The sequence below is a fragment of the Platalea leucorodia genome (genome assembly GCF_965183815.1).
Source record: "Platalea leucorodia genome assembly, chromosome: 9".
Taxonomy (NCBI): domain Eukaryota; kingdom Metazoa; phylum Chordata; class Aves; order Pelecaniformes; family Threskiornithidae; genus Platalea; species Platalea leucorodia.
In genome coordinates, this window is record NC_138831.1 from 40788279 (window position 1) to 40928464 (window position 140186).

Sequence of the window (140186 nt, forward strand, 5' to 3'; positions counted from 1 at the left end):
CGTCTGGGAAAGAGCATAACCTGTGCACCAGATGTGCTATGTAAAAACTTCTGCCTGCCCTTCAGCCACAGCATGTGTGCCTCACGGGGTCTAACCCACCTCCACCCCAAATGAGGAACATATGGAGCACCATGAATGGCAGAAACAAGACTTTGCTTTGAACTACATTCCTCCTATCAAAGGGCCCTCTGTCTTGCCTTCTTCTCCGTTCCTCTGGGTAATCATGAGGAAAGAACTGAACATTTGGAAAAGCCTCCTGGGGACAAATTCATTTCTAGTGTAACTCTGCTGAAGTTAATGGTGTTGCACCATGGATTAAAATGGCACCATAATATTAAAAAACAGAGACAGCATACTACTCTGTAATTACTGTCTAAGAGAGCAAAAATAATAAAAATGATTCATTCTTATAGACCCCAAAGGGCACAGCTGGCTTAGTCAGTGTAAAAGGTGAAAATAAAAGAAGGCAGCTAGAATGTAGTGATTTTTAATTTGTATATATGTATAGAGATATGTATAAATGACAGTCAGATAACACCACCTCTGCACCAATTTTAAGACCAATATGCTAGAAATATAATTTAATGTGACCGTGAGTTTTAAAAGACTGATAACAGAAATAGCTCTTGGGAAAATTAAAGGCCTTCTTTCATACTGGCATAAATTAGGAATAAATTCCTTCTAATCAAGTGTTACACTGTTGTAAGCTTAATGCAAAGGAATTGGGCCCCACAGCACCACAGCGGTTATTCTGTAACACAATCAAGCACCAGGAATTGCATTTTCCCTTTCTTAAAAAAGGACAATGTTATTTTTTTAGGCAGTTAACATTTAAAGGTCATTGTTACGGGAAGGAAACATTTCTTGTATTAAGTTTAGTGAAGTTGGTAGAAACGGCGCAGTCTGTTCCTTTGCGGACTTCACAATACCATATGGAGGTGTGCGAAAGACACTCTGAAGCTCGGCGATATTGTACAATATAATGGCAAAAGCAAGGCAGAGATCTGACAGAGTAACTGCACGGGCTTCAGAGGCATTTGTCAGTAACAGCTGTTGCAGCTCCTTCTTTCTTGTTATTTAAGTGAGCTTCATCTAGGCAATAATCCTTTCCAGCCAAAGGAGTAATAACCCGTGATGAGAACTGATCTTCCACGCACAGAAGGTCCTAGAGAAAGAGCACAACTCCAAACATTTCTGCAGATCGGCTGAAGAGTATCTCTGCTTACCTACCTCTCAGTGCAATGAATGATCTAGCGAATACTTTGAGGTCGTTACTCAGATGTCCCCTGGTGGTCTTACAGCCTCTTGTGCCCACAGAAACACAGCTTTCCTTCAGTGTGTAATCAATAACACGGCTGCCACGCACGCCCTTTGTACCTGCCCTTAGCCAGAACACAAAGTCTTGCTCTCTCTAGCAGTGCCAGACATCACCATTTCCTAGAATAAATTATCTGGGGAAATCGGGTTTGTACAAACAAACCAGGCTTTCAGTTACACTGTAACTGAGATGCTGAAAAAAGAACGGGGGGAGAGGGAAATTGGCTGACAGTAGATCACTGAGCAGGTTCAGCAAGCTAAGAAAAAAAATCAGAGTTTTGAAGATAAATAAATTTTCACTAACATGTTATCTGATACCTTATTTTGTTATTAAAAAAACCCAGCAGGATCCATAACAATCTATGGAGGTTTCTCTGCTTATTCGTTTATAGACGAATATTCCCTTGATCAGACAGGCCCCAATTACAAGGGGTGTTAGTTCCTTAGTTGATTTCTCAAGGTAGATATTAACATTGAAGTAAAAGTATCCCTCCTGTTTAAAGATATAGAAATGCACAAAAAACATAGTTCTTTTCTCCTGCTACTGAGATACGTGCTGACTTCTCATTAAAAATGCCACAGCTGCCAACCTCTAGTGAGATAAAGCAATGAACCTACTCATAAAGAAATGGAAAATTGCAAAAAATATAAGATTTTAAACAAATAAAACTTGAATAATGTTTTCCTTTGGCTTCTTGGTACAGGCTGGTTATCCTGTACAGCAGACTTACTTCTTTTCCCAAGAAGTGTCCATAATAACAAGAGCTAGAAATTGATTTTCAAATGAAAGTTGAGTATAATGAAAACACATGAGTCCAGAAGCTGGGGATTTATGTAAAACACCAAACACAAAGTCTTGTGACAGAACAGTAAGAGTTATCAAGACTAAATAATTATCAAAAGAACTGTCATTTTCCGTTGTTTCAAGGCAAACGAGATTTTGCTAGTTTTAGCATATATTCCTTCGTTCAGTCAGGAAGATCCATTCTACAAAAGCTCCGTTAATTTCCGATAGGCTGAAAGGAACAACTCTCAGTTTAAAATTTGGAAGATAAGACTTCATCTAACAGTATGTTATTTAGCATAATGAAATCCACAGGAAAAAAAAGCAAACCCTTTGAGGCTTTATCACACTACAGTAGACTTCAGAGATGCTGATTACGAGATTGTGTTCGTACAAAAACAACACATTAATTACCTGGAGAGCCTTGAAGTGAGCAGAAAGATTGCAAGAGTGGATTATCAAGTCCTCAGTCTTGACAACACTTGGAGCTAGACCTTTTAAGTACTTGGGCACCTACTATGTAGGTATGTGCTATGTGAGGCATTTAGTGGGTGTTGAAAGTCCTACTCGGTGACAATATTCATTTTTGAGTGCCTTTATTCCTTTAAAAATCACCTGTCACTTTGGGTTTTTTACATGCAGTTTGAACTTCAGGATAACATCTATGAGAAATCTTAGGAAATTGCCATCCAGATCATGATCTCCTCCTTGATGTTATAACCCATAGCAGGCATAAAGACATGTCATGGAAAAAGACCTAAAGCACAAGCATCATATATAAGTATATATGATATAGGCAATTATGTGCCACTCTGATTTAGCCATACCTTGCAAGTGTTTTTCTATGCAGAATATGCTGACGAGAGCACCTTAGCAAAACTGTAATTTGTGAAGTACGCTGCTCACGGCATTTACAAGGGGCCCATGCCTTCAACAGAACTTACATATATGCTTAGATTATGTACATGCTTAAATGTATGGACAACTTGAGTCTATAATTAAAAGTTTAAATTAAGTTTGGTCTTTTAATGAAAAATGTCAGCCATGAAACAGCAGACTCGAGCCTAAAAAAAAAGAAGTATCTCCCTTTCAGTAAGGATCATCTCATTAATTTTATGCATGAAATCCTCTGTAGACACACCTGAAACTGCAATATCCAGTGGTCAAAATGAACCATGTCTGAGGAAGAAATAAAATCCTACTTACTTCTGCCCGTTTTAAAAGGGCAGTCAGTAGAACATGGATCGTAGGGAGAAAACTTAAGCTAAAATATACTATTTTTCGTCCTCAATGACAATTTGTTTGGTTTAGAACTAGCGACCCAGGCTAAGATATTTGCATTAGGCTGTTTGGATTGAGGTCATCATTTCTGTTCTGCAAGTGACAATACACTCCTGCTATAGGTCATGCAGGAGAGCAGACTGTAATTACTGCTGTTTATATCAAACAAAGGGCACTTATTGTGGTCTAATATTTTTTGAAAATTGGATGCTGCTATCACTGTTGCTGGGGTATTTTGTTTCAAGTGACATACTTGATTATCAGTCTCTATGCTTTGCTAGTGCCTGTGAGCGATAGAGTCTCTAGTAGAGCTTATAGAAAAGCATTGCTTTCTGAAAGGGTCCTACAAAAAATCCATTTCTTATAGACAGCACGAGAGACCATTTAAAAATCATTGGTTTAGGAGCTGTGGAAAACAGCAATGCAAAGATGTCAGCGTTGTGGAAACAAGGCAAATAGGTGAACAGGGACACCACCACCATCTCTGCTACAGGAAGGGCTTGGTGCCACCAGTTGTTCAGAGGACAGAGGCAACACCGCATCCCCGTACTGCAAATCCTTTGGGCAGCGAGCTGCTAGTAACTGCTGGGGCACTTCGTAAATCGGCGATAGCGCCCAGGGTTGCAGAAGCAGGGGAGGGGAGGTACAGAGCCCTGCCTCTAGCTATTTACGTGCACAGGACCTCGTCTATGGAAGGTTTTGCCGCTCATGCATAACTTCACGTGTATTAAAGGCGACCGGACTAACCGCTACCCACGGCACCAGGCGGGAGCGTAAACGCGTTGCTGAAGCAGACACCAACCAGCATTATTTTGATTTACGCAGAATTATTTAGCTGCCAAAAAGGCTTCGCGTTATCTTACTTTCCTCACACAGTAGTCAACACACCTCTACGCTTTTTATTGCCTGAAATACACTTAAATCGCATTATCGACACCCACAGGGCTACGGCTGTAGGCGCCACGTTCACTCTACCCTTTTCGGTTGCACCCTCCTGTTAAAATCCAAATATTTCGGGTATCACCTCCTTAAAACTGCGTAGGAGCCAAGGAAAGCGCCCGACAAATCTCAGTACTATTTATGCCAACGTGCTTTGTAGCAAATCCTAATCGGGGGGGGGTCAATTCTTCCACCCCTGCGGGCTTCCCTCCGCCGCCTGAGGCCGGCGGGCCGCCGGGGCCCGCTGAGGGGCCGCCGGCCGCAGGCGGCACCGCCCCGGCGGCGGGGGGAAGCGGCGGGGCCCGGCCCGGAAGAGGCGGGCGTTCTGCGGCGGCTCGGCGGCGGCTGGCGGCGCAGGGTGAGGGCGGCGGCGGCGGCGGGGGGCGGCTGCGAGGAAGGAAGGAGGGTGGCGGGAAGCCGAGACCCGCGGCTCGCCTCAGCTCCTCCAGCGGCGGGCTCCGGCCGGAGCCGCCAGAGCGGCAGCGGGGCCCCACCCGCTGTGAGGGGACAGGGCCCCGGGCCCGCCCGCCGTGAGGGGAAGAGGCGTGAGCCCTCCTGAGGGGAGTGAGCCCCGTCTGTGGCTGAAGGCGGCGTTTGGCCTTAGGCGGAGGAAGGTGACGGGTCTCCCCTATTACCGGCCCCCGCAGGATGAATACTGATATTAAAATAATTAATCGTGAGGAGAGCAGCTCCCACTGCTCTCTGGAGAGGGCTGTAGTGGTATGCGGTGGGTCCCCAGGGCGGTGTTACCCGCCCCGACTGCGATAGCCCCTGAGGAGCGAATTTCCTTGGAGATGGCTCATAGTAAAAACTAACGAGGTCAGATCATTGCAAAAAAGGAGGATGAAGTCACTGGACATCCTGCAGGAATGACTCCTACACCTGCTTCAGAAAGATTTACACTGTGTCCTTAGGTGGAAGGCTGTGGAAGGGGGAAGGTTGCGGATGGGGTCTGGAGACCACCAGACGCTGAACTTTCTGAAGCTCACGAAAGGGGAGTTCAGTCTACAGACGGAGTACTGTGCTCTATTCCCCACGGTCATCCCACTTACTCACCCCAGTCTCGAGCTGCTCATGGGTACAGCAGGGAGAAGAAGTGGGCTTGGTCATTTGAGGCTCCCAGGGTCCATAAGGAACCTGTCTCCTCCTTCCTTCCCCCCAGTTTGCACGGTGAATGTTGGTCCTGCCTGCAAATCTTCAGGAGACAGCAGAAGAGCTTAATCTGGAAGTCTAGAGGCAAAGACCGTTAATGCTCTAAAAGGGCTTGTTAAAACAGTAGGCATAGAGCCTTTCTCAGCATCTGCTATCAGGGCCAAACTGTTACTGATGGATAGTGCTAGATAGCACCAACGTCTCAAGGGCAAGTGCATATATAGCCAGGTAAATAAGGAAACTAAGGCCTTAAACACAAATCCCATTAGAGAGGCATATTATGAGGTAATTCAACATCTTAGGTGCTGTCCTTTCCCTGAATCAAATTATTAACACATAAATTGTTGTGAATAAATCTAATTACTTTGCTTTGCTGGCTATGTGTATCTGTAAGCTTTGCATGGTATTCTACCTTAGCAAACATTTCAGGTTGATTGTAGTAATGTTTTTCCTGTCAAAAATGGATTAGGAGTAGATTGGGAGTGCATTCTGAAGAAATACTTTTATCTATTACAAACCCTCAGAAACGTCCCTTATCTTTCTACCACAGCTTATCTAATCTAGGTCTATCAAAATTAATTCAAAGATGCTACTGTGTAATGGCTGACTATATTAGGTATTAATTTGAGATTAATTTCTCCTGTGTGGATGGAGTCCCTTAAAACCACTCCTGGTGTTTAGACATCTCAGTGTCTGCATATCCAGTATAGATCTCCAAAGACTGCACATGGAATTGGAATTGCTTTCCATCAGAGATAACCTATTCAGGAGAGTTATTTATGGTCTTAGATCGTCAAGACTTAAGAGTCAGTCATCTGTGCTGTCTGCCCAAAACTTAACTGCTGTGTTAGTCCGAGTGTAACTTTTCATTGTCCTTCATTTGCCCTAAGTGGATTTTGGTAGCTATTACAATAAGAGTCTTCATACATTGCTAAAGCCACTTTTATTGTGTTCGTGTTTAAAGTTTTCAGAATGACTTCCTTGGTTGATATGCCCCTGAATTATGAAAAGATGTTTGCTCATCGATTCACATCTGATGATGAAGAATACCAAGAATATCTGAAACGCCCTGCAGACCCCCCTCCTATAGTTGAAGAATGGAGAAACAGATCTGGTGGCAACCAGAGAAACAGAGATCGGTACTAATTTTTTTTTTTTAATCTTGGTCATTTCACAAATATATAATTAAATGATCATTTATTTCAGAAGAAAGATAGGAATTTGTTCTGTTAATAGAAGTATCTTCTTGTTACTTGATAGGTAACTATGTTTAAGAGAAACCGTTCTCTCGAAACTAATGAGGTTTTTACATTTTCTCTGTATTGATAGTCAAAGTTTTTGCATTGTGTATAAAAGTATTAAGTAATTTGCTTTTTAGTAAGGAATGAGCTGGAACCACCGAACCCATTGCCCTGGGGTTTGTTACTGCTCAGCCAGGAATGTTTTTCCAGAGGGAAAGGATGAGAGTCCTGCAAAACTAAGCAGCCTGTCTTCTGTTGGATAATAACCGTCAGGAAAATGTGTGAAGGAACAGGCTAATAGTGTGATTATCTGTTGCTAACTGTCCAGAAAAACATTTTATTTGTAACCTAAATATTTGCTGTACTTTGTTAGATTAGCCTGTATTTCTTTTATCTAGTAGAAATGACTGTAAAATCCATCATCCAATCTGTCTAGCAAGTGCAATGTTACCTGCCTACTGCAAAATATTTTGAATTATTTCTTCAGGATGTAATTGCAGCTTTTTACTGAATTCTGGACAGTAACATCTGGTTTTTGTGTGACTGAAAAACAATGATTACAGCATATAGCATGTTTGGTAATACTAACATCAGCCGTTAGTATAAAGTAGTTAGACTCCAGTCCAGCTAACAATTGGGAAGACTTCTTAGCTAAACATCTAAATAGGATTTGTGCCTTATCTGAAGAAAAGAAGGACAACATTCTAACTTTTTCTCACCCTAGAAGCTTGTCATTAACTTAAACACAGAGTCAGTTTCTACAGATTAAAAACAAGGTGACTGTTTAAGGAGATGTTCTTACAAAACTTCGTGGTTCTTTGAACTAATGAACTCTTACATCTACACTCTGGTCACAAAGCGAACCTCATGTAAATGTTGTTTGTCTACACCACACCATTGGGATATCCAAAGAAAATGACTGTGAGGCAGCTCAAGTGTTGATAGGAATCAAGATACAGCTGAAAAGCCAAAACTTAGACTGAACAATGGCTAAATACCACTGGTAAGATACACTCTCTTGAGTATGGGAATCTACAAGAGACCGTGAAGCAGTGGTAGTATGTATTTTAGGGAATATGCAAATTTCAGGAGTCTGCTGTTAGGTAGCTGGATTGTACTTCAGCCTGCTTTGCCACAGCTTTCAAGCTACTAGATTGAACCTGGCTTTGATACGGCTACGGATGTATCTTCTGGTGGTTTTTTAGATACATGATCTGTTTGAGTCTCTATTCAAAGTTCCAGCAGTTCACCTAATGCCTGTGAATACTTTGTGTTAGGAAAGACACTGTCCTTCCATCGCTTAGCAAATAGCGTGTTGGGTAGTAGTAAGAAATTAATGAATGATCTCAGATGACTGTAGATATGTTTTCATAAACAGTTTGTCATAAAAACAGGTAAGTAATTGAGTGTATAAACAGTTATGTGACAGTTTTCATGGAAACTGTAAAATTTAAGATTTCGTTATCATTCATCTTTTTAAAAACCTCACAATTTGTGTGAATCTTTGACATTTCTTTTCTTTGCAGGTTTCAAGATAGTCGATATTTTAGAGGGGACAGATACAACTGGCAAGGCGACTATAGATCTAATCAGAGGCCAGAAAGAGGTTGGGGCAATAACTACCAGCAGCACAGACAAGGACAGTCGTACTCCTCCCACTACGGACAATATGGCTACAACTCCTACAACCCGGGGCCTCGTTACCATCCCTACTGATGATACTTGTGGTTTGAAAGCCCAGTAATGCTATCTAACAAATTCAGTTCAACTTCAGTTTTCTTATTTTTCCATAGTTTTATAGATAACTGAAGAATCGGTATTACAGTCCTTTGCTGTTTATCTGTAGTGTGAATTGAAAAAGGGAATACCTTTTATGAATAATAAAAGTGTATTTTACGGAGTTTGTTTAGAGTCTGTAGATCTTAGATTAAATTTCTATCTATCTCATTCTTTTGGCTGAATACATACTAGTACACTACTTCCATCACTGAGGTTTCTCTCTTACGTTTTAGAAAACGCAACAGGTCAGGGGAAAACAGCTGTGATTTGTGCGGAGCCTGTAGCAGTGGCACATTGCCTTAAGATAGTTCTTTTTGGAAGTGACATACAGTGTCTTTCTCTGGAGAGAATTTCTTAGTCTGGCTTCTGATAGTAAGAAAAGCTCAGTTTGGTTCGAATTTCAGATGCCTTAAAACTGAGAAAAGAAAGATGCTCTTACAGAAATATTTTATGGGTTCGGGATAGCGTCTGTTGACTCAATGAATTCAGTTTATTTGCAGTATTCCTCTCAAAACATGGTCTGAAAGTTGGAATACAAATTAAATAGCTTAAATACGTATCTTCTTATTTTAGTAGTTCAGTGATATACAAGCTTTACCTGAGAAGTGATATCAGACTTAGATTAATTTGTGTCATCTTAAAATAAATGTAATACGTGCATCACAAATTTTGGAATTCCCATTTCAGTAAAGCTGTAAAATTTTGATGATAATTGTAATTAGTTTGCATGAAATACTTTGTGCACGTTATAGAAGAAAGGAACCGTCGCCAGTACTGTTCTGTACTTTTTTTGCATGAGAAAATAGCATAAGCAGTGCAGGGTGTTACTCAGTTTTTAGAATTTAAGTTCTGTGTTTTTTTTAAGTATTCACACAATAAAGTATAGTTCACGTGTAAGGATGTTTCTGAATATTTCTGAAACCTGCTTTTGAAACATTCAGAGCTGCAACACTGTCGTCTAGGCTGACAGCTGCGCAAGCAGCAGTACCAACAGATAAGTGTTAATACTGGACAGCTGTTGGTTTAAGTTAGAAGAATGGCCTGCTCAGCTACAGTCGAGGATGAGACACACTGTGATTAATTAGAAGTCTGGAGTGTTAATCCACTATCTTACATTCTACTATAATAGGGTCAAAAAGTTCTCTATTTCACCATTTACGTGATAAGCTAATTTGTATCAGGAGAGCAGTGCGTTTCTTTGTACTTGACATTTCCTTCAGCTGTTGTACAGAAGCAGGGAGCCATCCATGCTGACTGTTGTAAAAGTCATGACATTATGTGATAAGGGGTGAAAATTAGTGCATCTTGATTTAAAAACACAGAATAAATACAGAAGTCAAAAGCACAGTCTCCCAGCTCATAAGATGCTTTTAAGAGCTAAAGAGCATGTTTACTTTTGATGTTAGAAACACACCTGGTATGGAGCTTTTACATAGTCTGTGATACAAAAGCTGTGACACAAGTGTCTCCGCCTACCTGCTATGTACTTCTGGTTTCTGCTTTTCATATAATAGTTAACTGTGATACAGTTTTTGATATCCTACTCCCTGAAGTGTTTGCCTTGAATTCAGTTGATTAACCTTAGAAATCTTTCAGCGAGAGGTTTTTCCTTAAGGGGTTTTACCGGATGAGATGCAGCCTTTTTAACCCTCATGAACATGGCAGAGCCGTTACACCGGGGGCTGCAGGACCCTGCCAAGTTCTCATCTGTGTCTGCGGACAGCCTGCAAGTTGGGGTGGTGGAATTCCCTTTTGATGCAGAATCCCAGGTAAAGCGCCAGATATCCCAGACGCGCACCTCCAAGGAGGGAGTGCATCTCTTTCTGCAAAGAGCCTGACACTGCCAGCTATGCCGGGAAGTCGGGCTGCGCCAGGGTGTTCTTCTCCCCTGCCATCTGGAGTAGCATCTCGGGCTGAAATAAAACCTGGCAAAAGGAATGGATTCTGTCTCATCTGTTGCTTTTCCTCAAGCCCATATAACTTTTATTTTTAGTGTCTTTCAGCTAGTGAATAAAGAATCTACAACGTTGTGACCAAACTGTAGAAGCAGATAGATTTTAGGATGGCCTAAGCGGAAGTTACGGCTTAGAATCACACATTTCATCATCTCGGCTCGCTTATTCTTAGTTTCTCAACTGTGAGAACAGGAGAGACGCAGGCCAGTGCAGCTTCCTGGCTTCTGTCTTTACATTCTTGACTCCATCTGCCGCACCATTAGAGCTCTCAATTCAACTTTAAAGACCTGTATGATTTACAAAACTTTTCCTTGGAACAATTATGGCAAGAATCTAATTTTTTTTGGCGGAATACATTTCTAAATAAATGCATGCCTTGCACTGGACAGAAAAGTAAATAGAATTCAGTATGTATTACCTCCAGCAGTTTCCACTTAGATGAATTAGTATTTATGATAAAGTCCAGTTTATTGTGCCTGTCAAGCTAAATAAAACCAGTAAGTGTTGTCTGCAATTACGGTTTGTGCATTACAGTGTGTTACAGATGACAAAACCGAAGCTGGGTAACTTCAACATTTGCAACTTCAAACACTACAGAAATTGTTTGCCTTAACTATGCTGGAGATTTCAGGGCAAACATTAAAATTCAGCGTCTGGAATCTGACTTTAAGAGATCTCTTCCGTCTGACATTTGCTCAGACATCATTATTATCATGAATAAAACAAAAGAAAGATAAGTGTTATGTATTAAAAAATTACTGCCATGTTCCCAAGAGTTTGAGCACCCCAGAAGTTCTGCGTACAGCTCTTGCAGCAGTTCTAAATCCTTTCCTGAACACATAGAGCAATTCTGCACGGACTGGTAATTGATACTGAAGAATTATCATGCCAAATTACATGTGCTATGGCAAACAACTAAGAAAACTCAGCTTTTATACAATTTCTTAACTAGCATTTAAAAAAATGCTAAAGGCTTTCAAATCACAGCTAAGCCACTAGATACTTGATGGTAAAAGAAAGCGCATAGAAAAAAAAGAAAAATCTTCGTGTGATTTGTGAGATAGATACAATTTTACAAGTGTTCACTGCTATTCGACCTCTATTTTATCCTAGCTCTGCAGCTGGGAATAGAAACGTGCGGATGTGCTTTGAAAGGTTAGTTAGAAGCCAAGCTACTTTCAAGAGGCTCTCCAGTGGAGATTTCAGACAGGGAAGACAAGTGTCATTTCTGATATACATATAATCAAAATTCAACTTCTAGAACAAAAAATATATTTAATCTCCTACTGCTTAAATATATCTGAATATGTTGCAGCAGTTAGTTACATATTTGAATATGTGTTTAAACTCGTACTATTAATTTGCTAATAAATATTCTGCTTAACCAAGAAACATGTTCACATTTGCTTCTTATACTGAGATGTTGGAAGGAAAATGCTTTTTGTATCAAATTTAAGCTAAGGTTTTGCCTGCCACCACCCCTGTTCCTTTTAGGAAAAAAAAAAATCTCTGCATTACACAACTCTGGGTGAATTCTGTTAGCTGATCCAACTTGTGCAGGCACACCTTCTCTAACTCTGACAAGCGAGAGGGGGTAGGAACGTGGAGCAAGAAGGAAGGGAAAACAGGACTGCTCCTTGCAGCAGCTACGACCGCCTTAGGAGCGATTTCACGAAACTGCGCCTCCCTTGCCTTTCATTTGCCAATCAGGAAAAATTACTATAATCTGTCCCCCTGTCCCTGTATGTTAGAAGAGCGCTCTATAACCCTGCTTAAATTATGCCCAGTGCTGATATTCTAATGACCAGAAGCTAAGCAAGATTATAGGGCAGATCAGGTTTCCCTGAAAAGTACCTCGGAAATATGCAGCCTGATTTGAGACACATGGAGGTAAATCCTAGAGGTAAAACAGAGCCCAGTGGCTCCAGCGCTGCCAGGAGAGTAGATGGCAAACGCACTACGGTGGTGCACAATCGCCTTGCCTCTCAAGAGGATTATTTTTTCATTAGGCCCCACAGGCTGGAATTTATTTTTGTGTTTACCATAGCCTGTATTTTTCTTGGGTAAAGCATGGACTGCACTTAGTGGTTGTCAGTCCTCATTTGCTTATGCGAAACAGTGATGCCTAAGTGTTGTTTCTGTACAGCTTGCCCCCTGACCTTCTAAGTACTCTGTCCTGTTAAAATGCAAATTTATTACAAGAGATGGCAAAAGTTGGTAATTAGTATGTTTTCCTCTAAGTCTAATAAACACACAACCGGATAAATCCCCTCATCATCCTCAATAGTTACCTTTTTTGTTATGTGTGACTAGCAGGAATACAAATGAATGTTGTCTTCTTCTGAACACAGAGATGCTTCTTTTTCAAATAATACTTCAGCAGCTGGATGACACTTGTTTCCACAAGTATGGGCTGCCTTCTTTTTTCCTTTTTTTTTTTTTTTTTTTTTTTGCATGTTGTGTAATTCCAACCTTGCTTCACTAATAAAAGATGTATCAATAACAAGTATCAAAGCTGCTCCTGCTCATCGTTTGAAGAAAAAATTCATCAACTGAAAAGATGAGTTAAAGTTAAGAAAACAACTTAGTTATTTGTTCTAGAACTACAAAAATAACCAAGGCCCAACCTTAGCCATGAAAAAAATAATCTTCAAGGATTCAAGCAGCATCTTCAAACTGAAACACGTTACACGTTAAAAGAATGATTAAGACACTAAGCTTTTTCAAAGCTCTTGTTCAGTGTGAGACAATTTGGTATTTATATGCCCACATAAATTAAATACTTAAGATTATAATTAGTACTGTTGAGATAAAGGTTAAAAACCCAAGCATACCGTAAGATGGTTCACCTAGCTTTTGGACACCGTGTTCCAAGTCTAGCATGATCTGAGCTGATCAGAAAGTGGATGCTCTTTGTCCAAAGCCACGTCTGAAGTTCGTTTCTGAAGAAATGCTTGAAACAATACATTTTCTATTGAAAACATGCTCAAGAAAAATAAAGTAACAGTAATAACTGCCAAGTGCAACCAGCTCCAAATGATTACATATTATTTTTACAAAATAAAAATATTTCTTCCATAGCAAAGGCCTGGTTTTTACGTTTTACCCTTCTGTAGTCATCAAGTCATCTTGATTTATGAATGCCACTGAGACCTAAAACAAAGCACGTTTAAGAATACTGCCTCAGAGGTTTTAATGGTATGAGCATTTAAATGCAGCGTACGAAACCTCTGGAGTTTAGTGCAAGAACTCTGTGCGGACACATGTTCTCCTCAGACTGAGCTCATGCTACTCATTTATAAGCCACCCACTTGAAACGCTGCTCTGAAGTGAGCTGATGGAGCACCCAGCGTGGGGTACGCACACCCTCCTCTAAACCCCAGCTACAGCTAAACTGCTGTAAGAACATGAAGGAGCTTTAGCTTAAATTGCCAACACGGGCAAATCCTATTTCTCCAACCCTGCAGCTCAGGGGATACCTCCATCAGCAGAATTACATTTTTTGTTGTTCTAAGGCAAGATGGGAGCGGGAGGGTACGTTGTACAGCCCAGGCAATGATGGGAAAGAGCACAACTGAGGAACAATTGCTTCATGGCTGTTTCCTCATGTATCCTGAACCCTGTAGGGGAAAATAAGTTTTGAGATTTGATTACTGGTTATCAAATGACTTTACTGCCACGCCATAGCCCGGGGGCGGGGAAGAGAAATTCCTTCCTCCTCCACAGACTCCAGGGACCTTCCCAGCATAAAACAAGCTGGCAGAATATGGACCTAGGAATCTGGAAGCAGTTAAGCAGCTGAGCATTACACTGGCAGAGTTTAAGTCCTTAAGCAAGGTGGAGAGATCCAGGGAGCGATAAACAAATAGCTATTGATCACATATCCTGCAGTCTGGGTAAATCCAACTGAAGAACCTCTTTAGATCTCACCAGCAGGATTTTAGTTTTTAGAGACAAAACAGATTTATTGCTAGGTAATAAAAGATCAGCCTGATCTTACTTCCCTCCATACCTGCATTAGACATATTCTTGCTACTGGCCTAAAAATGTTTTTAAAATCCAATACTGTTTTTACGCTCTCCTTCCTATCACTACGCAGGCACGGGGCTATTTATTTCAGATATAGCTATTTTACTAGTTCCTCATATTCTTGAACACTCCTGAAGACCTTTTAAAGCTACTTTAAAATTCTAAAAAGACAACTTTGCCACGTGCCAGCCATTCTACTTAAACTAAAAAGAAAGTCAAAAGGAAAGGATGTTTTCAAAGACAGAACCAGATATGCATGTTAATTCCCAGCTCAGCTACAAACCACTTTTAATGTTTTTGTGTCTCAGCTTCCATCTGTAAAACAGCGGTGAAGTCTGCCCTGTTTCCCCCTTCTGTGCTCTGTAATTTGGCTACAAAGCCTCCCAGGCAGGGGCTACTCCATTTAAAGCATAGGTACAGGCTATAACAATCTCAGCTGGGGTCTGTATGCCCCAACACAATGCATTAGAAACATTCTGGTGAGTGAATTGATTTGGTTGCTGATTTTTTTTTTTTTTTTTTTTTTTTTAACTAAAACCAAACACATTACAGATACTATGAAGGCAGTGCCTTGAATTAAACACTGCCTTTATGTCACTCCACAGTTACATAGCATAGTATTTAGAGGTGTATATCATGGATTCTGTGGCCTAGCAAGCGCTCAGAGCTAGACCTGCACTAAACAATATGTGATTCTAATCCTATGGGTGTAGTAGAAAAGCCCTTCAAAAATATAAGTAGCATAAAGACAGCCTCATCATAGCTAAGAGGTATGGGTAGTCCAATTTCATAGTTAACATTGAATTAAAGAGAGGTGAATTAAAAAGGAGAGGGCAATCTATGCAAACTAGATTCCACATCAATAAAACTTGTGACAGTTGCTGTATTGAATGTACTATTCATTTATATTTAATTGATTTTAAAAACATTCATGCACACACCAAACAATCATGGCAAGAGTGAGTAAAATTCCAGCCTTATGTAAGCATGACAGTGTTTGCCTTTTTTAAAATCAAGTAGATGCAAAAATTCCAATGCAAACTACTACAATTACACAGTTAAGCATCTGAGTTTCAAAACCATTAGAAGTAAAGTTGTTCTTTGCACCTACAGCAAAAGAAGAGGAAAAAAACCCACAGTGGTAAGGGGAGGAGTGGGCGAGGCAGCTATGATGAAAGAGGGAATGCACTGGTGCAGGAAAAGGAAAGAGAAGAGTGACCGAGCAGCCATTGCAACAAATGCGTCTTATCAGACATAAAATGTCTTCTTCTAGAAGAGTCTGTTGAAAGGTCAGAGTGTCCTTAGTAGCTGAGAAGACAAAATCATCTGACTGAAGGTGAAATACAAATCTATTTAAGAGGCATTTGTGATTGATGAGAACTGGAAGACAAAGATGGCATCACAGTCCCTTGGCAAGAAAATTCCTCCAGATGGCATCTACTTCTCATTAATGCTCCGGGGGAGGATCCTAGACATCCCAGCAGGTCCCATCGTGACTTTGGATTCAAAGCTGTCCACAAACTCAGCTGCTCTTTGGCTCAACTCCACTTCTGCTGCACACGCATATGGCATGCAGCAGTGCTACAGGACATCAGCTGATGAATGACTTCTAACTGTTAATTTCTGCCTCTCTAGATCACACCTCCTAGGCCATGTGTTAAAAGGCAGAAACCTGTCTGTAACCATGCCACCCAAGGCATGGCTCAAAACCTTCTCAGGCTCTTCATGTTTTCTGCTATTAGTATAGTAACTTTAAAGATTGCTAGAAAATACTACAAATTGTAACACAAAAAAAGAAAGGAAATCTTAACAGCTGAATGTCAGCTCATTTTTGGCTATTCATGCCTCCCAAAGTCAGCATCAAGATGACCAAAACGTCAGCCCAGAGTTAAGACCATATCAAATACCTGCATCTTGGTTTCATTTGGCAAAATCAGAGCGGGGCTTTAAAATAGTCTCTAAATGGAAAAACCTTTACTCCCTGTCCATCACCAGTCGCTTTCACTCTACCTGTTGTGATGCCACCATACCATCATCCCATCCCCCCATACACGGAACATTTGTGGTTGGGTTTGGGGTTTTTTGTCCAGTCTCATTTCAGATGAATTGAGGGACAGATTTTCCACACTTCCCTCTGGAAGCTATTCTCTGAACCTCCTGGAGCTCATTGCCAATTCCTTCTTTCTTGACAATGGCTTAAGTATGGGACCTCTTCCTCCTCTACACTGTTTATCAGCAGCGATGGATTTGTTACTTTGGGACAGCTTCATTGTGCAATAGCGTGTGGCAGTGACCTTACAGTATTTTTGTCCGCATCACTTGGGATAAAAGCAGCCTATTCAGAGACCCCAGGATCCTTACAGTGCTAAGCACCTCCCGAAATCTCTACCGAGCTCCTCTACTATTGCTTGCAAGAGAGACAAGTAGAGTTTAACATGGCAATCTCATAGTTAACTACACAACTAACTACTCAGTTTCAATAGCTGAGAGGAGATTATTTAACAGAAGAAAATGACTGTAGGTAATAAAATGTCACTGACACCTCACTAGGATTTGTCTGGGTTAACACAGACGGGTGGAGAACACTATGGACCTGAAAACAAGCCAAGGGTCCAAAGAGTAGAATTTATTTGAATTCCTAAGGATTAAGCTGCTAAATAAACCACATTCTTTTCTGTGAGCATAACAGACATAAATATATAGGAGCAGTCAGTCCACTGCAGCATGCTGAGAACCTAAACAAATGTTATAACGCATGAAGGATCTTGCGCGTATAACATCTGCATTGCAACTGGGGTGGGGAAGCGCCACGCTGGGTCTGCGCTGTTTCCGAGGCTGAGGACGCCCTGCTTGTCCCCATGACGTGGCCAGCCTGCAGGCAAAACTGGAGAGCGCACCATTTGGTAACAGGGCTGATTATCTGCCAGCAGATGATAAACTGCCGATTCCCATGCAGTAACGGCAAGGCCTTCTATTTTAACTAGCAAAACACTATAGCAGAATCACTGATCTGTAGTTATGATTTTATTTAATTCAATAAATAGTTTACTTTGTGTCCACATCTTACTCCGTTTCCAAGTCAAATTAATACATCACTTCAGGTTAAGATAAGCAATATATCCTGAATACTGATACAGACCAGAATGTGACTATACAAAAATCAGTTTATAAATCCTCTTAATTGGCCCTTTGTCAGGAAAGTTCACTATACATGAGAGGAAGTAAAGGAATAAACCAAAATCAAACATAGTATGCTTAAGGAACAATTGAAATGGGTATTTTAATTCACCTTTGTAACCTTCTAAGAGCTTTCAAATATATATGGCTTTAAATGATAATGATTTTGACAAAAAAACATTTTTTGCTCTGTGAAAGGTATTAGCAGAAAATTGAAAAGCTGAAGGAAAATGAAATTGCATTTTCCACATTTGTTATGAGCCTACTCTAACTGTGCAGTGGGAAGGGTATTTATCATGCATAGCCTGTCCTTCTCTTCGGATGCTCTCTTCCCATTTGGACTGGAAGCACTGTGTGTTAAAGGATCATTAACCAAAGTCACGTACATCATCTCTCCCTCACAAATGAACACTGTCAACACTGCAACAGCCACAGAAACACTGTATAATCAGGGCCCAATGTAGACCTTGTGGCTCAAACAAGACAAAGCAGACTGACTAAACTACCCACAAGAAATCTTTTTTTCCCTAAAACATTCCCATCCCAAAGAGAGGGCAAGGCAACGGCCTCGCAGCTGCCAAAAGATTCCTTGGAGCTGGTCTGTCTCATGTGCCAAGTACAGCACCTACACATAACCCCCGCTGGCCCTGTGGGACCCTGTCACCTTAAGTCTTAGCACGACCAATGTTATTACCTGGCTTCTAGATGGATAGTGTTCTTATCCCTTGTATTTACACACAGTTTCGAGCGTGTAACAGGAGCTTTACGCTGTGAATGCATTATGAAAGAAGACTGGAGACAAATACCACCTTACACTGGCTCCTACAAGCCATGATGTTGGGACTGAGTATTGCTTCGTGAAACAAACGCCTGGGTCATAGAGCCGTATCACATAATGTTTTCACATCAGCACACTCCAAAAAAATTTGAAATAGAGTCGTAACACTGGCTGCATAGATTTATAAAGCAATCAGATCCCATGGTGAGAGGCATACTGAGGTATATGGAAGAATTGCTTTCTCCATAGTTATATTCCTGCCTCTGGGCACTAAATGCAGTAGCTGTAACTACGAAATGCAGTCAGACGCAATGCACTTCCAAAGTTACAGAAAACTAATTTTTGAAACTGAATTCATTCCTGTTTACTTTCTCCCACATAAAACTGTCTTTTTATATGGCACTCTTGGCCCCTAGCACAGAGGGGCTGATCTATGCCCCAGCATTTTGGAAATCATTTTAGGTGGCTCCTTTTGCCATAAAAGAGAGGAATGCAACACCTGGGGTAGTGAAGAAAACTGAGCAAGATTTTCATCTCCTTCCAGGAGTCTCATGATCTACTTTTAAATCTTTTTCCATTACTATTTAATGGTGTTATAATTACTCTAAGTCTCTAGCGTTCAAAATAACCACAAAACAAATACAACCTTCATTATGCTCTTATTATTATTTGTATTACAGTGGCAACAAGAGACTTTGAGCTTTACCAAAGGAACAGAGGAGTGTGCATCTCCAAGAACCCGCATCTAGTCTAGAATGAGAATTTGTAGGTTATTACAAACAGAAAAGACTGGGGAAAAGGGACAAAACCCAGACGTTGCTATACCTGGTTTATATGCTTTTATTTTCTTACTTTAGACATCTGATGTTCTTTGGAAAAGATTGTGTCTTTCATGAAACTGGACACAAAGATAATCAGCAGTCCTAGTCTCTAGAATTGGCTCAAACCTTGTTGTTTAGGACAAGTTCTTCTCTAAAATCCTTAAATACTATCTCTCCCCTGCTGCCAATCCAATGTTCACAACAGTCTTGATAGCTTATTCTCTGCTGCCAAACCTGCCTCCAGTCACACTTTTTTGTTGCAACTAAGAAGTCACAGATTTATTTATCCTCTAAAACTGTGGGCTGTATTTATCCTCTAAAACTGAACAGGCATGTGGCAGTAGACCAAAGGCTCCTTTGTGGAGAAAGCACATCATTTTGGAAGAAAGAAAGACGGGTGTCTCTTCTGCTCAATGCTGTTCGCAGACAGTAAAGCAAAAGAAAACAAGTGTTTGATTTACCCTCTCACGTACTACACTATTGAATGAGTCAGTTAATCAGAAGAACCGATTTTACCATTCCCAAGCGATTTCACTTAAATCTTGAAGTGTTGTCCCCTTTTGGTACTTGTACTTTTTCAACAGTGGAAATTAATACAGCAGAGGGGTTAGGTCTAAAATTCAGAGATGAAAGGCAGCAATGATTGGTATGAATTTCTCAGAGTTCAAATTTCTCTTCTAATTAGAGTCTTAACACTTCTTTTTCTGACACAGAAATAGAAAAGAGTGTCTCATATTTTCAAACAATGTTTAATACAGTCCACAGTCATCTTCCCCTGCACAGCAAACTCTCAGCGTACCCACTAACCTGAACGAGCATTTCTGGCAGCAGCTCCTCCCACTGCAAAAGGCTGGAGACTGGGCTCCCAGGGCTCCCAATTTAGCGTAATGGAAGCCTGTGGGAGACTTCACGATATTTTGGACGAAGCTCTGCAGGTAAGAGAAGACCCTGGGAGCTGCAGTTGGCTGACTCCGGTGTCAAGGGGATGTGCCAGCCTCTCGCAGCCATTGCAAACTGTTAGTCCTGACTTGCTGTGAAGGATAATACTTCAGTCACCAAAAGGAAAAAATACAGGCAATCTGTAGCTGCCTCTGTAGAATCAATTTACTGAAATGAGATGGGAAGGCAGAATAGATGAACTAGTTATGAGCAGCTCACCAACTTTTCCATCTGAATTTGTATTTTAACCCACACAACTCTAAATAACAACAGCATGAGTAGATGCTCTTTCTACTTTACACATCAACAGCCCTTACATGAATCTATCATGTCAGAAGATGAATCTTTCCTTCCTGAAAAATTTCAGATTGGCATTTAAGGGCTCAGGGTTCACACTAAGAGGGCCATAAATAATATCCTTTTCCCATCTAGATTCATAGATTGCAAGTAAAAAAATAACTGTGAAAGTTATATTGCAAATTATTAGATTTACAGTCTTTGAAAACATGTTTTTCCCCCATTCTGACTTGAGTGCTAAACAGCAGAGCAGGTGCTATAAGATATCTAGAGTCTATCACACCCTCTGTTCTGTGCATGTTCCTCCCCAGCAGAACTTAGAAGGACATGCAGCAAGTACTTCCAAGAAGCCAAGCAAAATTGCTCCTAGCCCAATAAATGACCTTTGATTAATGTAAATGATTCCCCCTTTTTTTTTCCCTTCTCCCCACCATGTTTTATTTTCTTTATTTTTGGATTGGAGGAGTTCACCTAGTATGCAAACCCAGGAATCAACCAAACAAGTTCTGTTTCTTCAGACAGTCTAATCAAGGTACCGCCCACTGGATAACCACAGGACAAAGCCTAAAAACCAGCCTGGAAATAGCTAAGATCTGAAAATGAACTAACAGAAATTGCTTATTTAAGTTTATAAGCCCAGGTGTGTAAAACTTGGAGCACTTCACTAAATTCTTCCCTAGGGAAAAGGACCGAGTAGGTCCATGGAAGTGAGCAGGAATCATATGCAGCTGAGAAACGAAAGGTTTTCTATAGAAAAGGTTGTTAAACACCATTTTCCATAAAACACACTTTAGTGGAACTTTTCTTCACAGCCTTGTGACATGAACAGTGGTGCAGAAAATTTTCTGTTTCTTGTGGAGGTCAATCTTACAGCAAGATCAGAGAAAAAAAAAATTCAAATTCAGATTTGCAACGGCAACCCCACAAAGCTGGCAGAAAGGGTTATGGCAAGCTCCGGTATTACATGCTCTTTTTGTCTTTGTTTCTTTAAGTGCGTAACACATGTATACCAACACCTCCACTGACAGGCTCGCTTTACTTATTTTTGAAGATTTAGGTTTTATATACTTTTTGGACTACCGAAAGCTGCGTTTAATTAGATCTTACACCTTCTCTACTTTTACACACACAGGCATCTGGCTACTGAAAGATTGGCCTTGCCACACATCCACAATTTAATGACAGCTATTGTCAAATCAGTGTTTTCAGATGCTCTAATTTCACATTTATCTTTTGCCAGAAATATTGCCTGGCACTGTATTAAATAAAGAAAAAATTTTATTCTAGCTGATATGTGACAGCAATCACAGCACACAGAAGTCATACAGTTTGAGAACATCGTTATAAACTGATCATCTTTTAAAAATATTTAACAAAAAGCTCCTGGGTCTGCTTTAGTAGCTGAACCTGAACTCAGCGAGGAAGTGACTGAGCAGAATCAGACATTCTCATTAAGTAAAATTAGCCAAGTGCAATTTGCCTGGCTGGTCCCCTCCGTGTATTAGCATTTATATTCAGCCAGTGATAAGCTTAATCAGGTTTTTCAAACAAAAAGAAAAAATTCCCCCCAAAAACATAAACCTATCAGGTTTATTAGTAACAGATTGCACTTCCATTGTAAAAAGGCAGCTAAGAAACTGAAGAAAATTGTCTGTTCAGAAGTGCATCCTAGTAGCTAATAGCAATCTTTCCTCATAGCAGGAACATGACCTCACATACGTGCTAGCTGATTGCTGTCAGATTTACTGAAAACAAAAGGAGACATTTTATTAAAGGGCAAATGCCAGGAGGCTACACAGAGCTGCTACAGGGCCTCACTGGAAGGGACAGGTTTGCCCTCTGATTGCAAAGATTGTATCACAAGGTCTTTTTTCCCCCCTTCCACAATGAATGCATCTCAAAGAGCTGTCAGGCCTAAGAAACAGCAAAAAAAAAAAAAAAAAGCAGTAGCATCTAAGGAGATACACGGCAGCCATAATGCTGGTGTGACAAATAAAGAGCAGAAACAACTGCTGGAGGGCACTTACCTGAAGCAACAGCAGCAAAACTGAACGTGAGAGGCAGCAAGAGGCCAAGGCCCAGAGATGTCAGGAAGGTGGCTGCTTGAGCTGAGCATGTGTGCTGATATCGCTATCAAATTTAACCCCGCAGACCTTCTGAACATCAAAAAATGAGAAAACTTGTAGACTTTAAGACAAGCTATTTAAAGTAGCACTGGTAAAAAAAGGTTCCATAGAAATAGCTTGTTTTATAAAATTCAACTTGCTAACACCCTTTTCAGACAGATGGGCACCAAGTATGTCCTAACATGTATCAAGAGCTTTGAATTTTTTTATAAATTATGCCCCAATGCATCCTGGTTAGCAAAACACTACAGCAATGAAAGCTGGCCAAAGTAACAACATGCTGCAGCCCTTCCCACATGCACTGCACGCCTACTAGGTAATAGAAAAAAGGCAACTTAATGACAATCACCCCAGAATTACACTTAGTAACCCCAGTTACTCTCTTAAGGCAGACAACTGCTTTATCTGAGCAGCACAAAATGAGGCTTTGACCCTCCGTTGTTCATTCCAACGTTCTTTTCTCCTGAAGTCCATCATTAATGGTTCTCTTTACAGCATGTTTCTATAGTGACCAACTGCTAAATTGATACTCAATATATTTCCCTTTCCACCTGCCTTACTTCAGACTTGGAAACTCAAAATGTTATTTAAACAACATTCCAAAAACTGAGCCTCGAGCTGTAGTAAGATGGTATAGTAGACTACTTCATCACTCTAACTTTCCCAGCTCTTGAACCAATGCAAAAACAAATAAATGCAGTATTTATAGATGAAAGCAAAATTCTTCATGGCTCACTAACAATTACTTGAAAAGCTAATATATAAAGTGCCAGGAAGAAATAAATTCCCAGTACCTTCGAGTAGTATCAGACTCCTCCTTTCAGGTATTTCATTTCTTCAGCAGCTTTTTGACTGCTTATTGTGCCTTGCTTACATTAACAGCACTTTACCCCAAGTGTAGCAGCCGTCCTAAAGAATAATAACCAAGATATGCTTTCCATGCGGGTAAAGCACTATGTTCCCAGAAGGAGACAGGGAGCACATTTTTATAATAGCTAATAAGGCAATGAATCATCCTCCTGAGATAAAGACTAAAAACATTAAGAGGGGAATATAGTAGGTTGAAATAAAAAATTTAAAAAAGGGACTCAGCTGGTTCAAGTTTTACATATGCAAATAAACAGCATGAGAAGGGAAGCACAGAGTGAGACACGAAGTAACGAGCAGAAAGATGAGGTGTATCTATCTTCCTGGAAGCTGAAAGGAGGAAGGTATTAAAGTGTGCTTTCTGGTAAATTGCCACAAAGTTGTCAATTATGCAGGATGATTTAGACTGATGATACCTGAAGAAATGGGGATTTAGAAACACTTGGGACTAAAAGGAGAGATAGGAATGCACTGCAGATGATAAACCCAGTGGACTGAAAGTAAAAGAGCAAAGAGGCCAGCTTCAGAGGGTATAATTAAATATCCTTAATTAGCATATTAGACTACTGCAATGAAACCATATACCTACTTTCAAAGTGGGATTTTAGAAAATAAATGCAACCGAGTGGATGAAAGTCCAAGAACATTCTATGTCATAAGACGGCTTGGCATAGACTTTATTCAGGTAACTTGTATTTTGCTAATGTTTAAATAACTTAATTATATGAAAAATGCACTGACTGCCCAGGTCTGTAAGCAGTAAGATATTAAATCACCATTAGACAGATTTTACTGAAATTGGTCAGACAATGCATTAGGAACAGAGGACAGTGCTTGAGTCAATAGTAGGATTTCAAGTAGCTGAATAATCATGTAGCGTAATGCACATGGGTAAAGCAGGGACCAACAAGTAGGAGGGTAGCAACTGGCACCACAATGTTTTTAAACCGGTCTAGGAGTAAGGGTTAAGTTTTATTTTGAGACGGGGGATGTGAAGTGTTTTGAAATTCTTGGAAGAAGCCTCCTACAATATCACAAAGCTCTGTTCTATTGAAAACATACTCTGCTGAAGAGTTAGGGATATTTGCTACCAAAATTTTCTCAATAGAATGAAAGATATTTCACTGTGTTCATGAAGAGATAGCTGACAGGTTAGGATTGCAATACAAGATTTGAAGGCCTAAATCACAGTTTTGGCATTGACGTGTTTGGTCATGCAAGCCGCTTAACTCTTCTGTACCTCACTTTTGACATGCAATGGACCAGCAATTCCTTTCTCCCAGGCATTTCACCAGGATACACATATCCACAACCAAGATATTATGGATATAATTGGGAGACTGCATGGAAAACATTGATACAAGAGGCTCTCAGATATTAGATATGGCAACACCCCAGTGTTATTTATACTACCTTTCTAAAATAATTGTGGTTACTCATATTAAATAAATTCTCTGTTCCCAGCACATAAAGGCTTTATTTGCCACACTGCTAGCTAGCCCACTGTTTCAGTCTTAAGTGAAACAGGGCACTACTACCAGGAGATCTTAATTTCCATCCCTCTGCTTTGATTGCTACTGTGGCTTCCATCTGCCGTGACTTTTTTACGCAATCACTGAGGCCTCAGCTAAGTAATGCCTTGAGCAACAGAAGCTAGGGCTTCAATACATGACACCAATAATATTTCTGCTTCCTAAGAAGCAATGCTAAAAACCAGCCAACTGCAACAAGTTTGGAAAAAATACTGTATGATGACTGAACTGATTAAAGTGGGTCTTAAATGACATATTACAATCCAGACGAAAGAAAACGTACTTGGCTTGGCCAAGCACAAAATCAGTATTATATAAATGGGTCCCCCCTCCCCACGCACACACTTGTAAGTGCAACAGAAACAGAAATGCAATGGGGAGGAAGGCACGGTGGTTGTTTTCCCAAGGACTAATAAACTTCCTAGCTGAACAGTACTTGTCTTCTGCTTGACAAGTGATGAATATGACAATATACCTGGCTCACATTACATAAAAATGACAGCATAATACGCTGAAGGCACCCTATTTGTCTTCAAGTTACTTTCACTGATTAGGAAGAAAAGATGCAGAATGCCAGCTGAAGGCGTTCAGGAAAGGTGAAACCTCTGAAGCAGAAGCTAGCAAAGGCACCAGGCAGAACATGTTGACAAGGCAGAGAGGGAACTGAGAGATTAAACTGGCTATTGTAGATAATAATCACTGAAGACCAATGTACTTCAGAGACTCTATCTGCCTACCCAGCTCCTCCCTCAATCTGGGTCTGAAGTCATGGGAAAGTGTAACACATTATTTCAATATAGTATAGAATACACATCATGTAACACATGGTATTAGCTTCCAAAGAAATCTTTATAATGGCTGTTGCAGCATCCAACTCAGAATATAACTTATAAATGCAGGATTCCTCAGGTTTTGGATTGCTGTTTTCTACTCACAATAAAAAGTTTAAGATAAATAAATAGTTTAAGAAATAAGGAAAAAAAAAAAAAAACCAAACAAAGCCAACCATGAACACTTATGTTTTGGCTTGCTTTGCCTTAATTTTTCTGCAAGACATGGTACCCCTCTGCTGGGCAAGAACAGATAAACAGCAAGGAGCCGTGAACCAGAACTGACTGAACGGTAAAAGAAAACCAGCCTGTACAGACCGAAAAGGATAAGGAACGAAAGGCAACTGAGGTGATGTATGGCTGACCAAAAGCCTGAGAAAATAAGGAGCCCAGATGCAAACCATTAAGCAAACAGCATTCACAATTTAGACTTAGTTCTCCAAACACTGTCCAAACAAGAAAGTAACATTTTTCATAACATCTTTAAAATGAGTCATCTTGAAGGAGCTGTCATCTTGACACGCACCAGTTCTCTAACTCTAAAAACAATTGTTGCAGTATTTAGGATAACAGGAAGCAGAAAGAATTTCCAAAAGCAAAATATTTTTGTCCGCGAAAAACTAAACTATGAGCTATGAAGTCTGTACTGCATGAAGCTGGTAAAGAAAATTAGCTGCACCTTTTGCATTCATAACATTGTTTTCCAGAAGGTATGACAAACCTTAAGCAAATCTTCAGAACAGTTTTTCTTTTTTACTTTAGGCATTACATTTATATATATATATATATTTTATTTTTTTTTTTTTTAAATATGACAACCATAGCAGTAATGCAGATGAAAAGGCAAACTCCTACCAGAGACATGTGCGATATCCCAGCCATTTTTGGGAAATGCTAGTTAAATCTTAGTCTGACGCCTGAAGCATGATAAAGAGAAAAGTTAAGCCTTCTTCTCATTAGCCCTGAGACTGGAGTATAGATGCCCATTTTGTTTGACTTCTTGTTCTGTTCTACAAATGACTCTGCTCAGTTCTCTATGGGTTGGAATACTACTCATCTTTAAACCAAGGAAAGATTGCAAAAGAGCCCTGTTTAAAAACAACATCCTAATTATTGACTTTTAGAAAACATTTTTTTTTGTTAAAAATATAAACACAAAGCAAAGTTTGATAATACTTTTTGCCCCTTTTATTAAAAACAGTCATTACACTTGACATACATTTGGCAAAGATACATGATTGTATCTCTACTTTTCAGGAAACTAATTACGGACTAGTACAAAGTGACACCGTGTATGCAATTATTAGGCTCTGGGTCAGTTTTTCATACTGCAAACTTCTGATTTTGTTTCAGTTATTCAGCTGATTCTGCTTTTAGTTTGCCTGTGTGATCAACAACAGTTTTGGCTTCAAATACGTTTATTTTAGATGTACATATGTGCACATAGTGCAAAACTGCACCCAGTACCTGCTGCTAGATACTGAAGAGAACATTCTTGTAGGGTCTTTACCATCCAGACACAATCATCCTTTTGTACCACTTTTCACATTGAAGCCTCTCACTCCAAGCCTTTCACTTTGTTAACCAACGTTTGTTTCGCTAAGAAACAAGTTTTCTAAACCATTTGTTTAGGAACGAGGAAAGAGGACAAATCTTAGCAACAGGAAACTCTCCAGAGGGGAAAAAAAGCCTGTAGTGACAGAAGCAGATACAGAGCCTCAATAAAGACAAGTTTTTCTAACCAAACCTACACAGAAACTTCAACTATACAGCAGCTGTATTAACAAGGCAGGGGGTGGGGAAGGGTGGGGAGAGAGAAGTATCTTTCCCTGGTCATTACCCACATTCTCAACAGAACTAGACTTACATAAGAAAGAATATCAGTCCGTTTACCAAGATGCATTGTCCCATTTCCCGCTCTTGTTTTAGGTCAACTGGAAGCTTCTTTTTTCAGTTTTTCTAAAATCTCATCTGGTGTCATCGATACCAAAATCTTCACCACTTTTTCACGTGATTTACCACCCTGGTTTAGAGACACACAAAAAAATATCTTTCAGAGAATCACCACCAAACACACATTCCAAAAAAATCTCACTGAAATGCCAACATATCAGGTACTTCAAAAATAATTCTTAAAGCGTGGGCATGCAGAATTAACAGCAGTAAGAGATAGTTCATCAATGGCCTTTCTAGTTATTTTAAAGGTGGAAAACAATGTCTTATCTACTCTCCTTTTAAAACTGGATACAGCTCCTAGAGCTATGCCCTGAATTGATGCTCTTTTTATAGGCTAGAATGAAAAGCAAGGAGTGGTAAGTTTCCATAATTCACTTGTATCCTCTAGAAGCAAGACTCAAAATAATTTGCATTTTTGTTTTTAAAAAGTGGGTATGTATACATATATATATATGTATATTTGATAACTGTGTACTTTCAGATCTTTCTTCAGAGTTGTCTCCCACCGAGTATTAGTTACTCTTAAGCTGAGTTCTCAGGTTGATAATATCAACTAAATGAAAAAAATCACACTGTATATAACCTGTAAGACATTCAGATTCATACAGCAGTTATTTGAAATATTATTGACCTGTTTTTGTATTACTGAAAAAAAGGCTATTTTACATAGGAACTGGCAAACCTGTCACCTCAATTCATATTGTCGGAGGACACAACTTTGCTAGTACTCAGTAAACCATGAGAAACAAGTTGCTTGTTCATCTGCAGCCTGGCAAAAAGTTTGAAAAGCCCACAAGGGACATCCTGAAGGACGAAAATGTCCTTAACTCTACTATACAGAAACATAGCATGAAATTTAAAATTAAAAATAGATTTTTGAAGTAGTGTAGACAGCTGATGATGAAAATCTTGCATAGAAATCTGGTAACCCCAGTTTTATACTGGATCATTTCCCACCAATTTCCCCATTTGGACTGGTTTTGTTAATGTTATCACTTATCATAAAGCAAGTAGCACATAAGAGAGCAACCAGCATCAAAAATCACTTGCTGTTTACACCTAGCAGATCAGGATGGAAAAATCTAAGCCATGGGTAGAATGCAGACTTTACCACAATGCTTCGCTGAGAACAAACAGTGGCTTGTGAAAAACAAACACTAGCATGTAATTATCTGGACACCTTAGCTCAGAATAACAGAGTCAAGAAGGTCAGATCACACTAGCCCCTTTTATGTTCAACTCTGCTTAGCACTTATGAGAATAATCTAGTTAAAGCTGAACATCCCCTTAAGGCAGGAAAACAGTGTTATCTCTAAAATGTTGACAAACAAATTAAGCAGTTTGCCCATGATTCAGGAAAAACAAGACTCAAACCTTTGCATCTCTACCTTTCAGCAACACAATGCTCAATTCATTAATTATGTTGCCATTTACCACTATCCTTTAACAGACTTCTACAACTACTACATTAAACCAACAGGCAAAAATAAAAAGCACAATTTTTCATTGTGCTCTCATGTTCATAAACTATAAATGAACAAGGCTGGAAAGACCAACTTTAAGTACAATGAATTAATAAAACAAATTATTTATTCAGTGCAATGAATAAAACAGAGAGTTTCCATTCCCCAAAGTCAAGACATGTAAATTCTAATACACAGAAAATCTTGAGGCCCAGCTATAATCCAAGTGCTTAGATATGCTCTTGCTTATGTGTGACAGTTAATTGTCAGAAAACTTTCACTCAAATACAAAAGTTACTTCAAAAAAATGAATGCAAAATTATTAATAAAATGCACGTTCTCTGCAAAGCACAAATTTCATGAACTGCATGTGACATGAAAACAAGAAAATATTCAAACACAGAAAACATGAACCATACAAGTTTGGAAAAGATATTATGACGAGAACTATTCTGATTAAGATCTCAAGATCAGCTGTGCTTCTTCCTACGCTAGGTTTCTTCTCAATGAATCATTCCATTAATTCAACTAAACACCTTTAAAGTGTCTTTTGGACTGAACCTGGAGAGCAGCTCCCTGTACTCAATGAGTAAGTTTCAAAATCTTGAATTTAAATTGCAGTAGGGCAAGACTGAAAGGAAAAAAAAAGAAAAGTACCTTCTCTAAAATAACTTCACTCTTCTTCACTTCTAGCACCTTAGAGAGGTAGCGACACAGCTCTGCATTTGCCTCCCCTTCTGATGGAGGTGCAGCAATAGCTACACCTACTGCCTCAGCTGTCACATCTATAACAAATATTTTAAGGATTTTATACTCAAAATATTCAAAACATCTAGTTATTGTCTCGTAAAACTGAAGGTTTATGCTTTCAAAAGCATTTTAATTTAAAACCAAATAAACTTGTAGATTAGCAGGTAACAACATTTTTACACTTCACACATTCCCTTAAGTTAAAACTGTTAGCCAGTACAAAGATAACCTTCTGATACAAAGAACAGCGAAGCCTGCAGACCTGTATCGGAGTGCAGCCACGAACTGCCAGTTTTCACACAAGCGGGGCACTGTTCTCGGCCCCTCTCCGTGCTGCCCATTCTGCGGCAGGCGTCGTCCAGCTTGGCGTCACGTAGCACAATACAAATCAGGTTACCCCACCAAAAAAAGCACGATAAATAAGTCTGCCCAGAGAGCTAAGGCTATCATCAACAATCTCCTCGTGTTGCCAGTTGAGCCTGGATGCTCTCCTGCAGACCACCGTGCCCGTCACACACGTGTCTGTACAAAAAGCAGCTCTAATTTGTACATAAGCAAGCCCAGATTTGTAGAGGGAGAACATTTTATTAGATCAAACTTTTATAGTTCAAAGAAAAGCGCACAACCTCTTGGGATGCCAACAGCATGCACGAAGTGACAGACGTCACGCTGACGTGCTGATCGAGTGCGCCTACCGGTAACTCCTTCCAAAACCTTTTCTTCAGAAGAATTTACCTCGTGCTCGCCGCACCACCTAGCGTTACCCACGGCGAACGGGAAACAGCGACTCCTGCCTTCTTTACGAGAAGTGTGACATTATTACTTCCGTTTTCTATATTTTTTTTTTTCTTTTACAGCGCAGGGGGCAGGGAGAAGCTGTACAACTCCTTAGAAACCCTCGTCAGACAAAGCAGCTTTCCCGCCCCGTTCCCAGCTGCCGACGGTTGCTCCGAGGGCGGGACGGGCCCCCCGCGCCGCCCCTCAGGAGAAGCGACCGGGGCGCCTCAAGCCCCGCTGCCAGCGGGGGCCGCCCCGGCCGAAGGCAGCGCCCTCCCGCCGCCTCCCCAGCCCGGCGCAGCGCCGGGCGAGCTCCCCGCCGCCCCCGCTCCCGGCCCCGGGGCGGGGGAAGCCGGGGAAGCCGGGGAAGGCAGGCCGGCACCCCCGCCGCGCCCGCGGCCCCACCTGTGACGGCGCTGCAGCGGGAGCCGGGCTTGGCGCGAACCGCCACCCTCACGCAGCCGTCGCCCGCCGCCACCACCGGTCCCGCGGCGGCGCCCGGTTCGGCGGGCGCCTTCCCGGCTCCTTTTCCCTGAAACAGAGGAACAGGCGCGGTCACCGCGGGCGCCACCTGCCCGCCCTCCCCCGGTCCCCCCCGCCCGCCCGCACCTTTCGGGGCATGGCCCCGCCGCCGCTCCGCACCGGCGCCGCCAGCAGCCGACGGAAGCCGGCGAGGGCCAGCATAGCGCGGCGCGGCCCCGCCAACACCGCCCGGCCCCGCCCCGCCCCGGCGCCACAGGAGCCCACCGCCCCCGGGGAAGGCGGACCCACGCCGCGGGGCACCGGCGCCCCGAGGGCCGGCCCCCGGCTGCGGACGCCTCCCTCTCGCTGCAGCGCTTCCCGGGCCGCGCCTGAGGGAGCAACCCCCGCGCGGATCGACGTCCGCACGGAGCAGGCGGGCTGAAACACAGGGCCTGGTGCAGGGACTGGGCTTTGAGACCAAAGACCTGCACGACCTTCACTGCAGCAGGCATTTAAAGAGAAATGAGGGAAGAGAAAACGAGGATTTTTTTTTTTTTTTCTCCTCGTGTGTTTTCAAATTATTACTTTAGTATAACTGGGGGGAGGGGTTACAGGATTTTGTACACAAAGACATTCTACTACTCCTCAGTACATATTGCAGGACACTGAATACTATATACATACATCAATTGCATCAAATTACTGTATGCAATCTGTAAAACTAGTTTTTTAGTATTAGACTATCCAATGATAAAATAACATCATTACAAGTCTTGTATTCTCATTTTCACATTATACATTTTTGTATAGGCACATATGTATATACAGTGGCTATTTCCATAACCAGCTCTCTGTTCCAAAACAGCCCTTCTGAATTAAGAGAGATTCTGGAAAGATCTGTTTATTGCTGAATTTGACTTAGTATTTCTTCAGTGCAGCAGTCTGCAGTGCTAAGTCCATTAATTCTCCATGGCTCATCCAGAAAGTCAAGACAATGGCAATATGAATCCAGCTTTGCTGATGTACTTCAAAAAATATAGCAGCAATTCGTGTCCATCGGGTCACTCCATGGTCATTTTAGAAAGAAGTGTAAGCTGGGACTACAGCAGCTTTACCGTCTTTTTAGGACACGATGGGGAAAAACATACGCAAGAAGGTCATAATGAGTAAGGATTTTCCAGTTCAAAAAATGAATTTTACTACATGAGAAAAGGAGGGGTGAAAAGACAAAGCAATTAATCACAAGATCCTATTTAAAACAATCTTTTCAATATACAGAGTACTTTTTCCACTTGACGTTTTGTTAAGATGAAAAGCTAAATTACATTTGGCCAATAACAATGCAGAGAAAATAGCTTTTCTGGTACCTCTCCAACAAGTTAGTTCTGTTTTTACACGTTCATGTAATTTCACAGAATTTAACTGCTGCCAATAGTGAGCTGAAGTCCGCTGACACATTCGAGATCATCACGTGACCTTATGTATAAAATATTATTTCTGGTATCTGTCCATCTTCTATTGATGTACCATTGTTGTTACCTGGTGAACTATAAAAGACAAAGCATGTTTTGCTAGCAGTAGGAGATTCGTGGATCACTTTCTTCAAACCTTTTGTTCCATAGTGGGAATCAGGACCCTGAAAAACATCAGAGGAGATTAGCAACTGAATGCAAACGGGCAGCAAGACCCATAAAATGCTGAGGTTCAAATACTACTGACTTAGGTTATTTTAATAGTATAACATTTCTGTACCCACATCATGTACGTTATATACAAAATCACAGACAACAGAGTAATGTCTAAATAAAAAAAAGTTTCTCTGACTGCAGACCTAAACCACTTGATTTTATCACACCGGTAATGAATGAATATTTTCTAGTTTTTCCCCTTGTCATACAGGTTGTCTATATTCGCACTTAGTTCCCTGCCTCAGCTTCTTTCAGTGTGCAACATTTTTTTCCAACCTACTCAACTTTGATTTCTGTATAGGGAATTATATTTAAAAGAATATTAAAAGATTTTTGAGAAAACATTGAATAAATAAATTTGTCCATAACATTAAGGGAAGACTTTCCTAGAACAAGTAATTCCCTCCTATATTTCAGCACTAGTATATAAAAAGTGATAAAAGAAAGCTTTCTGTTTTCTTTACTCTAGCTAGTGCTTAGAATATCCTTGAAAAAAGAAATAAAACTTAAATTTCGATAGAGAGCTGCCAGATTAAATATTCTAGATAGTGCTTTTGCCCACACAGAACCAGTGACTTCCATTACAACTCATTCTAACTCTTACACGAAGCCAGAAAGTGGGAAGGCACAAAGGATCCAGTTATGAATTCTGCGCTGTGCCACAGAAGAGAGCTACCAGTCTTAAAAAGCTACTGTGGAGTTTAACTACGGCCTTCCTTAGCACTAAACTTAAAATAAATTCAAGATCTAGAAGACACTTTCCCATCAGAAGACAGACAAAAGAACAACTCTTGCATCAAAATAACATTTTCTTCTGTACTGTTAGGCATTCTTACTTTCAGCGTCGCACAAGCTGTGTAGCAAACTGTTGGCAAAATCTCTATAGGTTCTTTGAACATAACTCTGAATGTACTGGCTGTTCCATCACAACTAAATCCAGTATCGTTTTGGCCTAGCGTTTGATTCTTCTCGTAATCAATTATCTGTACAAAAACATAAAAATAGTATTTTCAGGTTTACAAGCTTGAGAAAGATTCTTATTGTACGCATATTAGAAGATTACAAGCAAACACTTGCCTACTCCACCCAGTTTAATTGCAAGGATAGCGCAATCTCAGAACTGGAAAATAGGTGTCATTTCCCGATACCATCAGGGTTGACGCAGCAGCGTGCTGAACAATGGCTTGCAAGTTTTACACAGGCTGTCCGATTGTGGGCTAGATTCAACACTGCTCCAACCAGGTTATAGTCTTTGCTTGGGAGTTGAAGAACAGCTCTTATATGAAGGTCAGAAGCTGAAGGTCTGTTACATACATAGTCCCGTACTTGGATTTGCTCATCTTTGTACACCCACACGGCCCACATGAGGGAAGCATATTCACTGGCTGTGGCTCATTTAGAAAACAAGTTTTTACAGCTAACGTAAGCAGTCAATGATACATTCTTAAAAGACAGCAGGAACTTGTGCTGCTATGTTTTACACAATTTATTTCTATTCTAGATTCAGTATAAAAATTAGACTACGTATTATTTCGTTTGCCTTCAATTTTAGTGGCAAACAGGAATCACTAGCTAAGATGTAGTAACAGCAGATACCTCACTTCTCATTTTGGATAGCAATCCTGATTCATGCTGCTGAACACCTCTTGCAGAAGTCAGATATCAGAGCTTTAGAGTGACATGAATACCTCTCATGATTACTGCACTAACATGAATCCTATCAATTTTAGTATTTTAAAGTGCCATATAATTTTTAATATTGCACAAATGAGATAAAGCCCTATTCTAGGCAAAACGTGGCTCTAATTTTTTTTTCCCCATCCACAATCAATAGAAATATTAGCAATTATAATGCTGAAGCCCTAAGCCCCTTTCACATAAAAGAAATATTTGCAATATACATTATCACTATTTTAAGACAAGTATTAAATGTTTAACTCTCTAGAGCTCTGCTAGTACTGATGCAGGTCCAAGAAGAAAGGTAGAGATGCAGGACTTGAATACCTGTCTGAAAAGATTGTGACAAGAAAGTTTAAGATTCATCAGGAATTGGGGATACTTCCAGAATAAAGAGAACCTGTATACAATGGACGGCCTTCGTCTGAATCATAAAGGTACAGAAGACAAATACACTGTCATTTAAATAGGATGCCCAGAAATGAACCAAAACAGCAGTTCCAGCACATGCTAGAGGTCTATGAAGTAACATAGGGACAATGGAATTTCTGCCCCTAAATGAAGTCACAGATTCTTTCTTTCACAAAATTTCCCACACCCCTAATATATCAGTGTGATGCGATACTACCAGGTTACGAAATACACAGCACAGAGTAAACCTCTGCCAGTCACTGAATGCTAACACCTTGTTAGAAAGCTTAGAACCAAATCAAAACTAATCTCAGTAAGAAAGAGAATTCAAATGGACTGAATTTCCACACTTAAAAAGGAAAAAATATTGTGCTGGATCAATATTACTAGAGGACAATCCTGACCACAATATGCTAAGAGAGATCGAACAGGCTACAAGAGCAGGAAATACAATTTTAGTGGTGTCTTCAATTACCTGCTCAGGCTGGGCAAGTGTCATACCAGGACACGAAGCGGGGGTGACATTTTTAGATGCTATCACTGACCATTTCGTGACCTTGCTAACCAATTGCTCAGTAGGAAGAAACGCAACCCTTGATTTGGTACTGAGTGATGAGCAGGATCAGATTCAAAGTTTCATAATGGAAACACTATGTAACAGCGTCCATAATAGAGTCAATGCTCCCACACCAACAACAAAAGCAAATCCACCACAGCTATGCTAAATTTCAAAAAGAGAAAAATGAGGAAGCTTGTTCAAAAGAAGCTAAAAGGAACAATTAAGAAAAAACCAAATCCTTATAAGAAGCTTGCAGACTACTGAAGGACATCACATGCCCAAGTACAGTATCAGTACATAGCACCTATTCAGAAAGGCTTGAGAAAAGGGGGAAAAAGTTGGCATGGCTGATCAGCAAAAGGCTATTACTGGAAATAAACATACAAAGAAGAACATCCTATAGAAATATGAAGTTGTAGGCAGATTAAAATAGAAAGGTTCAAACTGACAGATTAAAGTGTAAAAAATACAATTAAGCAGGCCAAAAGAAGGCTTAGGAACAGCTATCTGAAAGCATCAAAACCAATGTTAAATCATTCTTTCAACACAGCAGTAGCAAAAAACCCTACAGACTCTCTGGTGGGCTAAGCAGCATGAAGATACAAAATGAGTAGCAGCAGGATAAGGTCTTCACATAGAGCCTGGAGAACAGCAATACAAATAAATCATTTACCAGCAGAAGAAACCGGGGAGATTTCCATGTTGGGACAATGTTTTCAGCAAACCTAAAACTGAATTAACTTTACAGAAGAAGTTATGGTAACAGTAACATACAACGTTCTGCCTAAGACTGAATCAGTAGCAAATAAGATGTCAATCTTTCTAAAAAGCTCTGGGCAAGGACAAGCCTCTAAGCCCCAATACGTGCACCAGGCGAGCTAAGAATGTAATAAATACCCAATCGGGTCAGACAAATGGTCAAATATGCTCCCACAGTGGCAAGAGAAGATGTTGCTGAGGGTTAGCACGCTAGTCTGGGCTCTGCTGTCTGTTTCCCCAGCATCCACAACTGTTCTACTAGGGGTGCTACAGTGCACATCCCCCTTCTGTTTCTTCTGGAATCTTCTAATGATTTGCTATTGATGAACGAACATGTTCAAACACCACCAGATTCAAAACAGGTCATCTGCTTCCTGTGGCAGTATGTTTAGTATCCTCTGCATTGAAAAAACACTCTTACCTGTTTTGATCTTCTGTTAGTATCAGTAAGAGTCTCCTAGTTGTAATATTCTGGGGTTTGGTGAATAACAAACAGTTCTGCATTTACCTTACCCATTGCCCTCATGATTTCAGGAGCACTGCTCACACCTCCCCATAGCCTCCTCCTACAAACTGGATAGTCCTAGCCTTTTCAGTCTCCATAAAGCAGCAGCTCTATACCCCTGAATCATTTTAATTACCCTTTTCTCTACCTTCTAATTCTACTGTGTGAGATTGGGAACTGCACACCATACTCAAGATGTCACCATACCTGGCTTTCACACAGCAACACAATGCCACCTTTTATCTTGGTTTCAGTATCTTCCCAATGACACCATGGGCTTTTTTAGCAGTCACTACATGTTGTGTCACTGATTTCAGAGAGCTGTTGATGACAAATCCAAGATCTCTTTCCTGAACTACTAGAAACTTTAATAAAGGACAGACTTTGTGCACAACTGAACAGATTACAGAGTTGTGAAATTCCTCTGCAGAAAGCTTACAGGAATTCAAGGTTAGACCAGACAAGTATCCTGAAGAAAGATTCACCAGGAGCTACTAAATAGAGAAAGCAAATCAGTCTCAGGAAATGCCTACACTGAAGATGATTGAAGGACAGGAGAATACAGCAGAAAGGGAGAAGAGTTTCATATTGTTCTTACTCTTCCCTAGTCATCTGCTGATGACCACTGTTGGGGACAAAACACAGGTTAGATTGCTCCAACTCAATTCAAATACACACCAAACCTTCTGCAAGTACAAGTGTAGTTTCTGCATAGGCCTATTTAAACAGAATATACTGTACCTGTATATTAACTTGATAGTCTGTGGGTCCATGAATAGATCCATATAATCCAAATCCCACTATGGAAATTCTTCTATTAACTGTGAACCTAGTAAGACACAAGCCAAGAAAGGAATTTAAACAAGTGTGATGGGTGTGTTACCTTATTCCCAGTCAAGTAGGAAAAGGACTCCCACTGAAGAGTAGGGAAGTAAACTGAACATGACATTAATTTTTTTTTTCAATAACACTTTCTATTTAGATTTCGATAGTAAGAAAAATGCTTTGTAACATATCAGCCTTATATGCTAAAGCTTTGCTAATCCCTCAAGATATTCAGTATCACTAAACAAAAAATAACCAGATTCTTTTGAATATCTCCAAAATAAAAGCAGATCAAGACTCAGTATTTTAAAAAAGAATATGCACCCAATTACTCTAGAATGCACCCAGTCCTCCTGAACTTTGTTCTTTGCTACTTTATATTTTATGTGCGCAACAGCCTAAGTTATTTTAAAAAAAGGAAAAGATCAAACATGCCCAAATAGAACCAGCATGTTTGTTACTGTATCTTATGCCAAGAAGTTGAAGTTGAGTAATATGTTTCCTTTCTTCTCAGACTTCTCCGTCTCTCCTCCAAATAGTTTCAAAAGCCATACCTAATCCGATCACTTGTTCCACTGTAGCCCCAGCGACTCTCCACTTGCTGGAACCTGTTAATGCTGCATTCTTTTCCTCTAAGGCAACATCTTGGTCGGTCAATATAATCTACTTTAGGTTTAGGATTGACAGTAAAATGCAGAAAGAGATTTACTACTTCTCGATCTGACAAGATTCCAGACTGAGCAGGGCCTGTGAAAAGAAAAAACTTCGAAGATGATCTGAAGAATTACTCCAACTGTTGTGTTTAAACCACACATATTTGCAAACTGAAGATGACAGTATTTTCCAACGACTAGAGCATATTCTGCAGAACGTTTTGCTTTCATTTGTGCATCGTAACTTTTATTAGTATGATATTAATAACAGAACAGAGTGTTAAGCATCTAAACACTCACAGGTGAACAGTGCAGAGATATGGTCTAACAGTAAGACAAAGAACCCCAAAACTCACCTGCTGCAAACTCTTCAATAGTCATTAATGGAAAACGGATTAAGGAAAGAGCTCTTCCAAGGACTTTCTGTTTGTTTCCAAATGTCACAGGCAGTTGTTGTCTTTGACATTCTGCTTCTGCCCAACGAACAACAGCTCCAAAGAGTCTACTTTCTCGAATACTAAGGGTATCTCTTTCTAGAACTGCACATAATGTGTCTAAAGAAAAAAAACGTAACAGATTTACATCAGTTTTCATCCAAACCAGTAACACTGTTACACATTAAGTAAGCTTAAAATGTTAAGCAAGTGAACACTAAGAACACTCATAATAAGACATCAAAGATAAGACATGTTATGTGTACAACGAAATCTCCCAATGGTGTATAGACTCCAAAGTAAAAAAATAATTTTCTTGCTACAAAAACAGCATATGAACTTTCTTCTTGATTCCTAAGAATGTGACTATATATAATCTATGGAGCGACAACCAATATGCTAAAGAATTTCCATGGCTAGGGCAAGATCAAAACTGAAGTAACCAAGCAGTGAATGCACACTACTGAAAAACCAAGTTATTCATGAGGACACTGTCATATTCTCATCCGAGTAGCCACCTGCCAATCTGCATCAACTATAGACACAAGCAGCAGCGGTGCACACAAAACCAGTTTATGTGAAAGTGATCTTAAACATTGACGTATTTGCCACCCACAAAGCTTGAAGGTGGAACACAGAATGTGAGGCAAGGTACTCTCATGTGTTTTACAAAAGCAAGTTTTCCTGTATTTCTTACTCATTCTGACATTTTATGAGTAACAGGTATGCAAAAATTCTCAGTTTATCACAGAACACAAGCCTGAAAAAAAAAACGTGTTTTCATATTCTGAATCTTCTGTCTTCTTTGGGAATTTTTATATGCCCTGAATTTAAGCAAGGCATGTTTGTGGTCATAGAAAATATCATATTGGAAAGTCAAAACAGATTGGGACTTCTCAAGAGTAGAGATGAGCGCTCTCAGTCTGGGTACAAATGCCACTGAACATGAGTTAACAATGACTTTACGATTTCTTTAAGCAGCTGGAATACCCTCCTTCAGTCTTGAGTTTTTCACACAGTCTAGCTGAATTGGAGTAAAATCTTAGACACATATAGAAACAATGAAATTAAGTAAGCAAATTTACAACTGCTAGCTTTTCATAGAAGATGAAACACAGAAACCAGCAGTTTAGATATTCTTTTTTTAAACGGATTTCTTAAACTGTACCTGATCTATGCAACTCTGAATAGAGAAGTGCCATGCAGCAACAAAACAGTATGATTCCTGTTACATGCGAAAAGCAGGTGTGGATCCCTCTGGGACGAGACACAACACTCAGCAAGTGAAAGCTTTGGCTTTAATGAAAGCGTAGTGTTACCACAGTGGAAGCCTGGGGACACCAACACTAATCAAATGGGGACCCAACGCAGTGGAACCCTGCTCGGGAGTGAGGCTCCAAGGAAAGCACTGCAGGGGTGGATAATAAGACTTGTGCTGATTAACATATCATACATATGCAATGTCCTGTTTTGCTCATTAGCAAACTTGCTGATGTAATGCAGGTGCTGTTGTCCAAATTCCAAGATCCGCAGCTGGCTGTCACATTGGTGCCCATGCAAAGGTGGGTGCAGATGAGGGGGGAAGCAAACTACCCCAGGTTACCGTGACAAGGAGGTAAGATACACTGGGGACTCTACATACGCAGATGGGGAAAGCGAACTATCCTGGGTTACCGTAACAAAGTCTTCTCACAGCCTACAATTCCCTTCAGAAGTTTCATGCTTAGGACACACAAAGTAACTTACCTATATCAATATCAGTAAAGCCTTCTGCACTTATTGCATCCATAGTACTTTTGTCTATTGTGTCAAGACAAAGACTTGCAAGCTGAGGTTCATCAAACAAACGAGCCTAAAACAGTAAAGAAATACATCTTAAGCATAAAGTTGACACACCACTAATCTTAAAAAGCAAGTATTTTTACTCTAGTATAGATCTAAATTAAAATAGGTTGATTTGTCTAAGTACTCTGTGTTTATACCTTACAGAGCACTTAAATTCTCAAAGAAGTACATAATTAAGGAGAATTCACTACATGCAAGTTTTCCTTCATGCTTATGTTTGTAGTTTTGGCAATATAACTAAAAAAAAAGTACACATCAAATCCACTATAGTGAACTGAAGCACAGTCTTAACAAAAAACAATTAAGAGATTCATGCAAATACACTGTAGAATAAACTAGCTCCATTTGAAATGTCCCAGTCTATTGCATATTAAAAAAAGGAAAGAAAGCTTTCCTTCACATTACTAAGAAACTGAGTCTGTAAAAATGCTAACAGAGCAACAAGACATTTTCATACATAAGTTAGGCTATGTGATAGCAAACCCACTGTGAAGTCATATTTAGTCATTTCCCTCCAAATACCGATTTTCCTAGTAAATCAAAACTAAGCTTAAATTTACCTACTTGAGTAAGCAGCATAAAGGCATTATCTGCTCGGAGGTGCTTCGTTAGAAAATCCACACAATGTGCTTCCAAGGCTGGGACTGCATACTTCTTAGCAGTGTATAAAGTAGTCATGACTGTTTCTGGACCAATTTGAACTTCATCTGAATAAAGAAACCTAGAAATCAATACACAAATATAGATCATAAAAACATATCTTGAGGGGGGCAGTCAGGCACAACGTAATAGTCTCTCTCTTTGCATTTAGAAAACAGGTCAAAACTTTGCACTGTGAACATGCAACAGTTCACCATGCAGCATTTTTACAAATTAATAAGCTAGTTAAAGGGTTGAAGAAAGAATATTACGTTAACCTAATGGCATACATTTGTTTTAAATACGTATTACTCCCTAAGACTGATCTGGCTGTACTAGTTATACATAGCTACCAAACTGTAAACAACAGCTGAGCTGCAGAATTACTTAACGTACAAATGCACGCTCTTTTGATTACTAGGAAGAGATGTATTTCTAAATATCAATACATAACCCTTTATGGCTATATTACTGAACTTAGTTTACTGACAGTGCACACTAGCTACCGTGCCATGAGGAGAATAGTGTCAAGGACTTATACGGTGATAACATCTAATCTCAAAGATACCATTCTGTACTGTTCAGAGGAGAGGAAAGGGAGTAATATTCTAGCAGATGACCTTGACTCTTCTATTCCTGCCATAGCAAAACACTCTGGCTTGTCTCCACTGTTTGAGGCTAGATGATTGGTTGAGATTTTATCATAAGCTGTGAACCAAAAGGTAGAAGTCTCCACCAAAACCAGGAAAAAAAAACCCTGTTTCATAGCAGCTGTTATTCCAGACCAGACAAGATAAGATTTATTTTCAGGTTTTGTATGGAAAAGATCACTTTCTAAAAAATAACTTTTCTTACAGGTGACATTGAAAATAATCTTAGCAATATTTCATCAGTTTTTCAGATAATAATCAAGAATAGCCTGTGATTTACAAAAATAAATTTTTGGTACATGAATAACCTCCTCACTTACCCCGCCCCCCCCCCCCCCCCCCCCCAACACAGGTGATTAAACATAATAAAGCAGGGCACATTAGCAAATGCAGGAATGAAGACTTCCACAATGAAGACCAAGCCTTTCCTTTGTATTTCTTAATATTTTTCGTTCAGAACCTCCTGGAAATGAATGGCAAGCAACAAGTAGAAGCAGACGACGTGTTTAGAAGAGTTTTTAATGTAACAATAACCAGTTTGTACTTAACAGAAGAAACGTGTGAAAGTAATGGACTCAAACTTGTTTGCAACATGGGGAGATCTAAGTAATAGAAACCTAGAATTAAAGTTTCAGCTAAAATTATTCACTGTTTATATTTCTTATATTCCAAGAAAACTCTAATTCTCAGTAATTGATAACACACAACTAAATATGGCCTTCAACATCAAATTTGCTGACACTTACCAACGGGTACGTATTTACCCTTACAATACTCCAATCCATTCAAATGGCCACCTTTCCTGTCAGTCAGGAAATGTGAATGATGCTCTAGATTAATTCTTTAAACTGGATTTATATCAAAGAGCTTTTGGAAAGAATGAGTTTAATTAAATGCTAACATTTTTGTTAGTAGAAGTTTCATACAGTTCATTTAGAACTGATTTATGAAAGCTATAAACTATTATCTGTTGATGAAAATGATGGGCTGACTTACCAGTCACAATCACTGACAAATTTACTTTTAAGAAACTAACATCTCATAGGTACAGTTTTGTATACCAAATTGACAAGTAGTTCATTAAAGAACTAGAATAGCGCGTTTAGATTTTGGTTTTAGATTTTAAAAAAATCTGTTTCAAAATGCCCTAACCTTCCTTGTATGCCTTTATAGGAGCTTGGAGTCCAAATCACATAAGAGTTGAACATTAACAGGATGTAAAAAAAAAACCCCACAACAAAAAAACCCCACAACCAAAACCACAGCATTACCATGCAAACTACATTATAAATTTTACCTAATACTAAAAAAAAAAAAAAAAAAATTCACCAAGTTGCCTTTGGAACATGATTTTGATTTTATTCTTTGAGTGTGTCCAACCTGAAGCCATTGAACTGACCCACCAGAGGAGCTTATCTGGCTTGTAGTTCACTTTCTAGTACGCCTTCTTAAGAATCGAGGTGTAGTTCCAAATCACACTTTTCTGACCCTTGCTTTCACAGGAATTTTGCAGGCTTTTTCCTAATATGATCAGAAACCAATTACATGGCCAAGTGACAGGAATTCAGGTGCGGTAACAGTGCATATACAGGCAGATTTTTCATTGATGTGAGATCTATGAGCTACAGGATGCTTTTTCATCCCACGAAGGGACACACTTGAGGCTCTATGCTCTAATCCCCCCCCCAACATATGGCTGGATATATGTTAAGAGATACTCTTCAACTGAAAGTGTGTCAATGACAAACTAATGGGACTTAAATGATTAAAGTTCTGCCAACTAAAATTCGCACAGCATCTCAGGCTCACTCTGTTGACCTCATTATCTGTTTCTACACACCAGTCCCCACAGAGCATAACAACTCATAGTCCCAGAACATGCGATATAGTTACATGCTTTGAAAATGAGAAAACTCATGACAAGAAGTATCCAAATACACTAAGAAAGTCACATTGTCAGTTTTTGTGTCTAATATTTCAAGTTTTTGACAATGCCAATACTTTTCTGGGATTCTCAAAGCCAAACAGTAGTCTTTTACAAATGCTAAAAAGTGTGAGTTTACAAAGTTAAAAGGTAGCTGTAAAAACTGTGAAAAATGGTAAAGTACCTTGTTCTAGGATGTGGTATAATCCTATTTCCCTTAAGTATATGGATGGATGATCATGACACATTCATCTACTCTAGGTGTGTCCTCTCTCTAAAAATCTCCCTGCTCATGTGCCAAGAGCTCTGTCTCTGGGTTAACTCTTCCATTTGTGGCACACCTGAATTAGCACCCCTTTATATTTATATCACTGTTCCTCCTCCACTTAACTCAGTGGGGCTCAAGATCCCTCATCCTTCCCCCTTGTCTTCTTCCCTCCTCTCGTCCCCTTCAAGAGACTTGCTCTTTAGATCTTGACTGATTTTCTTGTCATCCAGGATGGGGGGGTATGCGCATAGTGGAAGAACACCTCTAGTGACTAGAACAAACAATTTTTCAAAGTGACTGCTCGATCATTCACTTTACATAAGCCTCTCATACATTTTATGCCACTTTTCCTTACTCTCAGGTTAGCACTTCCTTCTCCCCTGGTCTTAGCATCCTCCCAACAGCTGAAATATTTTCACCATTATAAAAGCTTACAGGAATCTTCTTCCAGTTAGTCATGATTACCCCTCTATTTACTGCTTGCCAAAGTCCTCTGCAAAGACATTTGGAAGATGGACTGCTAAATTTGTACCATGTCGTCACTCTCCTTTATACTATGATCAAAGGACAAGTTAAATTACTGTAACATGTGAATGAAATTTGAAAAAAATCTTATTAGAAACAAAATGAAACCCTAAAGCAGAATCCTGCTGAGACATCTTTTAATTTTCTTGATCACTGCTATTCAATTTGTACAGTTAGAAACATAAAAAAAAAAAAGCTGTTTAATTGGGAAGCAGATTCAAACTTTATGACTTCAATATTATTTCAGCTCTTCATCTGTCAAACTACTGAAGTAGTCAGCTGCTTTTAAAAAACTCCTCTGGCTCATGTTTGAAAACTCTTCAGGCAAGAGGAATACTGGATAACAAGCCAAAACACACACCACAGTCATTTCTAAGCCTTTGAACGTGGCCAATTGTTTTCTAAGAAAGTTCTATCCCCTTCCACTGCCAGTTTTAAAAGGCTCCCCCTTCCCCATCTTTACAGTTAAGATTTTAGCCCACAGACAAGGAGGACTGCCCAGCTTTCTCTAGGGGAAAAAAGAAACGCTAAAACATATTACTGGAATTACAGTGGTTGTATCAATTAAAGTTTCAGTTCATTATTTTTAAATGCTTTAACTCTACAAATTTATTATTTTAGAGGCCCCTGTGAGAAAAAGGTAGCAATTGCAACCAATTTTAAATTGTGTATGAATATATCCAAAAGAAAAATCAAAAAACAGGCATCACATTAACTTGGTGACTATCAGATGTTTAAGTTGTTCAATTTCTACCTACTTTTTTCTTCCCCATAAACGTAATTCTTGAACTACCATCTATTTTGTGACAAAACGCTAACACTGATGAAAATTTACATCATAGGATAGAGAAATGACACTCAGTCTCACTGGACAGATACAGATAGAATGAATTTTTAAAGAGAATCCGAAAATTTTTCATCAAAAAAACTCTTCCTTTGGCTTTAATTTACAAGTAGCGTTTGTCAGTAGGTCTTTATGAAATACATAAACTACAGATAGGACCTAACAAACCACATAAGTAAATAAAACGGAAACTAGCTGTGGAACATTAAATAATTCGCAAATTATCCCTAAAAGCTTTTGCATCACTTAAACATTTCCTTTACCTTGATGTTCATTTACTATGTGTATTCAAAGATCCCAACTTAATTTCCAGCCAATACACCTCAAATTGGTCTTTGCAAAGATTAAAGATAGGTCCTATAACAGGCAATCATCGTTATCTGACTAGTTTACTAATGATAGATAAAAGGGACCAACAGTGCAAGGTATAATTCTTGCCTCTTCTGGCCAACACCAGGAAAAAAAACAGGCTGTCTTATAGTTGGTATACTTTAAAAACAGTGTATATGAGCATGGAAGAAGTCCAGTACTGCTCTGTATTAAAGAAGCTCTCCTTAGGTATGTTTTTAACAAGATCTTGCAATTTATATTATTCCAATATAAGCCCTATATATATAAAATATGGGAGAATGTCCTAAAAAGCTGCCATGTATTTCATACCAACGACGACATCAAACCTGAGATGTTTCAACAGTTCATCAGTCTGGTGATACTTAGACAAGATACAAGTATAATCAGTTTACTTAGTAAGTCCCCTGGCCATTACGCACTAGGAGCTCTACCAACACAAGATGGCTTTTGTTTGCTTCTAACATCTCTTCATTCACTTCTACAGTTTTCAAATACCATCCTTCTTATCTTTACTTAGAACTCTCCCGTTTCCATGTTTATATTTTTATCTAGACAAACTTCTCTCATTATATCCACTTTTCACTGTCCAATGTTTTTTCCACATATATAGAGACAAACACGTATATGTGCACATTCATTTACTTTTAACCTTTGAAACCATTTTGCTTGAAAGACACTTTGCATATCCCCCACTCTGCTACACAAACTCTTCACCTTGCCACTCCCTCTTTGCTAAGAATCCACAAAATACAGTTCATTTGCTAATGGCAACAGAGAGACATTGCTGCTGCATGGTGGATTTTGTGGGTTTTCTTGGTTTTGTGGTTTGTTTTTTTGTTTGGGTGTCCCCCCCCCCAATCAGTTACTGTAACTCCTGTGCCCATGATTACTAAAAGGACTAGGTGACTTCTTCTCACTGTTCTTATATGTTAGTCCTCAAAACAAAGACAAAGTTCCTAAGACTTTGAAGCTTTTCCCATTACAGAAAGCTTTGAGACACTACATATTTATTTCCAGGCAACAGTATTACTTGTTTCCCAAACATTCATTATAGAAATCTGTTTCATATATTTTACAGAGGTTTTGCCCAGCAGAGGAGTTTCTTTGAGAAAAATGTTAAGGCTAAGCCGTTTAGTCACACCACAGCCTGATGTACAAAGAAGTAATCAGTAATTGTTTCTATGACACCATAAATTTTATTTACCACTACACTGAGCAAAAAGAAATAGTAGATAAACTCATCAGTTTTGTGAGCATGAGAAGTAGCAGATCCTATTCTGCCCAAATTAGAAATCACTAACCCATTTTACATACTTTTTGCCATCACTGCACTCATGGTCTCACTTGGGTGGTTTGTGTGTAAAAATCAGTTAGTTACTGCCTTCTGCTGTGTGTTCACTCTCCACCCAAAAATATCTGAAATAAGTGTGATTACAATGGGTATTATGCTGGTAAAAAGATACAACAATTTATTACCACTGCTGAAAAAGAAAAATGAACAGCAAGATGAATAAAATTTCAAAGTAAGTATCAAACGAAATGAAAAACTTGGTACAACAGCCTCTGTGCCTTCTTAGCCATTATTAGAAGGTGGATGGACGGCTGCAACACTCAGAGGAACCACTAATTCCCATCACATTACTTAAAAAAAAAAAAAAAAAAAAAAAAAAGGGGGGGGGTGTATGTCAAACAGCCAAAGCAGCCACCCACCACTATCAAAGTACCTTTCCGAATGGACCATTAGCTGCCCTAAAATTAGGGCACTTCTCTTGGGGAAAGGATGCAGAGGAAAGAGCACGAAGGAACCGGAGCGTGTTGGCGGGGCGGCGTGACCTTGCCTGCCAGCCCGCAAGGCGGGCACGCGTCTCCTCCGCATCCCCCCCCGCGGACCCGCACAGCGCGGCCCGGCGGCGAGGCCGGGCTCGCCGGGGGCGGGAGCCAGGAGGGGCCGCGGAGCGAGGAAATGGCACCAGCGGCCCAGCGGAGCCCCCCGGCCCGGCCCGGCCCCGCCGGCGGGAGGAGAGGCCCGCCCGGTGCCCCCGGCCCAGGAGCCCGCCCCCCCCCGCGGCCTGACCTCAGGAGCGCCAGGAAGGCGGCGGGCTCCACGTCGGGCAGCTCGATCTCGGCCGAGGTGGTGGCCATGCCGCCGTTAAACATCGCGTCGAAGACGGCGCTGCCGGCCGCCAGGACGAAGCGGTGGGCGGGGATGCGCTGCTGGCCCGGCCCGGGGGGCGCCCCCCCCCCCGCCGCCGCCGCCGCGGGGGCTGCCCTTGCCCACCACGAAGTGCACGTCGCTGAGGAGCTCGTTGGAGAAGAGGAAGGCGAAGCGCTCCCGCAGCGAGCCCTTAGTGGCCTGCCAGTTGTACAGCGGCTCCCGCTGCAGCACCGCGCCGGCCTCCGCGGCGGCGGCGGCGGCGGCGGCAGCAGTGGTGGCGGCGGCGGCGACGGGCGTCTCCACGGGCGCACCCGAGCCGCCGCCGGCGGCCGCCATCGCCGCCCTGAGGGGCCGGGCCGGGCCGCGCCGCTCCGTCCGCCGGCGGCACGCGAATCCCCGCCGCGCGCCCCGACGTCAGCCGCACGCCGCCCCTGCGCCGCGCATGCGCCCCCGCCCCGCGCAGGCTCGCGGGCGAAGCCGTTGCCGCCGGTCCGCCCTTCCCGCGCTGCCTGAGGGGAGGCGCGGGCGGGCGGCGGGGAGAGCGGCGGTGGTGACTGCCCGGGTCCGCCGGGGCCTGCAGGCCCTGTCCTGGGCCTGTGTCCCTTCGTTTTATAAAGGCGGCTGAGACCCGCGTGTGCGGTGGGAATGCGCTTCCGGAGCCGCGAAGAGGGAAAAACCAGACATGCAAAGCACAGAGAGCGCTGTGACAGTCACCGGAATTTGTGTCGTTACGTGTGGGAATGAATAAATCTTGCAGCTATTCTGTTTAGGCACGTGAAATGCAAATTCGTTTTTATAATACCTGATTCCTTAGGATAACAGGCAGAGCAAGAATTGATCACCTATGTTAACTATTTCCGAAATAACATTGAAACATGAATGACTGTGGGCACGTGTACCTTAGGATCCTTATACAAAAGACATCCATTTACAATGTGTCTCGACATCTCATGTTTTAAACTTCTGAGGAGAAAAAACAAGGCAAAACTAGCAATAGTGAGTGTAGCAGAGAGGCAGTGTGGTTTTTGCACCTAAGGCAGTAGCCATCAAATTTAATGTCCTTGGACCAGGGTATGTAGGGTGGCGAATGAACTTGGCAAATTCTGACAAGCAAAATAGGATCATTTTCCGTGTACGATCTTTTGGGAAATAACGGGGAAAGAGAAAAAAACTATGTTTGCGTTTTCACAGCCCTGTGAAACCAAACACTGCCAGTTGAAAAATAAGGTGGATCATTTTGCCATCTACTGGAGTTTTGCTGTAAATACAGAAGCAATTTAAATTATGGAGCTGAAAGCTATTTATCATGGCTCCTGACTTGTCAGCATTTATGGAAGTGTGTGGCTAAAAGAGGAATAGAATATGTCACCACTCTGCATTTAGGTTTATAATTAGGACAAAACTGAGACCAAGCAAATGTGGTCCGTTTCACAGAACAAGTTTTAGAGAACCTTAAAGAAGATGGAAGCAATTTCAGCGGGGCAAACTACGGTGGGAAAGGGCACAAGAAGACATAGTATAACAACCAGAAAGCAGCAAGTAGCTTTGCACAGAGGCTATATTTAAAAATAAAATCATACTGCTGCTTAGAAGAATGAAGGTATCACCATTGCGCTTTTCTTGTCCCAAGGTGGGCAAAGAAGGGAAACCGGGAGAAGCCCAGATTCCCTCCGATAGCTTAGGGATGGAGATGGAAAAAATCATGAGGGAAATGGTGACACCATGGACACAAATAAATAGTTTTCTGGGGGTGTTTTTTTCAGTCATGGGATGATCTGGGTATTAATGAGAGTTTCTGTCATTGCTGTTTTTCTGCTCTTACCTTTCTGTGCTCACTCACAGGTTAGTCTGTCAGCCGAGAGCCAACGGCCATGACTGCTCAGCTTATAGAGAACCGCGTTTGTGAAGAGTGAACACATTGTCAGTAACACACCAGGGGAAGTTAACAAGGATGGAAGAGGGTTAAGGAAGAAAGGGGGAAGGTATGCCAAAGAACTAAAAGGAGGGCAGCTGGGGCAGACACAGTATGTAAGATAGCTTCAGGGATGAGAAAACAATCATAAGACTAAGCCATGCAAGACAGAAAAAATGGGAAAGACCTATGAGATGGGCTGAGAGAGAAAGCTGAGAGAGACAATGAGGGGAAAGAAACAGAAATAAAAATAATATGAAAGAAATCAAAAGTCTAAAAAAAAAAAAAAACAGGAAAGGAGACAAAGGAAAACAGAAAAAGAAAAGGAGAAATGCGACCTGGATGCCCATCAGATCTGATCAGCTAAAAGCCAAATGCACTAATTTAAACAGTTTTGGAAGTGAGAGCTAAGAGAATATTAAGTAACAGGTTTCCTTTTGAAACTGGGCTTTTCTGCAAGTAGACAATGAGCCTCCGACATTCGTTTCACCGTGTAACCTTTGTGCCAGCTTCCTTCTTAAAAAAAATCTGCCAGTTTTTCTTTGGCATTATCAGTAGGTGGATCATAGCCATTTTTAAATGTGATGTCAGGGGATTGTATTCACCAGTGCACATCAGAAATAATACACAATGCTTTTCCCAAAAGGGGCTACACATGAATGTCACTAAAATGCCATCTCGTTGTTTGATCTCTTAGCATGCTCAGTTTTTGTCTAGGAAACATAGCAGAAATTAATATAAAGAAAAATATTTATATAACATAAGCAGTGCAGATTGGCCCAAGAAGAACTTTTTGTTTGATCTCATGTAACAGAATGGCTACAAATCAAGGGCTGCAGACAAAAGTTCAACGGTATTATATTATAGAGCTGTGAAGGTTGTCCTGATCACTAGCCAGCAAAACAGAAGGTCAGGGAGTATCTACACTTTTGAGCAACTCATTGCCAAGGTCTGCATAATGGCCTGAGCAAGCTCGTGCTGACCTGGTGCCTTTTTTCTGTGGGAATTCACGAAGGAAGTACTCCCCAAGTTTTGAGGTTCCTTTACCTGTTAGCAGAGAGAGAGAGGACAAGGTGGGTTTAGACTGCAGAAGAACCAGAGAATGTCCTGATCAAACTGCAGGGATTTCTGAGATACTTGTGATGCCAGGGATGGCCCAGAGACCCAGGAATGCCTGCCCAGCGGCCCTGGCCTTCCCTGCCAGTGAAACGGGGCCCGTTCTGTGAGAGCCATCAAAAGGGTTTGAATTACCAAGCGTATTGTTTTCAATCATTTGTTCCTGAAATTATTTAAATTCTCCTCCCTTTCCTTCTTTTCCCCACATGAACTCAGCTTTGTGTATGTTCTAAGGAGCTGTTTGTTGTTTCGATCAGAGTTTTTGAGCTGGCACATATTTTTACAGTGATTAGCAATTGTTCTCACAAGAGGTTAGCATCCTTTCTCTGCTTCAGGAGGGAAGAGAATAATTCCGAGTAAATCACAGATTTGTTTCTGATTAAACTTCCTGGTCGGGGCCATTGGATGACATCTTTTCCTTTCCAGGCTCAATTAGATTCTTAAAATCCCCTACACCTGATCCATGCCATTCCTGTGAATGACAGACATGCATATTACCATTCCCGGGACTGAATTACTAGCAGCATTAAAGTTATTCAAATGTGTAAATTTGTAATAACAATGCTTAATAATAATAATAATAATAATAATAATAATAATAATAATAGTTATCTCCTTGGGCTTTTTATTGTGATTATTGTCGATTTCTTCTCTCTGGTTTGCATTAACCTGTACTGTTGTGATGTGGGGTCTGCAGGTAACGTAACCTTGCAGTTTTTGCAGCACTGGATCCATGCACGCACAGAGAACAAATTCAGAGTCTTAGATCCGAGGAACACTGAAGGGCAGGGATTATGTTTTTTTCTTATGTCTTGTAAAGTGCCTATATAATGTTGATAAAAAAGCCAACATAAGAGCAATTGGTATTTTTTCTCTGTTCTAAATTCAACTGTAATCTAAAACTGACCACAATAAGTATGCAACTTTCTCAGAATTTTTAAATTCATAATCATTTCTATCATTTCTATAAGTAATTCTTGTACGCGAGCACCTTATTGCACATTTTCAGCTGTGCTGGTTAGTTGTCCTGGAGTATTAAGGTTGATATGTCTCTTGTGCCCTCAATGACATTGATATACTTTTCTAATTTTTAGTGATAATACTTATAATTTCTACATTAATTTCTATTAATGTATTGTAATTATTGCTAACGGTACACTGTTGCCATAAACATTCCTGCTAATCAAAATATTTCTGTGCAAATTTTCAGAATCCTAACTTAGAGATGTGTACAACTGATACAAACATCCCATGGAAATTTGTAATCATCACTCCAGTTGTGGAGGTAGCTCTTTCATTTTTCATTCTGCACATTTATGTATTTCAAAAATATACAACAAATGGCAACAGCAACATTCTTCACATCTTTTATCTGAAAGTAATTACAATCCACACCCAATTAATTAAGCCTTAGAAGATTCTACTCACCACCTACCTATTTTACATGTAATTTCAAATACTGACATGGCTGGCTCTTTGAAAAACCTTATACTTTGGCGTGTTTTTTAAATAGTTAAAAATGTTCTGTTACTGCATAGCTGGAGAAGCAAAGGAGGAGAAATTCTTTCATTAGTTATTACCAGCGTATCTTTATGATTGAGCAGTGACTATTCTGTGAAGCTATTTACTGTTCAATCCCTGCTAAATGTGTTGAGGCACAGCAGCATTCCGTACAGAGCACACATTTCCTCCAGTTCTACCAGGGTATTTAGCTAGCAGTTCCATTTCCACACGACTAACAAGATTCTTACTGAGAAGCCACACTGCTGCCATTTACAGTTTAAGTCAAACAGCACAACTGACATACTCCCTTTTGCTATAATGCCTATTAATTTTACTCTGACATGTCTCTTCCCCTCTTAAGATTATTCATTGGTAAACAGGCTGCAGCACAAAGAGCAGCTCCATTTTTGAGGTACCGGTATGCAATTTTGTAAGCGGAATGGACACTAATCACTAACTCCTCTTTGCATGCTTCTTTGGTGGTGTGATTGCTGCTGGAGAATCCCCCCAAATCCTCAGCAGATCAGTAGCACGTGGCCTCCTGACCCTCAGTGCATACCACATGAACTACATTATATTGCCTCTGGTGCACCAGGCAGTCTGTGACTTACAACACAGCATCATTTATTAGGTCTTCTGCCCTCAACTAACAAGAAATTCAGAAATAGAATAGGTTGGATTTAAAGCTGTTGGAGGGTTGCAGTCATGTGTGGTCTAAGCTGCTCCCTCAGCAAATTGACAAATTAACAAAAGTTCCAAACACGAAGCTTTTAATTCATTTTGTAATTCACCTTTTAATCCGTCTTTATCTGGACTACTGGTTACTGACTTCTCTTGCCTTAAAAACTCACTCGCAAATACAGGAAGTATGGTCTCCAGAGCGTATCAGCTTAGTTCAATAAAACCTGAATGACACGAGTTGTTTTGTACCAGGATGGTATTTTGTAGCTGGCATCATAATGCAATGAAAGCTTGCTGCTTGGCAGAGCCATATGCGAACACATGAGCAATGCTTCCATGAGCTATAAATAGCGTCTCTTAATCCTTGCATTGATCTTCGTGTGCTTGCTTAAGGTTCACCTACCTATATTTGTATAGATTAATGCCATTTAAAATAAAATCAGCTATGTCTCAGTATAATGTTAAGCCCTACAATTTGTTAGGATTTAACAGGCAGTTACTGAAGATAAGAGCTGTTTCCCAGACTAGAAGTGGACACACAGCCCTAATGGCCAGTTAGTCTCCTACTTGGAAGCTGACTATTAATAAATAAGCATTTTTATGTCCTCCACAGTATTCTTTTGCTGGCAGACTTACAAATGCCTTCTTAGCCCTGACATCAAGACTGATCTGCCGCCATTTAGTAGAGAGAATGAAGAGAAACATCTTCCATATCATAAATAGTGATTATTGATCCAGTAATGGTCTAATCGAGAAGCTGGCAACCATCAGCCCAAGCATACTGCTTGAGTTGCGTGTTGCCAGCCAAGGGGCCACAGAAGTGGCTCCGGTCTGCTGCTGAGGTCAGGGTTCCCAGTGAGGAATCTGTCCCGTGGCAAAAGGCCGGTACTTGTGATTTGAGAGAGTCGCGCTACCTGTTTAAACATGACCATTTAGACAGAAATCATCTAGTTTCTGACACAGGAATGTTACAGTGCGGTGAAGGATCATCGGTTTTGACACCGTGCTGCTGAAGGGACTGTCTTTCAGAGGAAATGTAAGATTGGAACTCTAGGAATCTCGTGTTGTCAATAAATATGATCCTCTGACAATTTCTGTGTGGGAAGGAGTCTTAATTTTCCTGTTTTCATTACTCCATTTTGCTTTATTAAGCTTCACTGCGGTTTATGTAGGATATATGTGTTTTTCAATCTTATCCTGACATCTAATATTGCTAAATAGTTAAATAGTTGTATCGTGTTCTGCAAGTGAGGGCATCCACGTGCCTCATGATGATGTTACCATTTATAAAATTCAGGAAAACGAAAGAAAAAATGCTTTTGCAACATCAGGAAATGAATATAATTGAGTATGTGACAGGAAGCTGAGAGATTACACTCACGCTGGTGACAGCAGCTTATCAACACTGCTTTCATGTAACACTTTGATTAGTAATTACGTTGTTAAAGACACTCAATTCCTACCTTCATTTTTATATTGCTGTTCTGGTACATGTGAATAGAGGGTGGTGTTACATACAGCTGAAGTCAAAGTTCTTCTTTCCCCTTCCTCCCCCACATGAACACTTACAGCTTTCAAGAAATGCAAATGTTAGTTTTTGAGGACTCCTGCTTTTAAACGGACGGTGTTGTTTGATCAGTAAGATAGTTTGCTGTTTGACTTAATCTCTGACTTAAAGCCAAATTTTGAACTCTTTGCTGTTGGGGAAGTTGATCGGTGGTTTTGGGCTGCACTAACTGAGCGAGTTTTCCCTTTTTCTCTAGAATTGGTGTCAACTATATAAATAAAGTCAACAAGAATGCTGGGGCTGCTATTTTCTTTATAAAGGCTGAACTACACGCCAGGATATTTTGGCGCAGAGAAGGAAAGTTGGAATTAGAAGGATGTGTAGCTACTAGAAATAAAGATTTCTGATATGGAAAGCATGGAATAATGGAATCCACTTGTTCCACACTATCATGGGTGGACTTGGGGGCCGCCTCCGTAAGGAAATGGAGAGGAACGATGGAGCTGGAAGGCTCACTAGTGCTTCTTTCACAGGGCGAGAGATGGAAATGAAAGGAAAAAACGCGCCCTTTTGAACAAACATGCCATTTTGGGGGTCTTTTCTGCTACCAGATGATTATAATTTTTTTTTAATTAAAAGCTGATAAATCTCAACACAATAGACTCAAACAATGCACCTCACACAAGTGAGTTGCTATGTGCCTACCACACGACATGCCCTGGCAGTTTCTAGCCAGAAGCTGAAATCGGACTTGATTAACAAGCCCGGTGCAAATCCGTGCTGGAACAGGCTGGCAGAGTGGTAAGGAAGAAGTTTCCTATACAGCGTTTGACTTTACGGCCACAGGAACTGAGAAGCGAAGCTTGGGACATGAATCTCGAGACTGCACTGTGGCAGCTGCATACAAATAAGCAGCCTATACATTTGAAAGCTTGAGAAGTAAACCGGCTGTGCATTGAAAGGTAGGCATTTGGAGGTGGTAAATTTAGCCCTGACTCATCCAGCGGCAATTTTGACACTTGGGTGGACTAAATTACTTTTAGGAGTTGCATCATGTTTTTACCAGATAGTTTGATTGAGCATGGTTTAACCCATTCATATACCTATGGCCAGATTCTAGACCTTTCTCACTTGAAATAACTATGCAAGAATTTGTTTGTGTATAATATATAGGACATAGATACGTTCTGGGTCACCAAGTTCCTTTCCTGCAATCATATCAATTAGTCTATTGCTTAAACTTATCAAATAACATCTTAAAACCGGACTCCTTTTTTTTAAATTCACTAGTCGTATTGTAAAAGACTTAGAAGACCCTTTACTGCTCATAGCTAAAAAGCTGTTTCCAAAAACCACTGAAAGTTTCTTCACAGCTTTGTCCTTCAAATTAAAGAGTTCTTTCCTCTCGCTGGTGTTAACTCCTCAAGTATTTATGGAGAGCACTCGTGTGCCAAGCTCTTCAGCCCCTTCCTATGGACAGGTGCCCCGTGTCCTCTGCCACCTTAGCAGTCCTCCTTTGCGTCGTTTCAACACGCGGGAGTCGGAATTGCGCACGTTATTGCGGATGGGTGCGTTTACAATGGCGTTGATACTTCCCCATCTCTACCTTGCCGGGCATGCTAGAAATGCGGTTGCCGTTTTTCCCCAAGCAACGCAGGATGATCATTCTCTCTTGCAAATGTCCTGGATTTAAATGCTCAGTAACTTCTAGGAATAGTGGTTTTCATTTCTGTTTGCCTTGCACACAAGACTCATTCCACCTTTGTTTGCACACTGACAGTTGAGCGTCGATTCTCATGTATAAACAAAGTTTGAAGCCAGAAAAAAATGCTGACTGATAAATTCAAACATACGCCTAATTTTTGTTATTTTTTTGACATTTAAACGGAAAAGGTAAGTTCACAATTAAAGCGTTTTTAAAATGTTAGTGTCCGTGTTCTTACTAACCCAGCTAAATTCTGATGCGAAAAGAGACGCATGAATTTTTCTTACGGGTTTCTTAGAGAGACTCCTGCACTGGTCAGGCCAAGGGAACCCCTTGGCCATCCACCACCTCTCACCCAAACGGATGGCTTCCGAGAAGACACCGCGCACACGGCCGCAGCCTCCCGCCGTTTCTTGCGGTGCCGTTAGTCAACAACCAGCCTCGGAAGCCGCCTTCCCAGCGCCCAGCCCGCGACCCTCCGCCCGCCGCAGCGTCCCCTCGGCCCGCCGCCGCGGCGGTTCCCCGGTGACCGCAGGAGCCCCCTTCCCCGCCGCCGCGCTCCCGGCCCCGTCGCTGGGCGCCGCCTCGCCTTTCGGGCGGTCCCCTGCCCCCGGGGCAGGGGCGCGGGGGCGCGGGGCGAGCCGCGGGGCGGGCGGGCAGCCCCGCGGCCCTCCCGGGCGGCCGGAGGCACGGCGGGCGGCTCCGGCTCCGCAGGCGGGTTTAACCTTTCCCGCGCGGGGCGGGAGGGGGCGGCCCGCCGCGGGGCGCGGGCCGGCGATGGGGCGGGCGGCGGGGCGGCGAGCGGCGGGCAGGGGCCGGCGGGGCGGCGGGCGGGCGAGCGGGCGCCCCTCCGCGGGGCGGGAAGGGCTGAGGCGAGGCGGCGCCTCGGGCAAGGCGCGGCGCTCGCCTCGGGGCGCAGAGGGCGGCCGCCGCCTCCCGCCGCGGGGATGAGCGCCTCGGCGGCCACCGGCGTCTTCGTCCTCTCCCTCACCGCCATCCCCGTCACGTACCTCTTCAACTGCCTGGCGGCCGGCGGCAGGTGAGGCGGGCGAGGCCGGGCGGCTCCCGCCCTGCGGGGAAGCGAAGGGAGGGCAGCGGGCGGGCGGCGGGGGTGAGGGAGGTGCGGGCGGCCCGGGCAGCCCGGCGGGTATTTTTAGCGGCGGCGCAGGGAGAGGGCCGCTGCGGCCGCGGGGCTGAGCGGGACGGGGCGGGAGGCGGAGCGGGGCAGCGGGGGGCGCGGGTCGGGCCTCGCCGCGGGCAGCCGGGCGCCGGCGGGGAGCGGCTCGGGCGGGAGCGCGGCGGCCAGCGGGGACAGAGCCCCGGGTCCTGCCCGCGTCCCCTAACGGCAGCCGCGCCGGGATGCAACCGCGGAGACGCGAGCGGGGCTCCTGGCTGGGAGCCCAGCCCGGCCGCTCGCCCCGGCACCCTCAAAGCTGCCGGTTTCGCATCACCTGAAGCGCGTCCCGGTGTCCCCGGAGCCCGGGTCACCGCCGGGGCTGGCTGCTAACGCCGAAGGGACAAACCGGCCCGCAAGGTACCGCCTGGCCCCGCCGCAGCTGCGCCCGCACCCTGCCTGGAGCGGCGGGCGCTGGAGGCCGTCCCGGGGCTCTGCGGCCCCCCCGCCCCCGCCGTCAGGGCATTCACGACCAAAACCCAATTCTATTTAAAAACGAATGGAAGAACTCAGCGGCCTCAGACGGCTCCCGAGCCGCACGCTGCGGGCACCCCGTAAGACGTGCGAGTTTTAGCTGAAAATGTCCATATGGCCTCACTCTGGCAAAAAATAGGATCTAGACCGCAGGTCTGGAAAAGAAAGGTCTTTTCTCATGGAAAACCCAATATACTTAAAGGTCCGTGTGGCATTTTGTGATCTCACAGCCTGGGGTGTTTTGCAACTTTACTGCACAAGTATTTGGTGCATGTCTTTAAAGCTTTGCTACATCTGTTCCTTCCTCATTTTCCTCCTTCTGGCCGATAACTTAATTTTTTGTTTCTCACTGCTAGAGAAATGCCGAGTAACACATGCCGACTTACTTGATTCATTGCCAATATTTATTTCAAATTGATAGACCGCAGTGAAAAGTCACTGCAATATTAACAGCTGTAAAGGCATGAAGAAATTCATCACTGGGAAAACAGACTAGCAGAAGATTCAAACCATAAAATAAATCAACAAGCTAGTACTGCTCATCCTGACTCAGAAAGTATGTGTGTATATATTCTGAAATATTTGATCTTGCAAATTTTTTGCGATAATTTTAAGTCAAGTTTTGCTAAGGCTGAAATTGTGATAGTATTATTTGTACACACTGTTTTCTTGACACAGAGGGTAGTATTATGTGTAAAATCACGTACCAGATATTTTCAGCTTATGCTTCTGGACTTTACCTAACTTTCCCCTCCTTTTTTTCCCATACACAGACACAAAAGTGAAGACCGAGATGGAGAGTCTGTCTTAAAGAGAACTAAATACAATTTACGCACTTAGAGCTATAAACCAATTTCAGACTGATTTCCTTAACTTGCATTTTCTTGGGGAAGGTGACAAATTTGCTTTGTGCCAAAGATTTTTGCGCTTTCCTCCACCACCACTTGACATGCACTACCATTATAGCCCCGTCTTCAGAGAAAAGGTCTTTTCTGCTGAGTCCGCCTGTGTTGATTACGGACCCCCCGCACGATCCTGCCTTATAGGGCCGGAGAGATCTTTGGTAGCACTTCCAAAACTGGATATTAAACCTAGATCCATCATAGGCACTCCCCACTGCTACTCCTGTTCCTTGGGACTGACGTGTTTTATTTGTGAACATGTAATTTCCCGAGTAGATGATTTATTGCTGAGGTTAGACTAAATATCCCTAATGATCCTTTTCAGCCTTGAAATCTCTGTTTTTGTGACTTTCACCTCTCATTGGCCTTTAAGTTTTCCATCATTTTTGTTTATTTTTGCAGATACCAGCATGAAAACTGATTTTAGTCAGACAAATCTAGACTCCTGGATATGTTGTTTATCTAGCTATTTTCGTATTTTCTTTTTTTAGATGACCACATGTGAAAAGACAGGCACATAAATTCTGCAAAACTGTAAAATGAATACTATGACAGACTATGCGATGGACTTTAAAACCAGCCCTTTAAAGTATTAAAAGTTACTTTAAGAGTATGTGCATTTGAGGACAGCTGGTAAGAAAAGCTGAAGAAACAAAATTCTGTCTCTTTCTCTGTCTTTCTTTTAAATTCCTTTTCTTTTTAATACTGTTACAGTTCCTGGGCAATCGTTGCAGTTGGATTGCTGGTTCTGGTTTTTATTGCTCTGTTGGCCCGTGTTCTTGTCAAAAGAAAACCACCAAAAGACCCGCTGTTTTATGGTATGTCTTGGTAACAACGAAGCTAAATTGAGAAAGTGTTCATTTCTATACATGATGCTATATGACAGTTATTTCAGATTGAACATTTAAGGCATGGCTTCAGAACCCAGTCTGGTGAGGTGCTAAGGAGCCAAGAAAGAAAGACTGGGGCAAAAGGAGGAGAAATAATGCTTCTTTTGAACCTTTTTATTCTTCTCAAATAGGAGATCCAGCTTAGGGACAAGCCAGACCTCCTATTTGAAAAGAATAACACTTGAGCTGGGCTGTGAAAATGTTTGAAATACTGTCATACCTGCTCTGTTAACATCCTCCTTGTACCAGGACTTAGGCACTGCAGTAGACCTCTCACGTGTATCTCATCCTGAGCGGACTCATTTGGGATTTTTGGATCTTTTGGATCAATGGCCTCCATGGCTTGGTTCTTCCTATGATTGAATTCCTTAATTCTCCCATTTTTATTAGGCTTCTGTGTTAACTCATCTTTGTGATATATAAGAAAGTTCAAACCACCCCAACTCCTGGCTCAGGCTGTCTGCAGGCTCTGGCAAACGTTTCCATATTGATACTTTGCCATAAAAGAACAGAGATATAGATTACTTTCTAAAAGGAAACCTTAGCTCTAGTTTACCTTATAGCAAAAATCTAGAAGAAAAAAACCTGCTGTTTTTTGAAATTTTACAAGATAGACCCATAGGCAAAGCAGAGTACAAACCACCCGTATTTGCCCTCTGTCTTCCTCCTCATTACAACTCTTAGGCATCTGTCCCCAGTGTTCTACAGGAGGCTGGGAACTCCCGGTTTACACTGAAGTCAAAGGAAATAAATAACATAAACCTACCGCAAATAAGTTTCCTCTCTCAAAGGAGTGACTCGCTAACTTGCCAGATAGGTCTCCTATGGACTGCTGTGGCTAATGCAGTTTGCCTCGCTCACCTCCGAAAATGGCAAGTCACATTTCCCTCTCCGCCTCCTTTTTGTTGTCCTTTCTCCTTTCCAAGAGATGACGACAGTCAAGGTTGTATACTTCGTGTGACCAAGATTTTTGAAAGGCTACAAAGTCCTTTCTGCAGACACTGACTTTCCATGGAGGCTGTGCCTACAGCTCTACAGAATTGCACATTCCTAAGAAAAGCTTCCTGGGAACTTTGTTGACTAACCACTAATTAAAAAATATTAAGCTATGTGGGAAAGTCGTATTGTATGTTAAATACCTGTGACCTCAAAGTAGATGCATCTAGTTCAATAGATCTCTGCCTGACTGAATTTATCGGACTGTGAAGCAACTGCGTGATTCCAAATCTTTATTAATTTATTATTTTTTTTCCCCTTTATCTTATTACAGTTTATGCTGTATTTGCCTTTACCAGTGTAGTGAATCTAATAATTGGACTGGAACAGGATGGAATTATTGATGGATTCATGACTCATTACTTGAGAGAGGTAAACAATTGTTTGGCTTACAAACGTAAACAAAATCTTCACGATAAATAACTTGGTATAGTATTTGTCACAGAAAAATAGCCGCTTACACATTCAAAAGGGTCGTCTTGAATTTGGTCAGTGACCTGTTTCATTATTGTTATGGACAAAACCTTCACTGGCTTGAAATCACTGACTCATTTGGGAAAAATAGCGTGCCTTTCAAGCTCCAATGTTATTTCACTTAGTTTAAGTAATACTGTTCTGTATTAACTTCTGTGGGAACTGAATAGACTGTACATGTTTGCAGAAGGCCATAGATACTCAGCACTCAGGAATGGATGAGTACTTCAATACCTAAATGTGTTGCCAGGAAGGAAACAAAATTGCTCCTTTATTTTTGCCTAATCACTTTACTAAAAGGAATTAAAGTAGAGCTAAAAAATGATGATGCCAGATACCTAGTCAGCAGAATCTGATGGCTGCTGAATATCAACATCTACCAAAAATAGCTCTGTAAGAGCTTGATATGAAAGTCACTGAAGTCATTGAAAAGATTCCATGAACTTTAGCGTGAAATGAGTTGGACCTTACAAGGTTATACCTCGTCATCAGTATATTCAGTGCTGTTGTAGATCTCCAGGTTGCTAAATATATCTTTATTTGTTCTATGTTTAATGTGTCTTTATTTCGTAGCTTTTATCATGAAAATATGGAAAAGTAATATTTCCATAATGCAGCAGAAGAATGCTGACAGTCATACATAGGAGTTTTCCTTCCATCTTGCACCCTATTTTGCAACTATAGAACTGATTTAATTATACCTGATCCTACCTAAATCAGGTTTGTGGTTGGAAACGTGTATGGTCAGTGAAGAGCTGTACCTCTGGATTGAAAGAACATCCGTTACTTTTCTGAAATTTTTTCCTGCTGTTCTTTATTAATTATTTGTTATTCTTCCTCTAATCATTGTATCTTTTTTAACATAAATCTTCCCTAGGGCGAACCATATCTGAACACTGCGTATGGCCACGTGATCTGCTATTGGGATGGCTCCGTTCATTATCTGATGTATCTGTTGATGGTGGCAGCTATTGCATGGGAGTAAGTAATTTTGATTTGTGTACTGTTTACTTTGCTTGCTCTCTCATGTAACCTACAAAGGGCTTTCTTCTCTATGCAGTATTTACATTTTTCTTTCAGAACTGTTTCATGTCTTAGGCCAAAGCAACACTATTAAAATTTCATTACTTTCAGGAATTGCACCAAGTTACCCTTTCTCGCAGCTGAATAAGAAGCCCAGCAAATGCATTGAGTTGTAGTCTGTCTGCTTCACTCTGCAGCAGAGAGCATAGCCCGTCTGCATGCTTTGTGTTAGTTAAAGGGAACGCTTAAAGACGATGCGCGTTAAAACCATGTGTGAAAAACAAATTTTTTTTTCAAATAACATATTTATGATAGGAATAATGTATTGCTTAGCATGATGATGATCTCCCATCCGTGTTAGAGCGTATCATGCACTTTAAGAGAAAAAGGTTATTTCTAGAGATTCTTATGTTTCTTGCTGTTGAATAAAGAGTTTGAGAAAATAAGTACTTAAATTACAGAGGCAAATGTACCCACTGGTAATAGAAGCATTAACAGAATGAAATTAAATATTAATTCATTACTAATTCTTTTATAGTCTTGTACAACCTGTGATGTGCAAAATCATGCAGTCAGCCTTCAGATGAGTGAAACATAACAGCAAATAACTGAGTATGCACAAATCCTGTACTGTTCATGTGATAACCTTCTCACACGTGAAAGTAGGATTTCTCCATATCCCCCTCTCAGAGGCAAGAATCCACTGCTGACTTGTGGTACAGATTTTAAAACCTTTACTTACTAAGATACAACCATGGCAATTAGTATAATATTTGAGGGTGATTTGGGGTAGGGGATTTCTAGGGATGGTGCAATAATTATGTCTTGTTTTCTTTTTTAAACAGACAAAGCTATAGAACCATTGGCCTCTACTGGCTAGGTTCCATTATCATGAGCATCATTGTCTTTATGCCTGGAAACATTGTGGGTAAGGACATAATTTATATGACTAACTTTTTCCTATGAAACATTTTCTAAATTCAGCATTAGGTTATCTATATTTTACTGCAGTATTGGTTCCTTTCTGTAATAATATGAAAGGTGAATTTTAGGAATATCAGTAAAGAGATGCAAGATATTTCGCAATTTCAATATGAAGAAGAGAAGATGGAGACCAGGAGAAAAAAAAAAAACTTTCAATTTGCATTGCTGTCAAGGAAAAAAAAATGTATCGTATTTTGTTATACCCATTAGGCTTTCATCCAAACTAGGTTTAATTTAAGTAATGAGACAATAACTGTCTCTTAGTATCATAAAAATATAAATCTTCTTTTGCATAAAATTTCCGATTTACTTAATAGTCTGACTTTCAAGCAGCTTACAAGAAGCATCCAAATCACCTTTAAAAGTGAAATCTGGAAGTTATTCTATTTTCAAAATAAATTTAACATTCCTAGATTTCTAACATAAATCAGTGCATAGCTGTGCTGCTAGCGATTGAGAATTGTGATAAAAAATTTTACATCATTATTACTGGCAGGTGATCCTTTAAGAGTGCCACCCCCTATAAATTAAAGATTTTCTTTTTAGCAAAGCTTAAATTGATGCAAAGTTGACAAGTGTTCAACTGAGAAAAATGTGCATGTGTCCAAATCCTGTAGTCAGCTCTAGAAAAGCTCGCTATGGCCCCACGTTTTATGACAGGGGAGGAATATTCATGGTGCAGCCTGGGGCCAGTCCAGTTCCCTCCTTTGTAGATACACATGCACTACAGAGAAAACAGGCAGCAGATTTAATGCGACAATATCTCTTCCTCGTTCCTCTAGGGAAGGCTGAGAAACTTGTTCTCATGAGCATGCCTTCTGCTTTCCTTTCTGACACAAGAGAGTAGCCAGTGTAAAAGACACAATTTTTTGTGATTTACCTGGGCTGAGGATAGCTCTCTGAATTTACGTCTTGTCCTCAAATACAGGCCTGTAGGAGAAGTCAGGACTTTGGAAAACAAACGCAATATCAGATCTTAAAAAATGGATGCATTCCTTTTTTCCATTATTTCAAAGAATGATGTCTCTATCTGAAGCAGGTTCCATTAAGAGATTTCAAAGCTGTCCCATCCTATAGGATTACCTAGTGCAGAGTGACTGAGGTGGCTTCTGTCCCCTCAAAACCCCCCTAATTTCTGAAATGGCCGATAGGCTCTCTGTCACCTGTGACTCCACCGCTATTGAGCACATGATTTTCAACAAGATTTGTGTGTGGCTTTTAGCAGCTATTTCTCATGTTTTATGTTTACATTACCATAGCTGCTTCAGGTTTGATATAACATAGGATATTTTTTAAATCTTCTGCAACATAGCTTACAATTTCTCATACATCTTATAATTGTTTTTTAACAGGCAAATACGGAACAAAAGTGTGTCCTGCTTTTTTCTTAAGTGTACCATATATTTGCCTTCCCATATGGGCTGGGTTCCGAATTTATAACCAACCTTCGGTGACTCACGACACTCCAGTCAAGGTAATATTATTGTATTTAAGTGTTGGCTACTGTTAGGAAAACTGAAATATACTTGCTGTTTCTCTGAGTTTTATAGGCCACTCGGTGAGTATGGAATGCACTGTAACTGTTCACTCTTATGGCAATTGCTGCTGGGCTGTGTAGACACTGTAAAAATATCTATACGGCAGGACCATTTTATTGTAGTGGGATAAAGAAAAAGCAAAAGAATCTCATGTTTAGAGTAAATAACGCATTTTTTGCTGTAATCGTGTTACTATCCTCTATCTATGCAGTTTCTGACTATTTCAATTTCTTAGCTGATGAAAATATTGACATATACCAGCTTCATAAAGAACCACAAAATTCTTAGAGAAGCTCTGCAGGAAAGTATTTTTCTGCAGATGACTTACAGATATCATGCAATTTAATAATTTTTTGTATGTGCATTCTGCAATATTAGATTTTAGAGGTAAGACATTGTACATTAATTGATAGGAAAATTATTTACACACTTTTTACTTATTGAAAAAACCCTGTAAAAATAATGTTTACTTAAAACTCCTTAGACCTTTGCCTTTGAATTTAATAGTTGGGCTGTTATAAGATTAACTGAGCAATCAAAAAATGCAATAATAGCTTATGCACTGTTCTATTAAAAAAAAAAAAAATCCCTGCAGTACAAAGCGCAGAACAGATCTTTAACTCTTTGTTGCTATAAGCAAGCCATCTTATTGCCACAGCACACCATATCAGTTGTAAGTAATATAATCAATTAATATTTTTGCATGACAAGAGCTCCTGAGTCTCAGACAGGTTCATTCTGTAACTGAAAACACAGACGAAGGAGTTGGCTGGAGGGGCGTAGCCTATGGCATGGAATAACAGCAGATGATGCTCTGACAGGTTTTCCCAGAAGTGTATGAAAGATAACATTCAGCCATCCATCCATGATTCTTCAGTAGGAAAGAAGGGTATAGACAGATGTTCGTATCTCCTGAAGTCTGAAGAACTGCTACAGAATCGCCACTTTTAGGGCAAATCCCTATGAAAGGCAAATTGGGGGAGACTTCAGGTGTCAAACCCTCTTCTACCCTCCTGCATAAGCTTATAGGAAACGGCATGTCCCATCCCAAAGCAATTTGAGCTGATTTACTTAAACGTGTCACTTCTGGCCAGAAATACTTTCTTTAGAGTCATCAGGGTAGAGAAGTTGAGTGTAGTTAAAGGTCGTGATGGCGGTTTTGCCATATATATTAGTGAGAACATCCTTTGCGTGGAGGATGGGTGAAGGTTTCAGTTTGTTTTCCTAGTGTTGAGAATACCACAGAAGTTGCTCTTAGAGAAAATAGGTGATGGACTGCTTATTTGCTGCAATATAGCTGTGTCTCCCATGCTTATCAGGAGCTAAACTGCTTACCTAGGTTTGATATTTTACTTTGGTATATATTGCAGAGAAACTTAGTTTTTAAATTCTATTTCAAAAAGAGAGTGCATAAAAAGCTGGTGATCTGAAAATTTAACATTGCACTTCTTGGTGAATCCTTTCTTGTAAACCTGAACTTCCTTGCTCAGAAGGTCGTAGAAAAAGCCTTGATTCCTTTCACTCGGGAAGTGAGTCCCTTCCTAAGTAAATTCATTTTTAGTAATGCTACTAATCAGTTAGCTAATCATTGTAAGTCCTGAAAATATTTAGTTCTCTTTCAATAGATCATTTGCAATTAGTTGTAAAATTGAGCTTTTTTTAGCTATCATTATTCGGAGTTGGTATTAAAAGCTTTAGGAACAAAATGTAGTAATGCTTTTATACATGATAGTGCAAGTATATAGAAAAATACTTACAGAAAGCAACGGAAGCAAAGTATGTTCTGTTGGCTAAAGTATTCATTGCTATAATATTATTACAAACCAGTTAGTTAAAGAAAAATCACTGTGGGGACAGAGAGGAGGTAATCAAGTTTTGGATGTTTTCTAACAGAGGTGGGTACATGGGAGAAGAATGGAATTATGCCCTCATTTAGAAACAAACCAAGCTGTGCTGCAGTATTTACAAAGCCTGGCAGATTTATCTACAAGTATATCAGCTCAGAAAAGTTTAATGTAATTTAAAATTCATTAACAGAATTAATACACATAAATTCAGATTTGCACATGAATTCTGAAAGGACTGACTTATATGGACAGCACACAAGATTATTCAGATTCCTTGAAACTCATTGTGTAAGGAGCCTCTCAGAAGTTACGGAAAATAACTTTTTCCTGGAAGTGAGAGAAATTGCAAAGCGTGCCTGCACGCTTCCTTGCTACACAAAAGAAACAGCAGGGTTGGTGAGATCTGTGCAGAGTTCAACGTTGTTTGCAACAAATGAGAAACCTGTGGCAGGTCATCTCTACTTGGCCAGTGTACTCAACACATTTGAGCATGTATTGATGTGACTTTGCTGTGTAAAAGAAGGGTAAGGCAAAACTACTACGTAGCTGAGATCTGTCAGCAAAGTGCATGCTGTCTTTCAAATGCTTGCTTCTGCTTTTTTTTTAAGCTTTCCATTTTTATTTTGTTTGCATAAATGTAGGCACAGAGAAAAAAGGTGCGAGTTTTCTGTACCTTGGCAATTTCACAAACTCGTACTGCACCAAAGGTTGTTTGCACTAATATTGGCTTTGTCTCCAAAACCTGTAAGTACAAAGTTCTGCTGTAGCTTTGTGATCACAGTAAATATGCACATTCATTTAGTATACCTTTTGGAAGGAGGAGTGATACTTACATATGTAAGCTTCATACTTGGACAAAAATGGAAAGAAAAATATTTCAACCCTCAAGCTTTCCATTATCCTTAGGTAGTCTACATCTGAAAATGATTTGCAACTCAGCAGCCATGGGAGGCCTTTGTCTTTCATAGGGATAAATACTAGAATATAGACATTCTTTGCAGGTAGTATTATAAACATTTCTACACTAGTACTTTAAATACTGTGAAGTGACACCATACTGCCAAACCAGACCTGTTATTTATGTTTGAAAAACAAAGAAAGGTGTCACTTTTTTTTCTGAAAAAGATCCTTTAAAAGGAAAAAAGAAATAGTTTTATGAAAGGGACGGCCTGTGTGTTTAAAATAGCCTTATTTTTGTTAAACCACAATTCAGATCTTGCAGTTCATGCTCAGGAATTGTGCTTGCAAAATTGGTTCTCCTGTTTCAATAGCTTTATTGTGAGTATCTTGATCCCGAGTGCTTTTAACTGTGCCTCTACATCCTAATTATTGTTTTGTGCTTTGAGGACAATTCCACAAGTGTATAACAGGAAGGAAATTGGGTTTTTCTTTTGCTGTCTGCATGCCAACACATGGCTAATAAAAAGGAAGAGGAAATGAGTAACATATAAATGGGGAAGTTTTCTCTCTGAATTACAGAAAGATACTCTGATGTGCTTATAATTTTGTTTGTGACTACACAGTGCTGAAAGTGTACCTCAAATTATTTCCATGGGTCTTGTAAGTTTTACCATGTAGGCAAAGAGATGACTTTGGTTCCTCCAAGCCATCTTCCGTGTTAGATATCTATGCGGCCTTTGCTACTGTGAACCCCTCACATCTGCCCATGCAGTGCAGCAGGGCGATTCCTGTCCCGAGGCTGAGGAAAGGAGGCACAGATCAGATCCAGATGCCGAGAAATGCTTCAGTACCTGTCAGAGGAATCCGTAGCGTACAGTAATAAAAGAATGAAAGGAGGGTTTTCCACATGCTCCATATGCACACACACATTTCATTCTCTACTTCTACTACATGTTAAGATATATTATTTGCTCACTGAACTCAGCAGAGAACTCAACTGGCCACAGAAAAGCTTTTATTTTATGCCAGTGATATTCCATTAATTTGAATAGTGCCACAGGCTGCTGAAAACCAGCATTCACTGTCAACAATGAGATGGACCCTCATTTTGCTGTCCCTCCAAAGAGTCCTTTTACAAAGCGTATTAGATTCAACTTCAAATGTTTGAGATAAACCTACATTCCAAAGCTTTTCTACATAGGGACATTCAGGAAAATTAATTCAAATTAACAAAAGACGCAACTTTGAAGAAGTTAGTTATGCTGCTGTAAAGCCTTATGTGATCGCAGAGTGAGAGTAGTGTTCATTTGATCTAGGTTGCTTTGGAAGTAAACTAATCTGTATTGAAACGGCTTTAGTTGGATCCATCCATTTCTAGACTTTATTCAGATTAATTTTCCTTACTGCATCCTAGAAAGTCTCAAGTCACCTTTTAGATGTGGAAATCTTTCTGCCTCTGAAATCAGTGGATAAATAAGGTAATGTAACTGAGCACTAACTGCATCTATCACAGTGTGTCACTGCTTCACCCTTCTTGTAGTGACTGCTCTGGAGTTAAATACATCTCATGTGGAACGGGAGGTACTCATTGAACACGTTCTGTGTTGCAGGTGGTTCAGGAAGTCCAGAAGAAAGGACTCTTAAGACGACCAATAGATTTAATGTTAGCTGCATACCTCATTCTAGCAACGGGGTTTTGCATATTTAGGGGCATGGTAAGTTGAAGATATTTTAATATTCTAGCCTCTACTTTTCAGTCAAACTTTTAAATTCGAAATCATTGTGTCTGTGTGAAAAAGTATGTACATTTTGGTTAAGGGAAGTCCTGTGACTTTCAGGATTGGAATAGGCCTTAGATATATATGGGACAATTTGATTATTTATGATAATTAGTGGTGCTTTGCTTCTCCATTTTGCCCTGTGTAAAGTATGTTTTTCAAAAGAAAGTAGGTGCACAGTCACAAGAGTAAATAGCATCCCAAGTGCGGATCAACATGACCTAAAACTGTTTTCATTAGTCTGATGTTACATTTATGTCCAAGAACATGGAGACAAACCAACTAAGTTAAATCTGTATTCATGTTTTTCTAAACAGAGTTGCATAGTTAAAATTATATAGGAAGCCAAGTTAATTTACACTGCATGAGGTAGAGGAGAACATTTCCACCTGAAAAAAAAAAAAAAAGATTTATCCACGTTACCTGAACAACACATGTTGTTTCTACTTACCAAGTGCTGATTTTTTAAAAAATGTTTGCTTTTTAAGCATAGTTGATTGAATTAAAATTTCTGAGGGAATGTATCAGTCCTGAAAATGCTTGAGGTAGATAAATCCAGTAGTAGGTAAATCTAGCCTTTTGTCAGCTCTAAAGCATTTTCTGTCTTAAGCAGAAGGGAAGGTGTACATCATTAGTGAACAGAGCTCAAATGTTTAGGTGCCTTAGACAACTGCCTGCTTGCTTGATTTGTAGATCTGATCCTGTCTAGAATAATTCAGGTAAGAGGTGACAAGTACCCAAGCAACATTCTATTTACCTAGCGCAGACTGTCCTTTTGTAGTTCTGCTGCTCACAGTACTCTGTCATCTTCTGCTGTTTTGCTGAAAACTTGCCTTTCAAAAATTTGTATTTTTCTTCTAACTTGTCAGACTGCTTCATTTCTTATAGATGATGCTCTTCAGAGCACCACTGATGCAGGTTAATCAGCTGTTTTACCTGTAATTTCACTGTGGGAAATGTTAATCTCATGCTCCAACATCTAACTTGGTTCTGCAATCCCACTCCTTCATTTCTCAGAGGAATTTTTTGTTGACTTTGAGAGGTCATTTCCTTATATATTTCCTTTACCAAACAAGAACTGCTTACTGGCTTTACTTACACATACAGAGATCAACTGAACATCTCTATGTAAGCTGCAGTAACCATGATTTTGCGAAAAAGCTAATAAAACATAATCCATTATCGCCCACCCAGACCTCCCTCTTGGATACCCATGTTGGAAAAGAGCAGGGAGGAATATCCACTGTTTGTAAATCTTTGCATTTCCTCCTCAAAGTCACACAACAAATACACATGAAATCAAGTTGTGCAAAACTTACTGTTCAGTCCTGTAACTTAGGCATTAACTAATGCCTTGCCATAAAACATTTACAGTGACAGCTATTGACACAGATGGCTGACTCATTTTAGAAAAGTATTTTTTGTAGCAGGAGTAGTTCGTAGCAGTTTTAAGGGCTACTATGAAAAGGAACTACTTTTGCAACTGGGTCTCTCTTCATGTTTATTGGGAACTTTGTTCTTTCTAAAGGAACGTGAAATCCAATAATCTCTCCTTTGCTACTCTCTTGTTAAAATTATTATTATTTTAAGTAACACCTGTCTCTCTGCATTGCTCTCCACTGCTACCTTGCCACAATGCAACACTTTTCTCGGCCGACATCCATAGCTTGCTATCCTAAAATTGGGTGCTTAACCTGAAGTTTCCACTGTTTGAGCAATTTTCCATTGGAAAGTTCATTTGCTGGGATCAAAGTCTGTTTATCAGAGCAAATCAATAGCAATTATACTTTTACTAGAACATAGCCAACTAACTGAATTTGCTTCCAGTCAAAATGTTTAAAGCAGGCTGTCAGCATTTCCTCACAAACCCTCTGAGCAGGAGCTGAGAGGAGGCTGCATTTCAGCTTTTTAGTTGGTGATCAAATGGATCACCTTTGCAACAGACTTTGAGCAAGCCTCCAGGGTAGCAGTGCTGCAGATCCCTAGTGAATCTTTAGGGCTGGTGACAGGTTTCAGGTTAGCTCGTTTTAGAACAAATTCTGTGTTCACGGGAAGTTTTAAAAATTCTTCTTAGATTGCTCTGGATTGCCCTGCTGAACTCTGCCGGCTATATATTCAACTTCACGAGCCTTATATAAAAGATCCTGCTGCCTATCCTAAGCTTCAGGTAAAGCATTGACTGTGGAGCATAGAGTGTTAAGAAGTGATTTGTTAACTGGCACAAAGATGAAGCCATGGGTTTCACAGATGACAAGATCAATAAGGGAAGTATTTGTTCATGGCAAGTTAAACGGTATTTCATATTTTCTACTACAACCATTATAGGGTACCAACTCTTCGTTGTGATAAACTTAGATACAAATCAGTTACCTATTGTTACACATCCTAATTACTCAGGCTTCTTTTAATATAGTCCATGAAACAGATCTGCATGCTTTTTATGATCATTCCCCTTCCTTAGAAGGGCAAAGGAAACTTTCAGTCTGGAATAACGGAGCCAGAACGGGGTGTAGTAAGAGTAGAGTCCTTAAGCTCATGTTATGCTTCTGTCACCAGTGACACGCTCCTTGAAACATGACAAACCCTATTTACACAAGCATTGCAGAGGAGGGAATGTTTTCCTTTAGTTTTGTAGTAATTGCAAGGCTGCCATTCTTTTGCCACCCTGGCTGCTGCACAGGGGCAGGGCCTGAAGCGGTAAGAGGATTCACGAGTGAAGCAATGAGCAGAAACCAAAGATCTCTGCTGGACCTGGTCTCTCTGGGAAAGGGGTGGCTTGGGTAGATCTCACACCTCCCAGCTGAAAGTGCAATGGAGCTTGAGAAGCGGACACCCGTGTTGTGTTGGGCACCGAGTCAGGTCGAGCCACGCTTATTGGCATGGTCTCAAGATGGGAAGGGGTAGGAAAACACGTCCTGAGATGAAGAGGGTTTGTATGGCCCAAAGAGACAACAGCCATCAGTATTAGTGGAGGCCTTAGGGTAGGTGGATCCAGTCAACAGCGTCCAGGTGTGAAACTCTTTTCTCAAATAAGTTATAGCTGCAAAAAGGCCTGGGAATCATTGCTGCAAGGAGCGTAGTTTTGAATAGTCTCAACTCCTCAGTCAGCAGCTGGCTAATTTTTAAATGCATTTCCCTCACACTGCAAAGCAACTAATATTTCTGTTTAAAATGCAGATGCTGGCATATATGTTCTACTCTGTGCCATACTATGTGATTGCTCTGTATGGCCTACTGGTGCCTGGTTGTTCCTGGATGCCCGATTTAACCCTTATACATGCTGGAGGACTAGCTCAGGTATTTCTTTGTAAAATGTTCACTCTTGAATTACCAAGTAATAAGTAGAGAACTATAGAATAAATAAGGGGCCTAGGGCTTGATCTTCCCGTGTGGGTTTTATAAAAGATGATCTGAGTTACGATGGCATATCTATCAAAAAACTAATTTAAGGGAGTGGAGAATCAAAGCTATTATATGTCTCTAATGCCTGCATTCTTGCTTTAGTAGACTTCTCTCCTTACGCAGAATCTTTTTATTGGGCTCATTTAAACCTTATTAAGCACCATGCACTCTTTAGCTGAGGCCATGAAGGAAGCCTGTATTAAAGCTGTAACAGTCAACCATGTAAAAAAACCCAAAACACAACAGAACAGTAAAATACATTGTTTCCATAGTATGCGTTGGCCAGCTAGGAAGTCTGAAAAAGACAAATGGAAGAAAGTATCCACTAGTCACACAAAATGAACAATATCCGTTGATGGTGTTGCTAGAACACTGGGAACCTCCTGGGCCACAAACCACAGTAACACTTAAGACATGCTGGTGTCGCCAAAGGCAGACCAATGATCATACTTTCTTAACTCATTCTGTTCTGGTTCTCTGAAATAAACAACCGTAGTTAATTACTAGATGGCGCTGATGGTTATGAGAAGACTGGTCAAAACAAAAAAATTCAAAAGGAACTAGTAAATGACTTCTCATGGCATAGAGATGACCATTTAACAGTTGAGACAGTGACAACTGATTTGTACTGTACGTAGGGAATGAAACGTGCTCTGAGCATCCAGCCAATGCAGAAAATATGCACATAATCCTGCAACAATAACGAGAACACAGGCACACGGCAATCGGTGTAATTCAGGTACCACTGTTAGACAAACACAGACCAATGCTTTGGTTCCCGGGCAGAGACAGCAATCGTGGATACGCACTACAATCCAGCTTAACTGCCCCGTAAGGATGGGGAGAGACAGTTTATTTTCTTTTTGTGAGCAACTATCACAGAGAATATGACTTTTTTTTTTTTCTTTCTTAAACACACCAGTTTATAGAGAATCATGAATCACCAAATTATATTAAAACAGAATCTGGCAAACATATTAATGAGGTTTAAATGCTCAAAAGGTATCATAAATACCATACAACTGTGTTTGGCCCAAATCTAATCTAAAAAAAGCACAAGCTAGCTAAAGTAGGCAAGCCAGTGTCAGGAACCTCTCTCTACTGACAGATTACTCAGGTTTCATGAATTCCCCAGACAGTCAGGAAAGAAACTGCTCCTTCAGAGATTATTTAGCACAAGGAAAAGTAAACCAGAAGTCAGAGTGTGCTGACTATCACCATCTCGCAAGCTTACCAGAAAGCTCAGCCTCCTAGATTGGAGGTGATTTTTGGGTGGTTGGTTTGGTTTTGGTTTGGTGGGGTTTGTTTTGTTTATGGTGTTTTTTTTTTCTTTTAAATGTTTCCCATAACAAACACTTTTTTTTTTTTTTAATGGCGCTTTGCACCTTTTAGCTGTATGATTAATAATACATGCAACATTTTGTTGCTGAAGTCTAAAACCCCCTCTGTTGTCCCTTGTGGTTTGGCTTCAGGATAGTGCTGATTTACACATTACACAAGGAGAAGAAAAGCTCCTGGTAACCCAAAGCTAACGCTCAAAGCTTCCCATTTTACTCTTTAAAGCTTGTCCTAGGCACAAGCAAGAACCGCGGGCTGACAAAAACTGATTAAGAGAACTGTATGTTGCTGCATACTCCCCACATTTTATCAAATTCAAAAAAACATTTAAGTTTGCGAGGGTTTTTTTGTAGTTTTTACTTCAAAGCACTGCAGAATGAACTTCAGTCATCGCACAACTGAACAGGATTTAATTGATTTGACTTGGTGAACTGTGAGTAACCTGGGACGAAAAATGTGTGTGACAACGAATTGAGGACTCCTTCTATATTATTTTTGGTTTTGGTCATTTTGAGGCACAAAACACACTTCCAGGTTCGTCTACTGTTTTCTCAAGTTAAAACGTTGTCATTGATAATTAAAACATACATAGTTACTGAAACACATTTTACTTTCTATTATGCACAGAGGTCCAAAAAAGATAAATATCTAATGTGGAAATGGTGGGCATCGCCCCTTGGGAATGAGCACTGCCCCTACAGATGGGCAGTGTGGAGATTTTAATTATTTTTATTTCTATCATTATGAAGTATGTACTTTTTACAAAAATAAGTCTCCAAATACCATGTAATGCATCTAAACTAAGAACCTCTAAAAGTGCCTAGCCTTTCACACACAAAGAGAAATATTTACTGTTTTTCAGAATTACACGCAGCTGTCAGCTTGAATTATTCTGTTACTAACATTCAGACCCCAAAACCAGGTTGTCACCCTTACTGGGCTTTCTGAAGCTTCAGGAGGAGCTCTAAGTGTCACACGACTAACGTACCAGGAGTTTTGATTATACAAAAGGGTTGGAACAGTCTCTGCGAACTTGATAAAACTGGCATTTCCCTAGGCAAGGGAGCCTCATGAGAAGCACCACAGCCCTGCTACCCGAAACTATTCAGTCTCACCAACTCTCCGTAGCCCACTTCCCTACTCTCTCAGATGCAGAAAGTTTTTCTCTACTCCTTCTCCCTCTTAAGTGTTTTCCTTAATCCTGCAATTTTTGGTGTCTGGTTTGTGTAGTGCCTCTTGTCTACAAGGGAACCTAAACCCAAGGAACGTATTTTTCTAGGTTACTCTCTCCCCACTCTATTTGATGGCTTTCCTTAGGCTCGTAAGACCTGGTCCAAAGCCCTCTAAAATGAGTTACAGCCTTTGCCCGATTTCAGTCAGTTTTAGAGAGAAGGCACAGAGCGAAGGACCCCTAACCTTTTTCCTTTGTCCCTAGCTGGAGGGCTTGCTTGGCCGCAGCGTAAGAAATATTCCAAGTATTGCCTATGGTTAGGCTACAGGCAAAAAATATTGTAAAAAAAATCCAACCCCAAACTATTTCATACAGACAAGAAGCTTAATGAGTAGCAGGCATACGCAAGTTGCAGTTGTCAAGTTGAGCAGTGCCACGTCCAGCCCCAGGCAGCTTCCAGTTGCTGGGGGGGGCCTGGTCAGCAGACGCCGAGGCTTCGAGGTTAGCAAAGGCTGTACCTTCAACGGATAAGGCTACCTTGGAAGTTTACTTGCAGCATCTTATTTGGTTGATTTCTCAGCCAAGGTTTAAGGGTTTGATCCTCAAAATTCTCCACTTAAGAGAGGGTTCAGTAACAGAAAGCACCAAGGAATGGCCTGTTCTCTGAGAGGACCTGATCACGGTGAGGTAACACAACAGGCTCAAGGTTGCTCTCGCTTACCGCAATGCCAGCCTGTTGCGCAATGGGCGCCGTGCCGTGCAGTAACTAACAGCTCTTGTCTTACTGCTTAGAGCTACGGATTTGGTGCAAGTCTGCCTGGCACTTGAAAGGCGAGCGGGACTGGGCCGGTGGTGAGTGAGAGGTCTGCTTTTAAGACCCCCCCCCCTCCAAGGGGGGCAGGGGGAAAAGCAGCAGCAGAGTACAGTCATGGAAAGGAAACGTGAGATTAAAGACATAACACAATTTCCACAGAGGCAAATTAAATTTAAAAAAAAAAAGTTACTTTAACAGACCTAAATATCCTCCCTGGTAATGAAAGGAAGCAGCAGTGTGTTATATTGAAAAACAAGTCTAATAAACAGTAACTTCATTATATGGTGCATCATTAGCTAGTAAAAATCTTCAAGGGCTACAAATAGAACAAAATGCTTCTGCCTTTTCTTTTGATAATGCTCAAAGCTCACTAATGTGCCACAACTCATGTAAGAGACAAGGCCACACAATAAGGCTTAGATCTTCAAAGGCATCTAGGAGGCTGGGGCAGCTCTGGGTCTCTCAGAAGTGGGCCCTTACAGCTTTTTCTGACAAGGCTTACTATGAACTTATTTACTGTCAACTTACTATGACGCACAGCCGGCCACTCTTGGAGACAGGTGGGCCTTGCAGTCCTCCACAGAGAAGTGCATAGCTCAGCATCCCGTTCACCCCAGAAGAGGCTCTAAAACACTAGCAGGAGGCTGCTAGTGCCTAGGAAAGCATTAGACAGCCCCAGCCCTCCTACCTGAAGCCCAATGGTGGCCAGCTGGTTGCTTGGGAAACTGCCGCCTCACAGGGCAAGAGGCCTGTGCTGCCAAGCACTGCTGCTCTGGCTGCCGGGGCTGAGATGGCGGCGAGGCGAGGAGAGGCGAGGAGAGGAGGCGGGAGCCGCGCGAGCCCACCCAGGTGCCACAGGCAGCGCCGGCCCGGGACAGGTGGGAACATGGAGGCCGCACCGCAGCCCGTGTTAGGAGGCTGATATAAAAAGGCTGGTGATAGCGTGCCCCTCAACAGCTGTTTACTGTGTAATAGCTATTTACAGAAACACGCTAAGTGGCACTCTGCTGAAGTGTGTTTGTACTTCATTTCTTTGATTACTCCGTTTCCCGACTCAGGTTTGCTAGATCAGCTCTCCCTCTGACGTGGTTAGAATCACCTGAAAACGGATTTCCCTTTCTGTTTCGATGTATGGTCTCAGCCCAACCTGTTGCTAGAGGGGTGTGTATTAAAACACCTGCCCTGTATTCCATTTTCTACTTTGCTAACCGTGAACAGAACTGTGTTCTTTCTGAGGCCAAAATAACTCCCGCTGAAGCCAGAACAGAGGACGTGATTTGGCCACAGTGTACTCCTCTGCGTTACTGAAATCCTGGTGTCCCTTTCTCCTGCTCTGCTTAAGATCACATTGACGTTTGTCTTCTCCGATCTCCTCCACTGCTAACTAACTAAATAATAAGAAAAAAAATTGGACACACAATAGTTAATGTGAACAAGCTGTGGCTTGAAATAGCAGGTAACAGATGGAGACAAAAGACAGCGACTATCCTGACGCTTCTATCTTTAAATGTTTGTTTATGCTAAAAATACGCTTCAGCCCAGCGAGCTTGTCTTTGCGTATAACCTTTGCTGTAAACCGAACCTCTACTTCAGAACTGCCCCCGGCCCAAAAGCCAAATATTGCAGATGTTTTCTGAAATCATCAGCTCTGGGATCAAAATCTGGAAGACTGGGTTTTAGAGTCAAAAAACAAAGCAAAACAAAACCAGAACTAACATAGCTTCCAAGATTTTATTTTCTAACTTTATTCCGAGCGAGTGCCCGTCTGCTTCCCCTCGATGCCAAACACGGCCTTCCCGGGTCGGTGGGGCTGAGCCTTCGGAGCGCAGATCTCTAGGGCGATGCCCACCTCAGCGGCCGTTTGCCCGGGGAAGGAGCGTGGGCGCTCTTGCGTGAATAACCACCTACAGGCACGGGTGGAGCCCTGCACCTGATGTAAAGATCAGTGCCGCCCTGTGCATAAAATAAACCTCCTACCACGGCACTGACAGTTCCTCTTACGCCTCTTATACCAAGACATTAATGACCTTAGTTTAGGCTGTATTTTTATACCGCTGTGCGAAAGTATGACAGATAATTCTGGAAGAAAAGGGCTGGCTTGGAAAATGTCACTGGAGATGCACACTTGCATGCAGATTATGCTGTCTGTCCAAAATACACATCGACTTTACCTTTTTTTTAATATATACGTTATATACACACCACAGGCTCAATTTTCCCACATTGGTGCTTCTCTTCATGCTCGAACGCCTTACATCTACAGAGTCCCTGAAGAAGCAAAACAGCTTTTTCTGATATTGAACGTAATGTATGGGATTCTTCCCCAGCTGTTGGCTTACAGGTGCGTCAACAAGCCAGAGTTTTTTATGAAAACAAAACAAGAAGAAAAAACGGAATAGCACAACTGTTTTCAGCTCCTCCGTTTGGCTGTGTATATAATTGGGCTGGGATGTAACTGAACTGCTCCAATGGAACCCGAATGAAGCGTGTAAGGTGTGTAAAATTGCACAATTGTGTAAAGTTGCACGGTCTGTTGTGTTCATCCTGCTCAAAAAGGGAAAATAAAGACGACTGCCTTCAGTACCACTTCTCAACATTTTGACTTTGCGCTGCAGTGGAGTTGCTACTTCACATAGCTATTTTTAAGTAAGCTGCTTTGACAGTTTTAGCAATACTGCATGAAGTTAAATAATAATAATGATGTCAGTGTTTAGCCTCCACACAGTGAGGAATATCAGTGCTAGCAATCCCTACACAGAGCTACTGTAGAATGCGAAGGTCAGTATTTTGAAGTGTGAAAAATTACCATACATAACTCTGTCACATGCACATGTTTTATTTGTCCAAAGGTACGTCTCGTGGGTCAGCCGTGTTAAAAATCCCAAGAAATCTTTTAAGAAGCAATCAACTCTTACGATAAGACTCCATATATGATAAGCAAATCATGTAGTTTTGTTAATTCTTTTAAGGGTTCACTTCTGCAAGGACTGCTCATCTGCTTGAAGTCAAGCAGGTGCCTACCAGCCCTTCTGAGCTGGGCGCGGGGGGCCCGACACCCCGAGCAAGCATCAGGCCTTGCGCGGCAGCGTGCACTTGCAGAGAGGAGCGGGTCTGGGCCGAGTTCTCCTCTGCAGCTACTTTTGCTAACGCTGTTGGGCGATCAACAAGTAGCGGCAAATACAGGGACCGCGGCTTGTGTCGTTTATGTTTCTGTTTGCAGTTACAACTATTTCTATGACTTCTACGTGTATCTATACTAAAAGCAGTACATTTAGTGCCTTTGTCACAGATGAAATTAGCTGATGCATTTTAACTGGAAACACTTTGGTTTGGGATGTTGACTTTTGGCTGTTTTGATTTAGAGAATTTTAATTTTCTTTTTAAACCTAATGGGTAACAAGAAAGCATCGGCTCACGCGCATGCGTGTTGCACCCTGCACAAGGGGACTTGCGGAGCAGCCAGCAATCCGTGCTTGCGCCCTCTCCCGCTGCACGCCGCGGTGCGGGTCCCGGCAGCGCTCAGAAGAGAACCCGCGGTTCGGTACCTGCGGCCGAAGGGGCAGGCCCAAAATAACCCCCGCACACGGCAGGCGGTGCCGCTCGGCAGAAGGGAACCTAGCGCCCCGCCGCCCTGGCGTGGGCTCCCTCCGCGTCCGCTGGGATTCGGGGTAGCTCCATCCCAGTCCGTCCTCCCAAGAAAACGAGCCCAGGGCTGGTGGGCTGCAGTAGGACATGCTGGCTCGCCAACGGGCATCTGAGCCTCCGATGTTACTGCTCATGTTTTTAAAGAAACTTTGAGTACATTCAAGGTGAATTTAATAACCTCCTGTTATCCAGAAAAGGCAAAGTACAGAAAAAATAAAGATCTCACCTGCACTTGTATCTATTATGGTCAACTCATGTTAACAGAATGTTTTGCTTTAATACTTGACTTACATTAATACCTCACATTATTACACGTATGAAGCCAAATATGACGCTAACTTAGTTGCTTACAACCTCAAACCTTACTCCCAATACACATTCCAATAAATTTATTCTGTAAAAACAATACATTTTTTTGTTTTCTTTTTGTTTTGTTTTTTGTTTTTTTGTTGTGGGTTTTTTTAGTTTTTTACAGTAAACTCGTCAACTACAAACCTTGAATACGCAAAAGATGTTCCAAGGACAAGCATAACAAGGATTGATAAAACCAGACTAAATATGTTTTCACAATAAAAGCTGGCATAAAAATAAATAAAAATCTCTATTATCACAATAGCAACAATAATGTACACAGAATAATGGATCTGGAATGCTTACTTACTAGTCTAGTTCTATTTCCAAAAGGAAAAAAAAGCCAGAATGACAGCATCCTTTTTTAAGCCTTTCATTAGTTAAAATTGATGTTTTCTTTTGGTTTCCCATAGGGTTCTATATCACAGTAAGCTTAAAAATGGAAAGCATCCAAATGAATGATTTCAAATTGTGTTGGCATTGGAAAAAATCCTTGTATTAATCTAAAGAAACACAAAAAGACTTTCACTAACTCCACATATAGGAACTAAGTCAGATAGTGTACATTACATCATGATTTTGAGAAGTATTAAGAGTATAACTAGCTAGGTACTTCTAATAAGGAAAGGTATTTTATTACATTATTGAACTTGGCGGTGATCTCAACTGAAGAAGAATTTCTCTTTTATGTTGTAAACTGATCAAAAATCAAGAAAGTATGGATATAGGGAAATTTAAAATCATGTTTGTACGTGGAAGATATTGTAGCATTGTATGGAGGGGACTCATTTCTAAGATTTACTTGTTTTTTAAAAAATGCTGATTTAGAATGATATAATTTGGAGTTACACCTTTTCTTTCTAGAAAAGGAATCCAAAACATGTTCAAGTATGCGGTATCTTCATAAACCTCAGCCACTGGTAAAGGGCAACTTCATGCAACCAAATAATATGAAAATCAAAAAGTAACCCTTAGAAAAAAGGGTAAAATGTCATTTCTGCAAACACAACAGATAGGAATGTGAATAATGTGCATACAAACTGGGATGCTGTTGATGATACTAATGAACAGATGCGGTGACTCATATCAAATCCAAGAATATTAGACAACCAAACATGTAACCTTCTTGTGTTTTCCCTTAATATTCAGCAGTCATTATGTTGGTTAAGTCTGAAAGAGAAAAAAAAAGAATCACATTTAATGTACGAAAGAGCATGCTGCCAGGCACTTGATATAATTAATGCCGTATTCCCACACTTCAAAGCCACAGGTACAAGGAACCACCTGGTCTGTTTGAATGGGAATTTTTTTCTAGAGAAAACTGCTTACGTTACGTCAGCTAAACATACCACTACAAAATGTTAAAGAATACAGTTTAAAAGTAAACATTTAGGGCTTTATTCAAATAAGCAGCTCGAGTCATGTCTGTGGGTTGCTTTTTGTTTTCCCCCATCAGTTCATTCCGAATCTTGCACGATACTTCACACACAACCAAATTTCGCATTTTTCCGCTACAGTAAATCGCCGACAGGCTTCACGCAGAAGCTCGGGCACTGCTGCGTTCCTGAACGCCTCGCGAGGAGAACGCCCTCTTCTTCAAACAAAGGAACGCTTAGCAAGGACGATGCAAGATAAACAGTTTTCACAGTTCACGCATCTGAAAGTTGCTTCTGAAAAGGAAACAGTTTGGCTTGGAGTTCAGTGTAAGGTGATGACAGAAAAGGAAGAACTCGCACTTCGTGACTGAGTCAAGGTCAGCTCTTGCTTCCACTGACGTTAGTGGGACAGGATCAGAGCGGCCTCACGGGAGCGTGGCAAGTGTCTCCAAGTCTCGGTTTCTTTGTATTAAACGGAGGTAGCAAAACTCACCTACAGGCACAGGGACAAACTGCTTTTGTCCAACAACGTGAAGACGTGCAACACTACATGACTACCTAACCCTGAGCAAGACGTCCCGTCTCCTGCGTGAAGAATTCAGAGCGTGAATGCCTGTGCACCCACACCCTGATGGACGGAAAGAAACCCAACACACAAGCAGTATGAAAGAATTAGTACCGTACTTGGTGTGACCATCCAAGAAAAAAAACAACATCAAAGAATAAGTGGGGGAGTACAGGTTAAATCCACTGGGGATGACGGAATTTTCATTTTACACAGGATCCAGAAGAGAACGTGAAAAGACGACATTTGAACATCCCTGCATGAGCAGTTTGCTGCCTAGGCTCTCTCCCGCTCTGGCCCGTCACCCCTGCTGTGTGTGCTGCCGTGGCTATAGCGGACTACGCTTCTCTGTCCAAGAGGATAAGAGCACACCAGTGCCCACTGAACAGCCTGGGATCCCAGCCTGCTCGCTGCACCTCTGACCTAAGGGCCGTGTTCGTTCAGTGCGGTCCCTCTCTCCTACGACAAGGGGTTTGCAAACAGCAAGTAATGGAAACCTGCACTTTCCGTGTGGGAGGTGCTGGTACATCCTGACTAACGACACATGATAAGGGGTTATTATAAAATGCTCATGCATGTAATGATGGCTTACAGGAACTGCCTGTGAAGGTGTAGCAATGTGCTGGTCATCCAGAGCACCGCACTTCCATTGACCTCTCTCTGCTTTAAGAGTCAAGGAGATGATGCTTACAGATGCTTGGAGACATGGCTTGGAGGGGTTCGCTGCTGTTTCTTTCCCTTCAGAGGGAAGTGGAGACACCCATTAAAACAACTACAAATGATTAGTCAATCAAACCATGCCTTCTGCTAAGGTTGTTAATGACAGCTGCTACCCAGCACTGACAGGCAGGGTGGGTGGTAAAACAGTCAGTCCCTGCGGTATCGCTCTCAGATCCGGTAAGGAAAGTTGTCCTTTGGGAGTATGACACCTTTGCACTTATTAACAATTCCCCTCTGGGCTAAGGCCAGAAGACTGGGTAGGCACCATTCTCAAGTGGGGCGCTGGGAATATTAACGCTTCCAGTCCCCGCTGTCTCACAGATAGGTCCGCTGGGCCACGGCGTGGCACGGGAGGGACAACAAAGAGCCAGGTATGCAAATCATCCTCTAGGATTTTCACAGTTTCCAGTACCACCTTCCAGCACGACACACATTTTGTCTCCCAGGCGCGCTGCCAGCTGCCCCAGAAGTCGGCACTTCTCCCCGGGTGCAGGCAGCCCCCACGGGCACGGGGCTGCACAGGGACCTCGGCTCCCCCCTGCCCCGGCACACGCGCTGCCAGGCTCCCGCGGCAGCCGCTGAGCAAGGATGCGGCAGAGCTGAGCAGTTTCCATGGTCTCCATGGTTTCACGTCTCTTCAGAAACAGATCAACTCGCATCATCTTTGTTTGAACAAGTCTCTCAGCTTTACTGCAAGATACGGTACAACGTGTGCCGCGCCGATCAATGCTACCGCACACAAAAGAAACAGCACAGAATCTGACTGATTCGAGTCAAAAATTTCAGTCATCAATAAAATTGAAGGACAGAGAACACAGACAGCAGGGAATAAAACTAAATCCACAAAGTGCCTTGTTTTTTCTGGCACTGAAAATTCCTTCCTCAACAGTGTCTGGCAACTGACTCAGCCATCCTGTGCTTTAAAAGCTCTTGCTGGATGGGCAGAAGGATAATTATTTACTTGCTCTGTGCAATCATTGTTATTCCACGTTGGTTTGAGGTCAAAATGGTTACAGGATTCAATGTACACAGAGATGCAAAGAGGATATTTCATCTATACCGGCTGCTTGAATCTCAACTTGCATTCAGACATTTATGTTTCTCCTGAGTTATGTCCCACTGCCTTCTTTAGCAGTGCTGTTCTCCTGAGCTAGATGAAGGCAGCAGAAAACACGCCTCTTTACACCAGAGAGTATGCCACTATTTGATTTTTATGTAGCAATTTTTACTGTGCAATAGTTAAAACACATTTTTACAAATGTTATCTTTTTGGAGGGGTAGATTTTAACTTACCTCAAATTGCTGAAAAAAATTCAGACAGAAATATGTACTCTGTTTTCATTTTCTGGAAAAATGCCCACATAAATGCTTTTACATTGAACAGAGCCCTAAATGCTATACTTTTAATGTCGATAAAAGCCCAAACCTGTTATGCAGTGTAACCAATGTTACTCTTGAGAAGTACAGAAGGAAGAGCAAAGGAACCAAACAACCCGAAACCACATCAGAAGGACACACTGAACCTGTGTTTCTCTGGCCGGTTTGGCCATAACACTTGTCATTCACAGCAGTAACTGGAATTGTTGCTACCCCACAAGAACATCACAACAAAAAATATGTCCTGGACACAGGCTGTTTTAAATATGTTCTCCCAATTGCAATAGGATCAGATGGCAGTAATTTTGGACCAGATTTTGATCCCCTTATTCATGCTGGCAAGCAGTCGCCTCCACAAATAGATCCACTGACTCCCATGTTAGTAACTGATTGTCAGTGTGAGTAAAAAGATCACAGTCCTTTACCCCACTTTAATATTCAGGCCGTACCAGGAGCAAAAAAAATGTATTTCATTTCCAACAAATTGATTATTTTTCAAAGACTCGGTAAAATCATTCACCTCCTGAAGGGCAACCACCTGCATCCATATACGAAGAGAATGCCTCATTTACCAACACAATGTCCGGACCGTAACTAAAATAACGAATACCAAAAGAAAAACTTGCCACATACCCTGAGTGCTGACCTTAACATTCAAATACTCTCTAATAGGCCAGGGACTACGGCCAGCTTTCAAACGTCATTACATGGCTATCCAGAGAGTTAAAGTAAAAAGCAACTTAGGTGTTCAGTTATAAAGATTCAGAGTTATGCCAGCCACGAGCCAAACACACAAGTCACCAGAGATTTAAATGTGGAATGTAAATCTACTGCCATGAATTCACTGATTTACAGCTAATTTTGTGCCATAGAAAGTAAACAACACAGAGCCATGACTACCTTTCCACTGGAATATTCTGTTTATGTGGTATTTTGAGAAAGTCAAAACAATTTAGTATTTAACAGCAGAGGACTATTGTGGGGGTGGGTCTGTGACTCTTGACTTGAGCAAGCTGTCTTAGCTAATATATTCTTAGTTAATTAATATTAGATAATAAAACCCTAGGTTCAGGCTTTGCATCTTTCTGGGGAAGGAAGCAGCCAAAGAACAGCAGTGAAGGAAAGAGCTTGAGAAACAGGTCGTGGCGGGACACAATTATAAACTGTGGCTGAGTCTGAGGAAGCTAATGTCTCTTCCATTGAGAGGGCCTGGAGTCCTCAAGAATAGCTGAGAAACTAAGGGATGGGGATAAGAAGAGAAAGCAGCTTTGTCAACCCCAGGTATAAAAAAAATCACAAGTTGAGCCTTTGAACAGTATGAAATTGGCTGAAAAGATATCACAGCTTTGGAAGTACTTTTATTTGCTCTGGGTTTTGAGTCTTTAGGAAGCCATCACTTCACATTTTCAAGCTTTCCTCTACCACCTGGAGGTTAGAAATTTCATTAAAAAATATAGGTGAAGATGCTCCTGCAATCATTTGACTTCAGCCGTTAACCCTTCAAGAAGATCCCCATAATGCTGAGGGTAAGCGTGTGATTAAAAGGCAAGGTTCCCTCTGATCTGAAGAGGGGAGATGTGTCTTCAGCCTGCAGTCCAGGCATTATAAAACATAATCACTACCTCATTATTATTAGGATTATTAAGAGAAAAGCTGCTTGTGTCCTTGAGGCAACTCTTGCATGGTCAGAGACCTGGGAGGTGCAGAGCACGGGAGGCAAAGGCTCTGCAGGACGCAGCCCGTGGGGAGCACTACAAGTAGGGCAGCTGAGCCCGCAGCCTTCTGCCCACCTGCCTCCACAGCCCGGCCCAGCCTCCACTACCAGGCATCTTTTAAGCAGCCGGTGACGGTGGCAAAACCAGGGACTGAAACATGCCTATCCGTGAGATCAGGGCTCTGAACTCTCGTTTTTCTTGTCTCTTCGCCTTCGTGGTACCTTTCTACAAGTTATTTTGAAACAAACTCTTTTCTGGCGTGAGTCGCACGCAGCCCCCAGCCCCCTGCCTCGGCGGGGGAGCAGGTTTGCACCCCCTGCTCGGTTTGGCGAGCTCTTGGCGCCATCTCATGGCCAGCGAACGGCCCGGAGCCGGGCTGGCCGCGCAGGGAGGCCAGGGGTGGAGGAGGAGGCCCATCGTCTTCAGGCTGCGTGCTGGTGGTCCAACGCTCTTCTCACAAGCGAAATGATTTTAAAGACACCATAATATCATCTATGATGCTGTCTTTTAGCAGACCTAGGCATTCTTCTGAATTCATGCGTGTGAACAAGAGGACCATATCCCAACCCGGCAAGCATGTGTTGGTCTTTTTCGACCTTCCTTTCTATAGAAGAGAAGTCCAAGTGCACGGGCTGGAGGAGCTCAACGCCCTCCGGCAGCCTCCCAGTCTGGATGTCCAGCAGAACATGGCTGCAGGACCTGCACTCCCGGAGGTCAACCTAGACACATGCTGTGTGACTGGCTGTTTAACACCAACTGAAAAAAAAAATCCGATTACTCTTTCCCCGAGTGCCTTGTGTCTGATGAAGGCATACTGTCTAAAAAGACAGCCAGTCTGGCTTTGAGGACGCAAGGAGATGGAGTGTCCCCTCCTGGTCCTAAAAGAGAATTGCACTACTGACAAAATCAAAAGAAACGCTGAAAAGGATTTACATGGGAAATGCTGATTCTGCGGCAGAAATGCCCAAGGTGAAACATCTGGATCAGGATGTGAATTTCTCCAAACTCATCAGTGCTTTTATCTCAAGCTGCCCTTAAAACCATCTCTGCATCTCTCTTTAGTACGTGCTACTAAAACTCCACCTTTCCCATAATGTTAAAAGCATCCAAGACCCAGTTAAAGACTGGTTGTTGAAGTATGAGGTCAAGCCCGAGTGCTGGTCTTGCAGAAGTCAGAGCAGAGCCAACTCCTCACATGGGTATGACAATGTTAACTGTGAGTATTTCTGTGGAGCTGGTGCTGGCAGGAAGGACACAGAGACTGTAGCCGGTATTTCAGCACAGGGGCTGAAATATCTGCAATCCTGAAAACGCTGCAGAGCGCCATGACGTTCTAGCATGCTGGACTCTACCTCCCAGCGATTAAGAGCATGTCACATACAAAAGGAAAAGCTATATGAATGTCACCAGCCACAAAGCCAGCACCCTATGTGACTTTTTAGCCACTTAATCTGCGACTGACCTAACTCAGTAAGCATTTGGTCCTTACACGGAGAACATGCCTGAAGTTCACAGACGTATCTCCTGTCACTGCCCTGCTGAAGCTCTTGCCACCTCAGATGGACCTTGTGGCCAGTTTTCTCAGTCAAGTACCTATTTGAAGATATGAAAGTGTCACAGGGTTCACTAGCCGGAACGTGAGCAACACATACACTATGCACTCGCCACACTTAGCAGCCCCAGGCTCTCAAGAGTCTGTGGGTGAGGTGCTGGGAAGGCATGTCTCCTCGTATCAGTCTCTGGTTCAAGCCAGCTGCTTGTTCAGAGTGAATGGGAGAGGGTCAGGGCATATCATCTTCCTGACCCCACGAGCCATAAATCAAAGCCTTTATAAGGCGAAGAGCCACAGAACACACACACTGTACCACAGAGAGACGAGGGGAAAAGCAGCCCTGGGAGGAGTCTTTAAGCGGGAGATGACAGCAGCTCCCCAGAGGTTGTGTTCTGTGAGAAAGGGTTGAGGCTGAGCACGCAGCTGGGTGCTAAGGCACCTCGGCAATGTCAGATGAGAGCCTGTGCTGGCTGGCTGCCTCTCACACCTGGGGATTCGTGTCACTCAGCAGCTCCTGTGACAGCCCAGCCCGGCTGCTGGCCACGTGGCAGAGCCTCAGCATGGGAACTGCACCAGAATTGGTTCTGAGCCTGAGCTGTGAGTGCTGGAGCAGGGAGGCTTGTGCTGCTCCAAAGGCTCAGAAATAGCAGTGGTTGTTAAAGGTGGCTGACGATTAACCAACTCCCGTGCCAATTCCCCTGCTCAGCAACCTTCATTTCTGTTGTTGTGGTCACAACAAAATAATATTGATATGAACACACAACTGACACAAACATACAAGGAGATCATGTGAACCTGCTCTGGAGCAGACTGTACATCCCCTCCTTGGAAGGCCATATTCCAAGCAGGATCTGCCCTAAAACCCGCAGTATGCAGAGTCTGTAAAGTGCACATGAACCCTCCTGAACTCCAAAGAAGTCAGTGGGACTGCACAAATTTTAAACAACTGTGAAAGGACAAGCAGCCTCCCACTGCTTAGTGAGCCAAAATGCATTACGCAAACAGCCCGATTCTGCTCTCACATCAATTTTGCATCATTCCAGTTCATGGTTTTCAGCAGTTCCTCTCAGCTGACATCTATGCAAGTGTTGGAACAAAAATAATGCTTATAGTATCTTTTCTCATTCAGTCATTTCTCTAGAGCAAAATTTGTACCAGTGCAGGGACCGCGCCCATGTTTCTGTTCTAGGCACATTCTGCGCACTGAGATGCAACCTAAAAAGATCGCACGTGGTATGCACCGGTCACTGCAACGCAATGCCTCTCACCCCTAGCTCCAAAGCCCCCCAGTAGCAAACTGCATGGGAAGTGAATTATATTAACAGAAGATTACCCCTTCACTGGTTTTCTGCAAATCTGAAGAAGTGTTTCTTGTGTCATTGCCTGCGTCCCCAGCATCAGAGCTGCTCTTATTTTCTTCCTCTTTGCAGTCCTTATCATCTTCATCTCCAGGAGATTTCCGTGACTGCTTGGAGGATTTCTAAAATGATCAAAAACAAAGTTAAAAAGTAAAGACTGAGCTTCAGTCATAGAAAGACACTTTTGAAATGTATATGGAATGCTGTCTGATCACGTGCTTCCCTGTTCAAGGTGAATATTGGGGAGGATATATGGGGTGAAAAGCGTTTTTCAGGTGAAGTAGTGGGAGTTACTGCCATCAATGAAGCAAAAGGAGAAATTCTGTGTTCAGCACAGGTTGGCAGCACAATTGACTGCAAGGCAGACACAGTAATAGGAGATGGGTATTAGTGTTGGGTCACCTGTAGGTTTTGTTAGTTAATGGAACAGATGGTGCCAGCTTGACAAAACTTTTGATTAAACACAGAGATGTAAAATGAGAATAACATTAGCAGAGCTGCTTTCCATACTTTTTTTAGTGCTGTCAGCTTTCATATATTAACATTAAAGCCATGTGGAACCAATACATCTTTTCTGCTCCCTTTATGTTATGCAATTCTACAGTACAAAAGGATAAATTGTGGCATTAAGCCACCATTTTCCTAATCCTCGGTTTGCCCAGAGTCTTCTGGAAAGAAGATGGTAGACCAGACCTGAATTTCTAATGTAAAACATACAAAGGGGGTGAAATTACTTAATACATTTTGTTCAGTGGATGAACCACAAAAACTCCCGCTCTCTCCCAGATTGAGCCTGGATCAGATTGTTTGTTTGCTTCTTTTCATTTCATTTAGTTTTCACTTTCAGAGAGGAATAACACGAATGTGAATGAACATGACGCTGCCACACTTTCCACAATTTTGTAAGCAAAGTACAGACCTGGAGGCACACACAGAACTGGAGGAAGTGACTATAATGTTGCTCCCTTTCACCCAGGTGACAAGTGAGAAGCATACATGAACCCCAAGTTGTCACTACTCAGGTGAAGGTGTTCACCAGCCATTATGAGGCAATCTGAGACACATTACTCTTAGCTTCCTCATCTACGCTGTTACTTAGACATTAAGAGGTCAGGTAGGCACTACAATGCAGGTACTTTATCTACAAATTGAGTGCTCTACTCCCTGCTTAATGAATTAGTTCTCCCTCCCGTTCTGTATCCTGCACTGAAGTATTTTACACTCAGCTACAACGGGAGCAGCTGAGCACACCTGACCCTGCCATATCTTTTAGCATGGCATCTGGAGCACTCACACTGGAGACAGGAGGGGGAAGCTTCTCCCAGACAGGTACCAAACTTGAAGTCACGTCTCCCAGAAGGCACACTCCTAAGGCTTTTTTTTTGCTCTTCATGGGGAAATACCTATCTAAGATGACCAAACCTATCAATCCATCTTTGCATGGATTTTCTTTCCAGCCCTTCTGAACTCCTTCCCATACTTTCACCTCCTCCTCAAAGTGTGGGCACTAGAACAGGGCAGAGTATTTCAACTGCTGTCTCACCAAGGCTGTCTACAAAAGCAAGAGGACTTCCCTCTGTTTGAACACCATCGTTATGGTACTGGAATCAAAATGCTGAAGAAGGAAGAACAGATTGCCATGAGGTGGACAGTATTCTAATTATGAATGCACATGTGTAACAATGGAAAAACTCAGAAGATAACCTTTGAAGTGTAGGATTTTTTCCGTTTTGAGCCTGCTTTTTCATTCTTTCTTTTTCCTTTTCCATCCTCTTCTACCCGATCACCTTCCTCCTCACTGCTGGCATCTGCTGTATTTCCTCCTTCTCCTTCAGTTTCTGATGAGCTCTGTTGCTGAATTGCCTTTAAAAGAACAATAACAATAATAACATAAACAACAAAAATATCACTAAAATCTTTTACTTAATTTTTGTCCTATATTGAAGACAGAAATACTGGTAACAGACAGCTTACGCTTTAATTGCTATAGTCAGGAAGAGCTCAGGTTATTCTTGCACTTATCAAGAAAAAGGGCTGCTAAGGCAATTTTCTCAGTCACCACTTGAAAACAGTTATCATCAGATGCAGATTCTAGGATAGCATGTTCTGAAGGGTTTACACAGAAACAGAAGATCCAATAACAGAAATGTGTTTGCCAGAGAACTAAGGGTTGCTCAGTGGAGAGACCTGGCATGTTCTACTCTGGGCAAAACTATGGAAACTTTTAGATTTTGGCTGCAATAGGGAAGATTTATTCAGGAGAGAAGATGGCTGTTACAAAACCCTCCAAAGGGCAAGATCTCTGTGTTAGGAAAAAGCAAACACTGGCCAGAAGGCTGAGAGCTCTTTGACAGTCCATCTCCTGCAGACTATTCACTAGATTTTTTTAAATCCCCAAGTGTATGCAAAACATCTGCAGGGCTGAAAATATGAAACAGGAACCGAGAGGGGCAGCAGCTTGTTTGCAGGTGGTCCATATCTCTGGTTTGTAAGGTTTTGTGCTAATAATGTAATAGGTGTTTGCCTTCTTTTGGAGGTGATTTCTGCTTTCAAAGGACCACATTTTTTTAATGAGAAAAGTTCTTTGGGTTTATACAGCCCACTAACGACTCTTCTCCCCCTCCAGCTTCACCGACTTTTTGCTCCGGACATCCAACAGGGAGAGCTGTTGTACAGCAGCTACTATCTCCTAACGGCAGCTTAAACCTCCACCTTCTCACCCCTCACAACTTTGACAGTGGTGTCCTAAAGGTTATACCTTACCCATGTAAAAATCAAAAGTGCAGTGACCTTAAGGTCTGTGTAAAATACACTGAACCTGATACAAAAATAAACAACAGAAAGAAGAAGTCAGAAATTATTCATGTTTATACTGGAGTAAATAAAACCTTCCATTTTTAATTCAACTAAATCTGCTGCAGAATTTTCCACTTCACCACCCCAGAATATCACAGAAAGCAAAGGGCTCTGCAGCACGATTAAAGTTCAATTTGTCGCAGAGTGCAAGACCACAGTTGTCTTTACATTACACAATTACAAAAGCTGTGAAACTTTCTAGCTCCACCAAAACCAGGAACTTCTACGTCACTCATACAATGTTTACATTGACAAGAAGCCTTCGAAGAAGAAAACAAGAAAGATAAGGAGGAATAGAAGCAAAAGTCATTTACCTGATATCCAGTAAACTTTACTCCAGGGTTGTTTTCTATTTCCCACAGGCCTTCATTAAATCCTTTTCGCTTGTTCGACTTCCCAAACTTATCTTTATATTCTTTATATGGGAAAAGGTCTTTGGGCCCCAGGAACGCACTGCATTTTAACACAGGTAACAGTCAAAAAAGGACTTAAATTCCTCCTCTTCAAAAAAACCCCAACATTCACAGTGCAAATGTTTGCCCTATTCTTCTGCTCATTCCGTCATTTCTTTTTATTTATTTGTTTGTCTGTTTATTTAACACACTGGCTTTGAGTTACTGCTATGAGTCTGATTTAATGGATTGTCTCACCATTCTGATGTTCGATGTTGCAAAATCATGCTGGGTCTCTCTAGAAACAACTAAAACAAGTTTCGTTTATTATATTAACTACTGCTGGGAACTGGCACTTGAACAGTTTATGAAAGGGATTATATGACGTAATTGCCTGCAATAGCAAGGGACCAAACTTCCAATCCTATGTGTTACAAACCCAGAAAGGCCTAAAAATACCATATGAAAAGTTAAAGCATGTAAGGAGTTCCTAGAACCCATGAGTCAAAACTTATCCCTTCTATTACTGGACAGAAAAAGCAGTGGCATTTATTATTATCTATAGTGCCAGTAAGCCTGGGAGCTTCTTTCTTGGAATAAGCCCCCCGCATGCTAGATTCTGTGCAAACACAATAACAATGTTCTCTTTCCCAAAAATCTTATAATTTCATATAAGACAAGAAACAATGGGTGAATATAGGCAGATGAGTAATACAAGGAAACAATGAGACACACAGGGTGCTTGTGGCCAAATTGTTTTTTAGACAGCACAGCAAAGGAGGGATTTTGTGCTCTGCTGCGGCGTAAGTCAGCTACGCACTAGGCCAACTAATTTCAGGCACAGGCAGCACAATGCAGGGAAAAATAATAATAAAAAAAAAGAGTGGTGATTTATCCTGCTTTTTCTACATACTTTACACTAAAATTCTAACTTCTTATATAAAACTGAAGAAAGCATAACTTCCTTTTCATTGGGTATCTATATCCAGTGTGTTTACTGTGCTCTGTATCATGGTACTGGGATGGCTAATCGTAAGTTAAATTAAAAACAGTGAAGGCAAAAAAAACTACTTCATTCCCACATGGAAGCTTCTATGTCACCAATGATCGGAGCTGAGCAAGTCACAGCGTCCTTCACTATAATGACTGTCCTACTTTCCTGATGATCTTTGCAATTAACGTTAACTCTGTGGTCTCCATTACCACGGGATCTTGGAGCTCCACCATTTACAACTCATTTATTCTCATAACATCACCACGAGGTTGGGAAGTTGCCCTTTTTTTCAGATGGGCTGCTTCTGAGGCACAGAGATTTGCCCAAGGTCAAACTCAAACTGATAGCACAGTACCGAGGAAAACCCAACTCTCTTCAGTCTCAGTCTAATACCTTAGTCACAGGATATTTCTTCCTTGCTGTAAATGTTATTTCAGATTAATGCCTGATTTATGCCTTGATTCTTCCCAGCATTTATGAATGCGCAAAGTTTCATTCACTTAAATCATCCCACTGGCCAAGAAGTTTGCCAGTACAGAGCCAACTGGTGGCTAAAGGCATCAGATGACAAGGCTCTGGGGAGCGAGCTTCCTTTTAACTACGCAGGAGACAGAATGGTATCCACACTCAGTTGCCTCATTGAGAAATATCTCAATTATATAATTACAAAGCCAAGAATGCATTTCTACCTGAAAGCCAAACAGTGATTTCCAAACTAACAGATGCCTCGTTAATATTAAAGGCTACAACAGAGCAAGGGATCTGAATAAATTATTTTATCTATGCTTTTGCTAATACGAGGAGATGTCTCCTTGTTGCCAAAACTACATACAAACAGTTCTAACACAAATAACAAAGGAAAACTGTGTGAAACTTACCATGAGCTACCTTAATTTAGCTCAACAGTAATGTATGGAAATGTTTCTACAGCCTTTCACGTATAGTAAACACTGAAAAATTGTGTACATCTTTGTTGGAAATACATTCATTGCCACTGGGAGAGTATAACAGTTTCCACTGCTCTGCTATAAAACTAAGGAGCTGCAATCTACAGTTCATTTTTAACAGTTATGCTTTTTAAATTACTAAGGTAGTAACTACAAACTGTTTTCCTGTTTCAGATGTTACAGTCAGATCATGGGCTAACAAAATCCCAAACAAAAGAGATTAGCAGCTTGGGATTCATTCATTTCAGAATAAAAGTGGTAATATTTTTTTTCTCAAAATGTTTCTCAAGAAAAATGTTCCCATTAAAAAAAAATTACATTTTGGTTTCCGATTTTAAAGCATCATAAATTTATTTGAACTTTATTCTTCTTAGAGTATTTTGCAACAGTAGTAGTAGATCACAATATATCAAAATATCAGGTTGTTTCATTTCATTACAGCAATAGGAAAAAATATTTTAACTAAATATTTTAACTAAAGAGAGACTATTTTGATTTATATTAAGCAGAAACTGACTTCAAAGATTTTTAAAATAAAATGTGCCATATGAGCTATGGGGCTTATTATGTTCTGAAATAATGTTAAAATTCAAAAATAAACAATAAATTTTTAATAAAGCTTCAAACCTCTAAAACTGAATTTGAAACGTCATCAGAATTTCATTTTTTCATTTTTCCATTTTTTAAGGAACTCTAGAAAACATGTTGCCTGCAAGTGGGGAAGGAAAAGTTTTAAAATGTCAACATTTCATGCAAAATGGAAACTGAGATTTATTTTTTTAACTATCATCTCAGACATAGTTAAAAATAGAGACATGTACATTATAAATTTGAAACTCTGTACTTTGTAGCAATTACTACGAGAACTAACTTATCCTTTCTGTTCTGATTCCTTTCTCTTCCTATGAGCTCAGCCAGCTCAGTTCTTCTATCACTTTCCAGAGCTCCATCCTACAATATCCCCAGCACAAACCTCAGAGGAATGCATATATTTTAAAGCTATGTGAGGACTGCGTGAGACTCTAGGGTCTGCTTCCTTTCATTTTACAAACTACCAAGTGAGTTCTCACACAGGACACGAACCCAAACGTGTCTGAATGCAACAGCTTGATCTCTGCTATCATGTACATCCAAGTAAAAAATTTTTGCCCCTGCATCTGAGTTCAGATGACCCTTTAATAAATTGATGCCAACACTTTTCTTTACGGGAAACAAAGGCACTGGTTATTATTTATGCTTAGACCACGGTATACCATCCATGCAGCACCATTCCCACCTACTTTCAGGTTTCACTTTCATGTGTTATTACAAATGAGTCGGGCTCGTAGGACCTATCTCTAGGCTCCCAATGGCTTCAGTCAGGATTTGTTCCAATAAAATCAGTGGAGATGACATTAGCTGCAGTGGAAGGGGACACTTTCAAAGGAGAAAGATCATGTTCATTCACTTACGTTTCATGAGTCCCAAAAAAGAAGATGGGGTATTTATTTGCTGGAGGCTTCACGGCTCCTTCAGGGAGTTCATCAATCTATGAGGCAGAAATGCAAAAAGGATTATTCCCAAATGTGGTGTCCCTCATCCAAGAATCCCTACCAAGCCATGGAAGTGCTAATGCAGGTATCCTGCACCCCTGAGAGGTCCCACTGTGTGCTGGGGTGGGGAAGGGAAGACGGCTGCTGATTTTTCAGGCAGGCAGGCCATACAAAGTCAGCATATGACAGAAACACTACAGGGAGATGACAGAAGACCAAGACGCAGACAAAAAGTTTTAATGATTTCATGGGCATTATAGTACACAAAGGCAGTAAAATCAAGTCTGCTTAATTTAAGTGTTAACTTCAGATGCTGCCTCATCAAAGGCACCGAAGCCCAGAGGGTAATCCTGTCTGTCTCACACAGCCACCTAAATAACTTCTGCAACAAATGGGGAACAGATGGTATCCCTGAGACTCTGCAGCCGGAAAACCGGACAATCTCCCATCGGTGCTTCCTGGTGGTGATGGTGGTACCCAGTGTAAAATGCATAACACATGCCAGGGAGCAGGGCCTGGGACTCTCCTTCCCCTGCAGCATCCTAATAACTGGGTTTGGTCACCAGTCCCCTCTGTACTCCATCTCTTCTTTCACATTTTATCCCTGGCCTCATATTTCTCAAGATACAGCTGCAGAGCAGCTAAGGGAGGGACGGTGAGGGTATACATCTCCTGAGATACAGCTGGGATCGGGACAAACCCCTCAGGCTGAGCAGCACCTAGACCCCATCTTCCGACGTCTGAGTGAGAGTGTTGGATGTAAGGCAGGATGTTAGGCCCACGACTTAGTCTTGTCCATACCTCATGTTTCAGTCCTCTGCAACAGAAATAACAAAGTCCAGGTGCCTGCCCACATAAACCAGAAACACAGCACAGCTTTAAATAAGATCCAAGTGCCTGCCTTCCCAGAAATGGCACTTCTGAGCATATGTGGGCATCTAAAATTAAGCGTCCAGAGAACTCTCCAGCTAAGAGGGAGCCTAATGAATCTAGATAGCTATAGGGCAACACCAGAGAGCAGGTGAACGGCTTGCTGCCTGGGTCTTAGGCAACTCAGTCTTAACATAAGCATGTTGAATCCTGCCAAATGTCACTGGAACTGAGAGCAAAGTGCTGGCACACCAGTGCTATACGAAATCTGCTCCTCAGCCGAGCACGGGGATGGAACCTGCATGTTTTCACTCAAGAGGCCAGGCCCACATGTGCTTTCCTTCTCTTTTCCTGCCGAAGGACCCCAAACACTGAATTCTTGTTGATTAATAAACACCAGATTGTTTTCAAAGGATGTTCTCTTTCACTGTAAAGCATCTGCTGGCTATGTGGCTCTCAAAGGAGTATGAGCTTTTCTAAGAATTCAAGTCCTTTTGGTCTTTCTGCAAGGACACCCGTTGGGGACAGAGAAACCAGAGCCACATGTGGAGCTGTAACATCACAGAACTCCTTTCTGCAAAAGAAATGGATGCCTATCTTTTAGGTCTAAGTGGAGCATTCTCTGAAGGTACGCCAAAATCAGGGAATATAAGAGCACTTCCAAACCATTCTCTGTCTCTTTTCTGCGGCACAACTCTGGGGCGCGGATGGTGGGGCTCTGGCACGCTGGGCCCTGTGTCAGCACACACTCACTGCCCAGTGCGGTCTGCAGGAGACAATCCGCGGTGGTCGGAGGTGTCACATGCCTTGTGGCACAGCAATTACCCAACTTCTTTTACTTAACAAAGCTAATGAACCGATAAACAAAAGGAGAATCTATTATTTAAATGCACGTAGAAGGAAGATACACACTGGTGGAAGATGGAAGCGTGCATTCACTTCTAGCTCAGCTGTGTGTAAGAAGGAACTGAAACGACATGACAGGCTGTTCGGTGTCCTCTTCATCATCAGGAATACATAGAGGAAAAGACGCCAAAGATATTTTTTTAGAACTCATTATTTTCTGACATTAACTATTTGTTTTTAGGTAAGTGCCCATAATGTGGTTATCTGCTCACTAATTCACGATTTAAATACAGGTATTAGACTATAACAGTGATAAAAAGACTGCAGGGGAAAAACACTGCAATTCACTTTACCAACTGATAGCAAGTCAGGGAGATAGTATGCCCCACTCTGCAACACATTTTATGCCTCCTTAAAGACGGAAGTATCTACACGTCAGACCAAATAAAGGCTGTGCTGCCAGTTTACCAAGTACGGGGGTAATAATACACCTCAACTGTCTGGATGCCATGGCCACCTTTCTCTTTACTACGACAAGGAAGATGGCCAGAGAGAGACTAGACCCCAGAAAAATGTGGACTCCCGCGACTGAGACGAACAATGTCTGCTGGGACTTGAGTGCGAATCTCATTTGGCTGCTTGAAACGCGGCGCCGGCTCTGGGCTGCATTACAGAACAGCGCAGTCCAGTTACTGTCTCAGCCCTTTAAGAATTTCTCATGAAATAAAGCGAACAGCTGTGAATGATCAGTAAAGCGGAGGAATGAAGACATGCTTAGTAGGGAACGCTGATCAGAAGGGAATGGGGATCTTACATCACGCAACGTGCTATGCTCCAAAGCAGTGAGGATCTTCTAAGCAACATCCCAAGTGGAGTTAAGCCTCGTGTTGTATTCCCAGCGCTTTATACTGTTAGCTAAGGAGCAGCCCCAAATCGACAAAGGACAGCACACACATCTTTCATGCAGCTCACCTGCTCCCCATCTCGTGGCATATTTCTTTATTCATCCGAGTATCCCCTCTGACTATGTATCATCACAGGAAACCATAAAAAAGCTTTTCATAGCTTTTGAAAGTTGGCATACACAGACAAACACATGCAGCATAAATCTGCACTAAACAGCTCAAGGACAGACTGTTAATGCTCCCGCTCTAACATTTCACTCTGCAGCTGAGGTCAAGACTTTTCCTGCCTTCACTGATTTTGCTGTGAGCTCCCCAGCTCTCAGGCTTATGTTGCTAGTACTGTAAAGAGGTTGAATATGAAGTGACAGTGCTATCTTACGGCCATTTAACTCCATGGCAAAAACTCCAGGGAATTTAATGAAGGATGAGACCCTCTCTGCCATTAGGAAAGGTCTCTTCCCTTTTTACCTGTTTCATGCGAATCCCTGCATTAGAGACTGTGAGAGGAGAGCTTTGCACAGTCCAGCCCTTCCCAGCAAAGCCACCTTAGCCCTCTGTGAATGCTGAGCCCCTAAGTGCTTATTTAGCTGCAGAACAACCCCAGCACTCCTTGACAATTGCTGCTGTTTTGTAGCAACAGAAAGCAAGCAGTACAAGCAACCATACTGCAGCCCCCCGCTGCTGCACTCAGTCAAAATTTATTCCCATCCTACAAGATGTTTTGGTTAAATATGCTGAAGATTTGGAGCTGATATTTTTCCCCATATCAGCAAGATCAAAGACAGAGAGAGAGGGAGGGAGAGAAAGAGAGCGAGCGCATGAGCACAAGAGCGAGAAAAGCATCACTGCTTCGAACCAGGAACAAAAGAGATAAGTGCACCCATACTAGGACACAGTGTTGTAGTCACAGAAACCTCACCAATGACTAAAGCATCTGTCTATCAGAGAGCCAGGCTGCGATTGCATTTTGCTCCTGGAAGGAAACAAACAGATTCTAAAGTGCCCGTCATAACCTGCAATCAAACAGGAGACTCATCCCCTCCTGAACCAGAGCAGACAGGGAGCTGGAGCTTAGTGCCACAGAAATCTGTGAGAGCAGTGCATGGCGTGCAAATCTGATACGTGCATCAGCAACATCATGGGCAGCCGCTTCAATTATGGCTAAAATTAAAGCAGGTGGTTTCAGATTTCGAGTTTTATCCCCTTTGCTCCCATTGCTGTCATCTGCTTAATGAATAACAATTACTTTCTTTTTGCACAACCTCAGCAGAGCTGCACTTCCCAGCATTTGTTTGCCAACCAAGCAGCAGAGCTTTAAAGACGTAACTGTGCTTTTTTTTCGGTAAACAAATGCCAGGCTTCTAGGGTCAGGAACAGCGAACAGAAAATTCAGCCTGGACCTCTCAAACCAGAGCAGGGCTTTATCAAATGGTGTTGCTAGGGACTACCAGTGTGCAAGCAAGAAATCGGTCTCCTTACATTGCAGTTTACAGGCTGGGATGTATATGCAGCCCAAAAATCTTGCTCTCAGTGGTGCTGAGTAATTGCTGACTTCTCAGGTAGTATTTCCAACTGGGTCTCACAGGCTGGGTTTGGCAGTACTCATACTGCAACACCTTCTTCCCAGTTGCCAGGGGGTTAGGGGAGAGAGTCACTGGGTGGATGGGTTGGACTGGAGCTGCAGAGCCGTAGCCCTGCGATGAGGACGGTGCAGAGCTGCCCTCTGAGAACAACAGTGGCTCCCAGAAGCACAAATCACCCCCGTGCCTGCCTGTGCGATAACGTGGCATATTCCAGGCGGGCGGCGGAGCTCCCTGGGAGGGCTGGTGCAGAACCAGGGGAAGCTGCACCCCCTCCTGGGTGTTCTGCTCCGCAGAGCTCTACATTCCCTGCAAAACGGGAAACATGTCTCTCCGACACACAGAGAAAACAGCAAGCTTTGTCTCCCTGCTTGCCTGCGGAAAGCAGCTTTCTGTGGAGGTTTATGTTATCGCAGCAGTCAAGAAAGGGGCAGTTCTGCCCAGCAAGGCGGAAGGGCATCCCAGATGCGTCTTCTTCCACTTGGAGGGACAGCAGGTGTCATGTTGTATGGCTATCACAAAATCTCTGTGCTGTGGATAAGCTGCTGTTCAGAAGCGGGAACTCCAGGCTGCCAGGGTGGCTTTCCGACCAGACCCTGTTCCATTACGTTCCAACAGAATTTTACACTGCAAAAAAAAAGGCATTGTGCAAAAATACCTATCAGGTCCACATGTACAGACAAGAAAGCTTTACTTCAGCATACAGAGATGCTTATGTGGGCACTGAAACTACAAGAACAAGTCCTTTTATTTTGCAAAAAAAGGGAATTAAAACTGCAGAGCAGTAATCACTGATTGTTTTGACATACTGTAAATGCCTTTGATTGGCAAAAGTACACAGAAGCATTGCAGAGATCAGTATCTCCCACTGAAATCCCTGGAGTCACTGCACAGCAGTCGAGCAAAGGCCTATAGTATTTTTGCTGGAAAGTGGTTCAAGTTGCTTATTATTGCCCAACACATGCAAGCAGCTTGATCTTTCGCAGTTAGCTTATTAGCAGAACTCTAGATGGATAAAAGCAATACTCTTCAAAATCCATTATTAGAATAGGATATTTTGCTTTTCTACAACGTTTTTATTCAGATGGATTTAATATGCTTTTTAATAGCTAATGCTACCAGGAGTCAGCAGTATGGCAGTATCTTTTCTAAACCATTATTTAAAATACTGTTCTATAAAATGTAAAATACTAATTTTTTTTTCCCCCAGAGTATCCTAAGGGGGGGGGGGAGGAGAGAAAAAAACCATCCAACCTCCCCCAAGCTAAAAACAGTGACTTAAATTCTGTAGTGCTTAAATTGAACAGCAATCCAACTAAAGATGATTGGAGACTGCAGATTTTTCTCTCATTTATCAGGACTATATGATATTTGAAGCAGAGCGCAACTCCTTCCCTGATGTACATCACATACTAGAACTCCTAGTGTGGAATGCTGGCATATGCACTTTTTCACCCATTAAAAAAGATAACCCTGTGAAGGGTGAGACTAGAAGCAGAATCCAACTTAATAAGGTGGAATTGCACAGCTACAAAAGTAAAAATTAAAAAAGTCTCTGGGCATGGAAGAGTGCCACCAGCAAAAACAAAAAGCAAAACAAGATTAAAAACAGCAGAGCATACTTTTGAGCACTGCTGAAAATGGCTGAAGGGTATCCTGCAGACAGCCAGAAATGACAATATAAAGACATCAATCCTCCTTTTTGTCTGTGCATGCTCAGGACCTCAACGAGATAGAAGACAATGAAGGGTTAGTTGGAGTCCAAACAATGCTGGCAGGCAATGTCTTACTAGGAAAGATCAGCAGTCTTGCAGCTGAGTTCAGCCCCTTTACATCCTTAATTAGCAGCATATTTTTAAGACAGAAAGTTGAAATATACTTTCTGCAGAGCTGCTTTAATCTTCAATATGAAAATGGGGCCAAAGCTTAGTTCTGCGTGACTGGTATCTATATGCATGACTTTGTAGATAACAGATCTATTAATGTGATTCAAGTCCTCTGTGAGCTTTCGTGGCTGGTGGACAGAAGACTGTCAGAGGAGGAGACTCAGGGGATACAAAGACTGGTCCTATCTCTGGACTGGCCTCGGGGATGACCTTGGCCACGTCACTGCATCTCCTTCAGTCTCACTTTTACAAATGGGGACGATGGTACTATTCTCCCTATAAAGCACTTGAGGTCCGCCGCTAAAATGCTAGGTATTACTAATAACAAATATTTCCAGCTCTGTCAGAGGAGGACTTCAGGTTACCAAACTGTGATCCTCCCAGTGAGCACACCCCAAAGTTAGACTGCTGCAAAAATGCTCAATTTTCTCCAAATGAAGTGTTTCCCTGCCACTGTGAGTGAAGCAATGGTGCTAGCACTAGGACTTTTTTTCCCCTAAGAAAAGGATGTGATCACACTATTTTCAGTCTGACTCTTACCTGCAATAACTCAGGGACACATCAGACAATTTTGCCAAACCAGACAAAAGGAGAAAGGCCACAGAGATATTAAGTTTCCCCATGTTTTGTGATAAATAGGCTGTCCATCAGAAGATGGACAGAAAAGTAGTCCATATGCTGAGAGACAGCTTGCAATGCAGGCTCAACCAAAACATCAGACAACAAGGAACCCACATAAAGGCAAGCCAGAGAAAAATAAACTTCTTAAGTTTCATGGCTCACAAAATTACTTTTTATTTGTGGATGGGTGGGGAGAGGTTGTTAATTTTCAACAAATATTGCCAGCTCTGAGGCATTTTGTGTTTACTTTCCTTCCCTTTAAGCATAGTGAAGCTTGATTCTCCATTTTCTGAATTACTCCTCGGATATCAAAGTACTGCTTGCAATGTACATCCACCTGAGCAAACCATAGTGAGCCCACTAACACCAAATGAAAGCAGGTTCTGATGACAAAATCTGGTTATCTGGTATCATCTTACTACAAATATTTTTGACTTGAAATATAAAAGTGTGCAAGAAATGCATATACAAAAATGTGTTTGGAAGACATACAGCAAATAAAAACTAATTAACCAGTCAAGACATCAGCAAACAAGACATTTTAGGGACTGCACATTCACAAACACCGTATTTCTCTCCTGCCACTCTCTTCTCATAAGCCAAAGGGACATGAAAAGCCACACCATCTTCCTCCCCAAAGTGCTCCAACAAACCCTGCCACCTTCCATATCACATCTGCTAGAAAGAGTGGATGAATGGCGTAAGAGCTCATTAGACTGAGGAATAGTTTTTGGCCTTCCAATATTTACACTAGAATTTTACTATTTCATTGATTTTGTCTGTTTTTAAGGAAAAATGTTATATTCATGAGACAGGATTTTTTGGCCAGTCAACTTGATCAAAACCTTTTCAATCAGATGCAGCCTGCCTAGAGCATTGACATTTGGTCAAATACACACAACCAAATTTTATACTCGAGGCTCATCTGTTCCACATATCCAAAGCTCCATATTCCACTGTTCAAGCTTTTATTAAAAGAAGTGTTGCTAGTCCTTATACTCATATTGGCACACCTAAAGCCAAAAGGTCAGCAAGTTTCTGGAAGATTGCAGTCTCCTAGACTTGGCTGGCTTAATTTACTATTTCTTTTCCAATGTAATTTACTTCCCCAAAAAGTCAGTTAAAAAAATTGGACTGGCACAGTATTTCCAGGCTGAAGAATACGGAGCATCCCTGGGCAATATTTGGTCCAGCTTCCCACAAAGTACACAAAACCCTGCTGACACTACAGCTTGCGGCTAAAATTGTTTTGAGTAAGGAAGTGTGATTGATGGAGACTGCAGGTCCCAGAATACAAGCCTCCAGTTTGCGTCAGGGTGAACACAAACATACTAGAGACAAAGAAGGGAACAATCTGCTTCACTTGCTGCAGCCTGCAGGCTCCTGCTAGGGAGGATTCAAGCTAGATGCTCTGGAGGTTGCAACTATCATCTGGGCCTTTGGGTGCAGAAAACCTTCCTGCTTGTCTCCTCCATGACCTGTTTTGTTACCGTCAGTTGCAGCTAAGGAGTATAATATCAGGGGACTGAAACACTCCTTGTCACTGAACAAGTGCCTGCATAAAAAAAATGCTTACTGTTACATGGGAAAAGAACACAAAATCTTTGCCCCTTAAAAGCACAGAACATTTTTAGTGTCCTGCAGCCCCCTGAGGTTTGGGTGAAGCAGTGGACATGAGACTACATGAGTGTCCTGACCAGTCCTCCAGAGGGAACGGAGGCACAGCTAAGCATGTATTTGTCTTCATTATGTTGCTCTCTGTGGACCCACAGACCATAAAGACTCATGGTCTTAAATACCCGAGTGTATGTGTTCACACCAGAATATCCATTTAAGCAACTGCTTCAAAACATGAACTTCTGTTTTACAGTATCATAAACTAATTTACCTGTTACGTACCCGCCTTTTTGCAGGCACAGGCAGCCTGCACCAGCTGAGCTGTGTACACAGAGCAGAAGCCACACGAACAGGTATCTTCTGCAGGCACCGAGTATGGTGGAGGCCCCTGAACAGACACTACCTCCTGGCGCTGAGGACTGCAGAAGCACAGGCACGCTCAGAGCACCAAACCACAGCACTTAGGGTGCTCACGGGAAGATGGTGGACTGGGACTCTTCAGCAGGGGAGAGGCCTCAGTCCAGATTTTGGGGCTATGGGATAAGTATAATCACCAAGCATTACCGGCACACATGCCAATTATTTCGTTGCGATGCAAATAACACGTACAACAACATGTACACAATCTGGGGGGAATAAGAAGCAATGGAATCTAATTGCAAAGCCAGTGAAATGGAAGTGATTTGCAATAATTTTTCATTCAAAGGCAGGTTTTCCTGTTTACTCTGCTGACAAACTGCAAACTCGTACCTGCAGAAGAGCTCAGTGTCTGTAGAAAGCCTAGGGCCGCTATAAACCTAACAACTGTCTGTAAATAATTGTTTCCATTACTCCCACAGCCTTAGCCACCGCCTATGGTACAAAACAACCAATTAAACCTGCAGACTGTTTTGCTAAGATGGAACTTTTGCCTGGGCCGACTGGGTCACTAAAACTATGGAATGAAAAGAGATTCATGGAGTCACCGCGGTCTCTGTACAGCACTCGGACCCAACTTCGGTATTTTTACTGGGTTTGCTTTCAATCTCTGCTCAGATTTCCAGGAGCTGTCATTACAGTGTCAAATACCTTCTTTCCAAAGTCCCTCAGTCTAGGTTAAACTCTTAGGAATTTTAATCTGTCTGCCTAAAGAGACTCAGGAACGAGTTATTCGAAGCCAAGTCATACTCCTCCCCACCTGCCTGTTTTTCTGCTTCCAAAACCTCAGAATGAGAGTTTTCATTTAGTTTTGACTAAAAATGTAATGTTGCTTAAATTTACTTAGATCGTTCCTAAAAGATTAACAACCTTATTTATCAAAATGAATATTTTCCTCAAAAAAAACCCCCAAACCCTCAAACAGCAGCTTACAGGAATGAAACTCTTTATATAAAAATATCCAAAGCACTCCATTATGTACACACAGACCTACTAACTTAAATCCTAATTACTAAACCATGTTAGAAAAGAATTATTCAAATGAAATAATAAAAACATGAAAGACAAAAAGACGTACTTTTAGAGCTGTAAGTGGCTTTAATGTCAGAAACAAGTTGAATATATCAATATGGTAGTGACCAGACCTGCTAGGGTGGCATGCCCATTATTCATAAAATCACAGAATCATAGAATCATGGAATACCAGGTTGGAAGGGACCTCAAGGATCATCTGGTCCAACCGTTCTAGCGCAATCTAGACAAGATGGCCCAGCACCACGTCCAGCTGAGTCTTAAACGTGTTCAGCGTAGCGGAGTCAACCACTTCCCTGGGGAGATTATTCCAATGATTGACTGTTCTCATTGTGAAAAATTTTCCTGCTGTGTCCAATCGGAATCTCCCTGGGAGTAACTTGTACCCGTTACCCCTTGTCCTCACCATGCGACTCCTTGTAAAAAGGGAGTCTCCATCTTCTTTGTAGCTCCCCTTTAAGTTCTGGTACCTGGTGATGGGATCACCTCTAAGCCTCCTTTTCTCAAGGCTGAACAAACCCAGCTCTCTCAGCCTATCCTCATACGGCAGGCCTCCCAGACCCTTGATCATCTTGGTGGCCCTCCTCTGGACCCCTCCAGCCTGTCCACATCTTTTTTGTGTAACAGGGACCAGAACTGTACACAGTATTCCAGGTGTGGCCTGACAAGCGCCAAACACTAATTATGAGTTTTAAACATGTGAGTACTTTCTTTTAATTTACATGGATTAATCATGGGCTTGAAGTTGCCTATGTGTTTATATATTTGTAGGATTAAGAGTTACTTTATAACATCCTTTCTTTCTATCCAATAAGTTAACTTGAATTTGTGTATGAGGTATGTCTAAGTATTTTGCGTTACTTTCAAATAACCTCTCAGAATACGGTGTTTCCGTGAACATGAGTTATCTACAAAACCTAGTGACTCATCTGCAGTTACATTACAGAAGTCACAAAGTTTACTCCAGAATCTGCCTTCTTCCAAAAGTGTCTGATTTTCTGTAACTTTCCTTCTCCAAACAACAGCAAGGGCTTCTGGCCATTGCTCTCCCTCATTTCTCTACCAGACCTGGAGGGATAATCAGAAGATTAATTTTAAAGGAATGATGATTTTAAAAGGATGCAGGCTGTCAAGGGACAAATTACACGTGTGGAACTGTAATAGCTGTTTTCCCGCATACATTAATATTGAATTTTTAAAACACTCTTTACCTCTGAATCAGGAATGGCATCCAGGAATGGCAGCCCTAAGCATGGGAGCTTAGCACTCTCCCTTGGCATCTCAGTAAAATAAAATGTATTAAATCAGGTTACCATTTTGTTTTAAAAATCAGCTGTAAAGAAACAGCCTATTATTCTGACTCATATTGTGCAAATAACTGGGAAAAGGCAATTACACATAGAAGAGAACTTCATTAGTGAGACACATATCTGGAAGTAGGAAGGACATTAGGGAACACTGCACATACAAATTTATCCTGAGATCCAGATATAGTGTTTACATACAGCTCCTACAAATCAACAAAATCCAACCCAAAGCCTTCGGACACTATTCAAAATTTTAATTCTAAGTGTCACTTGCCTTTACTTTTTAACGCACTGGTGATGACACATGACATGTCCAAACCATGCACCACAACCAGAGAGTTTTAATCCTCAGGACCCCCAATTGAGTCTCACATGCAGCATTCATAATGGCAGTCTTTTTCAATAAATCTGCCTTGGAGACAACCCTGACACCCCTGTTATTATACCAGGTCAGCTGTATTGCTGACATTTGACAAACAAGTAAACTAACACCTTCATCTAGCAGCAAATGTTTCGGAAAAAGTATAAGCTTCTCATTAAAAAATCGTTCCCCTTGCTCCCACATCTGCTAAAGAAGCTGGCGCTTCTCCTAAACATACTGCCACTAAAATCTTTATTATTATGGGCTTCTAGAAACTTAACAGCTAGAGGCTCGATCCTGCAAGCACAGCTGGGCATACAGTTTGGCAGCCATTGTCTTTGGATGATCAGATCTCATCCAGCACAATAACATGGCAATTATATACGCAGGTGAATCCATTCATTTGTTAGGCAGGAGATGGCATAAAACATCTTCCGAAAGATAAGCAGAAAACATCCACAGCATTTTAATGCTGAAGAGCCCTGGCTGACAACTGTGTCTTCTCTAATCTGTTTTCATCTTTTAACAAGGAATTCTTGTCATTTTACCAGAAGTACCAATTCAAAAAACCTGCTCAGAAAACTGACCCCCTCCTTTAACAACAATAAAAAGCTCCAAAGCAGAGTCCCTCAAATAAATGCAAAGAAAACAAAATATTAACAGATAGAAAAAACTTATTACTGGTGATATACCTTTGCAGAAATTAAAATTCTAATCACGAGGCTTCATAACTTTATGCTACCTTCTTCTAAAAGCTGTGATAGAAATACTGACTGTGACAAAGAAAAATAAAGTTTGCACAGGAGGAAGATTTTGAAAAAGAACTCCTGATAAAAAGCAGCAAAAAGGGGTACCTGAAAATGTGAACATATGTGAGTCACCTGATCCAGACACCATACGGAAAGAATTATCTGTTGAGTTTGCTGCATAACTAATATCTTTCAAAAGCCCTGGTATTTGGAGAGGCACTGCAGTAAGGAATGTCATCTTTTATTTTTTACTTTTTTAACATGAACGTCTGCCTTCTCCCTTAGGCTGTGGTCCTACTTTATGTTTCTACAGGCACAGCAGCACACATGTAAGCAGTTTTACTGAAATCAAGGAATCTTTATGCAGTTGAACTCATTCGCTGCCTTTGGGACATGGTCTTTAGAGAGCAAACTAACAGGATAGGTATCATCTTCCTTCCGCTGTTCCGTAACAACCAGGACAGCAAGCCTCCAGCCCTGCAGCGGATCTGCGCAGGGCTACTCCTAGAGCACGTGAAATGCCCGAGCCCATGCCTGCTGGAGGGTAATGAAACACAGTGGTAATAGTACGCTGCTAAGAATACAGGAACCTCAATTCTGCAAACACTTCCACATGTGATTAATTCTGAATGAATGCTACCTAATTGGATTCCAGATAATAATGTCTGAAGAAATCCTTACAGAAATAGAAATTTACACTGGCTCAGATGGAAACAGTGACATCTGGGCTGAAAACCAACTAGCAACTAATTAGTTTAAGAAAAAGATGACAAGAGATGCCACTACAGTAGGGCAGAGTGCCTGGCACGAGATACCTTGCTTAGGTGTATTCCTTGCCAGGATCAGCCTCACTTAACACCTTCTTCCATGTTCTGGAAGAGGCATCTGGGACAGTAAGCTGGCAACCTTTGCAAATATTAAGACAAAGATAGTCTTTTATGCTCACATGTATGCGTGTGTAAACACATAGTCACTCCACTACACCCAGTGATGGTAAAACCAATATGACAACTGACTCGGAGAGTCCTGGGTCTGTGAGAAATATGAGCTGCAAGTAAACCGAAATTTAGTTTGCAAAAGGAAAAACCTAACACATCTGGGAAAAAGGATTGGCAACGTAAGAGAGAGAACGCTGGAAGCAGCAATACTACGGGAAGCCAATAGTGGACCACAAGTTACATTTGAACAACCAATGTGCTGCAAAGGTCAAGGCAATATGCAGAAATCCCCATATGCAAACACACATCCTGCCAGGGAGCTGGCAGACAACCCTCACGTGGTGCGGCCGCACCCAGGAAAATTATTTCGGCCCTGTGCAGGACATCACCGCACAGGCTGGTAACAACTTGAAGGAAGCTACAGAAAAATACACAGATATTTATGTCAATGCACATACCAAAAAGCAATCAATGGGGCCGGAGGGGTTGATTTACATACACTAACGAATAATAAATTATATCCCAAGGAAGGAAGGCCATGCATGGACGGCCTCACTTCTGCTGTGGGGTGCAAATCACGCCCCTCCATGCCTGCTGGCTCTGGAGCCCGCCTTAGCTGTTGTGTTTGGGTGGTCTCTGCAGGAGCAGCAGGAAAAGAGAAAGGCAAAACTCCTTGAGAGAAGGAAGGACACAAATCTCCTTTTGAGGCACGGTCCTCTGCTTTCTGGCATCATCTTATGCTGCTTTGTCAGGGTGGCCAACCCACGGCACATGCTAGTCTAACCACCACTCCATCAGGGCTTTCCTCCTTTCCCCCCATCCCACAGCTGCTGCAACGGGAAGACACTGATACGTGCCATAGACAAGGTGAACCGTAAGTGCCCTACATCTGAAGTTCTCCCAAAGGATACATGGAAGAGGAGCTGGAGCAACTGCCTCCTAGTTACCAAACAATAGGTTAGGGACTAGGGTAACAGCCAGGAACAGAAACCTGGATTCTTGTTTTCTTCTAATGGAGGAGATTCCAGCTTAGGAAGATATCCCGTCCTCCAGGAATGAAAAGAAGGGGTTCACAGTATCCCCTTCACGGAGGCTCAAACACTGTAAAATGTAAGATTTGTGGAGCTGAAGAAAAACTAGCAAAAAAGAGCTGCTTGTATCCAATGACTTTCTATGCAAAACGCGTAAACATATCAAGGGAAGGACAGTAACTCCAGAATTGTTCTTTGCAACTATAGCATTTGCTCCTCTGTCTGTACTTTGCTGCTTCTCCCACCTGGATTGCATCTCCAGACTGATGCTACGTATCTCTGTAAGGTCACTCCCTGTGTTGTTATTAAGTTTCAATATGTACTTATATTTAGTACATTTAGTAATCCAGCCTGATATGGGATTGATTCCCAGAAATGGTTTGCATTATTGTGCAATTGTGTCCCGAGCTCTCCCAGACTTAAAGTTTCTTCTACTCATTGCTTCAGTGTGGTTTTACTTTCTGTGCTATAAGTAGCTTCAGAGGTAGGTGCTTTCCAAGCCCAAGGAGTACAAAGTTACCGACTTTAAAGGCTGACACAGTGTTTCCTAGTTGACACTGGTGACACCGCAGTGACACCTATAAGGTCCCTACAGCCTGGCGTTTTTTCCCTCCTTCCCGGCCCTACTTATTCTGCTGTATGTAGGATGCTTTGTTGACTGATGGTCTGAAAGAAATTCTTTGGTGTATGATGATGTTCCTTGCCCTGTTTTTCCTCTTTTGTTACATGATGTCTTCTATTCAAGCAGCCAAACTAGAGCTGGCAAACAGCCTCTCTCTAGGTTTTTTACACGTTGCTGCAAGGCAAAATAAACAGTTGTTTCCAGTTTGCATTTTCAGGGCTACAGATGTATGCTAATTACCCTTTCAGTCTGCTAATGGAAAACCAAAAGAGATTTAAATGTACTTTTCTAAGGCAGAGACCAAAGTCTACGGACACCTGTCCCTTCTAACTCTGGGCTACCCAGAGCACAGGACAATGTCATCTCCTCCCTTTATGTTGACTCTGAAGGTATTTTCAGATTTCAGCAGGGCTTTACAAAAGGCCAGGAGACAGAGATTAAATCCTTCTGAAATTCAAGAACATTATGTGTCTTTTTGGAGCAGCAGTGATGCCAAGGATAATATTTGGGCTGACCTGAGACCATTTGAAGGATGGGGAACTTCAGAACGGCGTGACAGGAACTACGTAATAACCTAGGAAGTTCACTGTTTTGTTAAGATGCTGTAGTATTTACTCAAATTTCTTACCTCCTTTTTGTTTTCTTGAACAAAAAATTAATATAAAACAACAACAATAACAAAAAACCCACCAAAGCCAGGTCTCATATACCCTTTAGGTAAAAGTAAGTATTATCAAGACTGTCATGTCAAATAGTCTCAGTAGAAGAAAGGAAAACTGGAAATGAATCTGCAGTTTATTTCCAATTTCTGTATCAAGTTCAGAACTGGCTGTTACACAAATGAATGAAACAATCTCAGATGTGCAAAGCCAGTAATGCAGAGACCTTCCCAAGAGGAGGAAGCAAGGATCTGTTTCCTTCTTTAAGTTTTAGAAGCTTTACCTCATGATGATACTCACTTGTCTGCCAAATATTTCTTGGAATCTTTCAAATAACTGTTTATTCTACTTGCTCCTGTTGTGCTTCAGCCAAACTACTGGGCCCTTCTCTGTTGATGCTACCTCTGTTGGAGTCCAGAGTCAAGTGATGTGCTACCATGGCAATGTGCTACACCTATGTTTTAAGCATCTGTCTTTTCTATGGGGGTGTGTATATCTAGGCACAGAACAGGTACGTGTATACACACACACACGTCCGTTGTATGTAGAGATCAGAGATACAGATGACACAGGGGGAAGACTTGAAAATTACCAAGATACCTAAAGACACAGCAAAGTACTGATGTTCAGCTAATTCCTAACACCTTTAAAAAGCTGGCTCCACAACCTCTTCCTGCCTGCTCCACACAGGCTACTTTCCAGTGTTTGTTGCTATATTTATCACAAGAATTACAGTATTACTAAGAGGCCTCAGGCAGACTCGTTCTCCCTTATGCCTCTCCAGCACACAGTGGAAAGGTCTTTACTGCTCAGACAACACCATTTCAAACAGTTAAAATGTCCAAGCTCTCTACATTGTCATCACTTTTCCAGCATTATCAGGAAATCCTTTCATCTATCCTCAAATGACAATTGTATATACTTAACTGTCAGCAATCACTTGCTTACAAGATTTTTATTACCCTAAATGCGGGAAGACTCGTTAATGCATTATTATGATGGGGAAATCAGGAAATGAAGAGTTAAGACTGAAAACTCAGCCTTCATTTTGCTGTCTACGCTTACAAAAAATTCATTCCAGTTGGGGGTCCTAAAAGGTTCTTTACACAATAATAAAAAGAAGAGATCTGTCAGTTAACGTAACGGAAACTAACATTTCTCATATCTCTCTGCAGTAAGAACATACAGATTGACTTGACAGGCTACAGATTTCACTGAAAGGGGCACCCTTCCTTCAGACAAAACATATATCCATCCAATGACTTCCATGAGATTAGTTGATGAAAATTATTCAGTCGCTTCAAAATGACAAGGAAAAATATCTCACAAAAAGTCTGTACAGTATGGGTATGAAAAACTTTAATTGCTTATTGCCTCAGAACTTCTGAGACAACTGTCTTCATTCTGGGTTAGCTTCATTTAGACTTACTTAAAATCATGACGCTACAGGAGAAAATATATTCATCTATTGTCATTTACACAAAAAGATCAGACTTGCACATTTGGGGCTAGTTATTTAAAACAATTTAAAATGAGAGAGATTTAAAGAACTGAATTTTAAAGAAGTTTCCCAAATATCCTGTCTGTGCTAACAACAAACATAGAACATCTTGCCCCGAAGTGATTCATTTGCCAAACAAGGGCGACTGGAAAGCTTTTACCCCAAGCTATGGTTCAACTTTATCTACAAAAATTACTCCTTTTTACGCTACAATCCTCAGATGAAATCTGTTTTTAAGTCACACTTAAAGCAGAATGCAGGAACATGGAGAAAGACCATCAGCTGCTGAGGTTCCCCACCTTCCAAACACTAGGAGAATTCACACTTCACTCCTTGTTGTTTTTGTTTTAGGAAATGAAGGAAACAGTACTCAATGACCTGATGAAGTCACTGAAAAGGCACTCACACCTACTCTAAATATGACCAGATATCTGCAAATAAAAGTTTAAATGCTATCTAAGCAACATGTGTCAACCCGGTGCAGAAGGTTTAGAAAGTAAAAACAGTTCCATGAAGGACTCACTGCCTTAAATGTGCTCTTTTCAGATGCACCAGAGCAGAAGCCATGGGAGTGCTGCCTGAAGAAGCCATGACTTCACCATTAGTTCCTTAGTTAAGACAGACCTTTGCAGTGATCAGCAAGTCATGTCTCATCTCAGAAAGGAACAAACAGAGACCTGCCATGAAAAATTGCTTGCAGATCTCCAAGGAGCGATGTATGAGTGAGGTACATAATTAAAGAGGGAGAGAGACGGAAGAAGATCCGAGTTGGTAAAGGAGAAGTCACAGGAGACTCATATTTAGTACCACGGCAAAAGTGAGGTCATAAAACAGAGCAACCAAAAGGGGAAAAAGGAGAAAAGCACATGGTGAAGGACTGGACAGGTCCCAAATGGCCAAGGAGAAAAGCTCAAAAGACTGCAGACTGGGTTTTGGCAGAAAAACACAGAGAAAGATCTGTTGTCTATTTCTGATGGACCCTTTGAAGTTTTCTGGATCTAATCTGATTTTTGTCTGTCATTGTTTGCCAAAAACGATAAACCCTGCCAGGTAAAACCTACCTTCCCTTATCCCTATACTAATAAGAAAACAAATGGTCTGTTTTAAATATCAAACACGTAAAATGTAGAATCTTTCTTCTATGATGTGTTTGAGAGTTTGATTTTTCCAAGCTGTCATACTTGCAATTATAACTGATCAAAGTTGTTCCTGGTTAAGTATCTTGTACTTTACCAAACTATGTCAGAACATGGGCCTTGGTCCTACACCGAGCGTTTCACCACAGTCAACCCACTAGCTCCATCCATACTTCACTGAACTGGAAGAGAGAGGTTTATTTACTAAAATGCCTGCATAGGGGTGTCCAAACAATATATTTTTAATTTTTTTTATTGATACTGAAAGTCTTCTTGAATACTGTCACTCTGTAGTAGAAATATTTCTTTCAATAGTCTCTAATATTATATTACACTCTATAGTGTTATTAGCCTTACCTTTTTAGGCTCTAGTCTAACAAAGTCTTTAAGCATAAGCTTACCTTTAAGCCCTTCCCTTGGATTACTTTAGTTTATACTTTAAGGTACCTACTTTCATGCCTTGCTGGATGGGGGACATATAGTCAACAATACTGAAAAAACGCACTCAGCTAAAAATTATCATGTAATCCTTACATTTATGATGCTCAGCCTGCCACAGACACTAGGTGCCATTAAAATCACAGCATTTACTATGTATTACTCTAAGCAATATACTGAAAATTTCATACCCATTTGCAACTCTAATAATTAAAGTGCCCCAAATACAATTTTGCCATTGCTATTGGCAGATGCTTTTTAACAGTGATGCTTACCTAAGAGGATTGTCAGCTAACTAGCAAATCTGGAGTTCAGGTAGGTGTTAATTCGGAGTAGCAATAAAGGAACTGGACAAGACAAACAGGAGTCCAGAAAATAGGAAATTCACCTTCACAAGACAGTAAATACACCTTCATAATAGTTAGTGTGACACCGTCACTTTAAAGGCTGCATTCTCCTCCCAGCACAAAATGTTCTAAACAGCTCTAAACATCCATGTGTTTTACACTAAAATGCATCGTCTTACCTGCTTGGATCTCTTTTGTATTGTCCCAAATCAACTTTACCACCCCTACAGAAGCTACCTGTGTTTACCCAAATGTGGTTCTTGTCTCCCCAGCTGTATGATCCTAGATTTCTCTTCAATAATGGCATCAGCCATTTACTTGGGCACGCTCTTATTTTATTGAGGTCATTCCAGACTTTTTCCTCCGCTCTCTACAGTTGCATTAACAGCTTCCTTCCTATTTTTAAATCAGCAGCTAATTTCAGCAACTAAGTGCTTATTGTTTCTTCAGGGTCACTCATAAAACAAACACCATTATTGATCTTTCTGAATCTACCACTAGTTTTTCCCTTTTATCTCATCTGAGTGACTATTCAAGGGGCAATTTCTCAATAAACCAGGACATCTATCCTGGATAAACTAGGGTATCTGAAGAAAGAGATTTTTCTGACTATGTGTGCTAATACCGCTCCTGTCACAGCAGTAGCCAAGCAACTCATAAATGTTAGTGATTTTGTCTCCACAACACCTTTTTAAAGTGAAAAGCGTTGTTAACTGTCTTTTACAAACAGGGAACCAAGACACGGTGCTTCAAAGGCAAAGGCCACTCATGAAATGTAGAATGAACTGAATCCCTATTTCCTGTATTTTAACCACAACAGCATCTTCCCTCTCTTTTTGCGTGCACCCTGGTTACATACACAATTGCTTATTTGTTGGATTACAGCGACTGATGACCTGGCCGGTTGGTATTTATTCTGCCTTTTTGATGAGCATCTGAAGACAACTGACATTACAGGCTAACATAAACACCCTGTTAGACCAAGCTGCTGCCAGTATTTTATCTACTGTTATTAATTGAGCTTCAATACAATTCTTGGGGCCTAAACCCTAAGCCTATTCACCGTCCTCCAGTTAAGCTAAAGGAAATTTTGGCTTTGCCCAAGGAAACGTGATACCAAAATGCAAAGCAGCCCCTCCAGGTAATAAGACCTAAGTGACATTTTTCAGACACCGAGTATCTAAAAGCATCTTTTGAAGAGGGTGGTTTTATTCACAATTCTACTTTAACAGGGTATATAAAGATGAGATATACTGGCCGTTACCGTTTTGGCTAAGTGTGGCAAGTTTGGTCCTTTTCAAATTAATTCTACACCAATCCACAAAGAGATGTTAAATGCAGTTTGACTGCGATAACACACCATCAATTATTAGACAAAATTTTTCAGTGGTCCCTGGGGCATCATCACTATCTGGCCACCTTCTTCACGGTTTCTCTCTCTTTACTCGCAGTGATGAAAGTCAGGCTTGCCGGTCTTGTTCTTGCTGATCGCTAGATCAACACACCTCCGAAGAGAGGGGGTGGAAAGCTAATGGTCTAGGACTAGAGATTGCTGCCTACGCTGGCTGTGTCTGCAGTGTTGTGCCACGTGGAGCTGGCTGAGCCCACGAGCATTCTACCTAATGAGAGACAAGAGTGATTGAGCTAGGTGCAGATCTGCACCACCGCAGCTGGACCGCTTCTGGGATCCGAGTTAGATTTTCTGTATGACACTACCCATGCACACAAAAATATATGGTTGATTCTGAGCCAGGCCAGTTATGTCTGTGTGTTTCATTAAAGGGTAGGCAGTCCTTCTGTCCTGCTTTAACGCTTCTCAGGTTTATTACAACAGTTTAAGAAGTCTGTCCCCAGGCAGGAAATTCATGCCAAAGGTCTCAGAGATGCAAAACACCATTCGGTAGGGGCAGTAACACTGCCATTTAAGTGTATTGTTACTCATATTATTAAGCTAGTATATTAGCATGAAATACCTAAGTTTTTACATACAAATACAAAGATCAAACACTCTAATTGCATAATGAATAAAGAAGTAGGTAGCAAGCACTCAAGGATCTGGAAACAAGCAAATCCCCTGGATAAAAGGCATTCTGTTAATCAGAGTATCTGAGTTGCAGTGTCAACTCAAATACTTCTTTTCTTCTTATTTGTATATAACAATGTTTTCTGGGAAACAAAATAAAGACTAGTGTCCTCACTACGTTTTTCCTTTGCTTAAGGAAGTGTGCATCAGGCAAAACTTGGCAACCAAGATGAAGAAAAGTCCTAGTGAAGATGGTACGAACTGTATTTTTCACGAGCAATACGCTAGGTTCAGGGAGACATCAGCCTGATCTAGCGTGAAGTTGTATGTAACTGCATCACGTGTTACAGGAGCATGCTCTGTGCCTCTTTCACTCGGGTGAACTAAAACCCAGTACTAATGCTCCCCTACCCTGACTGCTCTCTTCCTACCCGATGGTAGACTTGGGGCTCTCTACAGTTTCTACCTCCGCTTGCTAAGTCATCTTAAAACTAGAGACTGCCTTGTCTTCAGTTGAACTTTACATCCTGTTAGTTTGCACAAAGGAAGTAAGTTATGTTAACAGCGCACCTATTTTTTCCTAGTGAAGATGTACTCTGTTGGATACTATTGCCATTCAGATACCTCTTTAGACACCCAGTCAAAGGCTGTGAGCAGCTCCATACCTAGTAATATAATGATTTTTTTAAAGGAAAGAAAACACCATTAAAACAAAAGACCCTGTTCTGCTTCTGGGTAAACAAATGGAGTTTTACAAAGGCTCAAAAAGGAAAGGGATTAACATGCTTCAACGTGGTAGTGGTCTCAACTGTTCACATTAAAATTTTCACAGTAAATTAAACCATGACAGAGGCAGCAAAGAAGTCAATTTTCAGTGGATCATGCTGTTCGGCTGACATAAATTGCCATTTTCTAGGTAGTATATCCACTAACCTGTATAATGATAGAATAACAAAACCGCAACCCAGTGTTGATTAAGTTCGGCCTTTTGCATGCTAATTTTAGACTAGTCTGCCAAAATAATTGAATGCACCACCTTATTTACATGCTTCTAGATATTTAGCACCCTCTCACTATTCTTTCTTCACCAACCTTTGCTTAAGCCTGTGGTGTTGGCCTTCCCTCCTTGTACGGTGTCTGCTGTTCAACACCACTTCTCCTGCTTCCTCCGTTATACCCAGGGCACCTTTCAATTCACTTTCCACCACTCACACCCATCCTTTTCCTGGGCTTTCTTGTCAAAGGTAATGCTAAATGTCAGTCCATCTTTATCCTGCCCATCTATGTTTTCCTGCATGTTGCATACAACACTTCATTATCTTATAAAGACCAGCAACTTCCCTTGACTAGAAAATGATGGCATGAAGCACTACCCAAGTGTCCTGGTAAGGCTGGAGAAGACAAGTAAATACAGACTCTCACTGGTTGATGCCTGCCAATGAGTTCACGCAACACGTGTCACAGAGGAACTTTACACAACAGTGACCAAAAAGGAGGGAAGGGACAGGCCGCCTAAGTATGCCATGGTACCAGAACCCTCGGAGAAAGCTCTGCTCTGCAGTATTGTAGCGGCACCAAAAATGGATATTGAAATACAATGGGGCGCTTATTTGACTGTCAAATGCCCACGATGCTTTTCCACCTCAGTTATATCACGGCGGCGTAAACCAGAAAATGACAAAGGACTATGAAAGAAAGTCAACACAGTAAAAGACAAAATAAAGCGGGAGGCCCGGCACCCAGAAAGCCTGCGTACGGAGGGGTGGCAGCTGAGCTGCAGGGACGCCAGCACCCTGTGCGGACACCACCGCACCTCAGAGCCAGGCCCCGCTTCACCTCACCCAACCTCTCCACACCAAGCCGTGCCTCCCGCTCCCACCGGCGCCCTACCCGCCGGCCTCTCCGCACGCCCGCCACCCGGGGACGACCGCAGCCTGGCTCCGGGCCTCGGCCCCTTCCCCTGCCTGCCACCAGGCCTCGCCCCATCCCCACATGCCCCCTCCAGACGCGGCCCTGCCCCGGGCCGTGCCCCTTCCCCACACACGTCCCCAGGCCCGGCCCGAGGCCTTGTCCCCCGCCCGGGCCCCGGGCCGCGCTGGGCCCGGGGGAGGCGGCCGCCCTGCCCTGCCCCAGGCGCCGGCCGCGGGGGAGCTGGGGGCCCCTCTGCCCCGCGGGGCAGCCGGGGGGCCGGGGAGAGGGAGGGCGTATAATAAACAGCATCGTTGTCATGCGGGCAGGGCTGCCGGCTCCCCGAGCCTCCTCCCCGCGATAACAGCCCAGGTACAGCCCGCGCTCGCCCCCCTCCCTCCCTCCTCCTCCTCCTCCTCCTCCTCCTCCCGGGGGGCCGGGGAGAAATCCGCAGATCAAAGAAAAGATGCACAATAATAACGGGGTGGGCGCGCACCGCGGCCCCCCGTCCGCCGGGGCCGGGGCCGGGGCCTCCGGCGGAGGCTCGCCGCGGCCCGGCCGCTGCCCGCCCGGCGGGAGGGCGAGGGGGGCGGCGGCGCGGGGCCGGGGCCGGGCGCCCCCGCCGCGGTACTCACCCGGGCCGGCCAGTGCGGGTACCCCTTCATTTTGGCGAACACCAGGTCTCCAGCCTTGTATTCTCGGGGCCGCGGACGAGCCATCGGGAGCCGCCGCGGGAGCCGCCGTGTGTCCCCCCGCCCTCCCACACCCCCCGCCCCGCACACGCCGCCCCGGGGGCAGCCGGGCGAGCCCCCGCCGGGTGCGATGCGCCCGGGCACGGGGCGCAGCCGGGAGCGGGGCCGGGCCGCGGGCAATCCCCGGTCTCTCTGGCGGCGGCGGCGGCAGGAGGAGATGGGGTGTGCGTGTGTGAGTGTGAGTGTGTGTGTCTGTGTGTGTGAGTGTGTACGCGGGGGAGGGGGAGGCCTTGGACACAACCCCAGCAGCCCCCGGTACCAGGGAGCCGGCTGGCGGCGGGGCGCCTGGCCGGGCGGGGGCGGCCGGGGAGCCCTCACCCCGCGGCGGCGGGCGGGCGCGGCGCTGCCCGCGGCCCCCCCGTGCGAGCTGGCTACGCCGCCCGCGCCGCCCGCTCCATCCCCGCCGCAGCCGCCGCGGCCCCGGGAATATGGAGCCGTCTCCTCCGAATTACTCCTCGGGCAGCGACCGAAAACAGGATCTTCTTATCCCCCCCGCCCGCGCCTCCCCCCGCGCTTTCCCTTCCTGTTATTTTCTAGGTACACAGATCGGTTTCTATGAAAATAGGAGAGCAGAGAGCGGCTCCAGTCCCTCCCGGCCCTTCCTTCCCAGCTGAAGCATGACATGGTTCTTTATGCGCGCCCGACATGGAGGCTGGGCGGCGAGGAGCCGGCCGAGCCCGGCGGATTTTTGCAGCAGGGCCCCCGCGTTCCCCTGGCCAGAGGCTCCCGGCCCGTGGGCCTGGGGGTGCCCTGTCCCCCCTTCTCATGGAGGCCCAGGCCCCTGCGTGGATCGGCTCCGCAAGGTGCCTCGGCCCCCCAGTGCCACCGGCACCCGCCCTGTCAGCAGGCCTGCCCTGCCCGGGGCTGCCTGCCCCCGGGGGGTGCCTGCGGACCCCGGGCTTTACCCCGGCCCTCCCCGTGTGGCCACGCACCCAGCCCCGGGCAGGCCCCGGGCTGAAGGCCTGGCTCCCGGGCACAGGGTTTTCCCAGTTTCTGTACCCAGCCTCTTCCCCGCTGCCGACTCTTCCACCTTCCTTCTCAGCCTGGAACTCAAAAACCCCCACAGCCACAAGGACCTGGACCTGGGATCTGCTTAAATGCACAATAAGAGCTTCCCCTCGGGGGGTGTTTGGGACCTGGCTCCTGCCAGATGATGCCAGTTGTTACAAACATGCTCCTCTCTGGAAGGGAAGCCCTGGGGACTCACAGATCCAAACCCCAGATATTGCTGGTTTTACCATGTTGTTACCAGTTAAGTTGTAATGTTCAGAAATCGATTATTATTGACGTTTACTATACTGAAGAGGAGCAAAACGAGAACGGCACCTGCAAGCTGGGCTACAAGCAGAAAACTTTAGGAAAGATTTTTCTGCAGGTTTGGCTGAGACTGTAGCAGTGGGTTCCACCACCATTCCCACATGCAGGACAGCAACTATCCCCTCTGGGTTTAGGGAGGCAGCTCTGGCTGGGTGCTTCTCTGAGTCCCAAGGAAAGCACCTGGCTGCAGGCAGTTCCCACCGATGAAGAAGGAAATGGGTGGCTGAAGGCTGTAGGGTCACCTTTTGGGGAGGGAGTAGGTGGTCCATAGAGAGCACTACCAGTCTGTAAGGGCTGGTAATGGCAGAGAAAGAAGAGAAAGAAACGCCTCTTCTAGCACCTGTTCTCGGGCTGGAACAGGACCAAGAAGACTCTTACTGTTTATGGTGTCCCCAGATGTGGTTCTGGTACCCAGTTGGTAGTACTTGAGTCAATAAAGTTTGTCACTCTGGGTCATAAAAAGGATAAGGACTTCTCTGCTGGGGGAAGCACTGCTGTAAAATCATTAGCTCAGGTATCAGTAGCAGAATAACAATGGAAAAAAAATCCAAGAGCTGGATAAACATGTAGATGATTAGCCTGCACTGTGCTCAATGCTGTTATCTGTTCCTGAAGTACTGAGATCAGTGACAGGGTTGCCAACGCAGCCACCTTCAGTATAGACATGTGGCCAAACAGCTCACTTTCACTTTCACATCAGATAGGATTTTGCATCCTTTTAAACTGGTACTTCATTTCAGTTTAAATTCCCTTCAGAAAAACGTAATATAAATCTTTGAGTACAGGAGCTGTGGACTCTGATCCAAGTCTGTCCAGAATAATCCTATGTGTTGTATCTTACCTCCCATGCCTCTGTTATCTCCCCAAACCAGCCTTATCTCCAGAATACTTACCAGAGAGGTGGAACTGCCTTTTTTTTTTTTAAATATATTATTTGCATTTCATCTCAGATATTAGTAGCTCTTTCTAATAACTTATTTAGTGACCTTAAACCAGAAAGGAGCAGGATGTATGCCAATTTCTTCCGAAAGGAAACTGTACACATTATATATACATCCATGCAACAATGGATGCTAATGCCAGAATAGCAAAATTCAAAGTGACTAGATACTGAACTGAAACATCTCGTTGAAATGTCCACTTTTTTACTTCCTTTTGTCCCAGCATTGATGTCTGCAGAGGATGCAGCGAATGAAGAATGTTTCTAGTCTGCAGTGAAGATAATCACATACTAGAGCTCCAAAGAAAACTCATCCCATGGACATTCAAGGATGCACCTTTCTTTTTCTCTTGTGTATAGGCTGCAAAGGATAAATGAGTTGCCAAGGTAAGAATTCTGCTCAGCTTTGGCCAGCTGCAAACTCTTAAACACACTTTGCCAACAGTTCCTCCATCAAGCCGTGGTTAAGATGCTGGGAAAGGATGAGGAAGAAAATGCAAATTTCTCTGCTGATAAATGAAAAACCGAATCAAATGTTCCACACATTAACAGCACAGAAAAACACCTCAGCACAAACAGCAAAGGAGTTTCTTAGTGTGCATAACCCCATTAGCCACTCATCACAGCATACAAAGCCTGAGATCTTCTGCTACGTCACCTGTATTCTGTTCCTGTCTCTTCTGTTACAAAGGGGAGTTCATCTACCCCTTCTACACAGAAGTGGGAAAGAGGAGTGAAGAGAGTTTCTTCCAAACACTTCAAGAGCAGTTTCAGATCATAAGCGTGAATGGAGGGGTGCGGGGGCTTGCTAATATATGCGCTACATATATATAGGCCAGGTCCTAAGTCTATAGAAGTCAACAGCTGAGTTTTCGTTGGGCACAAAGAGCAGCACATCACAGGGGCAGCAACACCATGTCCTTACTGAGCGAGGGAGACCTCCGGCAGGGATGATGCTCTCCTTCCCCCTGAATTCCCCCAAATGATAAGACCAAGTTCCCTCTCACTTCTCATCCTACCAGACAGGTGTTATATTTCCAGAGCAGGGCAGTATATGCAAGCACGAGCCGGGGAAAGGAGTAAAGGCAGTGGCCCAGCAGGACCACGCAGAGAGGTGGCAGGGCCGGGAGTGCGGTCAGTAGTGAACCCGTGGGCCACCCAGGACAGATGGTGTCTGAGGTAACTGTTTTGAAGCCACTACTACCTCACTACTGAATTTTGCTTTCCCAATAATTCCCAGGAAACAGTGTTCTTAAGCTACTGAGAAACTTTAAGCCTGCCCTCATCATTCCCCCCCTTTTCATATGAGGAGAAAAATAGCTACATTGCTGGTTGAAAATTTTCATAGAGAAAGAATTCCATTGATTCAAAAGTGTGGATCAATCTTTAGGAAAAGAGCATGTGGACATAAAGGCCTAATTTCAGAAGCACCCTCCAAAGTCCTGAATAAATTTTTAAACATACCTAAGTTTTGCATTAAATACTCCATGATCATAGTTTTGCACACATGTATTGGACATTTGTATGCACACTGTCTTGTATATGGACCCTATTCATGCTGCTACCTTGCACTTGCCATCTTGTGAGACGCAGCCTATATTGTGTCTGTAGAAGCCACACAGATTATTACATTTGCCTCTGAAATTCTGTCCCTGGCCACCTTACAATTTTTGCTTTCCCCGCTCAAATCCCTTCTCAGATCAGACTATAAATGCTCTGCAGCATAGCCACTTGTATAATCAACTTTACTGTATGATACTGAAATAAAATTATTTCTTTTTACTTATCTATCTATAGCTGATATAATTTTCTTTCCTTCTGCATTTCCTTTTCCTGTATGTAAAAATGTGTCAGTGATGATTACGATGATTAGTATTTTGCTTATGTCCACAGTAAGCTAGTGCTTGTCTGTTAAATATTTTAATAGGAAATTGTTCTGAGTCACAACTGAGCCATTCCCCTGTGCAAGACATGTCTGAGAGCACTGTCTGCAATCGCAGAGCTACTTCACGTCAGGCAGAAAGAGGCCATGGTTATATGTCCATCCCAACATGCACAGAAAGGCACTTACCATGCCCATTAGGATATTCTTAATTACTGGAGATAAGAAGCTCACCAGGGGATCTCAAGCCTTCTCTGTAATAAGCTTGGAAGGGAGAAGGGCCTGTATCATAGCCGGAGCAAGTTATCTATACTCAGTTTCATGAATCTTCTTATGTTATACACTGGAGCAATCTCCTAATCATATTAAATTAGACAATCTTTAAGGTGATTGCTTTACATGTTGCAGAGGTGTGAACACATATGCTAGAGGCAGAAAAGATCGGAGCACTTCAGTTAAAATTAACTTCCTCTCTGGTTGGGAGCCTTCTGCTGCTAGCTGGAAAGGTTTGTATGGGATGGAAGTGTTATTAGCAAGTATGTATTGCTGCCATTCCTTGTTCTCTATAGGCATTTCAACTAAAGCTACAGCAGACTAAAGATGCCTACAGTTAATGCTGCTTAACAATTTCCAATTCAAACCTTTGTTTTCAGTTTCTTGTATATTTTTCATAATTCAAACATTAGGATTTAAATTTTACATGATGATTGTGTTGCTAAAAATCAAAACTATTCTGACAATGTCAGTAGAAGAAATAACTGTAAAATTACCAAATTGCCAGGTACATTTTTTTATCCTAAGAGTATCCATAAAAATGTAGCCAAGTTGCAAGACTCTGAAAAGCATTCATACGCAGTCAGTAGGGGTTGATAAACAAGTCTCAGATGTTCTGTCTGGACTAAACATGCTCTAGGCTAAAGTGAATGATTCAGCTCATGACTGGAGATGACTGTGGAAGCAAAGCTCATGAGAGGAAAACATGGCTGTCTCCCCACGAGTACCTAGATAGTATACCAGAGTGGAGCGACCAGACCTGCATGCAGGGAGAACTGGGAAAAGCTGGAAGGGGAGCAGGAGCTAAAGCCTGGGAAGGATGTGAGAAAAGCAGAAAGTGATTAGGATACAGAGGTGAAAGCAGCCACGAGTGTAAGAACACAAAGATTTCAGAATATCTTAGAATACATCAAGAAAACCCACACATTATTTAATAAAATTCTGTGGCCCAGTATGTCTCATTCTCTGCTGGTAACTCCCCCATGCAAAGACTATTGATCTGTTACTGTGCCGCCAGTTAACTCATCAGCTCATGTGGAAATCTTGACACTGCATTCAAAGGTATCTGTGGACTCTATGACCTACTAGAGTCTCTAAGTGGTAACCAGCCTGAGATTTTCTATGGGGGGGAAAAAGCCAAACAAACCAACCCAGAAAGAGATTATTAAAGACTGTATCACAAACCTCCCAAGAAGACAGCAGAATTAATGTTGCACCAGCAACCTGAACCCAAGTATTTCCCAACATTTGACTACCTGACTTTGCAACTTCACTGTTCTTTGAGTTTTCGCTTGTAGCATGTGAGATGCTTTAGCAGCCATTTGTTGAGAAACACTCATGAAAATCTAGTATTGCCATTAATATGCAGTAAACATTATCCGTGATACGAAGATTATCTTGTTGGACAGAAGTTGCACAGTCTACTTTGCTGTTCCCATAATTTTAAGGGTTTGGTAGAGACGTCAGTCATTACAGTGAAACTAATGACTTCTTATCTCCATTTGATATACTAATCTATAAAATGCCTCCTCAAATGGCCAGGTGAGAAACTCCATCTCTAAAGCTATAAAGCCATAATACCTAGGAAAGAAAACCTGCAACAGACATTTCTCCTCTGGAGAAATATTTTAAACGTGTCACCTAAAGCCTCTGAAATTTATTGGGTGAGAAATATGTTGAGAGTTGACAGGAGCAATAAATTTAGTGCCAGATTCATGACACTTACCCCACCATAGTTTCCCCTCATAAATACTGGAGAAAAGGCTTTCTCTCACATGCCCTCTGGTACATTCATCAAAGTGCCTTTTGGAATGTGACTTAATGAATAATTACATCCCGGCATGGACAACAGAACGTATTTATTTAAGGAGCTTTGGAACTTCACTTTTGTGTCACCTGAATGACAGTGCCAGAAGCCGGGGAACAGAAAGAAATAATGTGGCTACCATGCAGCCTCTTGAGATTGTGACTGATTTGTACCATAAAACCCCTCTCAGGGGCAGCAGTTTGATGTCGGGATGTACCTATTGCTCTAGAATTCACAGCTCCAGAACCCAAGCTCTGAATCTCATCTCTTGTAATGCAGTGTGATGCATAGGTGTTATCACAGGAACAACAAGGAATTAATACTCGGTCAGGAGTTTCTTCCTGGATAGCTTGGCATCAACAAGAGTTTAACAGAATCCAGACTGCATGACTGGAATGTCATCCCAACTCTGTTGAAATCAGCAGAAAAACTCTCAGCATTTTTCTCATGATGTCACCTCTCAAGTTTTCTTCAGATCATCCTCCTCTATTCCCATGGTCAACATCACCAAACTCTCAGTGACTCAAATCTATAAAATGAGTCTTATCTCCCTCCACCTCTTTTACCTAGGCCACATCCAAATCTTACTATCTTTCTTCTTCCATGAGCATTTTTCTTCTCCGTGAAGGCACTTTTCCCCAGATATCACCACTACACATTCTTTCTTGCCCTCTCCCATCCACGTACCCTCTTTTTCTAGTCCATGTGAAGCAGTGCCTTTGAGAATATGGCAATTATTTATAATCACTTTGCTTTGCTCAAAAGTCACTTGGAAACTTCTTCCTGCCATACCTGTGTTTTACACATCATTGGCTTCACTGGACTGAGCATCCTGCTGCTTCTTTGCTGTGGGTTAACCCCAGTAGGCAGCTAAGTCCCACGCAGCCACCCGCTCACTCCCCCCCTGCAGTGGGATGGGGAAGAGAATCATTAAGGGTAAAAGTGAAAACTTGTGGGTTGTGATAAAGACAGTTTAATGGGGAAAGCAAAAGCTGCACGCACAAGCAAAACAAAATCAGGAACTCATTCATTACTTCCCATCGTTCAGCCATCTCCAGGAAAGCAGGGCTCCATCACCATAGTGGTTGCTTGGGAAAACAAATGCCATAACTCCAAACCTCCCCACTTCCTCCTTCTTCCACCAGCTTTATACGCTGAGCATGATGTCATATGGTGTGGGATATCCCTTTGGTCAGCTGGGGTCAGCTGTCCTGGCTGCGTTCCTTGCCATCATCTTGTGCACCCCCAGCCTCCTCGCTAGCAGGGCAGCGTGAGAAACAGAAAAGAACTTGATGCTGCATAAGCACTGTTCAGCAATAATGAAAGCATCCCTATGTTATCAATACTGTTTTGGTCACAAATCCAAAACATAGCACCATATGAGTTACTGTGAAGAAAATTAACTCTATCCCAGCCAAAACCAGTACCTTTTTTCTCACCTTCCCACCCTCATCCTGCCCAGACTTGCTGCCTCATCTCCCTGGCTCCTGGATGATACTAGTGCTCAGAGGGACTTGGGGGTAAGGGCTGAGATATTACTGAGGTTGAAGGCATTGAGGAGAGTCGTCAGAGGCTGTGTGGCCATGCTGATGCTGAGGGTGATGACCATGATGTGTGCCAGGATGAAAATGGGCATGAGGCTTGGGGAAGTGGATATGGATGATACTGCACCTGATGGGTGGCCGGGGAAGCAAGTCATCACTGGCCAGGCAGAAAATGTGGCAAGTTATTTTCATTCCCTCCCTCATTCCCAACAAAGAAGGACCCAGCTCTCTGGGCAGCTGCTCCTTTCCTCTCCAGGGAGTGAAGGGAAGCTGGAAGGGAGGGACTGAAGCTGCTGAATCCACCACACTTGGTCTGAAATGCTATCACTTAAGCCTTCTGGTGTACTCTGAAAGATCAGCACACCACCCTGCACAACGCAAGAACTGGTTCCAGCTGGCTCCCGTGAGAACTTCTTAAAAGCACATTTCTTCACACATTCCACATACCCACTACATCCAGATCATGTTTCTTGCGGTGGCCTGCAAGACTGCCCCTTCCTACTTACATCTTGTCATGTGGCAGCCACATGTCGACTGTTTCCCCATTAACCATGCCAAACCTAATATCCTGCTCACCTATTTGTCTCTCAGAGATCTCCAGCCTATATTCCCTGCTCGTGACATGTCCTTCATATCCTGCATCTCAAGAATCACAACCTCATTTCTTTTGAATTCCTTTCGCAAAACTCCATCCCTCCTAGACATGCAGGACAGCTGATTAGGTCTACCACATCTCTAATGAGCAAGGGTTAGCATAGGAATGTAAAAAGCCTGGAATTAAACTGGTATATGGGATGAGAAGAAAAGGTCATGAGTAGGATGTGGAGGAGGAAAGGAGGTTAGCGTGCTTAATAACATTTAAGATTATAACTTGTAATTAACATTACCTTGCCTGGTGCTTCAGTGATCCCTTTGTTGTATAATGTATCCCTTTCCCCATAGTCTGACTTTGTTTTCCTCAACACTGCCCTCTTCAAAGAAGGCATGGCTTTCTTCTTCTGAGTTTGGAAAGTTATATGTTTATAAATAATAAATAGAATAATAATAAATCAGGGCTATTGCACTTGCTAGCAAACAGCCAATATGCACTAGGTCTCTTAGAAGTCAAAGGGTCTGTTTCTGCTACTGTTTATGCCACTTTATCCACTTTGGATACAGTGAAGTTGCTCCTGATTCATCTCACTGAGAAACCGAGTTGTTAAAATGTAAAATCTCAATAAGATACACAGACAATAGGAATATTACAAAATAATACACATCCTAACAGATTTGCAGAGAAATTATTATAAGCCGGGAAATGTACATATTTCTAGAAAAGTCACAACATTACCATTTAATTAGAACTGATAAGGAAACGGCTTGCTTCTGACCACTTGTTTATTTTCTTCTTTAGCTGTCACTTATGCTTCAGTGGATGCTATCTTATTGAACATAAATATGAGTTCAAACCTTCCCACCGTCGTTCAGAGAACTACAATGTTTCAGAATAAACAGAAAAATGATACCTATCTTCACTGAGTAGCAGCAAGGGGCTTAGTATATTGCTGGAAGACAAGCATAAAATATTTAGGCTGGTTAGTATTAAGAAAGTCAAAGAGAATATTATGAGATGAAGCAGCCAAACAGAATTGGCAATGATAGTCTTATTATGGACAGGTATTTATAGACTGTTACTCCCACTGGACATGATGCTCCTGTCTTACTCAGGCAAACTTCCCACTGGAACTTTCAAGGGACATATTGCCTGTCTAGAGATGAGCAGGGGCTTTGGGACCAAAAGTGATATCCAAATCTTCTGTCCATTCATGTAATGCCTGTATTAATTGCTTGTATTGCATCCTCCCTTTGCAACTTCACGGGGTCTGAGAGCTTGCCGTACTGGGCAGATGTCGGCCCTGTGAAGACAGAAGTCAGTCTTTGTTGCCATGTGGCCCATGGTGCCCAAAGAGGAGAAACAGTTTGAATACGCACAGCTGCTTTTTTTTATCCAGTGATCAACAGTGAATTTCTGGAGCATGGCTAGCAGAGGAGCAGTAGAAAGGCAAGAGTTGGTACATCTGGTTAGGCACCACAGGCCTTTAGTTAAACTGTGCTGCCCCGCAAGCAGAGAGCTTAAACTGAGGTCTAGCTCTGGACCTATGTGTCATCTTGGACCCTGCCAGCAGGAAAAGATCCACTTTTCCATACATCTGTGTGAAGGAGAAGTCTCAGGCAGCAATGGCATGAGATTGAAATGAGCTGCAGTTTGCTTTCCCATGCAGCGTCCTCCTCTGCCTACTACCAGCCTTCCAGGATAGTTTGTACCTTACAATGGCAGCTTAGGGAACTCACAGCATGCAGACTTCAGCATCCAATATAGAAGGATTCAAACCAATATAAACTATTTACCTGGATATGAATAACATCCACGTAACATAAAATTAACATTGTTAACAAGGGATATGCACAATCGAGATTCAGGGCAGTAATATAAAGCAGTAACAGCAGGCTATTCTATAACTGAAAACTATAAGCTGTTTTACATGTAGTACTGGCCATTATATAGGCTTTGTGCAATTTGTTTGTCTGTTTGTTTCAGCAATGGGACTTTAAATGAACAGGCAAAAGATGGTTCCATTTTCTGCTCATTTCCCAGAGTTAATAAAGTGACAACAGGTATATAAATTAAAGTGAAAGGAATTAATTTCTCAACAAATATGTAGTTTGCAATAATTGTAATTGTAACAAAGGTCAATAGGCCAAATGCTCTTGGTGCAATTTTGCTGACACCAATACAAGGAATAATTTGGCCAGTGTGTACCCAGGGTACCCAGTCCTCTGCTGCACAAGGCACTGAAAGGAAGCACTCACGCAAGCCTGCCGAGTGTAAAATACCCATTAATTCTGACCGCCCACTTGCACGACCAGCAAGAATCTGCGTTTGAGTTCTCCAGACAGAATTTCAGTCTTATAAATACTATGTAGTTCTGCACCCTTACAGACTACTAATGAAAAACTGGAAGATTAAATTTATACTAAACGTTACTTAAACTGTATACATATATCACGTAAAATTGTATTCAGTGAAGTATACACAGACAAAGCTGATGTAAACCTTCAGACATCAGGAATGTTATACACACATTCCTTTATTTCATTGAATATGAACTCGTTCTCTCTCTCACACACACGTTCTCATACACACACACACTATAACGAACCTACTGGTTCTTACTGATCCTGAGAATCCCTGAAGGGCTGGGCGGAGGTCCAAATAGCCGTCTCATAGTAGATCACTCTGCCATATGTTTGCCTTTCTACACAAACATTTGCCAGGAAATCTATCACCGTCAATGCAGCACCATCATGTGACATGATAATAAAAATGTTTATGTGCAGTCTCTCTCAGCGTTTTGCAGAGAGGGAAGTATCAGTGGGAACGAGGATACTGCTGCACCTTCTCTTTTAACGACCACATTTTTTTTGGTGACAGCTTTGATCATCTCGGTGTCCTTCTGTCAGTAACCACTCTGGTTTGGATTAAGGACAAATGCTCCATTTCTCTCATTTTTCTTAGTGAAGTGCCCCTGCAAGCTCCTTTATTTGAAGGTTGTGCTTCAAACACTTAAAAACTAGGGCTTTGAGCACCTAAATTCTTGTCTCCAGATTCATGGGATGCAGCTCATTGCCAGACATGTCGAAGGCTGCTGCCCCACCACGCAGCATGCTGAGCTCCAGTCTTCCACTGAATGGGCAGTAGCATTCGGAGCTGCTGCTACAGTAATGAGCAGAAGCCAAGTCAGAACATGTACAGCTGTTATTACTGCAATCGATGGGAATCTGGGTTATGTTGTGATGCTCGTAGGCCTGGAGGTTTATTGTTACTCTCTGTCCATATACTGACTGAATCACTCAGATGTCCTACAAAAAACTCCGAGAATAAATGACTGAATAGAATGAATGTCATAGTAGAGACACCTCCACATGAAATATCCTACAGAGGCAAACTAAAGATTCTTACCTGAAAAGACTGAAGATGTTATCTCTTGATGTTGTGTCACCATGCATTGGAATATGCCTGTGCAATGTCAACAGCTGAATCTCTACTGGATTCAGTGGAGCCTTCCCTTTCTTGGCTAACAACTCTGCTGGGGACGGATTTGCTTTTAAAATGTTAATTTATTCCATCTTTAAGGCTGATTAGTCCCAATGCTGGGCTTTTGTTTTCTGGTTGGTCTGAATTCTTCATCTAGGAGAAGGTGTCAATATGGTGACAAAACTGATTTCACTTCTAATCCATAAAATCTAGCACAAATCACACAACTCAGTTCTATATTATAGCATACACACATGCACTCTTGACACATAGCTCTTGCTACTTAGAGGGAAAGCTTTTTTTCTACATTTTGGTGGGTTTTGCACTAGAAGTCAGGGAGGCCCAGCTGGGGGCTCCTGCACTATTTAAAAGGATACCGCAGGGCTGTTTTAGTGTAAAACTAAAACCAGATGACGCTATGAGAAAAGGGCTTCTCGCTTGCTTGCCAAAACCTCTACAATGTCAAAATTCATCTATGCATTTTTTCATATGCATTTCTGCGATCATTTATCACATACAAATTCTTTTAAAGTGGCCTCCAAAGCAGACTTTCTAAACACTTTTGCTTTCTGTCATACTTCTAATCATCTTATTTGTAGTGTAAAAGGAAGATAACATTGCCTTTCTCTAAAATTAGCTTGCTTTCAGAAATACATGTACTACAAGCTCCTGCCTCCCTTACAATGCTAATGATGTGCATAACAGGTAAAAATACTAATAAGAACAACGGGCATTTTAAAGGATTTGATGGGCTACATGTTCCTTCCAGCTGCAATCTCAATTATTTCATCAAGGTTGAGCACAATAATGTGAGTAAACTTTTGCCCAGTGTTTGATCCTCTGTGAAATAATGGAGTCAATTTGCAGCTTTGTACTGACTATCCTAAGCTGGCCATGTGTTTCTTTATGAACATTGCTTGTTCTGCCAATTTCTATCAAAAACTGTTCAAATTATTTTCAGTTTGGATCACTAGACCTTTTAGAATATTTTTGAGGATGACGTGGAAGCCAAGCACTCAGAATGCCTTATTTGTATTCATTTTTCTCCTTCGACACTAAAATGGCCACCAGAGTGCTTAAGTAACCTAAAATGTCAATGCAGATTGGCATGCTCACAGGGATAAGCAATACAAAACTAAGTTCAGGCAGCGTTTGGGAATGTTATGGTGGAGTGTATAGAAAAATCAGAAACTTTCTCTTTGCTCTGTATATGTCTTGCACCTAGCCCAGTAGAGCCCATGTCTGTGACAAATGTTTGTCACAAAAACTAGATACAGACAGGTTATGAAAACTGCCTGCATCTGCAGAAATTAACAACATACAGGCCCAATATCATAGCAAGGGTTATCACAATGTGAATTTTATTTATGAGCAGTAGTAAATAACATAAAATATATTTGAGTGATTTGTTCTGGTATGTCAGGGAAGCTAATCTGTATGAATGCAACTCTGTATTTAAGGTAATATATTCTGTATATTTTAAATATTCCAAGGCCACATATTCTATTCACCACAGAAAAATGATGCTGTTCGAGTAGATCAAAGAAGAGTCAAACAACGTGTTAGGAAGGAGGTATCAGAGAATCCTCTTAAGCATCACTGAAATGGGTAGGTCAATGGGCTCTTTGTGTAAGACAAAAGTTGTAAGACACATGGTTTCTTCTAAAAATCAAAAGCCAAGCAGCCCAGGAGTTCCTAAGATATATCTAGGATTGGTGTGAGAAGTGGTTTGTCAAAGGGAAAGAGACAGGGCCAAGTAAGAAGAGGCAGAACATGAAAACTCACTGAGAAGGAATTTTGAACAAGCAGTTACACATAGAGGCTGGACTTTGGGGTGGGGTGCTGGATGAAAGAGCTTTAGGCCGAGATTATCTGATTTCTTCTTTAATCAGGAAATCTGTGACTCTGGATATTCTTTCAAACAAAGAGATGTGTGTGAACTGAACTAGGCCACAAGGATTCAGTATTGGCTATTTGGGTCAATAGGAGCAGGAATGTGTTTGTACGAAAATTGACTGAAAGAAACATTAGCAGACAGAACCATAAAATACTACAAAGCTAGGATTTCTAAACTGGGCTTTGGTATGAGGGTAAACCAAGAAAGTTTTGGCAAATTTTTCTAAGAAAAATGGCAAGTCCACTGGGAAGCTGGAGTTTTAAAGTTAATATCCTAACCCCTCCAAGAAGTCCGTCAGACTGTCACTCACGCTGAAAACTTTACTACCGTTCCTTGTACACATGGCCACCAGCTACACTCTGCTTAGTTTATAAAGCAGAGCAAGCTGCAGTCGTAAATGGCTAGGGAAACTGTTAAAATGCGATCTACTATATATGCATATTAGGTAGCTGGTGGAGATGCTGTGGTTGAGCACAATCAAAACTCGAAGTCAGTAGGAATCTTTCCGTTAACTAATGAACTTTGCATAAGGGCCATTTTATCGCATAATTTACTCCAAATTGCATTGATTGTACTGTTTGTGACTCTGTACCAAGCTAGACCAACGGACTGACTGATCAACTCCAAAGAATCCAGATGCTTCTAGACATTTTATTGTGACTTTTTGTGGATTTGGGGAGAAAATAACAGCACATGCTTATGAGTTGCAATTTGCATGAGAAGCGTTCTTTTATTTTTGAGTTTGAATCCTATTGTCAGGCGACAAACTTGGGACTCTTCAGAATTATGCCTGGTGGACACTCGTTGAATCTCAGGAGCTTTGGCCGTTTTGCTGTTTCTGGTGCTGTGCCACAGCAAAACCAGTTTCCTTTTCAGAAATGGGAAGACAATGCTGACAGCTACCAAATTTTGCAACCTACTGGGAAAAACTGTTGGGTCAGGTCCTGTTTTAGCTTTATACAAACTCCCCTGAGATGAGAAACTGGTAGCATACTGCTAGCTGTACCATCATGTCCGAAAACACTGCAACTATTAATAAAAGAAAATATCATGAGGAAACTTCTGCAGGACAGACTAGCACAGGGATCATGGCTACAACATTTTGCTTATCATTTGTTGATGCAGTTAATGGCGCTCTCTGAAGCTACTTAGCACATGCTGGTGCTACTCCCATGGTGTACTTGCCAGAAGGAATTGTCCACCTGGGCTTTCTCTTCTCCCTGGGGTCCCCTGCATTAGCCAAAGGTGCATCTCCTGCACGGCTGTTGCCAACGCCATGGCCATACTGCTCTCTGCCAAGGCACTGCTGGGTCAAATAGACTGCTTTTTCTCAGAAGCAGTCCAAAAGTGTTGTGATTGTTGTACTCATGTACAGATCCAAGTTAGATAATTTATTTTCTTTAAAGAGAGCCATTCAGCTCTCACAGAAAGGACAGAGAGAAAGGCCACATAAAGAATATCTATGCTGCCATTAATGTAGCCCTTCCTAGGCCTCTGATCTTTTTCACCAGGAGGGTTTTCCAAGCTTTGTTCTGTTAATAGAAATCTGTATATCCCTGAAGTACTGAACAATTTCCAGCAGAGGTCTCTGCCTACTAATAATTAAAGTTTGGCTGGCCTGCTTACATGCTGCAGGGGTCAAAAATCATTGTTTGGCTTTGTCCCTTCACAGGATTAAGAAACAAAACCAAGACTTAACGAATCTGAGTGCCTGAGAAATCACGATCTACTTCACAGGGCAGTAATGCCCATCTATTACATACACAGAGATTCTCAAGAAAGGTTTCCTCATGTAAGATATTTTAAATAACTCTTTTGAGGTTTGCACAGCATATGTAGCCTACCGACCAAAACCAACGTTTCAAAGAATGTAAGAATTAAGAGTCCCTCATTGTTAAACACATCAGAGAATTATTAAACTGTAAATATTACACTTCTTCTAGATGCAAAACAGACAAGTTAATTTCAAGGGAAGAAAAGAAACTTCTTTCTTCTCAGTGTAGTGTGACCCCTAAGTTGAGATCTAACTACGGTCAAGGGGAACTGCTCCAAGAGACATCTAGCTTTCAGGCTACAATCTCTTTGCTTCTCATCTGGCTCTACAACAAGTGTACCGTCTGCTTATGAGAAAATGATGTATTTTTATGCCTACATTTCCCTGTCTTTAATTTTATTTACTAACCTACTTCATTGAGTGGGATGCACTCATAAAATGCAAGGTACTAAAACCAAGGATTAAACATTTCTACCTTTAGGTCTGGTCTCTAATTGCTCTGTGCAGCACCTCAATTTACCAAGAAACTTTAAGAAGTCTCAAATAGAGGCTCTTTTGAAGCTCAAACAATATCATCGAGGTGGGGCAAGTTCCCTTCCCTCACCTCAGGAAAAAACTTTACCCTCTTCTGTGCCAAGCCATTTGCTGGTGCGTACATTTTGTTATGGCAGAGAACGGTGTGACGTGAGAGTCTTGCAGCAGAATCGCCACGATTTCCCCAGCTCATAGTACAATTGCAACACCTTCTTGTGTGTGAACATTACAATCACTGTGGTACAACAACAAAATACTGCTAATGGCTGTTCACCCTGAAAGCTTCTCAATAAACATATCCCGACATAGTCTTTCAACTGTGATGTGAAAGGTGCACATTCCCTTCATCTCCAGCTTTTCAAAAATCACAGTTCCTTATTTCAAATTGAAACAAGGCCAGTGACCAGCCAGCACGTCTGTGTCACCACCACCAGCTTCTGTAAAGAGAAGACCACTGGCAAAATACCACTGAAGCATATGCAAGGTCTGATCCTACCAATCTCAGTGGGGTGACTCACAGCAGTAGCTTTTGTGGGGAATGCCTCAAGAATCACCAGCCAATTTCTTAATAGCTCTTACTCATGTAATAAAATCTAGCATTATTAGATGGTAACTCTACATACATACATGCTCTCACTCACTCACTCACTTCATTTCCACAAAATATTACAAGTTGGGGCATTGAGGCAGTACTGAAAGCTGCATGTATAGCACTGATAACAATATTGAAAACAAATTCAGCCTTAAAACACAACACAATTTACTCCAACCTGCACCAATGTAATCATACTGGAGTTAAGGTGGCATTATATGGATGTGATTGCAGGCCAAACTCCAGCAGCACCGTAATTCTTTGTTCAGCTTTGACTTGATCCCTCCTATTCATGCACAGCTAGCAGAAGGTGTATGTATTGAATGAACAGACTGATAGCGTGCTCACTTGCTCAGTGTCCCCTGCTATAGCAAGCCCTTTGGGACAAAGTGAAAGAGAGGAACTGCTTGTGGTTTAGCACAAGGAATTTTAATCAAACAGCAAAAAGTTCCACTGTGTCTCAAACTGAATGTTTTAGTCAAATCAATTCCTGCACCTGTCTTCTGCTTATAATTCACCATGAGACAGAAGTCCCTTGGTACTTTAGTAGATATTCTTGCAGTCCTTTGAAAAAACTCACTTGCAACTCAGTAGTTCTTTGATTTGCAAACTCAGGGTAGAATTTGATTCATGTTTCACTCCCTCTTTCCCAGCAAATACCTGCATTCCAGCTAAAGCTGATCCTTGTTTTGTTAGTATTGTCTCTGATTTAAGACGGTATGTTGACTTTTTGGGGAACTCCCCATAATCCAATCTGTCCTGCTACTTTGCGTTTAGCTGAAAAAATGTACTGTGATTATAATAGCAGGGAGATGAGAGGCAGACCTGCTTAACCTCTGGATATCAGGGTTCAATTCCAGTTCCGATACTTTGCAGTTAGATGCTTTCCTCCCACATAGCTGCTGCAAGTCTGGATGACATTGTAGGTAAAACTCCCTCCTCTTTCTACCCTGCTGGATAATCTTATAACTGAAAGACCCTGGAAGAAGCTACAATGGGAGGCAGGATTGTCTGGGAACAACACAAAGATTTAATTTGAAGTTATGGATGTTCAGAACCTCTGAAAATTACCTAAAAGTCATACTAATATCAGAGACTGCGTCTGAGGAAACTATCCTTCCCTTTCTCTAAAGCCAAGGACAGCAATATTATCCTTTATCCCAAGAATGACAGAGGCTGTTTCATTAACACCTCTGAAGCTCTGCAGCTACCACACAAGTATCACTGTGGTCTGGGACAGTAAGTCCAATTGATCATATCCCTCCTTCTTACTGCTTTTTTATTCGTTTTCCATAAACATTCTACATTGTCCCAGAATGTTTCCATGAGCCAAGATCTTCAGACCAAGACCATTCAAAAAGCTTACATTAGGAAGAAATTAAATGAATGGCAAGGAAAATGAACTTAGGCTACAAGCTCAAAGGCACATTTATCATGTTTTGCACCTGAAGAAGCTCAAAGTGAGTCTATTCAATTTAAAGCTCATCAGAATATCACAGATTAAAGGTCTGCCTTGAGCTCATCTATTAACTGGATTTTGATCCATATGAGGGACCAAGATGCAGAAGAAAAGTATCAAGTAAAGAAAAGATGAGCAACAGAGAAAGAAGAGAGAAGACGCATTGGCCCTCTTGTGTGTCCAAAAGTGGCTCTTACATTCACTTCACGTGAAAGAAGCAGAGAGACTGAGGAACTTTCTGTCCTTGTTCAGGTCCATAAATAAGAGTTAGGTGCCTCCTTTCTTGCTGCTGCAAAATTTAGGGCCTTTCAGTAGGCTAGAGCTACTTCAAGAAATGAAAATAGGGCAAGAATGGACCATGAACGCAGCAGAACGTGATGAATGATCCAACCAGTAAAGGGGGTTTGTGGGTCTTTTTTCTTGGCATGTGTTCTCTGTAGAAAAATTCTAGCAGAGAGGTTCAGAGCCATTTTAGCACACATCTTCCCCCAACATCTATTCTTCTGCTTTACACCTGCTATAGCAAAACATTTAAAGGTGTCCTTCTATTGACCAAACTCACCCATTGGCCTGGAAAAAAAAATAATTTTTCCCCCTCTGTATTGACTTCAGCAGAGATATACGTTTACTGTGTGCGAGCAGAATCTGGGAATATGAGAAGACAGAAGCAGAAGTGCACAAATTATACAAGATCCTCACTTGTAAACTTGGAATGTGGCCCAGCTTTTAACACAGCATGAGAAAACAACAGAAAAAGTGCTCAACAACAGAAAAAAACATTGCTGAACAATGTGGAGAAAGGAGCAAGTCATGAGATTACAATTCTTTACTCTCAGTTTTTGGAGCCATGAACATTAAGATCTCAGCAATATTTCAATACTTGCAGAAGAAGAGAACTCATATGTATTCTAACTGTCAGATATTCGGCGTAATACTGCCATTATTTAGTTGTTTTACAAAACTGAGTGCTATTAATTCAGTTACCAGCAGGTGTGAATTCAAGGCTTTCAACAGATTAGATAGTATAATTCCAACAGCCACTGTCAATTTCATGCATGATAAAGTTGCATAGACAGTATTCATTTTTAAAAATTAAAAAAATAATATACTTCTGTTGTTTAATACTACACAAAGTTAGCACTTTAAAAATGAGTGTCAGGTTTTCAGGACAAAAGGCCTGAGGAAATATGTAGGAAGGCTGGGATTTGATCATGTGAATAATTTTTCCTTATATCGCAGTCCACATAAGAAAGATCTCGTAACATAGTGCTTGAAGTAAGGATGCAACACGGGGCTTGGTTTTCACACTATAAACAACAGATAAAACCGGAATATTAACAACACTTAGAATTATAATGTATTACATTTTGGGCTGGCTGGAGGAATACAATGCTGAATATCTGAGCATTCCCAAACCACATTTACTGTAACATGCCAACGGCACTAATTTCTCTATGCTTGGGTCCTTTTTCTCACGTTTCTAATTCCCACTTAGCTTTAGATTCTGTAAGAATTCTCAGGACTGAGAGTAAAAATACATTTGTTTTTCCCTTCATTTAATCAAATTATATTTCTGAAGTTTTGCATTGGTGCAAAGAAGCCACAGAGCTGCTAAGCACGGTGTAGCACTTGGTGCCAGGACCCTAGGTTGGAAAAGCGGGATGAAAAAGTCAATCATTGTGTTACGCAGAAAAAACCTGAAAGCACACCCAACCCAACTATACTATTCTTTAGGCCATGCAGTTCGCAATGAAAATAACCCTAGGTGCATGCCCTTGTATGCCTTAGGGCCCTAGTCCTTAAGGCACAAGGCGGCTGTAAGTTGACTCTTGCACCAGGATGGACACAGGGTCATGCACCTGGATCCAGAAACTTCGGCTATCCTCCAGCTTAGACATAGCTTCTATAAAGCATACAAATGTCTCGAATATCCAACTACCCCTAGCTATTTCTTCCATACAGTAACCTTCTTCCACTAACATAGCAGCATATAATTATTTTAGACAAGAAGAACAACAACAAATAAAGCATTCAAATTCTACTTGTGACTCAGTCTCAGCCTTTAGAGAGGCTGCAAGGCCAAAACACTGGGGAGGGAGCTTTCTCTTTCCAATGTATGTTTCACTTGAAAGTATTTTCTGTACACAGAATTAAACATTTTTATCTTCATTTGAGATGCCCTGAGACTCTCCTTTGATGTTAAGTTAGGAAAGGGGTGCACTCTTTGCTGTTCACAGAATTTGTGCAATTTGGGGATTTTCAAAGGCACTGTATTACTTTTCCACTTACATCCATGTTAAAGCGCAGGAGAAATAAATCTAAGAAAGAACTGTGACTTAATATAAAGATAAAAACTATAAACACAAAAGGAGAAATTAGAAGTCAGAAAGATATCTTCTCCCTTTTTAGAAGAGCATCACTGCTTCATGAGGTAGCCTAAATTCCAGGAACAGGGTGCCAAGTAGGATGATATTTCTGGTTTGCTCTGCTCAACCATGTTCTGCACAGATTTCTGGGATGGAGTGTGTCCACTTCAGTTTGCAGGATTCTTTGTGATATTTATATTAGTGCAAAAGTTATTGATGTAATGTCACGATGGTGGTCTTCTACCCAAATCCAACATGTAATTAATGTGATGAAAAACACAACTTTTCAAAGAAACTTTGGCATGCTTTTATAGAAGGGTATGCAGACTTCTTGAGTTCGCAGTACATATCTGAACGCAAATACGCATGCTTGATTTCCCCGGAGTGTTGTGTGAACAGTTATTATTACCAACCTGGAAATTATCCTGCTTTCCCTGTTTGACTGTTGTTTTTGTCTGGGTTATATGCATCCCTGAAACCAGATGTGCAACACTTGATATATTTCCATTACTTAAAATGATCATGTGTATTTATTATCTCGAAGTTTGAAGCAGTAACAGTTGGTTTGTGCTGCACAATTCATGATCTTCGTCTGTTAAAATGACCAACAGGCCTCATAGCACAAAATACAGTGTGTTGTAAGGAATCTATGTCAAGTTAGGCATTGCCTGGGATATTACTGCTATGAACCTCTTGAAACAAGAAGA

General features: G+C 41.9%; 5 protein-coding genes across 12 annotated transcripts; 2 read left to right on the plus strand and 3 right to left on the minus strand.

Annotated features, from left to right (window-relative positions):
* The first annotated feature begins 4642 nt into the window (after positions 1-4642).
* On the plus strand, positions 4643-10351 carry RAMAC (RNA guanine-7 methyltransferase activating subunit). Of its 3 annotated transcripts, none has more exons than XM_082322037.1 (3): positions 4643-4679; positions 6438-6612; positions 8241-10351. In XM_082322037.1, the coding sequence occupies exons 2-3, from the start codon at positions 6446-6448 to the stop codon at positions 8428-8430; spliced, it is 357 nt and encodes a 118-aa protein (XP_082178163.1). In that variant the 5' UTR covers positions 4643-4679; positions 6438-6445; the 3' UTR covers positions 8431-10351. The 3 variants fall into 3 exon arrangements, with proteins under 3 accessions (XP_082178163.1, XP_082178164.1, XP_082178165.1); XM_082322038.1 differs by lacking the exon at positions 4643-4679 and adding an exon at positions 4877-4935; XM_082322039.1 differs by lacking the exon at positions 4643-4679 and adding an exon at positions 5453-5701.
* A 16679-nt stretch (positions 10352-27030) lies between these two features.
* LOC309595129 (UPF0235 protein C15orf40 homolog) lies at positions 27031-31474 on the minus strand (the record flags this gene model as incomplete). Its single annotated transcript, XM_082321676.1, has 4 exons — positions 27031-27867; positions 29921-30048; positions 31196-31322; positions 31400-31474. 4 exons carry the CDS (start codon positions 31472-31474, stop codon positions 27775-27777), a joined length of 423 nt encoding a protein of 140 aa, XP_082177802.1. The 3' UTR covers positions 27031-27774.
* Positions 31475-31832: 358 nt separating this feature from the next.
* Positions 31833-48300, minus strand: BTBD1 (BTB domain containing 1; the record flags this gene model as incomplete). Its single annotated transcript, XM_082322024.1, is given in 9 exon segments — positions 31833-32888; positions 33777-33923; positions 37593-37680; positions 38231-38423; positions 38686-38883; positions 40510-40615; positions 41173-41329; positions 47884-48056; positions 48058-48300. Coding segments are annotated over 9 exon segments (1464 nt in total). The 3' UTR covers positions 31833-32729.
* Positions 48301-57298: 8998 nt separating this feature from the next.
* On the plus strand, positions 57299-78492 carry TM6SF1 (transmembrane 6 superfamily member 1; the record flags this gene model as incomplete). 6 transcript variants are annotated; one of them, XM_082321998.1, is made up of 10 exons in its annotated part: positions 57299-57427; positions 59653-59756; positions 61099-61196; positions 62176-62279; positions 63167-63249; positions 64658-64779; positions 69201-69305; positions 71443-71535; positions 72546-72665; positions 78301-78492. In XM_082321998.1, the coding sequence occupies exons 1-10, from the start codon at positions 57336-57338 to the stop codon at positions 78490-78492; spliced, it is 1113 nt and encodes a 370-aa protein (XP_082178124.1). In that variant the 5' UTR covers positions 57299-57335. The 6 variants fall into 6 exon arrangements, with proteins under 6 accessions (XP_082178124.1, XP_082178126.1, XP_082178125.1 ...); XM_082322002.1 differs by lacking the exon at positions 57299-57427 and adding an exon at positions 59501-59571; XM_082322000.1 differs by lacking the exon at positions 72546-72665.
* Positions 78493-81123: 2631 nt separating this feature from the next.
* HDGFL3 (HDGF like 3) lies at positions 81124-119004 on the minus strand. Its single transcript, XM_082322005.1, has 6 exons — positions 118903-119004; positions 95393-95469; positions 91923-92061; positions 90457-90615; positions 88728-88874; positions 81124-81259 (listed from the first exon to the last, which is right to left on the minus strand). The coding sequence occupies exons 1-6, from the start codon at positions 118984-118986 to the stop codon at positions 81254-81256; spliced, it is 612 nt and encodes a 203-aa protein (XP_082178131.1). The 5' UTR covers positions 118987-119004; the 3' UTR covers positions 81124-81253.
* Between the last annotated feature and the right edge of the window lie 21182 nt (positions 119005-140186).

What these genes read in the sequence shown, in the direction of transcription:
- RAMAC (XM_082322037.1), top strand. Translation starts at nt 6,446, where the DNA reads ATGACTTCCTTGGTTGATATGCCCCTGAATTATGAAAAGATGTTTGCT. An exon ending in AACCAGAGAAACAGAGATCG is followed by an intron (nt 6,613 to 8,240) that starts GTACTAATTTTT and finishes TTTTCTTTGCAG; the next exon opens with GTTTCAAGATAGTCGATATT.
- HDGFL3 (XM_082322005.1), bottom strand. Translation starts at nt 118,986, where the DNA reads ATGGCTCGTCCGCGGCCCCGAGAATACAAGGCTGGAGACCTGGTGTTC. An exon ending in TTTTTTGGGACTCATGAAAC is followed by an intron (nt 92,062 to 95,392) that starts GTAAGTGAATGA and finishes GTTAAAATGCAG; the next exon opens with TGCGTTCCTGGGGCCCAAAG. An exon ending in AAAAATCCTACACTTCAAAG is followed by an intron (nt 88,875 to 90,456) that starts GTTATCTTCTGA and finishes TGATCATTTTAG; the next exon opens with AAATCCTCCAAGCAGTCACG.